The sequence below is a fragment of the Hemitrygon akajei genome, chromosome 6 (genome assembly GCF_048418815.1).
Source record: "Hemitrygon akajei chromosome 6, sHemAka1.3, whole genome shotgun sequence".
Lineage (NCBI taxonomy): Eukaryota > Metazoa > Chordata > Chondrichthyes > Myliobatiformes > Dasyatidae > Hemitrygon > Hemitrygon akajei.
In genome coordinates, this window is record NC_133129.1 from 145,254,900 (window position 1) to 145,399,078 (window position 144,179).

General features: G+C 40.5%; 2 protein-coding genes across 4 annotated transcripts in view; one reads left to right on the forward strand and one right to left on the reverse strand.

Moving 5' to 3' along the window:
- Positions 1-8,652: 8,652 nt before the first annotated feature.
- syt8 (synaptotagmin VIII) lies at positions 8,653-88,374 on the reverse strand. The gene is made up of 9 exons (XM_073049462.1): positions 88,197-88,374; positions 48,237-48,390; positions 39,365-39,528; positions 34,859-34,948; positions 32,888-33,055; positions 28,803-28,970; positions 22,894-23,011; positions 18,727-18,860; positions 8,653-11,724 (listed from the first exon to the last, which is right to left on the reverse strand). Exons 2-9 carry the CDS (start codon positions 48,352-48,354, stop codon positions 11,488-11,490), a joined length of 1,197 nt encoding a protein of 398 aa, XP_072905563.1. The 5' UTR covers positions 48,355-48,390; positions 88,197-88,374; the 3' UTR covers positions 8,653-11,487.
- Positions 88,375-101,451: 13,077 nt separating this feature from the next.
- LOC140729559 (cytosolic 5'-nucleotidase 1A) overlaps positions 101,452-144,179 on the forward strand; it is a 71,706-nt gene continuing 28,978 nt past the window's right edge. Inside the window, exons 1-4 of one of the 3 annotated variants that reach the window (XM_073049464.1) lie at positions 101,452-101,521; positions 116,380-116,443; positions 129,439-129,606; positions 139,499-139,628. In XM_073049464.1, coding sequence (XP_072905565.1) covers positions 116,399-116,443; positions 129,439-129,606; positions 139,499-139,628 — 343 coding nt within the window. In that variant the 5' untranslated portion in view covers positions 101,452-101,521; positions 116,380-116,398. The other 2 variants (XM_073049466.1, XM_073049465.1) reach the window with 2 other exon arrangements.

Genomic DNA, 144,179 nt, shown 5'->3' on the forward strand with positions numbered 1-144,179 from the left:
CAACAATTACCCTGTACAACCAATATTATGAAACCTATAACCCAGTGCTTAATAAGAAAATGAAGTGTCGTTCTTCATATTTATAGGTATGTATTTATAGAATACAGAAGAGTACAGCACAGGAACAGGCCCTTCATCCCACAAATGTCTGTGTGGAACAAAATGCCAAATTAAGCTTTAACTCTTCTGTCTGTGTACGATCCATACCCCCCAATTCCCTGCATACTCATGTGTCTATCCAACAGCCTCTTAAATGCCGCTATCGTGCCCGCTTCCACAACAACAGCTGGCAACCCATTCGGGCACTTTCACTCTGCATAAAACTATTTGCCCCTTACATCTTCTTTGAACTTTCGTCCTCTCACCATAAATGCATGTGCTCTAGTATCTGATATTGTCTGGACACGCCCCCCCCCCCCCCCCCCCCCGCCGCTGACTGTTCCTGTGGCACCTCCCACAGACCCCTGTAAAAAGGTGATTGGAGGCACTGCTACTTCCTCAGTCTCCAGGATGTTGTGTGGTGGTCGCTTGCTGCTTGTGCTTTCTTCCAGCCAATAAAAGCCTACCTTAACTCACGTCTCCGAGAGTTATTGATGGTGCATCAGATATTTCTAAACTATGAAAAAGATTCTGACTGTCTACCCTATCTATGCCTCTTAAAATTTTATAAACTACTATCAGGTCTCCCCTCAGCCTCCACTACTCGAATAGAGACTCTGTAATAGTACATGGCCTCTAATCCAGGTATCCTGGTAAACCTCTTCTGCACCCTTTCCAAAACCTCCATTCAGTTATAGATTGAGCAGAAATGAATGTGATGCTCCTAGATATGGCTGAACCAGCATTTTATAAAGCTGCAACATAACTTCTTCACTCATGATGTACTCAATAGCTCAACTAATGGAGGCAAGAGATTGAGAACAGAAATGGGATGGCGTATTCAAGCATCAGGTGATAGATATGTTGAAGTCTATTTTATAGAGACTGAATGCTAACTCTCTGATACTTCCGATTCAGGGCTCCATTCCACTTAATCTCTTACTCCAACATTCCCACCAAGCAGTAAGATACTATAGTTACCTATTTCTACCTACTTCTGGTGAGTAATTTATATTATTCTGTCAGTTGGCTCATCTCTGCTGCATTTCTCCAAATAATACAATACTCTACACACTGTTCCTTCTAACGTGGCTATCCATTTCCTCAGTCAAGGTTCTCCCTTTACCCTAGTTGACAGGAACCCTTACTGGTTCGACTTTAATGTAATTCTGCCCTCTTGTATTGCCTCTATCACAAAAGCAGAGTAGGGCATTTCCTGACTTTATCTTCCACCCTGCATAACCTACATTTAACAAGGTATCCTCTACAAATTTGTGATGCCATTGTCCATCTTGTCCATCTTGTGATGCCCCTCCATGTCCACTTCATCCCCTAAACTTCTGCTCACATCCATTATTTTTCCTTCCAGAAGCAGGATAAACTTCTATTTGTGCTCTCGTTCTGTACATGCCTTCTGTCTTCACATTCAGTAAATCAATGAGTTTTGATACATCCAGCATGATGGCACCACCAGACCCCCCTCCCTGCCCTACAATTACAGCATTCCAACATTCCAAAGGCACCTGTTCCTCTGTTGATAAGCAATAGAAGCAGGAATAGTTCATTTAACTCTCATCTCAGGTCTAACATTCAGTAAGATCATGATTTGATATTTACCTTAATAACAGTTTCCTGTATTTGCTCCTGTTTACCTTAAGATCCAAAAATCCATTGATTTCTGCCATGAAAATACATTCAATCTCTTTCATCAAGGCACACCTCTTTACACATTGTATCTTCCCATGCAAATGAGAAGAATTACAGTTTCTCTCTTCATTGTTCACCAAGTGTCCTATATACTACTACCAAGAGAAGCAAAGTCTTTCTTGTATTTCCTTCAGTTTAGTATGAATATTTATAATCTGGTCCTGTTTGTACTGTGGGTACCAAGAACAGATGAGGTAATTTCTTTAAGGAAAACCTGCATTCATTTTGCAAGGATGACCCCAAACGTCCAGTTGCTTCCCAGTGTAATTCTCCATTCCATTCCCATTCAGATTTCCCTGACTTCAAACTTCCAAATAGTTCAGGGAGTTTAAAATGGTGGAGATGGAGTTCAACCCAAAAAAGTGTGAAGTGGTTCATTTTGGTAGGTCAAATATGATGACAGAATATAGTATTAATGGTAAGACTCCTGGCAATGTGGAGGATCAGAGGGATCTTGGGGTCTGAGTCCATAGGACACTCAAAGCAGCTGTGCAAGTTGACTCTGTGGTTAAGAAGGCATATAGTGTATTGGCCTTCATCAATCATGGAATTGAATTTAGGAGCTGAGAGGTAATGTTGCAGCTATATCGAACCCTGGTCAGACCCCACTTGGAGTACTGTGCTCAGTTCTGGTCACCTCACTACAGGAAGGATGTGGAAACCATAGAAAGGGTGCAGAGAAGATTTACAAGGATGTTGCCTGGATTGGGGAGCATGCCTTATGAGAATAGGTTGCGTGAACTCGGCCTTTTCTCCTTGGAGCGAAGGAGGATGAGACGTGACCTGATAGAGGTGTACAAGATGATGAGAGGAATTGATCATGTGGATAGTCAGAGGCTTTTTCCCAGGGTTGAAATGGTTGCCACAAGAGGACACAGGTTTAAAGTGGGGAGTAGGTACAGAGGAGATGTCAGGGGTAAGTTTTTTAACTCAGAGAGAGGTGAGTGCATGGAATGGGCTGCTGGCAACGGTGGTGGAGGTAGATACGATACAGTCTTTTAAGAGGCTTTTAGATAGGTACATGGAGCTTAGAAAAATAGAGGGCTATGGGTAAGCCTAGTAATTTCTAAGGTAGGGACGTGTTTGACACAACTTTGTGGGCCAAAGGGCCTGTATTGTGCTGTAGGTTTTCTATGTTTCTATGTCTATGTTTCTATCAGCTCTTTATCTTCTGACCAAGTGCATTGCAGCCTTCCAACTCAACAAATTTCAACAATTTTTGGTAGCAATTTTATTTCAGCTTCCCACAGTCATAATACATACCTTCAGTGTTTTCAGATAGTAAATTGTTTTTCCTATTAATATTCCAAACATCAGATTTGTTTCTTACTTGTGCCCATATATGCTGTTTCATCTTCTTTAGACATGTAATCTCTCCAGTGTTCATGTAATCTCTCGTGTTCTCCCATCACCAATATTCTTTTCATTCTCTCCTCCTGTTCACCCCATCCCTGCATCTTTAAAAAAAAACTGAATAGATAACCTTTCTTTTGATGATTGATTCAACAGAGTTGAAATATTAACTCTGTTATTCTCTCCACAGACACTACCTCATATCCTCTGTATCGCCAGCATTTTCTGTTGTACTTCAGGCTTCCTGCATCTGCAGTATTTTGCTTTTGTACAATAGTCAAATGAAAACATTCAGTTTTGCAAGTGACATGTTTTAATTAGGATACAGTTTTTTTGAAATCATCATGATCTGGTTATTTGGTTCTCAAAATAATTGTAACAATTACACTTGCTGGTTTATCTTTTGTATTCTCCTCAAATTGAAATAAAAATCCTTTTCCGTGGTTCTTAGTCTCAGAAGTTTGTAAGACTCCTTGTTTCAAGTAGGATTATATTCACTAAGTTTGGCATCATGTAAGCAGTGCTCTTTAATCCACCTCAATACTGATGCTGGTATTTTCAGCCTTTCTGCTATCCTGCACTAAGGAGCCATTTTGCCTGATTTTCTAACTAATGAAGTATGCAGACTTACAGATTTCATTTAACAATACCATTTTACAGTGTTACAATAATGCTTTAGGAATTATACATTTTGCACATATAAAACATGTAAAACATGACAGAAAACACATTAATGATATTTAAAAGCTTCGTAATTTTTCTGATTCTGTGCATAAATATACAGTATATATTCACCCCTCTGATTATTATAATTCAGTTTCCAATTCAATCTCCATGCAGAAATTTATTGCAATTTTCACCTTATGGAGGCCCTGTGGTAACTTAATAATTGAAATATATTGTAAAAAAAAAACAGAACAAAGCTAGACAGAGACAATATTCCTCTCCTAGATGGCTAGAAAAATGCTTAGAGCATTGATCCTTAAAACCAGGCAAAACTTGGGGATATTAACTTGGAAAGGGTCCCTATTGAAAGTGCTAGAATTGAGATGGCTGTCACATAGGGATATATGTTCAATAATACAATTGGTCTTTTGGTTTTCTTGCCTTCTAATCTCTTTTTAATTCAATACTGTTGCAATATATTTGTATATGTTAATCTACAGAATAACTTCTCAATATACTCTTTTGTTTTACAAATACAAATTCTTGTTTGGAACAATTGCCATGTGAGAGGATTGGAACAGATCATAATTTCAGTGGAAGCATTCATCAGTAAATTGACCCACCACCTGCTGAGACAGCAGACGTCCTCAGTTAAGTTCCTTTAGTCAATTGCTCAACCAACCCAGGCATTAAAAGAGCACCGATCTAGGGAGATGAGGATTGGGTGGTTCTTGATTGCAAAATAACTCCAGATTAAAAATAAGAAACTGTTGGAATGATTTGTAGGGAGAGGGAAGTAACCCACTTATGACTAAATACTCAAGTGCTCAATTTAATATAAAAATAATTGATACCTTTCTGATTTGAAATGATATTTCCTTGAAAACATATTATTCTTTCCCCTGCAGTCTCCTAAAGGAAAGAAAGTGATTTTTAAATGGCTGGTCCAATCAGGGCACAACATACTGTGTATTGTGATAAATATTTGTTGTATGTTTTCAAATTCCAATATCCATATTTAAAAGTGGCTTCTTCCTTAACCACTCAGCCCTGCCATCTGCTCACTCTTATATGGCAGAAGCAGAAATGCTGGTGCTAACAAGGCAGCAAGTAATGCAAATTTCCAGCTCATCCAGTTTTAAGTGGCAGATTAAGGTAATAAAAAAATTGTTTTTCATCAGCTGAAAGTTAAATTAAATCTGTTTCTGGCGACTAACAATGGGTTGCTCATTTTCAAAAATAAATACTTTTCATCTTTTAGGATAGATGTACAAGAGTTATTAAAATAAGAAATTTGTTCATAGAAACTTACATTTAAATTAAGGCTCCATTGTCTTCACTACAGATTTTGCAGTAATGCTTCTTTAACATGGACGATGTGAACACATTTCACCAGGGATGCATTATTATAGCAATACAACGCACTTTCCCCTTAAGTGATAAATGTGTCTGCTTAATTAAAGTAACACACACAATGAGCATGCTAGCACCTGTATTTCAATTTGTAATTACAGCAATTTTGTTGGTTTGGGAGGAAAAGCATGCATGAAATAATGATTTTAAAGTATCGTTGCTACACAATTATCATCAGCATAAAACCTCACACTGAAAGCAATTTATAGACACCATCAGTTTGGAAATGTAAATTCAAAATATTCTTTAACACCATTAATTGCTATAGCAACATTGAGTTCTTCACTTATTAAATCTTGAGGAAATTAAATCATCTGCATGATAGCATAGCTGATGAATTTAAAGGATTTTGTTTGACAATAAAATATTCTTTACTGTTATGCTTTGTAACTTCAAAACATTAAACTAAGTCCAAAGAAGACACGGGAGTCTGAAATGTGAGTCTAACAACATGTTCACTTCAAGTGAGGTGCACACGTATAACATGGTGACGTGATGACATATGCAATTCATGTGTTTATACATGTAACCAGTAATGAATTATTGAAATGGACAAGAATGCTAATCAAACAATATATTTACCAGATTACTGAAATATTAAATACATAACCCTCCTCCATGCTTAGATATAAACTCCAGCTCAGTGGAGAATATATCTCCACTAAATATCAAGTAAACTATGTAATACAGCTACTATATACAGACATCCACAGCATAGTAAATTTTAAATTGTCCCATTCAGGCCTAAAGATGTAATCACAGTGGAGGTTTTCTTTTCCTTATGGGAAAAAGTCTTTCCTGACAAAGGGGATCACTCTGCTTGACAGGTGAGACTTTTGGCCATGAAAACAATCTCAGGTTCTGGGGCCTCCTCTGTGATGGTTGTAGGAGTTGACTCTGAGACTGCAAGAAGTAGTTCTAACAGTGGTAGCCATCTTTCCTCTTCTAGTTTATCCATCTTGATCGTGGGAAGGTGCATTTAGTCCACTGGAGTATTCTCTTTTTAATCCTTCTATTGCTCCCTTTATGATCTGATCCCTTCTTGGTTTCCTCATCCACAACGTCATCTGATGAATCCTCTGTTTTTGTATTTCCATTGACTCCTTTCTATTTAGCCATTCATTCATCAATCTGGTCTTAACTTTAATGCAGCAGAGTAGATTCTGTTTTTTTATACTCACAAAATGTTTGTAACTTTTTTTGAAGCTCCTTGAACTCTTTTCCAGCTTAAAACAAAGCCATATTTCACAAGTAACTGCCCGATTAATATATCAGATATGATGCCTACAGAAACTCTTGTAGTTGGACCACTGCTTTCATCACTTCCACACTTCCTCTGAGCAGCATGGTCACTCCTTAGGCCAATATGCTTTCCAACCAGAGATACAGAGTTCAGCATCAACTCCTGTTTGTCCTCTGTTGGGCAATGGTTTATGGTAGTGGTCACCAACCTTTTTAAGCCCAAGATCCACTACCTTGGCTTTAGTGAAAGGCAAGATCAACCCCAGGTCGATTAGTTAAACGCATGCGCATCGGGGCAGAAAAGACTGGAAGTAAAACCCCACAACCCGGAAGTAGAAATAATGTATAAACACCAGGGGTTTTTTTGCACCGCAGACCAGTTTAATATTGACAATATTCTTGCGCGCCGGCTGACAGTGGGGGGGGGGGGGGGGGGGGGCGGTCGTTAAACATGACCGGAATACAGCGATACTCGAAGCACGTTCCTTATGTCCAGTCTATTCCGCAACTTAGATTTCACGGCTCTCGGCAGTTAGCTTCTGTCCCGCTTGCTCACATTTTTTCCGCTCACAAAGTTCAACTGGTTTATCTTTAAGTGCAGAATGCTTGGACTCAAGTTACCGAAGCAGTTTTGAGGGCTTCATTGTCTCATTAGACAGCCTCTGGGCCCAAACTGCGGCCTCCCGCCTGCCCACCACCAGCCGCCTTGGCCAGGTGTGGCTGGTCGTGGGTGGGGTGAGAGGACAAGGTCAGGACCAGAGGTCCCCGTGCCGGGGCCGGGGCGGTTGCAGTCCGGAGAGAGTGAGCCACTGACCGAGTGAGGAGTGCGACAGGGCACGCGTCTGCCTCCCTTGTAGAATCTATCGGCCAACAAAAGTTTGTTTCAGTAGATCGCAGTGAGGTAGCTGCTCTGCTACTTATGAAACCCTGAGCCCGAATTAGGTCATCTGCGAATATTTTAGCACTGGGTTCCTTATGAACATTCAGTGTGCTAAACAGGTTCAGAGGCGGCACCCATCTGTCCGCGCTTCAGGCCGGTAGCAACGGTGCTTCCCGCTGGCCACGTGAGGCCAATCAATGATCCCTGGCGTGAGGGTATTATTGCGTTAGGCGACTGATGACCTTGCGTGGGTTCAAGTTCAACAGTGGGTGTCACAGGGAATGAGGAAAGGTGCAGCTGACTCATATCGTTTTCTCACGGCCCGGTGGTTGGGGACCACTGTGTTAGTGTGTCAACACGCACAAACAAGCTGGAGGAACTCAACAGATCGGACAGCATCTGCGGAAACGAGCAGACAACATTTTGGGCCGAAACTCTTCGTCTGACAATTTGTTTGGCCATGCTGGTTTCTGTTCAAAAGTTGCAATTTTGTTTACATTCACTTTCATTCCTGACTGCATGCAACTCAATTGAATCTTTTAGCTGTTCCTATTGATACAGCTGTTTTAACTGCTCTTTTAAATGTGAATTGTGCTTCAGTTAGGAGCTGTTATTGAATGCTTTCTTGTAAGTTTCTACAAACTAAATGATCTCTCAGTGCCTCATTAAGTCCATCATTGAATTGACAATGCTCACACAATGTCTTCAATTCAGCCACATATGTTGAAATTAACTCCCTTCCTTTTTGATTCCGCTTATGAAATCTAAAGCATTCTACAATCAACAATGGTTTCAGTTCTAAATGTTCCTGCATTACTTTAACAATACCATTGAAGTGCATTTCTGCTGACTTGGTTGGAGCAGTCAAATTCTGAAGCAAACTGTATGCCTTTAAACCCAATGCACTTATCAAAATTTATACTCATTTCTCATCAGTTATTACATTTGCTTCAAAATACTGTTCAATTTGCTCAGTATACATGAGCCAGTTATCTCTTGTGGAATCCCCAACATGCCAATCTTTCTGAGGTAGCCAACCATTCCTGCTCTTTTTTCCACCCAATACTTATTCTTAACAAACCAGTGAATTCATCCATTTTCTGACTTTTATTTAATACTTGATTGTGTCATCCCTTCTGAAGAACATGTGCTGCATTAGTTTTTTGCTCACCATTCCTTGCTGCATTTCAATAGCTCAGTAGGTGTCTTGGGTTCATTTAAAAATGCCACTGTTATATTTTGTATCTTCAAAACATTAAGTGAATTCAAAGGAAGACACGTGAGTCTGAAACTTGAGTCTAACTTTGTATTTACTTTAAGCGAGCTGCCTAGGTATCACGTGGTAGAGAGATGACATATGCAATTCACATACTTAAACATATAACCCGTAATGAATTATGGAAAAGAACAAGAATGCTTAATCAAACAATATATTTACAAGATTACGCAAATATCACTGAAATATTAAATACACAACAGTTAACATCAATGTTGAATTATAAGAATGACGTGCAATAGGAAGAATACACTAATCAAGTCCAATTCCAGATTCCATCATCAGCAATAGATATAGTCCCATTGGATTTCTCCTTCACCACCTGAGAATGCTGAAACAAGATCATGCTCAGGATTACCTAATTTAATACCGGTCAGAAAATGAATCCACAGACCTCTTGATGTATATATTTTTATTTGCTTTCTATTACTATTATCTTTGTTCACCATTTCCTTTAGAATATTTTCCTCTAGTCAAATAAATAAATCAAAATAAAACAATTGCTTTTCATTGACATCCTGCATCACGTACAATAGAGATATGAAATATTCTCATTGAAGTTGTGCATCCAAACAAGGTTTCATCTTCCTTTTACGTTATGTAGTCAAAAATGGAGTTTTTTTCTGCAGTAATCTCCTTTCAATATAAAATTTACAGATTGAGTACCTTTCTGATGATTCCAACATTATCATTTACCATGTTACAATATGATTTTTTTTTGGATAGTTAGTTTGAGTAAACATAGCAGACGTCAAAGGATACAACTTTTGTGTTTAACATGTTTACATTTTGATGGGCAAGTTTTGGCTCAGCCACTTAGTATGAAGTAATCAAGGGTTTGAATCAGGTAATAGTCCTAGTTGTGACCAATATTAAAAAAAGCTGAGGTGTTGTTTGCAACACTGTGTCAAGACTGGACTTAAAAATGCTGTGCAATGTAGAAGGAAAGTTAATCGGGGTAAAAAACAATATTATTAATCTCGAGTTTGGATTAAGTCCAAATCTTCAGACGAGGAAGATCTAGAGAGTGGTTTATATACCACTGAGGAAAACATTGCCCATCATAGCATTGATAAACTAAGAAAAGATGAGGAAGTTTTCATCAAGGAGTGTAGGAGCTGAAGAAAATTTTGTCTATCAGATGAGGTATTTAAATTTATTTTTATTTTGCATTGCAAGTAGATTAGGTTACTTTTAAATGTGATTCAATTATAATTACTACCGAGAAAGATGGGATTTTACAATATAATCATAATTTAAGTGACGATTGGACTTTTTAAAAAACATAATATTTTCCCGCTATATCCAAAAACAATGTACTTTGATGAATGCAGTCTTTATTCTGTTTACCCTTGAAGTCATTGTGGTTATGGCTGGAAAATAGTTTGCCAGTTTGCCTGGCCTATTAGGAGGCGGAAATTTCTGGTTGAGATAAAGGCAAGAAAATCCTGAACAGAAATAGATCAGGACCAGAGTGATTTCCAAAGCTCATTAACTAATACCATTTCCTGCTCCCATTCACATACTATCGGCAGTGAAAGCAATTAAAACTTTAATAACAAACTTGCACCACAGCAAGAAATATTTAAACGCTATCCAACATAATAAATCTAAAAGGATGTCTTCACAGGTAATATCTGGAGAGGTAAATGAATATTATTCATATGGGATGAAAATGGATCAGACTTAGTCTCATTCTCCTGAAGTTCTCTGGAAGTGATCCTGAATTTACTTTAGGATCCTGTTCTGCTTCCCTCCAGCAATGACCTCCACACACTTTTTAGGATGAGAAGCAAGATACCTAATTTGTAAGGGTGTTTCCATGACAACAGTTTGTCATATGTAGCATGACCATTTCATCCGGCAGGCCCAGAAACTACAATTAGGCTTTGGAATATCACAAATATTTACTTCAATAATCTAATCCTGTGGTTCTAATCACCACAGACTCTGAATCCAGTCTAGCATCAATCACACCCATTTTTAAAATTCTAAATATCCAAAAATTTGTAAAAGGTACTCTCCTTCATGAGATTTGCTGGTCTCCCCACAGATTTATGACTGTCTGAACTTAAGGACTTTATCTGCTAGTTAGATAATATTTTGAAAGTTGCAGAAAGCTTTCTATATCTTATTTATGTGGCTATTCAATAGATTTGGTCTGAGCTACCAACTCCCAGGAAATATTCATGCTAGAAGCTCTTCAAAACTAGGTATGATTCTATTAATAACATTGATCTTTCAAATTTAGTCCAGGACCATTGAATGATAAGCAAAAGTAGATTCTGGCCAATTCTTCCTCACAATTGCAGCCAAGAGCAAAATCCACCATCTCACCACAAACCAAGGGCTAGATTCATTTCTCTAAATTTATTGATCTTCTGTTAGTTGCAAAGAAATCACTTCAGTTATTAACATATCTACAATTACAATAATAAAGCTCCATTAACATAGTAATGCAGTTCAGGAGGTTAGAATAATCACCCTTGAATTATGGTATTGCTGCAACCTATTCAGAATGAATCGTTATGTTTCATTTATTCTTATTGTGATATAATTTTCCAGAAGAGTGGAAATCACAAAATGCCAGTGTTGCTAATCTGTCCTGTGCTCCTTTCTGTACCAGGCTTAGCTTTACAATTACACAAAACTAGCCATTCTTTAATAAATATATTCTATTTTGTATATTTATTTTGCTTGAAAAACAAAATATTAAAAAAAAAACTCCTCCAGTTTGGTTCAACTTCTAGAATACAGAAGTTTGTAACAGAGTGTTACAGATTATGGACAAATAGTTCTATCTGAAGCAGATAATACTTCGGTGTACTTCTTTATGAACTGTACTTTGGCTTCAATTGCTTTTGCCTTTTTGACGAGGATTACTTTTAAGCGCTTTGAGTTCTTTATCTACTTGCTCTTTGGATTGGAGAGTGTGCCATTGTGCAATTGGTCGTCTGGGATTGGCCAGCATGTCGGACCAGTGGCGTAACTTATTTCCAGTGGCATCACAGCCAAGAAAGAGTCTTCCAATGGCATCGTTCTTTGACATCTTATCATAATCCCACACAGAGATCACCAGCTGCACTTTCTGTGTTACAAAAGAGGAGAAAAATTGAAAGGTAATATGAACATAACATATAGGAGCAGGATTAGGCCATTCAGCCCATTAAGTCTGCTCTGACATTCAATCATAGCTTTGTTTTTAATTCCATTCTCCTGTTTTAGAACCATAGAACCATAGAGCATTACAGCACAGAAACAGGCCTTTTGGCCCTTCTTGGCTGTGCCGAACCATTTTTCTGCCTAGTCCCACTGACCTGCACCTGGGCCACAAGTTTTTCTTAAATGTCAAAAGTGAGCCCGCATTCACCACTTCATCTGGCAGCTGATTCCACACACCCACCACTCTCTGCGTGAAGAAGCCCCCCCCAATGTTCCCTTTAAACTTTCCCCCTTCACCCTTAACCCATAACCTCTTTTTTTTCCCTCCCCTGGCCTCAGTGGAAAAAGCCTGCTTGCTATCCCAACATACCCAACATAATTTAATACACCTCTATCAAATCACCACTCATTCTCCTATGCTCCAGGGAATAAAGTCCTATCCTATTCAACCTTTCTCTGTAACTCAGTTTCTCAAGTCCCGCAATATCCTTGTAAACCTTCTCTGCACTCTTTCAACCTTATTAATATCCTTCCTGTAATTAGGTGACCAAAACTGCACACAATACTCCAAATTCGGTCTCATCAATGTCTTATACAACCTCACCATTACATTCCAATTCTTATACTCAATACTTTGATTTATAAAGGCCAATGTACCAAAAGCTTTCTTTACAACCCTATCTACAAACCTGTGAAGCCACTTTTAGGGAATTATGTACCTGTACTCCCAGATCCCTCTGTTCTACTGCACTCCTCAGTGCCCTACCATTTACCTTGTATGTTCTATCTTGGTTTGACCTTCTGAAGTGCAATACCTCACACTTGTCCACATTAAACTCCATCTGCCATTTTTCAGCCCATTCCTCCTACTGGTCCAAATCCCTCTGGAAGCTTTGAAAACCTTCCTCACTGTCCACTACACCTCCAATCTTTGTATCATCAGCAAATTTGCTGATCCAATTTGCCACATTATCATCCAGATCTTTGATATAGATGACAAATGACAATGGACCCAGCACTGATCCCTGTGGCACACCACTAGTCACAGGCCTCCATTCAGAGAAGCAATCCTCCACTACCACTCTCTGGCTTCACCCACTGAGCCAATGTCTAATCCAATTTAATACCTCTCCATGTATACCTAGTAACTGAATCTTCCTAACTAACCTCCCATGTGGGACCTTGTCAAAGGCCTTACTGAAGTCCATGTATACAACATCCACTGCCTTCCCTTCATCCACTTTCCTGGTAAATTCCTCGAAAAACTCTAATAGATTGGTTAAACATGTCCTACCACGCACAAAGCCATGCTGACTTTTTCTAATAAGTCCCTGTCTATCCAAATACTTGTAGATCCTATCTCTTAGTATGCCTTCCAATAACTTACCTACTACCAATGTCAAACTTACCGGCCTATAATTTCCCGGCTTACTTTTTGAGCCTTTTTTAACCAACAGAACTACATGAGCTATCCTCCAATCCTCCAGCACCTGACCCGTGGATATCGCCATTTTAAATATTTCTGCCAGGGCCCCTGCAATTTCAACACTAGTCTCCTTCAAGGTCCAAGGGAATACCCTGTCAGGTCTTGGGGTTTATCTACTCTGACTTGCCTCAAGACAGCAAGCACCTCCTCCTCTTTAATCTGTATAAGTCCCATGACCTCCCTACTTGTTTGCCTTGTTTCCATAAACTCCATTCCAGTTTCCTTAGTAAATACAGATGCAAAAAACCCATTTAATATCTCTCCCATTTCTTTGGTTCCATACATAGCCGACCACTCTGATCATCAAGAGGACCAATTTTATCCCTTACTATCCTTTTGCTCTTAACATACCTGTAGAAGCTCTTAGGATTATTCTTCACCCTGACTGCCAAAGTGACCTCATGTCTTCTTTTAGCGCTCCTGATTTCTTTCGTAAGTATTTTCTTACTCTTTTTATACTCCTCAAGCGTCTTATTTCCTCCCTGTTGCCTATACATCTCTCTTCTTCTTTATCAGAGTTTTCTCCCTATAACATGCCTTTTCTACCTTCTCATATATTTTGAATCCCATATCTTGACAAATATATATTATACCGGAGACCTGTAAAGAACTCCTATCAGGGCATTTTCATCTTTGTAGTTCGAGAACCCAACCTACATCTTGTGATCCTTCATCAGTCCTTGTTATCCATTTAATTTCACTTTTTCCCAACAGGGCTGTCCCTTCTGATAGAGGCACTTAGAATTCTATTTTATATCCATTTCGTTATATTCATTTATTGATTTCAAGTAATGCAAAAGCATTTCAGATACAGCAAAGTATACAATTTCAAAACAAATCCTGGCTTCACTGATGAGACAGGATAATGCTCAGCTCATTGTTTGGACCATGATTGCTACAAATAAAACCTCCTCATTTCCCTTATTCCATCCATTAATTCCATATTCCATTAATATATTTATTCTCTGAATGAAATCGTCAGCACAATAAAAATCTTGAATGTATAAATAACCCTTTTAATATTGTAAAACATCCAAAGACGTTTTACTAGAAAGCTTACAAATAACATTTAACACCAAATCATACATTATAAACATATTATCAATAAAAAGCAGGAGCAAATGGGGTAAATTTTAAATGAGATAGCGAGTAGAGAAGCCAAGGAAAGTAATTTGAGACAAACCCTTGACAATTTAGCAGCAAGTTAAATACTTAAATTGATGTTTTACAAGAGGCTAGAGTTGAGGAGTTGTTCAGATACTATGGAAGGCTTTAGAATGAGGAATTATAGACTTTGGAAATGAGAGAGGACATGGAAAAATTTGCAAACTAGGACAAGGCTATTAAAATTGACATTGTTCAACCAGGAGATAACATAGGACTGATGAAATGGCTGAACAAGAGTGGTGTAAACTCTGCGTGATTTGAGGTAATGTAAGCCCAAGAAAACTGGAAGCTTGGAGAAAGGTGTGCTGGAAAATTCAAATCTGATCGTACCAAAGTCATGGAGGGTTTCAGCAGCAAAGCTAAGGACAGAGGAGCAATCAGATATGTAATTGAAAATAGATGTAAATCTGATTCATTTATGAGATTGGATCATCTTATAGGGCAAATGCATCACAAGTAGAATCTAGTTACCCAACCCGGGCCACAAATATATTAAGTTCAAGTCATGCATATCCTCATATTTGTGTTGGATTAATAAGTTGGTTTGGGTTATTCTATATATTTATTATCTCATTTCTGGTGGGATGTGTTGGATAGTGTTTGCAGGACTTCCCACAAGTACATAGAGTTCATGAAGTGTTTTCTATTTTATTTTATTTAGAGAAACAGCACAATAACAGGTCCTTCCAGCCCAACAAGCTCATGCTGCCCAACTACACTCATTCATATGACCAAATAACTTGCAAAATAGATGGATACTGTATTGATCACAACAGAAATTAGTGTCACAGTAGCATTACAAGTGCACAGATATACAAAAGAAAAATAGAAAATAAGTAAGCTAGAATAAAAAATGAGTTACCTCATACAGTGTTCCCCGGCTATAGGTTGACTCATTATAGAGCCTAATGGCCAAGGGTGAAAATGACCTCACTCAGCTCTCTTTGGAGAAGCACATTTGTCATAGTCTATTACTATAACTGCACCTCCATTCAGTCAAGGTGGCATGCAGAGGGTGAGAAACATTGCCCAGAATTGCCAGGATATTCCGTAGGGTCCTTTGCTCTACCACAGCATCTAGTGTGTCCAGTTTGACTCCTATAACAGAGCCAGCCTTTGTAATAAGTTTATTGAGCCCTGCTGGCATCACCCATATTGATGCCATTGCCCCAGCACACCACTACATAGAAGATTGTACTGGCAAGAACAGACTTGTAGAACAGAAGAGGCCTGGATACTCCAAAGGACCTCAGTCTCCACAGGAAGTAGAGGCAACTCTGTTCCTTCTTGTACACAATCTCTATGTTGGTTCTCCACTCAAGTCTGTCATCCAGGTGCACTGCCAGGTCCTCACCAAATCCATATCATCACAATAGTAACAGGGAGCAGTGCAGGCTTAGTCTTCCTAAAGTCCATCACCATCTCATTTGTCTTACTGATGTTGAGCTGCAGATGGTTTAGCTGGCAACGTTTGACAAAGTCCTCCACTAGGGCCCTGGTGGGAGAGGTCACGGAGGACGGGCAGATGGAAATACATTGACTATTTGCATCAAATCCTGGTATGGACACACCAATACTTTAGAATGGAAAAGCCTACAAAAAGTAGTGGTACAGTCCAGTCCATCATTGGTAAATGCCTCCCCACCACTGAGCACACTGGTACTGAGTGTTGTTGCAGGAAAGCAGCATCCATCATCCAGGACACCCACCACCCAGGCCATGCTCTCTTCACACTGCTGCCATCAGCAATGAGGTACAAGAGCCTCAGGACCCACACCACCAGGTTCAGGAGTAGTTATCACCCCCAACCATCAAGCTCTTGAATCAGAGGGGGTAGCTTCACTCGCCTCTTCACTGGATGGTTCCCATAACCTATGGATTCATTTTCAAGGTTTCTTCATCTTATATTCTCATTATTTATTGCTTATCTATTAGTAGTATTATTATTTCATTGATTCTATTGTGTTTTTGTCTTTACTTTGAATGCCTGCAAGAAAATGAATTTCAGTGTTGTATATGGTGCTGGCTAGTGGCGTAGTGGCATCAGCACCGGACTTCAGAGCAAAGGCTTCCCAGTTCAAATCTAGCTGGTTTCCTTGCTCGCTTTCCATTCGTGCTGGGTTGAGCGTCGATCTAGCAACTCGCCCTCGTAAAAACAAGAAAGCCTGCTAAAAAAAAATCGCCATGACGACGGCATCCCGATGACCCCACTCGGAGTTAAGGACTTTCTTCTTCTTCTTCTTCTTCATATGGTGAGATACAAATACTTTGATAATAAATTTACTTTGAACTTTGAGTCCAGAAAGGAGATTGAGGGCCAACTGGCATGATGCTATGGCAAAAACCTTTCCCTCAATATCAGGAAAACAAAAGAGCTGATCATTGACTTCAAGAAGAGAGGTAATGTACATGCTTTTGCTTGCATCAACAGTGCTGAGTTCAAGAATGTTGAGAGCTTCTAGTTTCTAGAAGTAAACATCATCACCAGCCTATCTTGGCCCAACCATCTAGATGCCATGGTTGGTGCTCTGTTGCCATTATTTCCTTAGGTGGGTAAAGAAATCTGGTATCTCCCTTGATCCTCAACAACTTATAGATGCACCATAGAAAGCACCATATCTGAATGTCTCATGGCTTGGAATGGCAACTGCTCTGCCCAAGATCACAAGTAACATCAAAGGTCTGTGCACATCACAGAAATCATCACTTCTTTATAGATTTTGTCTTCATTTCTCACTGCTTTGGTAAAGCAGCCAACATAACTAAAGATCTGACCCAGCCCACAATCTCTGTTACATATGGGGGAGAAGATACAAAAGCCTGAAAGTGCATAGCACCAGGCTGACATTCAACATCCACCCATTTGTTGTAGTTACATTTACCTATTTGTTATTCAATAGTCCCCTAGAACAATAAGATGGGCTCTTGAACTCACAATCTACCTCATTATGGCCTTGCATGTGACAATAATAAATCAATTTACCATTTTCTTTGTGGAATCTGACATTGTGCTTTAGAAGATAACGGGCAGAAGGTAGTTGAGAAATAGGAGGATATCAAGCAGAGATCCTTTGGGGTCACCTTCAGAACGTTACCTGAAGGGGAATCTTAACATATTGCTAATGATCCTCTAATGAGTGACTGAAATTATACAATGTAGTCTCTTGTAATTTCTATTCATGTTCATTGTTCCTCTTCACACCTTGTGGCACAGTGGGCAGCATTTTTTGCTGTTTCCTTAGTATTTTGTCTGTTTTTACAAGGCCAAGTTGCTAGCTCGACGCTCAATGCAGCAAGGATGGAAAGCATGCAAAGAGCATGCAAACACAGGACCATTCACCTTGAAATCCAGTGCTGGTGCCACTACACCACGGGCATCATTATTCAAAGTCATTTTGTATTGCAATTTATTAGCAATCAAGTAAAGACTTTAATGGGAAGCAGTCTATTCTGAATACTAACACAGCCACAGGGATGCAATGTTACAGTATGTCTAACTCAGCAGTACTTAATTTCCATTCCTAAATTAGAAGTACAAAATTATTCTGAGCACAATTTCATAAGTGCCACTGCCTTGCTGCTGCCATAGGATATTACTGAAATGATAGCCCTTTGTTAGTCCAAAGACAGGTGTGTGGCCAGGTCTTCCAGCTGAGATCACACATGTTCTAAATTGGTGTCTGAACATGAATGGTTTCCAGTCAGATTTTCTGGGAAGTAATTGTAGCAGAAATCTTCATAGCCCTGGAGTGCTGAGGCCCACAGTGTGATGAGCACAGACTAGGGACTTGGAAGGATAGTCATTCAGATCTTCAAGCAAGATCTTCAAGAGATTTAACACTTCAGGTTTGTTCTCCAAGAGTGTAATGCAGCCTGGTAAATATCACTTATAATTTAAGTATTGCTATGAACCTATTGTGCTTTCAAGATTAGTATAAATAGAGCTAGCAGCTTATCCCAGAGGGCTGCAATATACAAGGCCAAATTTGCACAGCCTGTGAAGGAAGTAGATGAAGGTTACATTGTTTACAACAAGAGGGCAAAAAAAAAAGATCAGTGTACTACTTGGTTGACATCCCCCAGTTAGCTAAACACTGATATGGCGGTCAGGAAGCAATCGATTCCTCCACTTCCTCCTCATGTCTGCTTGAGTCAGAATATCAATTTGGTAATAAGCTGCTTTATTATTGGATGAGGGAGTTTCACGGTCGACAGCACAATTCTAATCCAGCACACCATGATTTTTCCTTAAACTTTTTCACAATTACCACTCACCTGTATTTCTTCTAAAGTTATATCGAATGTAAAAGACTCATTGAAATATGGATTTAAGGTTTTCTTTTTAACTGACGTCTTCCTCTTCTTTATTTTTTTATTATTGAGTATCAAACGAATCTTCACATATGGATCTATAAGAAATACAAATTATGCTTTTAGTTATTGACAAAAACAAAACCCATCAGTCCCTTTGGGTTTGTACTCTATTTTTACTTTGCAACAGTATATGGTGTTATGTACTCTTAGGGTTCATATTTTCTGTGGACAATCACTTTAAATGTCGGGAGAATGAGACTGGCTTTTGGACACTGTTTGAGCTGTTACAAAGAGAGAGAAGAGGCGTCCAGCGCAATGAGAGACAAAGAGACAGAAAATGCTCAGAAGATTAATGTTACGATTTCTCGGCAGTTTGTTCACATTTCCACAAGGACACTTGCCTGCTTGTAAAGCTCTTGCAGAGAGAGGAGGGCAGAGCAGTTTGATGGACAGCTGGTGTTCAGCATGCTGAAATAAATACCAGGTCAGCTGCTGGACCCAGACACACACGGTTTTGGAGAGCTTGTTGTGCCCACAGGAAGGTGGGTTTGTGGAAGATCGATTTGGGGAAATCGATCAGTGGCTCTCACAGTGCAGAAAAGCTGTGACCGGTGGGGAGTTATTTGTGCATCCAACCCTGGCCTGGGTTGATAATTCCACCATGGAAGAACGGTCGCCTTTGTTTTGTGGTCACATTCGGTGACTTTAAAGGAAGAGAAGAGGGGAGAGGAATGTTTGAAATAGAAGAAACCTAGTGACAAGAGGTCACTCTTTGGACTCTCTCCTCTGTAACCCGTAAGGGTGAGTTTGAGTTCCATTTGAATATGAAGGTGTGACTGTCACATAGTTAATCCACAGGAGTGGGTTCTCTGGTGAGGGGAAGTCTTTGTGATTACCACTTGTGTGTTACCCTTGTTTGGGTGTGGTAGTTCACTGAAGAAAGGCACCCCCGTGGCAAATCACTGTAGGAGTTATTTCGTATGTCGTGGAACTGGATAAGTGGCTATCACAGTTGTGTGTTTGAGGTAACGTTGTGTGGAAACTACCTGTGTGTGATAATCCTGGCCTGGGTTGGTAGTTTTACCATTTGAAGATGGTACCTCAGTGATAAGCTACTGTTGGTGATAATCCATACGTGGATTCTGTTTGAGTATCCTGTGGCCACCTCTTTGGGATGACCCGTAGCTGAATTCGGGTGTGGTACCACTTGTGTTGAAAGGATATTCGTTGAAGATCACTGTTGGTGATATTCATGTGTGGAGTGGAACAAGTTCAGAAGATAAAACCTACTGTTATTGTTATTTTGGAATATCGACATAATTGCCTTCTCACAACATACACCTTTGGATTACAAATCTATCTCTCTCTCTCCAACTCTACTAGACTCAATACCATGAACAGAACTTAACTTTACTCACCATCATAAGACTGGATTCATTTACCCTAGACTTGAAGAAGCTTGGTTTTCCTATTTCTACATTTATGTACAGCTATATCATTGCTAACCTGTTTGATATATTTGCATTTATAGTACTGTATTGCTTAGTTTACTAATAAACACTATTAGTTTATAGCAACACCAGACTCCAGTCTGTTCTCCATTTCTGCTGGTTCTTTAACCTGTTTATGGGGTACGTGACAATGGTAAATATTTGTTTCAAACTATACAGAAATTACTTAATAAAATAACCACAATCTTCCATATAGTTGATGCTTCCTCAGACAGCGGAATGTTAATGGATGTTTTATACTCAGACTTAGAACAAGGCATCTGCTAGAAGTAATATGAAATTAACCTGGTTCCATTTTTCAATTGATTGAGGTAACTTCAATTTTGAACAATTACCTAATGCCTAAAGAAGTTGCCATCCACCCTCATAAGTGGAACAGAGAAGAAGGTTGCAACAGGATCTAGATCAACTGGGAAAGTTTGCAAAGCAATGGCTGATGAAATTTAACTCAGGCAATTTTAAAATGAAGCATTTTGGGAAGTTAAACCAGAACAGGGCATACCCAGTGAAGTTAGACCCTGGGAAGTATGGCAAAACAGAGAAAGCTAGGGGTGCAGATCCATATTTCCATGAAAGTGGGGAGACCATTTGACAGATGGTGAAGAAGGATTCAAGGCATGCTTGCCTTCAACAATCAGACACAGTTCAAAAGTTGGGACATCATGTTACAGCTGTACAAGGCAAGACCAATGGTGAAATAAGGAAATAGAGGAAGGGGAAAGGGGTGCATTGGTGAGACTGTACTTGGAATACTGTGTGCATTTCCAATTGCAAAAGGATGGGAAGGATGTAATTATGTCAGAGAGGGTGCAGAAAGATTCAGAAGGATGTTGCTGGGACTGGAGAGCTTGAGTTATAAGGAGGGACGGAGCAGGTCAGGACGGTTTCCCGTGGAGTGAAGGAAGTCGACGGATGACCTTAAGCATGTGAAGTATATATGAAGTGAATATCCACAGTCTTTTTGCCAGGATAAGCAAGTCTGAAACTAGACAACGCAAGTTTAAGATGAGAAGAGAATGTTTTAAAGGGGATCTGAGGGGTGACTTTTTCCACACAGAGGGTCATGGGTATATGGAATGAACCGCCGGAGGAAGTGATAGAGATATGTACTATCACAATGTTTAAAATATATTAAGAATAGTATCATAGATAGAAAATGTTTAGAAGGATATGATCTAAATATTGACAAATTGGACCAGCTTTGATAGACACCTTGTTCGGCTTATCTCCATGCTGTATGACTCTAAGGTTTTATAACTAAGTGAGGTAAATCTCTGAAATTCTCAAAGTTGTAGGGAGTTGTAAAATCATAGAGTCTTTTTAAAAAGGAAGTAGATAAATATTTCTTTAAAAAAAAGGGAAATGACAGCCTTGGGTAACTGGCACAGAATGAGAGATGAAATCAAGAACAGATCACACATGATCATGTTGAGTGGCTCATTCTAGTTCCTATTTTCTGTGCTCATAGGTGAGAAATGTTGGCAATTATTTCAAATGATTGGCAGGTTCAGCATGATATATATCACCCCAGACATTCTCTCTTCTCCTCACTCCCATTGGGCAGAAGATACAAAAGCCTGAAAGCACATACCAATAAGCTTGAGGGCAGATTTGATCTTGCTGTTATAAGACTACTGAGTGGTCCCCAGTATAATGAGATGGACTCTTGACCTCACAGTCTACATTATTATGGCCTTACAACTTATTGTTTGCCTACAATGCAAATTTCTTTTTTAACTGTAACATGCTTTTTGGCATTCCGTTATTGTCTCCCTTGTACTCCATCAATTCACTGGTGTGATGAAATGAACTTTCTGGATGGCATGCAAAGCAAACATTTTTTCACTGTACCCCAGTACATGATTTAGTTTTACATTTGATAGCACATAGATGATGTGAAATTTGTTTTGTATATTTCTATATATTACCAAAATTTCTGTAAATTACATAGTGACAATAGTAAACCAATTTACCAATCTATATTTATGTAGCTGGCAGAAGACAGAGCATGTTGTACAGATTTGAGATTTCTGTAAATATATTTTAGAGAGAATAGCAGATAACTAGGAATTGGTTGCAAAAAAAAGGATCAGAAATTTAATCTCCTTCAGCCTTCTCCCCTCCATTTTTTAATCTTCTAGCCCTCTTCTTTTTCATTCTCTGTATTTTCTTCCACCTTTCCTCTTTTTCTATTTCCTTATCTCACTCTCTCTTTTTCTCACCTAGCACACATCACACTTCTTCTCTAACTTCCTATATTTTATCTCTTTTATCTACTTCTTTGTTCTTCTTCCCATTTCGCCCTCATTTCTCCTCCTCTGTTCCCATTTACTTCTTATCATCATTGGTTCCAATGGGCCAGTTGTCAACAGGTTGCCAGTTCATTATCATCCATTTTGCAATCTCGTTCAACGTTTTCACAAGCACGGAAAATAGTCAGAGAATGGACTTGGTGAATCATCATTTTAATTTTAAATACTTTTACTTGGGAAGCTGTACTTATCTCCAAAGCAGTTTCTTAAAAAATCATGCAAAAAATGGATAACATACACTTTGGCAGATTGTTCCCATCTTTGGAGTAAATTTCAGTTGAACGTTTCTGTTTCAAAATTCTTACCGGATAAACCATCTTTATCCATTATCTGCAGGTTCTTGGCTTCTAAAATGACAACAGTCAGCTTGTTTGAAGCAGGAACATAACGGAGGGATATGCAGATATCACCATGTTCCACATCCTAATAAAGAAACCAAGCAAGATATCATCATCATCATCATGTGCCATGTCATATGACAAAGTGATCATAGTCTGACTATGATTGTTCTGGGCTTTTTTTTTTATAACACAAGTGGTTTGCCATAGCCTTCTTCTGGTCATTGTCTTTATAAGGCAGGTGATCACAGCGATTATCAATACTCTTCAGTGGTTGCCTGTTTGGTGTTACACATTTTATAGTGTGAATTTTTGCAAGGTTTGGGCTGTGTAACTCCTTGTTAAAAATGACATTATCTTTTGCATTCAAAAGAAAATAACTCCAAATCTGTGAAGAGTTTCAAACTGTAATATGAATCTGTCACTCCTCTTTGACTGAATGCAGACTGTATCTGCTGCAGTACTTATCTGCATCTGTTATTAATACTGATTGTCATCATTCTACATTTATCTGCCTTTATTCCCACATTAGTTTTGGTTTGAAGTCTGTAGCACCAAGCTGCAGACATTAATCCTCAGTAGTGTACATGGCAAGGTATTGAAAACTTATGCCAAGCAATTGGATTGAGTCTTGAAGGACATCTGCAGGTTGAAGTTCTCACCTGCTTCAAAAGAGCATGCTCCTTGTTGACAATAAACACAGGCACAGCTCAAAGATGCATATCTTTGAAATGCATATTTCAAAAGAAAATAACTCCAAATCTGTGAAAAGTTTCAAACTGTAATATGAATCTGTCACTCCTCTTTGACTGAATGCAGACTGTATCTGCTGCAGTACTTATCTGCATCTGTTATTAATACTGAGTGTTATTAATCTGTTATTAATACAACAATCACTGGTCTATTATATCTACACTCGTGACCATGGCAAAGCCATTTATAAATTTGCAGATGACACCACTGTCAATAAAAGCTCAGTTGGCAACAAGGAGGAGTACAGGAGTGAGGAACGTCAGCTGGTTGAAAGGTGTCACAGCACCAACCTCGCACACAACAGTAGCAGATCACGGAACTGACTGTAGACTTCAGGAAGGGGAAGTCAAGAGAACACATTAGACCTCATTGAGGTGGAAAGTGTGAGCAGCATTAAGTTCCTGGGTGTCAAGATCTCTGAAGAGACCCAAAACATTGATGAAATCATGAAAAATGCAAGCCAACACTCTACTTCATTAGGAGTTTGAGAAGATTTTGTACGTCACAAATATACTTGCAAATTTCTATAGATATTCTGGTGGAGAGCCATCTGACTAGTTGCATCACAGTGTAGGATCACAAGAAGTTGCAGGAAGCTGTAGACTTAGCCAGATGCACCTTGGGCACAGCTTACCAACCATCCCGAGGTGGTGCCTCAAGAAATTTGCATCCAATGTTAAGGACACTCACCATCATGGCTCAGAAGAGAAGGGGAGAGAAGAGAATTGCAGTAATGATAGGGGATTCCATAGTTAGAGGAGCAGGCATGAGATTTGGTGGATGTGATAAATACACTCGGTTGGTATGTTGCTTCCCAGAGGCCAGGGTCAGTGATGCCTCAGATCTTGTCCACTGCTTTCTAAAGGGGGAAGGTGAGCAGCTAGAAGTGTTGGTACATATTGGGACCAATGACATAGGTAGAAAAAGCAAAGAGGTTCTGAAGAGAGTATTTATGGAGCTAGATAGAAAGCTGAAAAGTAGCACCTCAGGGTAACCATCTCTGGATTGCTTCCTGTACCACATGCCAGTAAGGGTTAGAATTGGATGACTTTGGAGATGAATGCGTGGCTGAGAAACTGGTACAGGAGAAAGGGTTTCAAATTTCTGGTTCACTGGGATCTCTTCAGGGGAAGTTATGACCTATACAAAAAGGAGAGGAGGAACCAATATCCTTGTGGAGAAGTTTGCTAGAGCTGTTGGGGAGAGTTTAAACTAATTTGGCAGGGGGTTGGGAAGAGGAGTGATAGGGCTGAGGATAGAGCTGTTGGTTTACAAGCAGAGGCAGTGTGTAGTGAAACTGACAGGAAGGACAGCCCAGAAGAATGGGCAAAATTGCAGTCAGTGGGATGAGTTGCAGTGTAAAAGGGGGACAAGATCAAAAAGGGTAATGGATATAGGAATGAAGGCATTATATTTGAATGCACACAGTTTACAGAATAAAGTAGATGATCTTGTAGTGCACTGAGAGAATGGCAGATATAATGTTGTTGGCATCACTGAGTTGTAGCTAAAAGAAGCTTAACATCCAAGTAAGCACGTCATATTGAAAGGACAGGCAGGTAGGTAGAGGACGTGGCATGGCTCTGTTGGTAAAATTTAAATCAAATCCTTCGAAAGAAGTGACATAGGATCAGAAGATGTAGAAACATTGTGGGTAGAGCTATGAAACCGCAAGGGTAAAAAGACAATGATAGGAGTTATATACAGGCCTTTGAAATGTAGCCAGGATATGGGCTGCAATTTGCAATGGGACATAGAAAAGACATGCCAAAAGGGCAATGTTATAATAGTCATGGGGGATTTCAATATGTAGGTACGTTGGGGAAAGCAGATTGGCGCTGGATTCCAAAAGAAAGAGCAGCTTGTTGTTGAACCCTGTAGGGGATCAGCTATTCTGGATTGGGTGTTGTGTAATGAATTGGATTTGATTCGTGAGCTTAAGGTAAAGGAACCCTTAGGAGCAGGTGACAATAATATGTTAGAATTCACCTGCAATTTGAGAGGGAGAAGCTAAAGTCAGATGTATTAGTATTACAGTGGAGTAAAGGGAATTGCAGAGGCATGAAAGAGGAGCTGGCCAGTTGATTGGCAAGGGACACCAGCAGGGACGATGGCAGAGCAGCAGAGGCTGGAATTTCCTGAAGCAATTTGGAAGGCAAAGGATAGAGGGAGAGGTCAACCAGTCAAATGCAGGCAGACGGCACTGAGCACCTGCTTGCCTTCTGCTCTCATCCTCATTGAGTTCAATCTGGCTCGATGCTTTTATTGAGAACTGGAGCTGATCATGGGTTCGCGCTCTACCATTAGGCTGCAAACTCAATTTTCAACCCTGTCAACTACACCAAATTCCCTCAGAGACAGCAAAAGTGCCAGATCGCTGAGTTGGCCCAAAAGCACATCATCAAAATGTAAATTGCAGGCTCCAATTTCACACAGGTTGGTAGTAGAAGTATATTTAAAAAAAGGGGAAGGAGTTGTTTCATGAACTGTTCTGCAGGATATTGCCATTAGTCGCGTTTGTCACTGGCACCGTCTTAGATCATAGTGCTCATGAATTCTGAATAGTCTATAACACTAACTCATTATTCCTTTTACTTTGTACAATTTATCTTGTAATTTAAGTAATTTTATGTCTTTAAATTATGCTGTTGCCACAAAACAAATTTCATATCATATAAGACGGTGATAATAAAACTGATTCTGACTCTGAGCTTCTTGCTATGGCCATACAATGCACAACAGTCCATTTGACTAAAAAAATGTTCTTGCTTATAACAAAAGAGCAACACAATTGCAGCATTCCCTGATCACTCAAAACTTCTGAGGCATGCAATAGAGATTGCTCTTCATACCAAAAAATGCCACCTCTTCTTTCTCCTTCTAACACACTGGTTGTTTCTCTTTTCGAAAGAAGTACTGGACTGTAAGTTATTTGTGTCTGCTTGACACAACAGAGGGGGAGCATAAATTTTCTTCTTTCACTATTCATTTGATTTTCTCTACATGCTACCTTTCTACTTTAACAAAGCCTTCTTCAGAACTACAGCTGTGCTCCAACTAACTGTCCAAGTAGAAACCTGCCATGTCCGATATTCCATTGTCTATTTAGTCAAGGAGCAACCACAGGCAACGCCATTCCAATTCTCCACCTATTTACTAATGTACAGTAACACATTGGCATACACTTTCCAGTGGTGATCACTAGAAAATGGTGAGCAGTGATTGCTATTTCCCCACACTTGAGAGGCTTAAAGCCCATCTTGATCAACTTTGAAATTAGTGCTATTAATTCATAATATTGCATGATTTGGATATCACAAATATCCAAAGGAGATTGCCAGGGAAGCATTAGGAGTATAGTAAACTGAAAACAAAGAGACAGAGAATGAGAGTTAAGGAAAATTGCAGATTTTCTCGTGTTTGCATTAAGCAAAATTGTTCAGATTGTGCCCAGGCAGGGAAGCCCTCCTTTCAGCTTTCCAGCTTTGCTGATGACACAGCAGACACCCCACTCACTACCTTTGCATAGAGACTTCTGATACAACTAAAGGTATCTGCACAAAGAAAATCGATACAAATTCATAAACAAATACTATCATTATGCACAGTAGAATTATCATACAAATTTACATAAAGTAAGAATTTTGAAGCTAGCTTTCACAATGAGGAAGGGGTGATTTAGACTACTCCTTAAAAAATTTCAATATTTGTCTCTAAGTATCACCTCATATATATTTTCAAAAAAGAAAAGCATCTTGATTCCCCTCCCGCCCTTGAAAATATAAATCAAGCTTTCAAGTGGTTGGTCTCCATTAAGTGACTAATTTTCAGACTGAAGTTTGGTGGGCTGTCGGCAGTGAGGAATGCGAAGCTGTAGAATTCCCTAACTGCGGAAAGCAGTGGAAATGATTTAGTAAGTACATTCAAGAAGAAGTTGGATATTGTTCTTAGTGCTAGAGGGATCAAAAGATTTAGAGAGAAAGCCGGAAGAGGGTACTAAATTTGAATGATCAACCAGAATCATATTGAATGGTGAAACAGACTCAAAGCGTTGAATAGCCGACTTCTATTTTCTACATTTCTATATTTCCATATCTATTTCTAGCATATAATTTCTCCCAAATTGTACTTGTCAGTTACATGGTCAAATCTTCCTTTTCACAAAGAATTGAAATATAAGGTGTATGTAACATACTGATTTTAACATACTCTCTACACACATTCAAAATACTGTCTAATTGAATACGATCCAAATCAAATAAAGAATAAAGTGTTATACATTTGACTAGAAATTGGATCTCACTACATTGATATTTTGCACACATTCTTTATGCATATCCTTTAAAGTGTTTGTGCTTCTTTTAAGTGGAAGTCCTGTTCAACAGGATAGTAGGCCAGGGATTTCCAACCACAGTTCAAACCAAAATGTAATAATATGCTTTTTTGACTGAACCTGTCACAAGATTTTGGAAGCTATCACCTGTGTTTTCAGCTGTGAGTAAAACAGGGAACAACCCATGAATACAGGTGACATGCAAACATAACATTGTAGTTTTGATGTATTTATTTGCATGGTTGAGTTAAGAATGCACCTTAAATTAAAATATAATTACTAAGACTTGTTGCAATAAATCTCATAATTCTCACAATGATGCATACAAAGAAATTGCAATCTCTATGGGACAATTCTTCTCGCAGCCACTCACAGAATGGGAGAATCAGAATCAGAATCAGGTTTACTATCACCGGCACATGACGTGAAATTTGTGAACTTAGCAGCAGCAGAGGAGTAATGGTGACAATTGTTTGGGTGCAGTATGAGGAAGAGATGTAGCAGTGCATCCGGAATATAATCACATCCACTCTCTTTGTTGTAAAGGGAGACATTAAACCAAATAAGTTTTAGTTATAAAGCAACTAGTATGAGCCATGACCCCAATGGACAATGTAGCTTGTTGCCATCTTGACAATCTTTGAGAATGGCAATTGCTGCATGTTCCATTGTGTTTTTATTGGGGTGGGAAAATTAACTCACTTTCTGTTTTATTTTAGTTTTCCCGTATTCATCATTTAAATTCATGATTTAAACACATTTTCCTAGGTCTTTAATGATAAAGCCTTACCTCTTCCTTCGGAGCTTTGGCTAGGTCAAGCCATTCTTCCACTGCATGGTTCAGGTTAATCTGGGCAAGTGCAATTCTCACTTCACCGATTATGTCATGTTTGGAGAATCTATTGAAGTCATATACTTGCATCACAACAGATGTTTTCTCAACATCACTTTGACTGAGCTGCAGTAAGGGAAAACACAAGTGAGTGAGAAAAACACTAAGTGCAAGTAAAGCGGAGCAGCCAACTGAGATTTTCAATATGAAGACACAAGCAAGAGTGAAGACGCTGGAAATCTGGAGAAACACAAAAACTACTGTAAGAATGCAAAGAAAACTTGTTTTGGGAGGAGAGGTGGGGGAAGGAGATGAGGGAGAGGAGGGCAGGTAGGAGAGGGAGGAGAGGAGAGGGGGAGGAGGGAGAGGGGAGGAGGGAGAGGGGAGGAGGGAGAGGGGGAGGAGGCAGGGGGCAAAGAGGGCAGCAGAGGGGGAGAGGGGTGCAGAGTGGGAGGGAGGAGTGGGGGAGTGAGGGATGAGAGGGGGTGAGAGGGGAGACAGGGAAGATGGGGAGAAGGGGGATGGGGAGGAGAGGGGGCATGGGGAGGGGGGAGAGGAGTGAGTGGGGTAAGCGGGGTTTGATGGGGGAGGGGGGAGGTGTGAAGAGAAAGTTCGTTCGGTAGTATTAATCATTTCCAGTAAAATGTTATTAATATTCTAACAAGAGAAGGATACTTTGAATGCTATTAAAAATTGCAGTATCATCTGGACTACCTGGAAAAATGGGCTAAAAATGGCAGGTGTGTGTGGAATAAACCTTCAGCAGAAGAGGTGGATGCAAGCTTAATGGGTCCAGAGTTAGTTTTATGTTCCCTGTGGGAGATGTGGGAATCTCTGCATGAAGTGCACCAATTTGTAGCTCCTTAGAGATCGTGTTAAGGAACATCATTGCAGCTTGATGCCTTGCAAGGGCTCGTCCTCTTGAAGGAAGTTCTGACATCAGCATCTGAGACAGATCACAGGATCACCGGATGCTGAAGATATGTGCAGATGTATCATTATTCTCCCTTTGAAGTTTTGCATAAAGGGTGTTTTGCAGCTGGATAACTTTTGGCTAATATGGGAAAATGAGGAGGTGATAGACTGGAGCTATAAAGAGGTAGTCACCACTAAGTTGTAGGAGGCAGGTACTTGGGTGACTGTCAGGAGAGGGAAAGAGAATATTAGCCAGTGCAGAGAACTCCTGTGGCTGTTCCCCTCAAGAGTAAGTATACCATTTTGATACTGTTGAGTGAGGGATGCACCAACAGAAACCACAGTGACTTTATCTCTGGCTCAGAAGAAAAGGGGAAAGAAGAGGACTGAAATAGTGATAGGGATTCCATAATTAGAGGAGCAGACAGCAGATGATGTGGACACACCCGGATAGTATGTTATCTCAGATCAGGTCTACAGCATTCTAAAGGGGAAGAGTGAACAGCTGGACGTGGTGGTACATATTAGAACCAACGATATAGGTAGGAAAAGGGAGGAGGTCCTGAAGAGAAAACAGAGGGAGATAGGTAGAAGGCCGAAAAGCTGGACCTCCAGGGTTGTAATCTCTAGACTACTGCCTGTGCCACACGCCAGTGAGGGAAAGAATAGGAGGATTTGGCAGATAAATGCATGGCTAAAGAATTGGGTCAGGGGCTGGGTTTCAGATTTCTAGATCATTGGGATCTTTTCTGGGTAAGGTATGAACTGTACAGAAAGCACAGGTTACACCTTAACCTGAAGGGGATCAATATCCTTGAGGGCAGGTTTGCTAGAGCTGTTGAGGAGGGTTTAAACTAATTTGGCAGGGGGATTGAAACCAGAGTGATAGAGCTGAGGATGGAGCAATTGGTACACAACTGGGTGCAGAGCGTAGTGTGACTGTGAGGAAGAACAGGTATATGATAGGGCAAAATTGCAGTCAGTGAAATGAGTTAAAGTTTAACAGGGGGCCAAAATTGAAAGGGGTCATGGATGCAGTACTGAAGGTGTTATATTTGAATGCACACAGTATACAGTATAATGTAGATGATCTTGTGGTGAGTTAGAGAATGGCAGGTATGATGTAGTGGGCATTGCTGAGTCAGGGCAGAAAAAAGATTACAGTAGGGAGCTTAACAGCAAAGGATACACATTATATCAAAAGGATTGGTAGATAAGCAGAGGGTTTGGGGCGGTTCTGTTGTTAAAACATGAAATCAAATCCTTAGGGAGAGGTGACATTGGATCGGAAGATGTAGAAACCTTGTGGTTAGAGTTAAGAAATTGCAAGGGTAAAAATATGTTGATGGAAGTTATATACATGCCTCTGAAGAGTGGCCAGGGTGTGGGCTACATATTACATTGGGAGGTAGAAAAGGCATGTAAAAAGGACAATATTGAGATAGTCATGGAGAATTCAATATGCAGATAGACTGGAAATCTTAGGTTGGTGCCGGATCCCTATGAATTGCAAAAAACTTGGCTTGCAGATACAACAGGTTATTAAGAAGGAAAACAAAATGTTGGCCTTCATTGCTAGAGAGATTGAATTCAAGAGCAGGGAGATCATGCTGCAACTACAGTATACAGGGTACTGGTGAGGCCTGACCTGGAGGACTGTGTGCAGTTCTGGTCTCCATACTTGAGGAAGGTTATATTGGCTTTGGAGGCAGTGCAGAGGAGGTTCACCAAGTTGATTCCAGGGATGAAGGGGTTAACCTATGAGGCGAGATTAAGTCGCTTGGGACTATACTCTCTGGAGTTCAGAAGAATGAGAGGGGATCTTATAGAAACAGACAAAATTTTGAAAGGGATAGATATTATAGAAGTAGGAAAGTTGTTTCCATTGGTAGGTGAGACTAGAACTGGGGACATTGCCTCAAAATCAAGGGGAGAAGACGTAGGACAGAGATGAGGAGCAGCTGTTTTTCCCAGAGAGTGGTGAATCTGTGGAATTTCTGCCCAGGGAAGCAGTTGAGGCTTCTTCACTAAATATATTTAAGAAACAGTTAGATAGATTTTTACATAGTAGGGGAATTAAGGGTTATGGAGAAAAGGCAGGTAGATGGAGCTGAGTTTGGGGACAGATCATCCATGATCTTATTGAATGGTGAGGCAGGCTCGATGGGCCAGATGGCCTACTCCTGCTCCTGTTTCTTATGTTCTTATTAAAGGGAATTTGTAGAATGCCTCCAAGCTAGCTTTTTAGAACAGCTTGTGATTAAGCTCACTAGGAGAACAGCAATTCTAGATTTGGTGTAATGGAATGACCCAGATTCAATTAGGGAACTTAAGGTAAAGGAACTCTTAGGAGACAGTGATCATAATATGATAGAGTTCACCCTGAAGTTTGAGAAGGAGAAGCTAAAATTGGATACATTAATTATAGTGGAGTAAAGGATATTACAAAGCCATGAGAGAGGAGCTGGCTAAAGTTGATTGTGGGGGCATTAGTAGTGATATTTCTAGATTCTGGAATGGTTTTGGAGGACTAGAGAATTGCAAATGTTACTCCATTCTTTAAGAAGGAGGCAGAAGAAAGGAAATTGTAGGCCAGTTAACCTGACTTCCGAAAGATGTTGGAGTCTATTTTAAGGAGAGGTTTCAGGGTACTTGGAGGCACATGACAAAATAGGCCAAAGTCAGCATGGTTTCCTTAATGGGGAATCTTGCCTGATAAATCTGCTGGAATTCTTCGAGGAAATAACAAGCAGGACAGAGAAATGAGAGTCAGTGGATGTTGTTTATTTTGGATTTTCAGAAGGCCTTTGACAAGGTGCCACACATGAGGCAGCTCAACAAGATAAGAGTCCATGGTATTACAGGAAAGATACTAGCATGGAGAGATTGGCTGACTGGTAGGAGGCAAAGAGTTGGAAAAACTCTGATTGGATAACTTCTTTTACAGAATGACTTTTGACAATCTTGATCAGCTTTGCAAAACATTCTTCAATTTAAACAGCTGGACCACATTCCCAAGAGTAGACATTTGTGAATCAACACCAGTTATTGACCTTTGATTTTTGTTCAATTGTTCGAGTCCAGGGTGGAGATTTACTAATAGCATTCAAAATTAATGTAACACGTACCTTGAATGAAAATTGTTCTTTAAAGACAGGATCTAGTGTTTTTCTATAGACCTTAGTTTCATATTTTGGATTCTTTTTTGGGTGAAGGTACACAGTGACATAAGGATCAGACGTTCCTCCAAAATCCATAGCCTTTAATTCTGTTGCCTGTAGAACTCCAACATTGAGCTGCAAGAAATATAGGCATAGCAGACGTAACTTAGTAAGATCCTGGTTTAAAAATGTTCAACTTGATACCATAGCTGAGATTTTGCAAGTAATCATGATCAGTAATTTTTTTGACACCAAAAGTCTTGAGAGTAATTCTGGAACCACACACACACACACACACACACACACACACACACACACACACACACACACACACACACACACACACACACACACACACACACACACACACACACACACACACACACACACACACACACACACACTTGTTGTCAGTGATTCATGGCTCCTTCAAACATTTGACTATTGTGCAGTCTTCTTCAGCACAATCTCCAGAAATCAGTGGCTTAAATGGTTCAGGAATTTATAAGTTATTAGTACACACAGAATGCTGGAGGAACTCTGCAGGTCAGGCAGCATCTATGGAAAGGAAAACAGAGTCGGCATTTCAGGCCAAGACCTTTCATCAAGGTCCTTATAAATTATTCTGTAAATAAATGATCTATAAATGATTACTGCATTAAGACACCCTGAAAAACTGGGTTTTGTGCACGAGTTGCACAAAGGGAATTTTTATCATCAAACCAAAATTACAGCATAGTAAAGTCTCCAAGCATAGATAAATATTTCAAATATATATTTTAGAATATTTGTCATATATTATAAAACACCTTCCTTATTCTTATATGTATGGATGCTTTATTTCATTGTCTGCAAAATGTTTACTATTTAACCACAAATTGCGCTTTTTGTTGTCTGTGAAAGTTCTTCAATGTCAATTGGTGATTCTGCTAGATTGTTAGTACAATTACAACTGCTAGACCTCAGGATTTCCTTTGCCTGACAGCAAATAACATCAATAAATCCATCTCACAGTGGTCAATTCATCTTTAAAGACTGCTTTCTTCAGGATAAGGGAAAGAATGTCACTTCACTGACAAATAAAAAATGGAAGTCATTTTTGTAATATTCCACAGCTAATTGTGTGCATATAAGAGAACTGATGTAAATTTACTCAGATCACCCCATCCCTGCTGATAAATGTAGAAGGGGAAAGCAGTAGAGTCTCCCTCTTTGAATTCAAACTTTGGCAGCCAAAAGATGGGAGCAGACCCAATATCATGGGTTGTATTTCAACCTAACATATGGCCCAATATCTCCTCCATTAACCGTGAGGTACTCAATGTTAAATTTACTGGGATTAAAATACTGTCTAATAAACTCTTCTTAGGCTTCCAGCCAGGTACAGGCATCGATTTTAACCAATATTTTAATGACAAACTCGGCCATCTTCATCAGGGATGATGCCTAGGCATGACTAGTCCGGTGGTATATATACCTCTGTCGTCCGTCCCTCCTGATCTTCCAGTTCTAATTTACAATGACACCTTCATCTTTGTTATATTCATTTTTTTCTCTCTATTTCTATTTGAAATATTGTACTTTGGTTCTAGAGACCCCGAAGTTCCTTCCCCTATTAACCAAAGAGGTCACTGTATGTGTAAAGCCCAATAGGTAAGTAATTGTGGAAATCATCACCTGCCAAGTATTACCTTGTATCTTCCACTTACCTAAATTAAGTATATCCAAGCAACACACACAAAATGCTGGTGGAATGCAGTAGGCCAGGCAGCATCTATAGGGAGAAACTTTGTCGACGTTTTGGGCTGAGACCCTTCGTCAGGACTTAAGTATATCCAAGTAGTGACTATCTGAGTTGTGACAAACAGGATACCTAACTGAATACATTCCAAATGATGTGTTGCTAGTTCACTGTTGCTACTGCAATTTTATACTTACGTTTTCATTCTTGGCATCATAATCCAAGGAATATTGCAATTTTCCATAGTTCTCATAGTTCCCTTCCAAATCATCCATGCCTGGCTGCACCTTTACAACATGATAGAAAACTAACCATCATTAAAGGTTTAACTCTCTCTAACTTAACTAAAAGTAGACATGTAAATTGATTAGGTATCAAAATGGAAAGATGGACAGAAACCACTGTAGAAAATTTTGTGCAGAATTAGTAAATTTAGTGTGATTTGAATGTAATATCAGTGAGTGATATGGATAACAAATATTACTGTAATGCAGAAAGCAGCAAATTATTTTCTGTTGAGCAAACATAATGCATTACAGTAAACTTGTGTTCCTGCGATTTTTGTGTTGCACTTTGGTACTGAAGCCTTCAAAAAACATAAGTGCTCTCTCAGACGTTACTCAGTAATGAACATGGTTCACAAAAATCCACTAGTGTCACAATATTCATATAAATACATTACAGTTTTTGAATACAAATATTTCACGATGCACTGCTACCAATGTACTTTTGCGTAAATTGTACTTAACAATTTCATATTAAGTACACTAACCGATGAATGAAGAGCATAAAAGGGAGCCACAGTAGTGTAGTGGTTAGTGTGAAGCTATTACAGCTCGGGGTGTTGGGGTTCGGAGTTCCTGTGGAATGCCTGTGTTTTCTCTCGGTCCTCAGGTTTCCTCCCATAGTACAAAGATGTACCAGGTAGGTTAATTGGTCATTTAAATTGTCCCGTGATTAGGTTAGGGTTAACTTGGGGTTGTCATAGGTTGCTGGGTGGTGCGGCTCAAAGAGCTGGGAGGGCCCATTCTGAGCTGTATCTCTAAATAAATAAAATTGACATACATATTTTGCCAGAATGGAAAGTGTGAATAATAAAATCTGTTCCTGTAACAGTCTGTAATCTTCCCATAATTTACCCATAAATTTAAACTATGTTGTCTGTATTTAAACTTGCACCAAGTACTGTTAACTTATCATTCCTGTACTTGTGAATCTACCTTGGTTTCCAATTCTATAACATCTCAAGCATTAAATTCTGCATCCTGCTTTTTACGAAAGTCATTCCTTGCTGTCAGCCAGTGAAGTTTACTGTCATATGCGCAAGCACATGTACGCACAGGTGTGATGAAAAACTTGCTTGCAGTATCATCACAGGCACATTAAGATTAGCTTTATTTGTTACCTGTATATTGAAACATCAGAACATACAATGAAATGTGGTCACTCGTAGCGAACATAGTTGGATGTTATGCTGGGCAAGTGTCACCATGCTTCTGGCACCAACATACAGTAGCTTGCCTACGATTTACCAATCCTAATGTGGGCGAAAACCAGAGCAGAGCACGCAGAGGAAAAGTACACAGTCACGGGAAAATGTACAGATTCCTGCCGACAGCAATAGGAAATGAACCCAGGGCGCTGGCCACCGTGTCACCCATAGAGCATCATTTACATGGTGAAATATAAATTATATACAATTTTTACAAGAGAACACAACAGAACAAAAAAGAACAGTCCATTTAGTGCTAAGTGGTCAAAGTGTTGCTAAACTGTCGTCATGATTATAGTTTTGCTCATTGGTTCAAGAACTGACTGGTTGAAATGAAGTAGCTGTTCTCGAACCTGGTGGTGTGGTATCAGGCTTCTGTGCCTCCTGCAGCAACAAGTTGCATTGGATTCAATGGTGTGGGTCTTTGCACGTTGCCTTCTTAAGGCAGCGCCTCCTGTAGATGTGACCAATAGTAGGAAGGGAAGTGCCCGTGATGCGTTGTACCAAGTCCACTACTCTCTGCAGCTTCTTTTATTCCTGTTCATTCAAATTGCCATACCAGACCATGATACCACAGTGCGTCAGGATACTTTCAACAGCACATCTGTATGGGTTTGTTAGAGTGTTTGCTGTCAAGCCAAACCTCTTTAACTTCCTAAGAAAGTAAAGAGGGGGCACACTTTCCTTATGACTGCATCTATGTGCTGGACCAAACACAAGTCATCCAGTAGTATGTTTGCACCCATAAGTTTTGAGCTGCTGACTTTCTCCATCTCCAGTGCCCCAGTGTAAACTGTTGCATATTTTTCCTCCTTCTCCTTCCTGAAGTCAACAATCAGTTCCTTAGTTTTGCTGACACTGAATGAGAAGTTTTTGCAGGACCACTCAACCAAGTGACCTATCTCACTCAGGTAAGCTGATTCATCATCATTAGAGATGCGCCCAGCAACTGCAGTATCAACAGCAAATTTGAAAATGGCTTTGGAGCTTTAGTCCTGTGTATATAGTGAGTAGAGTAGGGAACTAAGCCTTAAGATGCATCTGTGTTGATGATCAGCAGCAGGAGATGTTTTAGTAGTCCTCACAGACTGAGGTCTGCTAATGAGAAAGTTAAGTATTTAGTTGTATTAAAGGTACAGAGGCCCATGTCTTGAAGTTTGGTGATGAGCTTGGATGGGATGAGGTTGGTGAATGGCAAACTTATGCAGTTCCAGGTCATTTCTGAGGCATGGGTTGATTCATGCCATAACCAACTTCTTGAAGCACTTCATTATGGTTGATGTAAGTGCCTCTGTATGGTAGTCAATGAGGCAGGTCATGACACTTTTCTGAGGCACTGGTACAACTGCTGCCTTCTTGAAGCTGGTGGGAACCTCAGACCATGGAATTAAAAGGTTGAATATGTCCATAAATACTTCAGCCAGTTGGTTCACACAGATCTTTAGGCATGCCATCTGGACCGGAAGACATTCATGGATTCAGCCTCTTGCAGGATGTCTGGACAACAGCACCAGAGAATGAAATTACAGGGTCATCCAGAGATATGGTGGCTTGTATGGGTGTCATCATAGTTCTCCCCATTAAGGGTGCACAAAAGGCATTGAGCTCATCCATGAGTGATGGGTCATTGCCACTTACAGTATGCACTTAGCACTCTGCAGTTCAATAAAGTTCTCAACCTTACAAGATATTAGCAGTCTTGCAACATTGGCTTCACGTTTGATCTGAATTTTAATTGTTCCACTATTGCTGGCATTATGCTTATAACAACTGAAGCTTTGAGACTTTCTCTCAGAGTTGCTCCACCCCTCTATTGCTTTCAACTCCTTTAAGATGCTTCTTAAAATTCAGTTCTTTAACCAAGCTTCTGGACAATTTTGAAAAGAAAAATGAACGCATTTATTAGGATCCAGACATTGCTGACAGGCCAAGAAACGGCGGTCTTGAACTGAATGGCTCACTAATCGGTCTTGAATTCAATTGCTTGCTAGGGCAATTCAGAAAGCATGTAGAAGTCAACCACATTGATTGTTCTAGAGCCACATGCAGGCCAGATGAATCACAATGGCAGATTTCCTCTTCTTACAGATATGTGAACCAGGTGATTTTTATCATTGTCATTTACTTTATTCCTGAAGAGAAATAGCTGATGACTTGGCTTTAATTTCCAAAGCCATCATTCTGGATTGAACTCAGTTTTCTGAATTGCTTGTTGTGCTTCTGGCTTACAAATTCAGCAATTCTATGTCTGTGTAACTTCCCAAATTTTGCTTTCCAACAAAGTTTTAGGCAGCATTTCAAGAAAAGTTACTATGTTACAAGTCACTATCTACATGCAAGTTTTATTGTGGTGATTGATTTTGTTTTGAACTTTTCAGCTTGCATGATTCAGAATTAAAAGCTGAATAACTATTCCTCTAAATTTGCCTATTGGAACAAAAGAAAGCATCTGGCCTGATTGGATGCATAAACTAGAATTGTGGGAAGAGGAAACAGGAAGAAACAGGGTGAGCTCTAATTGCAATGAGTCAGTTTTATAAATCATTGTAGTGAGTACACAAAATGATGCCTTCATTCTCTCTGCCGAGCTCTTGAGCAACCTCTGTGTTAATTAATCATATGATGGAATTCAGGAGACTGAAATCACATTTAGCTAACTTGTTACTATGATTCATACTATTCAAACTATTTCAAACTTCTTCAATTTCTCTCCTAAAGCACGAATGTGCATGTAACAATGATTATGAGAATATTAGCCCTCCTCTATGATGTGGATCACGTGCTTCTCCTTCTTACCATTGTCCATGTTTTCTAGACATCAACCCTTCCAAAATTCTCTTGCCCTGGTCTTATTTTGCAACATGTATGATTCATCCATCACTTCTATTCTCATTGACCCTAAATGCTTCTAATTTAAAATTCTTCCTTGTTGTGCTTAATTTGTTCAAGACCATTCCCCTCCATACTGGTTGTTTATACCCCAGTTCAGTGCTATGACATCTCAAGACAATGCTTATGTTAAGTCAAAGCTTTAGTATTATGACTTTGCAGACTTGTCATGCAGACAAAATGACAAAATATTTTTTGTGGTACTTAAGAATCACTCAATGTTTGTGTCAGGAAAATGTCCTTCTAAAAGATGCTGCAATAGAATCATTCTGCAAAGAGTACAATTCCAGAAATGCAATGAACATTGTTATGAAACACCCACCAGATTTGTTGTGACAGAGCCATTCATACTTTGCAAGTTAAGTTGATCCTTCTTTTTCTTTTTCTTCTTCTTTTTGCAGCAGCATTTCACACAGATACAGATGACACAGATGAGGATAACAAGACCCACACCTACACAGATGGCAATCAAGGCCCATTTTGGTACTGAATAACAAACAAGAGAAGAGAATGATGAATGAATTGGGAATTGAAAATTAAAGCAAGTAACAAACAGCATGAATATCAGTTTGAAGGAGGACCATAGAGACCCTAACTTTAATCAAGTCACATCTTTAAGATCTGACTTCCAAATCCAATTTCAGTACTGGTTAAAAGCCACACTTGATTCCACTATAATCCCAGGCCTGGTCCCCAAAATCTGTCCTGGTTTTGACTTTATCATGATTCTAATTGTCAATGTATTCTTCCTCTTCAGAACAGCTACAAATCTCAGTCATAGGGCTTTATCATTAACAGTTACTTTATTTTAACTTATTCAGTTTTCAGGATGCATTAATCACTGGCAATGTCAGCACTTGCCCATCTCTATATCCTTTGACGAGGTGGCAGTGAGCCACCTTCTTGAACATCCTTAAAATAGGAAAAGCTGGTCGCTTACCATAAAAATTGAGACTAATGAGAATTATACAAATTTGCTTCTTGTTTAGACCATAGACACTTCTGTTTAGTGTGGTGGACATTTATAGTTCATTCTGTAAATATCAGAGATATTTAAAACATGATAAAAAAAACCCTTCAGAATTAATAAAGCTTGTGGGGGTGGGAGGGAGTGACCCTCGTTACTAGACTGCTGGAGGTCCTGCCATCATTCAGAAGTCCAAGAGGCTAGATCAGTTCTTCATACCTGGATCAACAGGATTCAGGTGTGGGAATAGAGCAAATGACAATAACAAGTAACAAGATCAAGCACTATAAGTTTGCTGGGTTTAGCAAGCAATATTTTCATGTCACTTATGTTGTTAAAGGATTCAACATCACTCTGATCCACTTCAACAACTGGTCTCAATCCTTCTCTAACAATGAGTACTCTATCTGCATTTGTTCCAAATTAGCTTTGCAATGACCAAAAGCAGAAAGCCACCTGTTCCCCATGTCATTTTACCATTCAAAAATTATTTGGGTAATTATCTAGCTTTCTATATACATGTATGTGTGTTATTTCCATATATAGTTGCTTATTATTGAAGACTCATACACACCTGGTAGCTCCAGCAAAACTATAGCTGGAATTGGAATTTACAGGTTAAAGGGATTCAACATTCTAAATAGAATAAGTAGCAGCACTTTTGTCAGTTTATAAGAACAGAAAATGCTGGAAACGCTCAGCAGGTCAAAATACCATTCACAGAGAAAGTAGCAGAATTAATATTTCAGGGCAAAGACCTTTCATCCAAGGTAGGTATTTGGACTTCTACACTGTACAAAAAAATTATCAGCTTGGCATATTACACAGTTCAGGATTCAACATCAAATTCGATAACTTCAGTAATCATTTCTCCAGTTTTGTACTTCACTTTTCTAACATCTATTTTCTTTCCTCTGTCCGCTTCTGACATCTCACATTTCATTCATCTGCTTCTATTTATATCCTCCAGCGAACCTTTGCTAGCCCCTTCAGATAGCTTTACTACCACTTATCTCATTTTCTCCCCCAACCTCCCTAGTATCATTTACCGTACCTTCTCCTTCATTCATTCTGCCCCTTGTTCTTCATCTGGAAACTAAGATTGAGGCATTAACTTTGAAACAGGGCTTGGGTTTTTCTACATATTTTTGCTCAGGATGCAGTTCTATCACTTCAAGGCAGAATAGACATTCATTTACTTGTATATACCAGAGTTATTTTCCCAAGCTGAATGAAAATAATTTGCCAGAAATAAAAGGAGCAAAAGGCCTTCCTTGGTCTTTTTTAGTTATTTTCTCAAAATTCAGAATCAGTTTATTATCGATCATTAATCATCAGAATTATATTAAGTTTAAAGTTTTTCTCAATTTATATTCATTCAACAAAACTAGATGAATGGACCTCAATATATTACTGACAGCTATAATGATCAGGGCTCAATCCTGACTTCCAGTGTGGTCTGTTTGGAGCTTGCACATTGTCCCTTTGACCATAAGGGCTTCCACTGTATGCTTTAGTTTTCTGCTACATTGTAAAGATGTGCAGGTTGCTAGATTCACTGGCCACTGCAAATTACCCCTAATGTGTAAGTGAGTAGAAAATCTGAGAAGGGAATGTGGGGAGAATAACATGGAATTAATATAGAATTTTTAAAAGGCTTGCTCTATGGCAGTTTATCACCCTTATGAACTGCCAACACCCTGTGTAATCCTGAAATGGGCTCAAAAGACAAATTTAAAAAGCAAGTCCTTTATTTTCTATGCTCTTACTCTCTCATTTTCACCTTCATTTACTCCAATATTCCATATTTAACATTGTTATCCTCACGTTTTTATCCTTTAAATTCTAAACCCTCCCTATCACCGAATCTGACTGTTACCCACACAACTACATAACCCAACTTCATGCTCAGGTACTTCCTTTTCAGCTCACAAATTAAAATAATCAGTTACTAAATCTCTTTAGAAATCCCTCCCTAAGCCCCCTCTCTTCTCCCCTCTTCTAATGTAAAGTGACCTTAAATATTAATGCTCTGACAAGGACCTTGAATAACTAGGTCCAAACATCTGTGTTTTTTTCCTTATGCCTGAATTAATTCTCAGTGGTATTTTTTTTCTATTTAAATCCCTATGTTAAACACTAGTGTGTTGAATGTGATATTGAGAACCTAGAGCCCGTGTATCAGATGCCCATGTGTAAGCTGCAGAAAGAGGGTTCTTCCCCAGAAACTGCCCACCCACCTATCCCATCAAATACCTCCTGCCCTATTTGTGGAATAGTCTGTAGATCTCACATCAGCCTCATTAATCAACTCTGAATCCATCAAACCTCAGTGGAAGTAAGTCAACCTCAATCCTGAGGGGAGGACGAAGAAGAGAAATTGTGGTGTGCACCCTACAACTGTCCAGCACTACACCTGATGGTCATGAGTAAAATTCTAGATTTTTAGGTTATTTAGATAATTTTACTGAAGGCTATTCAAAATCTATTTCAAATCATTTGTACCCATCATGGAAAAACTGGGTTAATATCCACAAGAGCAGACTGAAATAACAACACATGGCAAAAATGAGTATCAGAAATATATACTATGAAATAAATAGGCAAAGAGACACAGAAGCTATTTTTAAATGAGTAAAGGAGAAGCAATATTTCATTTTCTCTTTTAGGTGTTTGATAATTATGTTTTGTAAGAAAAATATTGAACTTTTAGCACTTAATTTTAACATTTGTTCTGATAATAAAATGCACAGTTTAGGACAGAATTCTGACTTTAAATGTGTGATTGCAAATTTATGAATACACTTTGTTGAAGTCATCTTTTATTCCTATTGATAATATTGGTGGCTCTGACGGTGATCATCTGATAACAAATGTTTTATGGTGCTGTTCATCAAAATCTTTCCCAGAGAGGTAACTTCCAGGAAAGGTCTTGAAGGATAAGAGGGTGAAAGGAGACGAGAACTAGTATGGTTTAGGAAGGGATTTCATTCCAAAGAAATTTCATTTTCTGAGACTGGGTTTCATTCAAAGAAAAGAAGGGACATACAAAAGACTGGAATTAAATGAAACCCAATGTGCTTGGATTTCCACTTTTTCAGTGGAGAACTAGCCTCTGTGGTGCATAGGATTAAAATTACCATTCATTTGTGATGGAATTCCAGACCTGTAAATTAGGACAATGTTTCATTTTAAAATATTTATTTAGGAATATTTTAATTGTTTAAAAGTTTTGCTTTTAATATTATAATTACTTAACAGGAATTTTACAGTCTCTGACTATCAGTAGTGGCAGGCCCTCAGAGGTACATTGGCTGAGGCCCAATCATCACAGAGATGCTGCTATGTATTGCTACTCATTCCCTGAGGTAGTCAACAAGCTTGTTCAGTCCTCCACATTTGGCCCAGTAAAGTCAGAAAAGTTGAGCACATTGGTGAGTTTGTCAGTGCTGAGTCCAAGTAGCTGGCCAAACCCATTTCAGCCTGACAGTGGTAAAATTTTCGCTGCAGTAACAACAAGCTGTATCAACATACAACCTGCACTCAGACCAAACCTTAAGCCTACAGGGCATTTCACTTGTCAAAGCACCACAGAATGGGTCATGCTAGAGGTAGAGTCATTCTACAAATTCAAACATGCTATAAATGCCACCAGGTTTCAGGTGTAGGAACCCCACTGTCCACTTAATAGTCTGATGACTTTAGACAGTTCACAGCTGTCCAAACAATCTGTCACCTTTTAAAAATGTCCTGACAATCGGAGACATTCAAAAACAGTTCACCTAAAATATTAAAAATATTTTTAAAATGTGAAAAAGATAAAAGCACATTTTATTGCAGGCAGTTACTTAAAATATACAGTTCAATATAAGAAAAAGTCAACACAATACCTTGGTGATATTTCATGCGTTATGTAAATGAATAGGTTGTTCTGTTCGTGTACCACTCAAAGCTTGCATAAAATTAAAGGACACAATTCAAAATGCACCTAGGTCCTCAATTCAGAATGTTATGTAGCTGTCACTGGACTATTGGATAGAATGATAATGAATAAATGCTATGAGAAATTTCATTCAATTAATTTAGATAAAAATGAAGCAGTTAAGTCCAGTTACAGTTGAGAGGTCAGATGCACCGGCATATCTCTGACTTTCGTGCAGATGCAAACATTAATGATATATTGAACAGCAGACAATGGATCGTTGCAGTTTCCAACAGTACAGTATTCACAATTAAGCACAATCCAGTCCAATGAGATTTAAAACAGGTGCACCTGTTGATTCCCTTAGTATAGCACCAATTAGTAATTAACAACAAACTGACATATAATGGTTCTCCACCTTAATTGGTTTAACAAGCAATATTCAAGAACTCCAAAGACTTTGTTAATCACTGTGAGAAGAGTCAAGATATTGCTGATTATTTTGTCCAAATTGAATTAATTGCCCACAAGAGCCCAAGTGAACAAATTATGGATTTATTTTCAAAAGCATTTCCCTTTGAAATTTGTTTAATGTTGCTTATCAGACAGAATCATTCCAGAATACACTAACTAGGCACATTTGTTCCTGACTAAAACAATTCTTTTTGACTCTTTGCTGTAATCAATGCTTTGCACTGTAATTTCCTGGTCTGTGACAGCCTCATGCTGTAGTAATTAATAACTAAAGTTATTAAGTATTATTAAGTTATTTAGTAATAAATAACTTTATTTATGTAAAATTCTTGAGGGAGAGACTGTTGTTTAAAACCTAGATCAATATTGCTGACCAGTACCACAAAGAACAAAGATAAAATACAATGGAACAGTTTTGTAACAAGGCCTTTCTCCAATTTCTGAGCTGGTGTTAGGATGCATTCTGAATACATTAACTGATAGCATACAAACCCAAGAAAAGAGCATTTCACAAACTAGAAAAAATCTGCAGATGCTGGAAATCTGAGCCACACACACAAAATGCTGGAGGAACTCAGCAGGCCAGGTAGCATCTATGAAAAAGAGAATAGTCGATGTTTCGGGCTGAAACCCTTTGGCAGGACTTCAAACAGTCATCCTTAAAATGAATTTGAAAACTTCATAAAATATTTAGAGAAGGAACCTAGATTAAAAGGGAACAATGGCTAAAAAATCATCAGTCTTATTTGTCACACCAACAATAACACAATGGCACTTTGCTTCTTCGACCCAAGCCAAATTTATGAGGAATAAGCATTTTGATGAATAATACAATGTTTGACACAACGGGGACACCACAAGCAGCAGGATAAATGTTGCCCCAGACTCGTGTTTTGGTGCTGAACAAATACATCAGGCTGTCTTCAAGTTATGTAAGGGTTCCTTTCCTGGAAATTGTCATAAACTGATGTTTTCTTAATCAAACATCTCTATTTTCTATAGCTACCCTTATCACATGGCTCTGCTTATACTATCTATCATACTTCCATTTCATGAAACATCTTGAAGTGTTCACCCTAAAACTACTTATCATTAAACTAAAAGAACATATAGTATATCTAATTTTATCATTAATATTTTATTATTATTATTATTATTATTATTATACTACATTGAATTTTTTAATAATTTATGGGATTATTCATGAGTCCAATGTCTGTGAGGTCTGAGAGTCTAAGCCAGGAAGTGTCTTGACCTGGGGTTGGAGGACCGTCTGTGAGTGAGTTGGAGGGAGAGTGGAAGGCTGGTAAAGAGGTTTGTTTTGCTATTGTTGTTTTGCTTTGTTATGTTGTTGTTGTTGTTGTTGTTGATTGTGTTGTTCTACTGACATGCTAAGTTGGTGCTGGAATGTGTGTTGACACTTGTGGACTGAGCCAAGTTGTGTTGGATCCTTAGATTGTATTGGTTAATGCCAATGACGCCTTTCAATGTACATTGCAATGTATATATGATAAATACGTCGAAATTTGATTTCTGTAAGTTAAGTCTTCTGAAACAGGAGGGCCACTGTATATTGTTCTGCAATACTAGATCTTTTACTTTGTTGTAGCTATAGATATCATTTGGAAGAATAAAAGTAGGATAGCAGGATTCCATTGAAAGACACTATGCAGATAATCCTGCTCCTTTCAGTCATATCAACTCTGGAAATGGTAACAAGTGCAATGTGTCTACCTCTTTTACAGTAGATACATTAAAAATAGCAAATGAGATGATGGTACATGAAATTTATCATCCTCATCTGTCTCACATAGTTTTATTGTGCCTAAATGGAAGGGAATTGAAATTTGGTAGAGCAACAATTTGGTTTTAGTGAAGAAAAAGGATTAAGACACTTATTGTGGAGTTTTGCATTCGTAAGTGATGTACATAAAGTTGAAGTCACAAATCATTTGTTAAAATAATGAAAGGGATAGAGAGATTCAAAAACAAAGGAGAGACATCCAAAGGAAGGTTTAAGTTTAACGATCTTTCATCATTGTCCCAAAGAAAGAACACCAAATCTGAATCATTAACTCAATTTCTCTCTCCACAGATTTTCCTTCTACCTACTGAATTTCCAACACATACTTTTATTTCAGATTTCCAGCTTCTGCAGCATATTACTTGTGCATAGAACATCAATATCTGATGGAAAGGAAGCCTGAGGAATTTAACTATAATATCTGTAATTTCTTCACATTTTCTCAGTGTAATATTAACTCAAAATATTTGGTGTAATTCATTTCCATGCCATCTGCTGTAGCATTTGCCAAGAACCAAAATTATTTGGACAGCTTGATTAAATGAATAATGCCTGCAAAACAAACACATTGCAAAGATCCTATGTCAATAGTTCTAGTAAAGAAGGAAGTAAGCTCGCTTTGAGGATATTTGTTACCTGATCTGCATTGAGGTGAACCTGCGCTATTAGTTAGATTGCCAATTTTAGACTCATGCTATTTGTTACTTACTTCATTGTAGATTTTTTACAAAATATTTTTTACTTTAGCAACACACATGAACTGCTGGTCAGGCAGCATCCATATAAATAAACAAACAGTTGACATGTCCAGCCAATACCCTTCTTCAAAATTTTATCTTTTACTTTTCTCCATCACTTTTGCTTTTTAATACAATGGAAAATGATTGTAAACTGAATCAGAGGCCAAATAGGCAAGGAAAGAGCAATCCATACAGGAGAAAAGAAGATTCATCGGAGGAAGCTAGTTTTTGCTGAAAGTTACTGCTGACTCCACCCACCCTAGCAGTCACCTATCCACCAAATTGCCATCAGGGAGATGCTATGAGTTCATCACCACCAGGATGACACGTAGTCTCTGATGCCTCTTTCCTGTAGCTATCCAGCTTTTCAGCAAAACTCACTCTGGTGTAATACTTGAACTGTCACTGTACAACATCCATTAAATGGTCTCCCTCTCTTTGGTCTGTTGATAATTCTGTTCATATGATCACACTTATTTAAGTTTGATTATTTTCATTTGTGCATGTGACCATTCCGCTAATTGTTGATTGCTTATGGCTGTTTGACCTATTGTCTTGTAAATTGTTGATTGCTATTGTAGAAACATAGAAACATAGAAAATAGGTGTAGGAGTAGGCCATTCGGCCCTTCGAGCCTGCACCACCATTCAGTATGATCATGGCTGATCATCCAACTCAGAACCCTGTACCTGCTTTCTCTCCATACCCCCTGATCCCTTTAGCCACAAGGGCCATATCTAACTTCCTCTTAAATATAGCCAATGAACCGGCCTCAACTGTTTCCTGTGGCAGAGAATTCCACAGATTCACCACTCTCTGTGTGAAGAAGTTTTTTTCTCATCTCGGTCCTAAAAGGCTTCCCCTTTATCCTTAAACTGTGACCCCTCGTTCTGGACTTCCCCAACATCGGAAACAATCTTCCTGCATCTACCCTGTCCAATCCCTTTATAATTTTATACGTTTCAATAAGATCCCCCCTCAATCTTCTGTTATGTGTTGTCTGTTATGGTATAGTCCTGTGTTCAGTGCTGATCAATTCTGATGTTTCACATACTGACAATAAAGTGATCCTGATTCCGACTTCAGCACTTTATTACTCATTGCCCTTCACTTATCTGACTAGATGAGAACAACTGTATTGCGTTACCACGTTACACAGCAATCACGTTCCTACATTCAAAAAATAATAATAAAATACTTTCACTGGTCCACTTATTTCTGATTCTGTCTACAATCTTCATTGTTTTGCTCTCTGTAAGTCTGTTTGTTTAAAATATACATACTTACATGGAATTTTATTAATTAAATTGTTAATTAAGTCCCCACTTCCAGTTGTGGCTATTTGGGTAGTATTGATTGGAGTAACATCTTGTTTTACAGTTGTGGTTTTAGTTATTGTACTCATTTTCTCCTGTTTTTGGATAAAGTCTGAAGCCAAGACCTATAAGGAAGAAAAAAAAAACTGTTCAGTATTTGTAAATAAACCAAAATAAATCATGATCTTTTAACAAACCAGGTTTGGAGGAGTCATTCTATTTGTTATTCCTCAGATCACACAAGAAAAAAGGGATACTGCGGTACAACAATTAGAGAAATCCAATTTGTTACATCTTCCAGGCAAGCCAAGGACATTATTTCAAATTATGAGGCTCTTGACTCCTGCTGTTGCTGTAAAGGCAGCTGATTTAATCAAGGCCCTCCCTATCTCCAGTGTCTAATGTTTAAATGGCTATTCTTCAGTTTGATTTATGTAGAGATTATTAAAATGCATTGCATCAGAAAACATGATGATCTTTGGTTTGTCCTGAAGCTGTGGCCAACACAGGTCTCTCAATCAATCCCACTAATGGAGAGTCTTCCTGTTCACTGTGGACACAGGGTGACTGCTGTACATAGTTGAAATGAGGCATGCCAGAGTCATTCATAGTGAAAAGTTGCTAATGTAAGGCATATATAAATGCAAATATTATTAAGCAATGAACTACAACAATTCCTGACAAGTTATGTCAGGTTGCCTTTGCCCGTGAGATTGTAATTGCAGCATTTATATGATCAAATTTTGAATATTTTAAGCCTCTTTTTCTCTCCTATGTAAGTGGACAAATCACGCTTATACCAAAAACACACAAAATGCTGGAGGAACTGAGCAGGCTGGGGAGCATCTATGAAAAACAGTCAAAATACAGGCGCAGACCATTCATCAGGGTTTATATTTCATAAGTCATGCTGATACTTAGCCAACAATTCCATCATGCACTGCTGGCTAGCAGCCATTTGCTTTCCAGCACCTTTTGCAATGTATGTCCAGACAAAGAAGCCCAAATTGAGGTGGAGGTCAGATGTAGTGGCATCTGACCTCTTGCTCTGCTGATGGGTTCATCAGTAATATACCAACATGTCTTAAAACAGAGAAGATACTCCTCCACTCCATGCCACAGGGTTCCTTGACAGCAGAGGAATTTAGGAACGTTGTTTTTCTTGAGAACTGTTTTTTTAAATTGACTGAGTTGACTTCTCTTTTGAATAGGGTTACAAACGGTGTCAAGGGCTATTTAAGTCTTTTACATTTATTGCTGTCAGGGGTTTCCACTAGCAGGAGGGTTGTGAGATTTGAGTTCACTTTAATAAGCAAAACTGTTTCTTCCTTGTTCATAACTGCATAATAAACATCTTTCTTGAGCATACTGATTTGTTCAGAACTACATTATTATAGACCAGTGTTTCACAACAAAGTTCTTTATCGATTTTATTTTAATAATTTAAATGATTTACCAGATTAATAGGGCATTTTGCTTTAATTTATATCCTTTTTTAAAATATTCTTTAATTATTTGAATCTACTTGAACATTTTAAAACGTCTCTATCAGAGATATTCAAAAACAATTCAAAAGCCTTTGATAGTGATCTTAAAAGATTAGATGTTACATGTACATTGAAACATATAGTGAAATGCATTGTTCACATCAAATCACATTAGCGAGGATGTTGGGCAGTCTAAAAGTATTGCCACGCTTCCAGAGCCAACGTCGCAGGCTCACAGCTCACTAACCATAATTGTACATCCTTGAAATGGAATGCGAGGGAGGGGAGAGGAAACTCACGCGGCCACAGGGAGAATGTACAAAATCCTTACATGCAACAGTGAGAATTTAATACTAATTGATGGTCTTTGACACTGTAATACACTAACCATTATTTCACTGTGCCACCGTGCATTCGCATGTCATCACAAACCTTGGCAAACGGCTATAGATGTGTGGTGGAAAATGTGCTGACTGGCTGCTTTATGTCCTGGTATGGGAACACCAATGCCTTCGAGTGGGAAATCCTACAGCAGATAATGGATTCAGCCCAGTACATCACAGGTAAAACCCTCACAACCATTGAGCACAGCTACATGAAATGTTGCCATTGAAAAGCAGCATCCATTATCAAATGTCCTTACCACCCAGGCCATGCTCTCTTCTCACTGCTGCCATCAGGAAAAGGGTACAAATGCCTCAGGACTTGGATCACCAGTTCAATAACTGTTCCTACCTCTCAACCATCAGGCTCTTGAACAAAAGGGGTAACTACACTCATTTAAGGACTCTTTTATCTTGTTATTTCATGCTCATTATTTATTGCTATTTATATCTGTGTTTGCACAGTTTGTTCCTGTTTACAGTTACATTTCTGTAGATTTGCTAAGTATGCCTGCAGAAAAAGAATCTCAGGGTTGTATGAGGTGACATGTATATATTCTGATAATAAATTTTACTTTGTACTTTGTACTATTTACATTTCATGTGCAGAGGATTGACTCAGATAGTTTTCCTTACCCAGAACTGGTTCAGTGAGTTTGGACAATGGGTCAGAACCAGAATGATGAATGACCTGTCCATATCTATCTAGCTTGCTAATTGATTGAAACCAGGATAACGCACATCTTTCACATACAGGAACTTAATTTCCATCACTGAAATACCACAGCAGGCATATTATCATTTCAGCATTCCAGGAGGGGCATTCCCTCTGCAACTTTGCTTCACTCTCCACCAACATCCACTGCTCTCCTCAAAGAATCTTCCTATATGACTATGGGAGACAAAATACATGCACTTTCCATCCATTATTAGGGACACAAACATACTCTGCAGTTGAAGCTGCAATAAATTTGCAATATAGTCTACTGCACGTGGTGCCATGCACTGTTTAGTTTACAAAGGTAAATATGTTGCCTGTTGTTTTAATTCTTCAACTACTCCCACTCTTATCCCTGTCTTTGACCACTTACGTTCTTCCAAAGGAGAATAATATGTGCTCTAAAACATTTCATTTTCTGCGCATTCCTCAGAGCTCTACATTAAATGAAGCAATCTGTGATAACCAGACTTTCCGGTTTGTCTCAGAACTGGCTAGTTCAGTGTAAAAGAAGGAAATGCTAGTAGTGCTGGGAAGGTTTCATGGTGTCAATTGGGAAAAGGTGAATTTAATGTTTTGGGGTCAAAACCATTTCATGATAGGTGATCATTAGCTCTAATGTTGAGGCTGTTTCTCTTTCTGGGATGTACCTGGCCTGCTGAGCAATTCGAGCATTTTTCTTGGCTTTGTCTCAGATTTTCAACTTCAGTATTTCTTTTACTTTTCAGTCCTTAACTAGTTCTGATGTAACTCATGTTTCCTCTTTTCAGATGCTGTCTGACGTTCTGGGCTTTCTGGGTATTTTCTTTTATTTCAGATTTTGAGGAAATGTGTTTTGTTTCTCAGTTTCCTTTTCTCCTTCTACATCCTCCAGAGTACCCGGCATTAACAATCTTTCCTCATCTACTTTCAATCAACACTTCTGTAAAACCTATTTTCATTCAGTTTACCACATATCACAGACATTCCTTTGTTCTTCCCACAACTCTCATTTCTTTGCAACTGTGTTCTAAAAGATTGTAGTTCTCACAAGGGTACACCAGCTTAAAATACTAAATCTTGTTTGCTTTCCAGATTCACTATCTGACCTGCTGAATATTTTCAGCATTTTTAATTCATTTTGTGTCTGTGTTCTTCTGGTCTTTGATAATGTAATATTTAATTATTAAATAAACTCCTTTCTTCACTTTTTTAGTGGAAATATTGACCTAGAACTAACAAATAGTCATTGATATCTGTTATTGCTTGGTATAATTGTGCAGGCTGCAAAGAGAATAGTGTAATATAAGATATCATAAATAGAAAATATCACAAATATTTGTGATATCTAATTTACTCGTTAAGTGAGTAAATTTATCCCTCTAAATCCCTTGAAAATGAGAGCTAAAAATGAGTGGTCATTGTCGGATTAGATTGTAATTATTTTCTTCCAAAGTTCAAAGAGCAGTTATTATCAAAGTATGTATACTGTATACAACCTTAAGATTCATCTCCTTACGGGTGTTACACAGCAAAGACACCCGATCGAACTCATTTAAAAAAGAAGATTGTTAAGCACCCAGCGTGCAGAAAAAAACAAATTGTTCAAACAATAAAAGTAAGCAAATAACATTCAGAACTGAAGTTCATAAAAGTGAGTCCATCACCACGAAGCCAGTCACCACTGCAGCGGATCCAGGAGTCTGTTAGCTGCAGGCCACAGCCTTGGTTCAACGCAGAGATGAGTAAACCTCACGGAGCAGCGAGCTGAACACCGGCCCATTTCTTGTCTCTGGCCCCAACACCCCAGTCTTTTCAATCCAGTCTAGAGCTCAAGTTGTCCAAGTTCCAGGTCATTCATCGCCTTCGGACCTGAGCCCATGCCCCACTGCCTCGATTCAGCCCATAGACACCAAACTGCAACCATCCTGCATCTTCAGGACTTCAGTTCACACCACTTAAATTTTATACCTGCTTGTATTTTGTATAATTACTAAAAACATACGGTTGTTCAGTGTGTCTCCTTGTGGTCACTGTTCTTTGTATCTTCCTGGAAGTTTCTTATTTAACTGGGGGCTATCTGAGTTGTTAACTTGTATCTACAAACTTGACTGGAATATCTCTTATGTATGGTAGAAGAAGAGCTGAGCACATTGCCCCACCATCTTTTCTTTTTCAGTTTTTTCCTGTTCTTTGTTTTTAGTTACAAGATTTTTACTACTCCATATTTCCAATTCCTTTGTTCTCTTAGCACTTAATAAAACGATCATGATGCAATGAGTTTTATGTCTCTTTCTTGACTTCTGAAAGAACTTGCATTAAAAAGATCAGACCAACAGCAGGTAAAGCTCTGCTATAATGCCAGATATATTTGATTCATCATCATTGAGGGTCATATGAAGTCAATTCTGCTCTTAGTTTTACCAAGTTGTTGGCAGTTTCTTGTATTTCCCCTCAATCATGACTGTGTGTTGCACCGAAGTAATTCCAGGATAGTAAAAGTGTAAGACTAAAATAGATAGGGGAGAATTAGGCCATTTGTCCCATTGACTCTGCTCCTTCATTCAATCATGCTGACTTATTTTACCTCTCAGCCCTGTTCTCCTGCCTTCTCCCCATAATTATTGCTTGCTTAGTTGGCATCCATCTCTCTCAAAGGACAATGGGTGATGATCATCATCTTCATGAGTCTGGGTGGAAAGTATGGAGATCCTGAGATGCCCAGTAATCAAGATCTCCCTCTTGGCCGGACTAGTCTAGTCCAAAGGAAGGCTTATGAAGGAATACATTTGGCATCTGCCTGGCTGCAGGAGCTGACAGAAGGATGTTCAATGATGTACATGAACATGATGTTCAATGATGTCCAGCCACCTTAGGGGCTCCTCTCTGGATTTGCTGTCTGGATTTACTCCCATAGCCTTTGTCTCACACGAGGCTGCCCACAAGGCAGTAGGGCTATTCACCCATAGCTGGGGGTCTGGTTCACAAGCACCAGGGCGTGTCCACACACCGGTATGCCTCCATGCTACATGTGCAGGGGCCAGTCTTCCTCCCGTCCTCTGCAGTTAAGGCAGAGTCCAAAAGAAATTCAGTTTCCCTGTGTCCCCAGCGAGGAGGCACTACATGATGCTTGCTGTTGGAGAGGCAATGTACCGGCAGGGAGATGTTTACACGTTCAGCTCTCATTTTTGCAAGATTGCTAGCCAGTGGTGGAAGCAGAAAGTGAGAGCAACAAGCACTACTCACTATACTACTACACTAGATGCATCACAACAACCATTTGACAACCCTTGCTAATTAAGTACTTATCAACCTCCGCTTTAAATACACCCAATGACGTGGCCACCACAGTTGTCTGTAGCAATGACTTTCACAGATTCACCACCTTCTGACTGAATAAATTCCTTCTCGTCTCTGTTCTAAAGGGATATCTTTCAATTCTGAAGCTGTGGCCTCTGGTCCTGGACTCTCCCTCTATTGAAACATCCTCCTGTCCGCTCTGTTTAGGCTTCATTCTCCTTCAAATCAAAGGTATGAAGTAACACCCCTGAACAAAAAGATTATCAGGGAGAGAAAAAAAAAACAAATTTTCAGGTCAATGATCTTTCATCAGAACTGGAAAAGCTTGTTTTACGTTGAATAGAAGGGGAAGATTGGAGTGAAAAAAGGGATTGTCTATAATAGGGTGGAGACTAAGAGAATCCTAGGTGACATAGTTCTTGATGTTGTCTTAGAGAGGTGACATATGCTTATTAATCACAATTGATTTGCATGGAAAAGTATAAATAGAGGGAGGTGACATAGAGCAGTGGATCAATGCTGGCACACAGCAACTGCTGAACAAAAGCAAATTAGGTAATATCTGTGAGATAGAAATCTTGAGATAATATCACATCTAGATAACAATAAATCAGAACCAGCCAGAAATCCCTCAGCATTTTCGATCACTCCTATGACCACCTGAGAGGGAAATCATAACTATGACTTAAAAACCTCATGCAGAAGAAATGGTTTGCATTACTGCACTCTCTCCTCATTGTGCAAGTGTCTACCTAGATATGGACTCATCTGCACAGAGTGGGCCTTGAACCCACAAATTTCTCCCTCACTGGTGAGGGAAATTCCAATGAGACTAGATTTATGAATTAAGGGGTGCATGAAGGAGGATGGGTAGATAAAGCTAAGATTGAATGAAAGTCTTGGTTCACTAATGTAATTCTCGAGTTCCTGATTTAATTATTAATGAATTAGAGAAACTGTCCGGCTCACAGACATAGCAATTAGCTTCTCAAGAGCTCTAGACAATAACCACAGAGCATTCAAAGTACAACTAGAATATGATGCAAATCACTCTCAAAACAATTGTTGCTCATGACAACTGTTGCCATGACAGTAAGAGCTGGGTTACATATACGCAAGATTTTAGAATTCCTGGGTTTTCATGATATGTCAGCTTTGATTGCTATTAATTCCTAAAGTAATTTGTTGCTAACGGTGAAGAACTGCCTGGGACTTTTAACTATTTTACCAGTTATAGAGCAAATATTTGCCTTTTTTCATGGAGGATACAAAGCAGGAGTAAACTTCACTTGATATCACTATATTGGTACTAACACTCTCCCTACAATTTATTGAGAGATCTGTGCTCTTTCAACCTCAGTCCCTTGATCATTCCCCAAAACTAAATTTCTATATAATAGCAGTAATCCCTTGAACTGCAATTCCTTTTTAATTATGGTACATCAGCCTGCTTTTGTAACCAAACTTCTGTTTATCTTCAATAATATGTGGGGTGTGGTATCAAAATACTGCTGTTGCTTTCATTCTAAAATAACTGGGATAGGTGGAGCTATGACTGTTTATACAACCATTTCTCAACTTCTGAATATCCACCCACTTTGTGCACACCTGATGAAATGTGATTTAAAAAAATTATTTCCAGAACAGTCAAATACTGAAACACTGCTGAACAACATTGGAAGAAAAAAAAAGGTATAAAAATAGATTGAAACCGGGATATTGACAAAACATGAGATAATTCAAAAACCGGCTTCAAGATTCCATGGGAAAGGGTTTAAATAACCACACAGAGAATGGTTGTGGTGTTACATTGACATGGAATTACATGGATGCAACCAGTACATTGCAACTCCACCCAATGGTTACCATGGTTTCATTGAGAGGCAGAATACTTTGCCTCTTGCATTTCACAAGGTCTTTAAATATTTTTTTGACAGGTTTTCCAATTTTTTGTACAGTATGCTATGTTTCCTAATTTCTTTCCAAGTCTATGAGTCATTCCTGAGTTTCTCCCTGCTGTTGGCTCAGTTTGTTGATAAATTGCAAAATTTTTACAAGGGATTAAATGAGCATTTGGAGTACTGTAAGTTTTAAGTCAGAGTCAATTCAAATCAAATCAGAAACCTAGCTCACCCAAATCTAAATGATAAGTTTAGAATTAAGTTGTAAACTTAATTCTTCACAGGAACTTGACTGATCAAATTAATATAACATCTACACCAGGCATGCCCTCTTCATGTTACTATAATCAGAGAGGAGTTGCAGAAACCTGAAGACACACACTTAAACATTTTAAGAATTTTTTTTCCGCTCTGCCATCAGTTTTTTGAACAGTACATGAACCTATGAACACTACCTCAGTATGTCTTTTGTACTATTTATTTTATAGTAATATTGTGCTGTTTTCCTGCTGCAAAATAATGTAACTACAGCTGTGAAGATCACTGCTGCACCTGATAACCCTGTGTTCTCCGTCTCAGAGACCGATGTTAGGCTGTCTTTAAAGAGGGTGAACCCTCGCAAGGCAGAAGATCCCGATGGAGTACCTGGTAAGGTTCTGAAAACCTGTGCCAACCAACTGGTGGAAGTTTTCAAGGATATTTTCAACCTCTCACTGCTATGGGTGAAAGTTCCCACTTGCTTCAAACTGGCAACGATTATACCAGTGCCTAAGAAGAATAATGTGAGCTGCCTTAATGACTATCGCCTGGTAGCACTCACACCTACAGTGATAAAATGCTTTGAGAGGTTGGTCATGACTAGACTGAACTCCTGCCTCAGCAAGAACCTGGACCCACTGCAATTTGCCTAACACAATAGGTCAATGGCAGATGCAATCTCAACAACTTTTCACATGGCCTTAGACCACCCCGACAACACAAGCATCTATGTCAAGGTGCTGTTCATTGACTATAGCTCAGCATTTAATACCATCATTCCCACAATCCTGATTGAGAACTTGCAGAGCCTGGGCCTCTGTACCTCCCTCTGCAATTGGATCCACGACTTCCCAACCAGAAGACCACAATCTGTGCAAATTGGTGACAATATCTCCTCGCTGACGATCAACACTGGTGCACCTCAGGGGTGTGTACTTAGCCCAATGCTCTACTCTCTCTATACCCATGACTGTGTGGTTAGGTATGGCTCAAATATCATCTATAAATATGCTGATGATACAACCATTGTTGGTAGAATTTCAGGTGATGATGAGAGGGCGTACAGGAGTGAGATATGCCAACTAGTGGAGTGGTGTCACAGCAACAACCAGGCACTCAACGTCAATAAGACGAAAGAGCTGATTGTGGACTTCAGGAAGGGTAAGATGAAGAAACACACACCAATCCTCATAGAGGGATCAGAAGTGGAGAGAGTGAGCAGTTTCAAGTTTCTGGGTGTCAAGATCTCTGAGGATATAATCTGGTCCCAATATATCCATGCAGTTATAAAGAAGGCAAGACAGTGACTGTACTTCATTAGGAGTTTGAAGAGATTTGGTATGTCAACAAATATACTCAAAAACTTCTATAGATGTACCATGGAGAGCATTCTGACAGGCTGCATCATTGTTTGGTATGGGGAAAGGTGCTACTGCACAGGACTGAAAGAAGCTGCAGGGGATTGTAAATTTCGTTGGCTCCATCTTGGGTATCAGCCTACAAAGTACTCAGGACATTTTCAGGGAGAGGTGTCTCAGAAAGGCAGCGTCCATTATTAAGGACCTCTAGCACCCAGGGCATGCCCTTTTCTCACTGCTACCATCAGGTAGGAGGTACAGAAGCCTGAAGGCACACACTCAGCAATTCAGGATCAGCTTCTTCACCTCTGCCATCCAATTCCTAGATGGACATTGAACCCATGAACACTACCTCACTTTTTAATATATATTTTTTCTGTTTTTTTCATGATTTTTAATCTGTTCAATTTACATATACTGTAATATATTTATTATTATTTTTACTTCTTCCATATTATGTATTGCATTGAACTGCTGCTGCTAAGTTAACAAATTTCATGACACATGCTGGTGATAATAAACTTGATTCAGATTCTGACATATATGTGGTAGAATATATGATTCTGATCCTGGTTCAGAACTACAACTACAACTCAAGCTTGTGATGGTGAGGCAAAATAAGGACATAACAAAATTTTGTAAATCCTCAAAATCTTAAAACAAAAAACCAGGTCAGATCCAAGTGCAATATGTCAATCCTGTGGCCGCTATGAATAATATCGAGAGCTAGCTCCATTATTTAAATAAATAGCTTGTTTTTCTTTGCTTTCAGTCCAAAATATCATGACATAATCTATGTTAATACCCACATCAGGTCATTCTCTTGATGTTGTTTCAACAAAATTAGTACATAGTTCTGCCTCCTCCTAGAAAGAATTTGCTAACACTAATGCTATCTCAAAGACAGTGCAACTATTAATTTTGACGTAAATCATAAGTCCAAATCTTTTCAATTTTTTTTACAATTAACACTACACTTTAGTGTTAAAGCATTTTTGATTTGACTGTAGCATCACTACAGATAGGAAATAAAAATCAGGGTCGTGATAAGATCGTTCGGAGCTTATTCCTCATACTTTTAGTCTCTTGTCTTGGCATGCCATCACATAATGAAATTTCATAATGAACACTTGAAATTGTTGACCAGGTTGTTTGGCAGGTGGTCATGAAGCAAACAGCACAGTGAGTTGATAACCAGGAAATGCTCCAGGCTGGTGGGCAAATAAGCCAGTGGGATAGGTAGAAAGGCATCACCAGAACACTGATGGGTCAAACATCCTGGGAAGTTCTCATGATGTGAGCTGATAACCAAGAAGACCGTTGCTATGATGGGATGCATCTGGTTGCATTTATGTGAAAGAAGCGGAGATACCGAGAAGTACCTAGGAGAAACCAATGTGTCAGTGAGTTGAGAATTCTGATGGAATGCTCGGCAAGTAGGATTGGCTGAGCTGCCTGCTTGAAACGTTTTAGGTGAGCAAGTACTTGTCAAATGAGAATTTTTCATCAGTTGTTTCAACAAATCCTCTAGTCATCCATTAAAATGGGTTTCCATCCTATTTTTGATCCTCATCTTGATAATCATGATGTTGTGTTTCATAAAGCAGAAGCATAGCTTATAGACTTTTAGCTGACTGCCCTATCAAAAATTGTTGCTGACAATGCAGATTAGAATTTACCAATTGTGATACAATAGAATGCAGATGTTAAAATCAGGAGTACCACACGAAGTGTTGGGGGAACTCAGCGGGTCAGGCAGACGGGTGGGCTACTGACATTTCATGTTATGTTGGAATTTACTATTGATAGCTTCACCACATTTATTCTGTTTTGATGAGACATAGAACTGTGTTAGAACTCTTGCAGTTATCACATGTTTAAAAATTGCCAGAGTCAATGTCTTTTATTAACTATGGTTTATAGAACTAATGACAGTCTTGTTTGGTGGTAACGATAAAGATGAGGGTGGGGTGAGAGGGGTTAGTATCGAGTTGGGGAGTTGGCAGTGGCAGCAGCTGGGATTGCCGAAAACTTTGCCAGTTGGATCGTGACTACAATCCAAATGTTAGGAAGAAGGTCTTGGAATACATTCTAATGTAAGGTCCAATTATAGCTACTCCTTATAGAAAGTTGCATGTATATATAAGACCATAAGACCATAAGACATAGCAGCAGAATTAGGCCATCTGGCCCATCGGGTCTGCTCCGCCATTCAATCATGGCTGATCCTTTTTTTTCTCTTCCTCAACCAAGCAGTTTAATGATATATCAGGGGAATGCATTCAACTAGCAATGCAGAAAATAGGGGGAGTAGGGTAAAAGGACTTGCACCCTAAGAGACAACATCCGAGGTTTTAAAGTCACCAGCATAAAAAAGAGGCTGAGGTGAGATTATCCCTGTGGATTTGTAACCAACAGTACAGATTGGATAATATCTGTAACATGAATACAATCTGCACTATTGGTAACAAGTCCTAAAAATATTACAGTTAAAATACAGTATAAATAATCATAGCAACACCTTCTCAGTTGATCCTGTTGATTTATGATGAATTTTGCTTTATTTATGGAAAGTATAAATAAACTTTATTCAGCCCTGAGGTGACTCTAGAGGTTCACAGCTTATTCTAATGATAGGGTGCTTTTGTTGTCTCTGGACCTGCCCATCCCAGTTTTCTCCTGACCAGTTTCTAACTTTATACTTGATATATGTTAGTAACTTTATCCAAAATGCTGCTAGCCATTGTCCGGTTTACTCCTTATTCAAAAATATGCATTGATCTACATTAGCTCCAAGTTCAGCAATGCATTAGTTTTTATATCCCTCTATGATCTTACCTCTCCATATCTCAGGAACAATTTGCCCTTTTTGTTACAGTTCTCCATTTCTTGCATATTCCTATGTAATTGTAGTGCCACTGGCAGTGGTATTTTCAGTTTTCCTGGCCCTCAGTACTGGAGCTCACTCTCTAAACTTTAGTGAATCGATCGTCCTCCCTTCTCCTTTAGAAGGCTTGTAAAGCTTATTATTTTAACCAATCCTTTCGTCATCTGTTCCATTGTCTTCTTAATTTGGATGATTACATTTTCTTTTGCTAAATCTTCTGTGTTGAAGATAATTAAAAGATTCAACTGATATTAATTGGATGATCAAGAGAACAGTGTTTGAGGAACTGAGAGTCATTGAAGTGTGTAGGTTATAAAGAGAAGGCCTATCTGAACTTCAGACACAGCAATCAAATCTAAAGTAGGTCATTACAAACAGGGAAGGTGGATGAGTAGTACCTGGAGTAAAGAAGAGGCAGAGCGGAGTAATAATGGTGCTAAACAGCGACCGCTTTGCTTGCGTCTTCAGAAATAGCTCTATTTCCATCTTTAATATCTTTATTTTTCCCTTTCAGGGTTCTTTTGAAGACCCTGACCTGGAGTTACACGCTGACTTTGGTTCTTTGCAGGAATGGGACCCGCTCTTGGGGTTTCACAACCGACTGTTGTTCGGCACACCAAGGGCTCGGCCTAAGAGTCTGGCTCAGATCTTGAAGCCTAAGATCGCGGGGCTCTGGAGATGGGCGGATCGAGGGTTGGTGTCACGGCAGGAGACCTGTGTGTCATCGGTGGTGTCGGGATATCTGCGGCTATGTGCCTGGAGACCTGAGATCTTTGAGATCTTCAGGCACAGAGCTCAAAAAAAGTGAAGTAGCAGACTTTTAACATCGTAAACCAGCGCGTTGTTTGTAACATCTCCCGCTTGCCTGGAAAACAGAGCCACCTCCTTCTCTATTATTAGGGAGAGAGAGAGAGAGCCTGTGATATGTTATTTACCAGGTGAAATGCAAAGTCTTTGGGGTGACTGCAAGTCTGTGTCTTTGCTATTGCTTTGCTCATGCTTGAGTGCTCAGTGGTGGGTGCTGATGCTTTTTTTTGCTGGTGGGTGGAGGGGGGATTGTTGCTTGCTGCCACTAACACGCTGGAGGGAGGGGAGCTGGGCGGGGGGACTTTGGGGTTCTAACATTTAACCGTCGTTCACTTTTTGGGGCACTCCTCTGTTTTCATGGATGGTTGCAAAGAAAAAGCATTTCAGAATGTATATTGCATACATTTCTATGACATTAAATCGGACCTTTGAACCTTTGGTACAGGATAGGACAAGAGTTATTGAACTTTGAATGAGCTTAAGTTTACAGAGGTTGAAGATTAGAAGAGAAGGTATATGAACTGTAAACATGTGACAAAATGGCAGATAAAAGTTTCAACTGCCGATAACTGAGGCATTAAAAGAAATGTGGATGTTTTGTCAAAGGGAATATATCATCCGTGTGACAGAGGTTTGGTATTGAAAGCCCATTTCTGGGTTAAACAGAACTGTAAAGCTGTGAATCTGAGATAATGGAAGTAACATAGAAAATATTTCACAGAAAAAGATGATATCATGATATCATTTGTGGCTTTTATTAAAGCTCCTCTAGGGATGGAAACAACTGGAGATGTTTAAGTATAGAATTATATGCAGGATAAGATGAGCCCAAACTTCAGAACAATTATATTATCAAGGAAGGAGAAGTTGAAAATCTATTAGAGCTTACAAAGACATAGGAATCAGGATTAGGTATTTTGAAGAGAAAGGCTATGAAAGGGATGGGAAACAATTCTGTAGAGACAAGACTTTTTACAAAATCAGATAGCATTGGGTCAAGAAAGCAAATTCGCCTAGCAATAATGTAGTCAGTCTGTGATCATGAATTCAAAGGATAGCCTTAAAAACAAGATTATTTATTATTATTGGAAAAATGTTGAACATCTTTCTGAGGCAAGGTATTGCAGTGGCTGCTTAGATCTACACATGCTGGATTTGACTTACACAGTTGCTTTATTAATCAAAAAGAGCAAACAAAAACCTCAAGATAATTACATGCTCTTGAGTTCACTCCCTGAGAACAGTGTTAGAACCAGATTCCATCGTAACTTTTAAAACGAACTGGATAAAAATTTAAAGGGAAAAATAAAGTGAACAGCATTTTGTGAAAGAGCACATTTGTAGAACTGGTTGGTCTGGACTGAGGTGAAGGGATCACAGCCAATCCTCATCCCTCCACCCAAAATTCACATATAATTTTCCAGATGGTTCACTGGTTCAAAAGAGAAGATCCTCAATACCTATCTATCGTCTTATCTCAATAATCCTGAACATGATGTTAACTCTGCTTCCATCACAGGATTTCTTATCTATGTACATATCAAGGATTATGCAGAACCCTTCCGGTTATTGTAGGTGATTTCTTCAACTATCTCAGCCATTCACCATCGAAGCAGACCTTGAATAACTTTCATTAAGGGAACTGCTTCCTGGTGTCTACAAAGCCATAACTTGGTTAGAAATAAACACTATTCCCAATGCTCCACACCATTACTGATGCAAAAAGATATTTTGCAGTTTTTGTTGTCCTTCCCAAAATATATCACACTATTCATATTTCCATACACATCAATTCATACTTGACAGGGTGTTACTTCTGAATGGCTTTTGCAATTTCTAGGTGTCTCCCTCTGGATTCTTTTAAAGTGACTCATTCCACCAGCCTAAAATCTACAGCAGGGTGTGTTAGATGATACACTCAAGGCACAATACAGTATTATTTAACTAAATTCAGATATTCCATGATTTAATTATTCAACTGCTTTAGGAGCTGCTTAGCTGTCTGCAATTCCAGAGTCCTGAGTGTTTCATATATTTTATGAACAAAGCAATGAGGTAACAGTATAAGTGATAAATATATAATGTGCCTTTTTGTAAATCCAGATGAATCAGAGATCTTGCAGGAATGACGCTGTTTTGAAATGTTGTCCTGGGATAGCAGGAAATTGAACTTCATTGAAAACAATACACACAAAATGTCAATTCAATGAGTGAAATTGACTGATTTCACTGAAGTGCCTAGCAGGCTCTCTTTTGAAAGGTAGTGAATACATACATGAAGTCCCATGCAAGACTATGATATAATAAATACAATAATAAATATTTTAATTTTCACATTCCCTCTTAGAAACAGTAATACAAACTGCCACATCCATGTGAACTAATCACTTAAATTTCATTGTAAATGGATTCTAGTTGGAAACTTACTGCTTCCCATCACAAGGTTCAAGTGTCTGAGCCATCCATGTATATGTTGCCCAAAACTTGGGGAAGTGGCTAACATGCAGTGATATGCATGGTCCTTGCACAAAATTCACTTGCACATTCTTAATCCACAGATGAACTCAACATGATGTTCACTAACAATAGACCTTTGTTACAAACCGACTACAGACAAAAGCCTTTTATGGAAAAAAGAAAATGAATTGCGTACTGTCTATCCTGTATCACCTTCTTTCATTTTCACCTCTGTTGCCACAAAACATCTGAACCTTGATCCCATCCAGTCAAACCATCCCCCAACTCTATAGTCTTGACATTCAATTCTTCATTCCCAACTTCTGTCCAAACCCCTCCCCCACAAGCACTTCTTCCAAACATAATCGTCCCCAGCTCCCACAACAGCAACTCATCTGTTCTTCTCTGCTCATTCTAACAAATCTTTGGCCTTTGACAAGTTGCCATGCATGAGTAGTTTAAAGTGAAATGCTCAAGGTATATGTGGGATACAATGGCTGAGGGAGTGTGGAATGGTGTTTTGTCACAGAGGATTTGTTCTGTGTGCCAACAAAAGGAGCACCTAGCAAGGAACTGCTGGACTAGGCATAGAATGGGAAAGAGCTATGGCCTATTGGTCCATAGTTAGAGGCAGTGTCCTAAAAAAGGAGGGTGTTATGAACTGTAACATTTTAGAAACAAATCAGCAGCAAGAGATTTCACACTGAGTCCGGTTTTAATATTAAAACCACTTCTTTATTAGTATCTACTTATAATGTAGTAACAACCAAGATAAACAAAAGTTAACAGTGTTACGTGTATATACGTGTGTAAATATAACTCCCAACTATCGAGCTTAGGAATAGTTATTAAAGTCTTAAAATGGCAAATTAGTACGATTCAGTAATCCACAGAATAAATGATGATCAGAGAGAGATTTTTGTAATTCAGAGTGGAATGTAGAGAGAGGGCGATTCACGTCGAATTCCACAGGTTCCATGCTGGTAAAACGAGATAACAATCATCGAAGATCTTGTGCGCTGAGTCATTCCAAATCCACATACAAATTATCACCAAAAGCGACCTGTCACAGGAGTATTGTCTTCAAGTAGTTACCACACAACATACCCAGGCAAAGGTTACACAAGTGGTCCCACAGGATATCCCAATATCCACTCCTATGGATTATACGAAGTGACAGTCACTTATCAACTATGGACTGCATGCCGATGATCAACCCACCCTTGTGGGCATAGGAGAGTTCCAAGCTACAGCTGCGACAAGCTGAAGCTACTGGCTTCCCCAGTCTTTCTCTCTCTCTCTCTCTCATTCATAAAAACAGGCAGAACACACAGCAATGCTCTGTCTGTCTAATCTGACTGCTGACCTCCATGGAGCTGGAGAAGAGACCATCCAGTCAGACAAACAGCTGGTGGCAGCCTCCACTGCCAGAACAGCGATGTACACAAGAGGTGTTTTAGGGGGCCAGCAGTGCACTGTGTTAGTGGACACAATGTTGTTAGCATCAATAACCAATCTACTCGTACCCATGACTCAAGAGGCGATTTACATCACTGATGCCAGAAGTGAAACTATGAGGGCAGAGAGAGGTGAGCCACAGGTTCTCGAGATTGATGAAATGCAGCTTCCTGTAGATTGTTGAGTGTGCCCAAGCAATATGGGTACTGACTGGGGATAAGCACTTGGTGTAAGGTCACTCCTATCATAGACTCAAGAAAGGGAGAAATAACCAGGAAAGCACAGGGACGGAAAATATGTGTGATCCCTAGAGCAGAGAACGAGGCTCACCGAGGTAAAACAGCCCCGAGAAGGGGTAGAAGATGGGACAATGATCGCGAATCATGTCAGGAGGTCCTAAGGGTCGAGACCAAAAACAGTGAAGGGCTGTTAGAATTACTACAGCTGCCTGCAGAGGTAGCAGCAATTTAAAGTTCCAAGTAGGTTTATTAGCCAAGTACATATATGCCAACATATACAACCCTGAGATTCATTTTCTTGCAGGCATCCTCAATAAATCCATAATAAAATCAATGAAAGACTGCATCAACTTCGGCAATCAACCAGTGTGCAAAAGACAACAGACCGTGCAAATACAAATGGGAAATAAATAAATCAATAATTGTAGCGAGCTGCACATGTAATCCTTCACCAGTCTCTCAAGGATTGCATCTGCAGCTTGCTACCACCCAAACTGGACCCCCTATAATTTGCCTACCAACACAACCGATCGACAGACGACGCAATAGCCACTGCTCTACATACCATCCTTACACATCTGGAGATCAAGGATGCTTGTGTGAGAATGCTGTTCTTGGACTACAGTTCAGCATTCAACACTGCAGTTCCATCCAGGCTTGACAAGAAGCTCAGAGACCTCAGCCTTGACCCTGCCTTGTGCAGCTGGATCGTGAACTTCCTGCCTTATTGCCAGCAGGTGGTAAGAGTGGGCTCCCTCACCTTCACCCCTCTGACTCTCGATATATGAGCCCCACAGGGCTTTGTACTAAGTCCCTTCCTTTACTCGCTGTATACGCATGATTGTGTCACCACCCACAGCTCAAATCTGCTAATTAAATTTGCCAGTGACACTACATTGATTGGCCTTATCTCAAACAATAATGAGGTGGCCTACAGGAAAGAAGTCATCTCTCTGACATAGTGGTGTCAAGGAAACAACCTGTCCCTCAATGTCACAAAAACAAAGGAGCTGGCTGTAGATTACAGGAGGAATGGAGACAGGCTAACTCCTATTGACATCAATGGATCTGGGGTTGAGAGGGTGAACAGCTTTAAGTTCCTCTGCATCTACATCACCGAGGACCTCACATGGTCTGTACACACCAGCTGTGTGGTGAGAAAGGCACAACAGCGCCTCTTTCACCTCAGATGGTTGAGGAAGTTTGGAATGGGCCCCCATATCCTAAGAACTTTCTACAGGGGCACAGATGAGAACATCCTGACTGGCTGCATCACTGCCTGGTATGGGAAATGTACTTGCCTTAATCGCAGGCTTCTTCAGAGAGTGGTGCGGACAGCCCAGTTCATCAGTAGTTGTGAACTTCCCATGATTCAGGACATTTATAAAGACAGGTGTGTAAAAAGGGCCTGTAGGATCATTGGAACCCTGAGTCACCTCAACCACTATCTTTTCCAGCTGCTACCATCCAGGAAACTGTACCGCAGCATAAAAGCCAGGACCAACAGGCTCTGGGACAGCTTCTTCCACCAGTCCATCAGACTGATTAACTCACGCTGATTTGCGTGTATTCTATGTTCTATTTTTATAAATTATTATAAATTGCTATGAGTGCACATTGCACATTTAGACAGAGACATAAAGATTTTTACTCCTCATGTATATGAAGGATATAAGAAATGAAGTCAATTCAATTCAAAATAATAAATAAATATCAAGAACATGAGATGAAGAGTCCTTGAAGGTGAGTCCACAGGTTGTGGGAACATTTCAATGATGGAGCGGGTGAAGTTTATTCCCTCCAGTTCTTGAGTCTGATGGTTGAGGGTTAATAACTGTTCCTGAACCTTGATAAATTTTAAAATTTGTCAGAATTTTAAATGACATGCAAATCTTCACAGACTCCTAAGGAAGCAGAGGCACTGCTGTGTTTTCTTCATAATTACACATACATGCTGGGCTCAGGACAGGTCCTCTGAAATAATACTCCAAGGAATTGACCACATCTGATCCTCTGATAAGGACTCATGGATCTCTGCTTTTCTTCTCCTGAAGTTAATAATCAGCCCCTTGGTCTTGCTGACATTGAGAAAGAGGTTGTTGTTATGGCCCCACTCAGCCAGATTTTCAATCTCTCTCCTACATGCAGACTCATCAAAACCTATGATTCAGGCTCCAACAGTGTTGTTGTTAGCAAACTTGAAGATGGCATTCGAGCTGTGCTTAGCCACTCAGTCACAAGGGAAGCAGGGGACTAAGCACACAGCCTTGTGGTGCAGCTGTGCTGATGGGAATCATAGAGGAGACGTTGTTGCCAATCCAAATCGACTGAGGTCTGCAAGTAAGGAAATCGAGGATCCAATTCCACAAGGAGGAATTGAGGCCAAGGTCTTGAGCTTATTGATTAGTTTTGAGGGGATGATGGTATTGAGTTCTGAGCTGTAGTCAATAGAGATCAACCTCAGTTAAATCAAGAGACATAGATGACAACAGGGCTTTGCGGTTCAGATGTTCCAGGGTTGAGTGAAGAGCCAATGAGATGGCATTGGCTGTGGACCTGTTGCTCTGGTTGGCAAATTGGAGCAGATCCAAGTCATCTCTTAGGCAGGAGTTGATACGTTTCATCACCAACCTCTCAAAACACTCATTGCTATGGATCTAAGTCCGACTGGATGACAGTCATTGAGGGAGGTTACCACTGAGGCACTGATATAATTGAAGCCTGCTTGAAGCAGGTGGATACCTCAGACTGCTGCAGCAATAGGTTAAAGATCTCAGTGGATACTTCAGCCAGTTGATCAGCACAGGTTTTTAGTAATTGGCCAGGTACCAACTGGGCTGGATTCACCCTCCTGAAGGCTGTTCATATGTTGGCCACAGAGACTGAGATGACAAGATCATCTGGGGCTGTGGGAGTTTGTGATGGTTCCTCCGTGTTTTGATGCTCAAAACAAGCTAAGAACGGATTGAGCTCATCTGGAAGCAAAACCTTGTTGTCAACTATGTTGCTTGATTTAATTTCATAACAGATGATAGTATTCAAGCCCTGCCGCAGCTGTCGAGCATCCTTTGTTGATTCAAATTAAATAAATCAAGTAACTAAAGTAAAGATGTACTGTACCAGTAAAGGGAGAGTAAGGAGCAGGCAGGAAATGAGAGTGCTCAGGGCAAAGAGAGCAACAAAAGAAATGAGATGACAGAAATTGAAAGTGTACAGAAAAAAACTACTAGAGCTAATTTAGTAAGATCATATGGAGATGTGATGTAACCAGGAAAACACATTGAGGGATCGAGCATAACAATAGCAACTTATTACTAATCAGAGAGAGCCAGAGGGAAAGAATATAGAACTCCCACAGCCAGGTGACCAAGTCATGGTGAGGGAGCTGCCTGAAAAGACAGGTTTCATTCCCAAGTGGACAGAACCACAGGGAGTGCTCTGGACAAATGACACTTGTGTTTATATACAGAGCCAGCGAGGCAGCTAGAGGAAACACTGGACTCAGGTTAAACTGTGCAACTCACCTTCATGTTGCCCTCACAGACAGAGGAAGGAATCAAGTCTACACAGTAGCAATATCATTACAGAGAATCTGTGTGATGAACACCAGCCAGCTGCATCACAACTGACCACACCTGATGGAAGTAGACCCACAGGTGAAAGAGAATGGAAATACAAATGCAGAAGGCAGAGAGAGAGAGAGAGTCAGCAAACTATGAATAAAGTTTAAAGTATGAAAGTATAATGAAAACAAAGCCTTGTAATAAAGGCTGTTTCTTGGAAGTAGATGATTAGTTGCATGGATCAGAATAGAAAGATATTGGGGAAAATAAATGGGAAGGGATCTGAGCTAAGGCAGAAACGTCAAGTTCCATAACTTTACAAAAAGACCACTCGACAACTTGATGGCCAACAGAGTATCTTTATCGGGGACGGCAAATGATATTTACAATACAGAGGCTTCCAGGTACCTCGTGCGGCCTGGGTGGAGAAACTATATACAATGCATACTGGGAGTAAAACGAGCGGAAGTAAAGACCCCGCCATCCCGCCTCTTGCTACCAACAGCTTCCCGAATAGTATTAACTTACTTTTAATAATACTCACATTACAACACTTCTCCCCCTTTAAAATCCAACATTCCCCAAATACAGAAGGACTGGGAAATAAAAACAGTGGTATCATTAGCAAAAGGTTATTTTTAACAACATTATTTTTGGTGCCTGCCTCTCTGTCATCAAAAGGTTTTAAAATATTTGTATTAGCTTCTCTCAAAGATGTTTGGACATTTAGAGGTGCTTATCAATTACAATGTGCTTACACTAAGTAACTCAAAGGAATCATTTGTCACCCAATGTACTGGTGTAAACAATGTCATTGTAACTGCTGAAATTGTATCAAATCACCTGCTGTTGCCTTTGATCTTAAGGGTATAAAATGTGATATACCTTTATACAGTGATGCCTGCTTGTTGTGATGAATAAAGACTTCTGTATCACCAGCTTCAGTGACTTTGTTCAGTTACAATATGTGATAAATTAATCTAAATCGGTTTCATCTTCCACACTACTTGAGGGAGATAAGGCCCAATGAAAAATTCCCTACCCAGGACTTCAGTCTTGGTCTTGTCACAAAGTTATTTTTTCAGAACACCCAGAGCAAAGATGAAGTCCATCTTGGGCACATTAGTCTTTCAGTGCTGCTGGGGCTGTGATTATTACTTTAGTGGAGTGGAGTTTCTGTTTCAATGATACCTTCAGTCTCCTGGCTCAGTTTACTTAGACTGGGATTATTAAAGCTGCAAAATGGACATTTGTGGCTCAGTATTGGAAGCAAATTGGCAGGACATGAAATAGGTGCCTCATGTCTCTTTCTATAGGTGCATCTTAGGATTCTTTCTGCAGTACAATAACTTTTTCCATGATGGGTCTGGGAGGTGGGAGTAAAACAAGCAGGAAGAAACTTACATGCGGCCATGTCCCCATGCTTCAGGGGACCTCACTCCCCAGAATCTTATCCAACCAGTTACGGTGTGAGATGGGAAAAAGTTACAACAACAATGAGGAAAGAGATGTGGAGTTCAATGGTGGGCAATTTATGCGAATGACATATCTGAAACTTCCCTTTGAACTCCACCAGTTACCCATGGAAGAAAATCTAATCAAATAACTTTGGTAGGCACAATGAGTGATTAGTAAAAGCTACGAATATGCCAACACAGTAGGGAGGTACCAGCGGACTGAATAGTTGGGGCTTACTTAACTTCAGAGAAAAAATTGATTTCAAGAAACACAGAAGATGCATTATCACATGAGATTCTGTAGATGCTGGAAATCCAGAATAACACACACAAAACACTGAAAGAACTCAGCAGGCCAGGCAGCATATATGGAGAGGAATAAACAGTGGACGTTTTAGGCTGAGACCTTTCATCAACTCTGGAAAGTTAAGGGGAAGAAACCAGATTCAGATGGTGGGAGGAGGTTAAGGAGTAAAAGATAGCAGATGATGTGAAACCGGGTGAGGAGAAGGTGGTTTGTTGGGGGAGGGGGGATGAAGTGAGAAGCTGGGAGGTAATAGTTAAAAGAGGTAATGGCTGAAGAGGGAGGAATTGTATGAAAGGAGAGCAGATCACGGGAGAAAGGGATGGAAAAGGGGAAGATGAGAAAAAGAGAAGAGATAAAAGGGAATCCAGAATGTGGAATGCAAAAAATTCCCAGACGCTAGGGAAATCGATGTTTATGCCAATAGGCTGGAGCTATCCATATGGAATATGAGGTTTTGCTCCTCTAACCTGAGTGACCTCATTGTGGCAGTAGAGGAGGCCATGGACTGACATGTTGGAATGGACATGGGAAGTAGAGTAAAAATGGGTAGCCACCTTGAAGACCTATCTTTTGCAGAGGTTGGAGTAAAAGCGCTTGATGATGCAGGCCCCAATCTACATTGTGTCTCACAATATAAAGGAGGCCATATTGGAAGCACTAGATAGTGTAGATGACTTTGACAGACTCACAGGTGAAGTGCTGTCTCACCTGGGAGACCCATTTGGGGTCCTGAATAGAGGTGGGGGAGGAGGTATAGGGGCAGGTATGGTAATTGTCTTGCTTCAGGGTTAAGTATCAGGAGGAAGATTAGTGGAAAGGGATGCATGGACATGGGAGCTAGGTAGAGAGTGAACCTTGTGGAAAGTGGAGAGAGAGAATTTTTTTGGGGTAGGATCCCATTGAAGATGGTGGAAGTTATGGAGATTGATGTGCTGGATGTGGAAACTTGAGGAGCGGTGGATAAAGACAAAGGAAACTCTATCCCTATCATGGCATCAGGAAGATGGAGTGAGAACAGAAGTCTGGGAAATGGAGGAAATGCAGGTGACAACAGCTTCAATGGTAGATGAAGGGAGCATGATTCTGCAAAAGAGGAGGACATCGTAGATGTTCTGGAATGGAAGCCTCAGCCTGAGAACAGATGCAGGAGAGACAGAGGAACTGAAAAAAGGAATAGCATTTTTACAAGTGACAGGGTGGGAAAATGTATCGTCAAGATAGGTGTGAGAGTCAGTAAGTTTATAAAAAAATATCAGGAGGCAGTCTCTCCCCACAGATGGAGATAAAGAGATGGAGAAAGGGGAGAGATGTGTCCATGATGGATCAAGTAAATATGAGGGCAGGGTGGAAGTTGGAGGCAAAGTTGATGAAATCGATGAGCTCAGCATGGATGCAGGAAGAAGCACCAATGTAGTCGTTGATATTGTGCAGAAAGAGTTTGGGAACAGTCCAAAGAGTTGGAAATGTAACCAAAGATACATCAAATTATGTTGCAGTCATCTAAGAGTTAGCAAGTAGCTATTTATTCTTCCCCAAGATTATGAATGACTGGATCCTTCACTCTTTACTTCCCTCTATAAGCCATAAACTTTTAAACCCTGAGAACCATTAAGTTAACCTTCACTTCTACTCTTTCTTACATTATGGACTTTGTGCTTCTCCTTGTTTTCTCAAAAGGAACACACCTCTGCCTTTTCTAAACAGGAATTATTGAACTGCAGTATAATTCATTACAAAAACAAACACAAGTTTGTGCCAAACAGCTGTGAATGATGGAAAGCTATTAAGCACAATTCTCTCAGCCAATAATTTAAATTGTCCAATTGACCCTATCTTTTTTCCTTCTATGTTTGCCAAGGTAATTTAATTTCTGCAACTCACTCCATTAAATAATACAAGTATGAAATACAAAAATAATTTGGAAATATTTTTAAAAACTGATTGAAGCATTTCATAATGTATTCAGAATTGGTCCTAATATAATTTTCTTCCCACGAAGTTCTTCTTACATTTCATTAAAGGAAATTTAAATGGTTCTTTTAGGGTACTGACTTACATTTCTAATTAAGTTTGTGCTAAGATGAGCTCTTAGCAGGTTTTGTTTATGGCATTATGATACAGCGCTGCAGACTGAAAAAGTTACAGAACAATTAGCATTCAGTTTGACCCAACATCATGCGCCTGTTCCTATGCTGTATTCTATGTTCAAAGTATTCCTCTGAGATGACAGGAAGACGCTCCTTTTGAGTGAAGTTGACCTAAACTAAACAAAGTTGGGCTATTATATTACAACAGATATAATCCATAATGTCAATAACTCCACTCCTCTATCCAAATATTTAAGGACAACAAAAAGGATTCGGTAAAGGTCAAGTTACATCATATGAAAGTGTTGAATAAATAGTCTCCAAATTTCTTCGAATTTAACCAAGGGGTCAAAAATGACACTTCTGATTTTTTCTAAATGTAAACAAAATATAGTTTGGGAAAACCATTGGAATGTAGTAGGAGGATTAATCTCTTTCCAATTCAATAAAATGGATCTTCTGGCCATTAATGTAACAAATGTAATCATCCAACGAGCTGAAGAGGATAAAAAACTATTTTCCACAACTGGTAAGCCAAAAATTGTGGTAATAGGATGAGGATGTAAATCAATATTCAAAACAGTTGAAATAATGTCAAAAATATCTTTCCAATATTTCTCCAAAGAAGGACAATACCAAAACACAAAAGTCAAAGAGGCAACTTCCGAATGACATCTATCACAGATAGGATTTATGTGGGATTAAAAACAAGCAAGCTTATCTTTGGACATGTGGGCCCTATGCACCACCTTAAATTGTATCAGCGCATGTTTAGCTCATATAGAGGAGGAGTTAACTAATTGAAAAATTTTCTCCCATTTCTATGTAGGTAAGGAAAGTTGAAGTTCTTTTTCCCATTCATTCTTAATTTTATCTGATATACCTAGCTGTATTTTCATAACCCTATCATAAATAGTTGCTATTAAACCCTTCCGATAAGGGTTTGAACCTAATTTTTTTTCAGTGATATCATTTGGATATGAATTTGGAAAAGTCTGTAAAATATTATTCAGAAAATTTCTAATTTGTAAGTATCTAACAGTTATCCAAGAATAAGTCCCAAAAACATATTATACCCTTCATTTTTCGTATCAAAAAGGCTTAATCCATAACAGAGGGTTGGAAAAAGAAATTAGATATAATAGGGCTTGAAAGAATAAACTTATTCGAGCCAAAACATTTACTAAATTGAAACCATATTCATAATGTATATTCAATTATTGGATTAACCATTTGTTTACTCAATTTAGAAACCAATGAGAAAAAAATTAACCTTAAATAAATCCTTATGCTTCTTAGTAATTTTAACAACCAAATAAGTAAAATTGTCCGTGACCAATTTAAATGGTAAATGTTTATAAATTGGAATTTGCATGTTTAATGGCAATAGTTCACTCTTATCAAGATTCAGTTTGTAGCCGGAAAAGCTACTAAACTGAGCAAGCAGAGATGAAACTGCAGGAATGGAATGGATTTATCAGGATTAGAAATATATAGAAACAAATCATCTGCATATAGTGATAGCGTGTATGTCCCATTCCCATGGGTAATGCCAAAAATGTTGGGGAAATCACAAATTGCAATAGCTAAAGGTTGCAAAGCAATATCAAATAATAATGGGCTAAGAGGACAGCCTTGCCTAGTACCACAAAACAACTGAAAAAAAGGAGATCTTTGATTATTGGTAAATACTGAAGCCAAAGGGGTGTAGTATATCAATTTAATCCAAGTTATAAATTTCAGACTAAAATTAAAATTCTCAAGCATACTAATTAAATATGGCCATTCAACTCTATCAAATGCTTTCTCAGCTTCCAGTGAGATGACACACTCTGGAGTTCTAGGTGAAGGAGTATAAACTATATTAATTAATTTCCTAATATTAAAAGATGAATAACGATTTTTAATAAATCCAGTCTGGTCAACAGAGATTATTTGAAGTAATATGTTCTCCAATCTAGTTGCCAAAATTTTAGAAAAAATCTTAGAGTTAATATTCAGCAAGGATATGGGCCTATATGATGCACATTCAATAGGATCTTTATCTTTTTTTAAGAATTAGGGAAATAGAGGCTTTGTAAAAAGATTGTGGTAGCTTACCTCTGGTTAATGTCTCCTTAAAAATTTTACATAACCAAGGAGAGAGTATAGTAGAAAAGGATTTTAAAAATTCTACTGTGTAACCATTCGGACCAGGTGCTTTACCTGAATTCATCGAAAAAATAGCCTCTTTTATTTCTTCTTCTGTAACAGATACATCTAATATTAAACATTCATTGGATGATAATTTCAGAATATTCAGTTTCCTTAAAAATTCATGCACTATAGTAGGGTCATCAGGGGATTCTGATTGATATAGAGAATTGTAAAATTCTGAAAAGATTTGTTTATCTCATCATGATCAACTGTCAGTGTACCATCCCATTTATGAATCTTGATAATCTGGCGTTTGGCCGAAGCAATTTTCAATTGATTAGCCATAATTTACCGGATTTATCACCATGAATATAAAACTGGGTCCTGGTTTTACTTAATTGATTTTCAATCGAAGAGGTTAATAATAGACTATGCTCCAGTTGAAGTTCAACTCTCTTTTTATAAAGCTCCTTACTAGAAGCCATAGAATATTTCTCATCAATTTCTTTAATCTTGTCAACCAGCATAAGTATTTCACAATTGATTCGTTTTTTCACACCAGCAGAATATGAAATAATTTGTCCACGAATATATGCTTTAAAAGTGTCCCATAATATCCCTTTGGAAATTTCTTCTGTAACGCTTGTTGAAAAGAAAAAATCAATCTGTTGTCTAATAAGATTGACAAAGTTTGAGTCCTGAAGTAGAGTAGAATTGAACCACCATTGTCTAGCACTAGAAAATGTATCCGTTATCTTCATAGATAGTTTCAAAGGCGCATGGTCGGAGATGGCAATGGAATCATAGTTACAGTCAATAATGGATGGAATTAAATGATAATCAATGAAGAAATAGTCAATTCTAGACTAATTATGATATACATGAGGAAAGTATGAAAATCCCTTATCCTTATAAAATAGAAATCTTCAAATTTCAGAAACTCTGGAATCAACCATAAAGGAATTGATAAAAGAAGCCAATTTGTTTGGAAGTGCCTGGTTAGACATAGATCTATCAATTGAAGGATTTAAACAACAGATAAAATCCCCACCCATTATCGACATATAGTAATTTAAATTAGGAAGGGATGTAAATAAGCACTTAAAAATTCAGGATAATCAACATTTGGAGCATAAACATTAACCGTAACAACTTTTTTGTTAAAAAGTAAGCCAATAATTATCAAAAATCTACCATTCAGATCTGAAATTGTTTCATAATGAACAAATGAGGTTGAAGAATCTATAAAAATAGAAACTCCTTTTACTTTAGCTTGAGAATTCGAATGGAACTATTGGTCCTTCCAAAACCTAAAGAAATGCTGATTATCCTCTTTCCTCACATGAGTTTATTGGGCAAAGTAGTTCCATTAATTTCCCCCTGTGGTATTTTTTTTTTTGCATGCAGGGAGTAGTTTTAATCTGCCTGAGGAGAATTGATATTGACCATCATGGAACAGGATTTTTATCTCTGGTCACTTGCACTGAGTACGCATTTTAGCAGCATCTGCCCAATAGATTCTGCTTTAGGAATTGAATTAATTTGAATGAGCCATGACTTATTACTTTGCCATCTCTATAAGTAAAGTGCTTAAGTTGCACAGCCCGGAAATTGTGTGAAATTAGCCTACATCCATTACCTGATCTGCACGGAGCATATCAGCTTTATACTGTCACTTATTTATTTGATTCATGAGTGGAGTCAGCATGAACAACACCGTGTATTGGCTTTTTATACCAGTAGAGAGCTCAATTTCAGTATCACTTAAAGCCAGTTTTCACTCCCAAAACCCAGTCTGCACTTAATATCGGAGAAGTGCAAGGAAAGTTTGGTGTGGAAGGTGCTATGAAACTCATTGAAACAGGTCAAGGTTAAAGAATGGAACAATTCACAGAGGAGTGGCTCCATGATGTTTTGTATTGCACCTGTGAAAGAATACACTATGATTGTCATGGACTTTATTAAAACAGCTATAGACAACTGTAGCCCACTAAAACCATTCAGTCTTCCCCAGCCAGGAACCCTGGAGGAAGCATGAGATCCACAATCTGTTGCATCCGGCCCAGATGGGGAAGCTGGCCAAGTACTAAAGATATGTGCTGATCAACTGGCTGGAGTGTTCACTGAGATCCTTAACTTCTCACTTTTGCAGTCTGAGGTAGCCACTTGCTTCAGGAAAAATTCACTTATACTGCTGCCTAAGAATGAGGTAACCTGCCTTATTGATTATAGTCTAGTAGCATTTACATCCACGGTGATGAAGTGTTTTGAGAGGCTCGTGATGAAACATATCATGTCCTGCCTGAGAAGTGACTTGGATGCACTCCAATTAGCCTACCAGCGCAAAAGGTTCACAGTAGGGGCTATCTTATTGGCTCTTCACTCAACCCTGTAACATCTAGATAGCAAAGATGCATACATCAGAGCACTTTATTGACTACAGCTTGGAATTCATTACCATTATCTCCTCAAAACTAATAATGCGGCTTCAAGATCTTGGCCTCAGTATTTCCTTGTGCAATTGGATCCTCAATTTCCTCACTTGCAGACTCCAGTTTGGATTGGCAACATTTCCATAAGCAGAATTACCCCATTTGGGTGAATGTGTCTATTCCACCATTCAGTCATGGCTGATCAATTTTTTTCCTCCTCAACCCTTTTCCCCGGCCTTCTCCCGGTAACCTTTGGTGCTGTGTCCAATCAAGAACCTATCAATCTCTACATTAAATGCACTCAATGATCTGGCCTCTATAGCTGCCTATGGTAACAAATTCTACAAATTCACCATCCCCTAGCTGAAGAAATTTTTCTGCTTCTCTCTTTTAAATGGAAGCCCCTCTCTCCTGAAGATGTGCCCTCTTCTCCTAGACTCCCCCACCATGGGAAACATCCTTTCCACATCTACTCTGTCTATGCCTTTCAACATTCAAAAGGTTTCAATGAGATCACCCCTCATCCTTCTAATTCCAGCAAGTACAGATCTACAGCTATCAAATGTTCCTTGTATAACCCTTTCATTCCTGAAATCATTCTTGTAAACCACCTCTGGGCCCTCTCCAATTCCAGCACATCTTTTCTTAGATGAAGAGCCCAAAACCATACACAATACACAAGGTGAGGCCTCATCAGTGCCTTTTAAAGTGTCAGTATTACATCCCTGCTCTTATATTCCAGACCTCTTGTAATGAATGCTAACATTGCATTTGCCTTCCTCACCATCTCTTCAAGTTAACTTTTAGGGTGTTCTGCACAAGGACTCTCAAATCCCTTTGCATCCCAGATTTTTGGATTTTCTCCCCGTTTAGAAAATAGTCTGGACATTTATTTTTACTAACAAAATGCATGACCATACATTTTCCAACATTATATTTCATTTGCCACTTTCTTGCCCATTCTCCCTATCTGTCTCAGTCCTTCTGTAGCCTACCTGTTTCCTCAATACTACCTGTCCCTCCACCAATCTTTATATCATCTGTAAATTTGGCATCAAAGCTCTCTACTTCATCATCTAAATCATTGATATACAGCATAACAAGATGTGGTCCTCACACTGACCCCCGCGGAACACTACTACTGGAAGCCAACCACATTAGTATCCTTTTATTCCCTCTCACTGTCTCCTATCAATCAGCCAATGCTCTAACCATACCAGTAACTTCCCTGGAATACCATGGATTCTTAACTTGGTAAGCAGCCTCATGTGTGGCACCTTATCATAGGCCTTCTGAAAGTCCAAATATACAACATCCACTGTGGCCCCTTTACCTATCCTATTTGCAATCTCCTCAAAGAATTTGAACAGGTTCGTCAGGCAAGATTTTCCCTTAAGGAGACCATGCTGATCATTTCCTCCACAATCTCCATCAGCATCAGTGCACCACAAAGCTGTGTACATAGCTCTCTCAATTAATAGGCTCTTGAACCAAATGGGATAACTTCATTCATCTTCACTTGCCCAATCATCGAAAAGTTTCCATAACCCATGGATTCACTTTCAATTACTCTTCATCTCATATTCTCAATATTTATTGCTTATTTAATTATTACTATTATTTATTCTTTTGTATTTGCAGTTTGCTGTCTTTTGCACACTGGTTGAACACCCAAATTGGTGTGGTCTTTCATTGATTCTATTATGGATTTATTGCATATGCCTGCAAGAAAATGAATCTCAGGGTTGTTTATGGTAACATAAGAGTACTTGGTTAATAAATTTACTTGGAACTTTGTGATGCAAAGTAGAAGAGATGTCCTGTCTCCACGACAGGCTAGGAAGCTTACATCTGCAAGTGGAGTCAGAGAAAACTATTGTGACCATTAGAGTCAAGTGTCAAACCCCTAGGACATGGATGAAATATCATAAGACTTTCTGTGGCCTCATACCCATGTTCCACTGAATTCACTAGTAGTGTCCGACACTTCTGAATACACAGCATAGTTCTCTGCACCAATTTTGTTAATCAAAACCTACACCTAATATTGTTAAGCATCAGCACACCCTTCTGGCATTTTTGCCGCCCACATTAAATTAGTGGCAGAAATTTCCAGTTTCAACCGTTCCAGCAGAAACCACTCAACATCTATAGGTTAGATTTTGCATGCAGGCTACGCCTTCTGCAGCTATTCCCCTCTTGCACCTACTGCAGAAAAATGCTATTTCCTTTTCTCAGTTCCTTTGTCTCCACTGCATCGGTTCCCAGGATGAAGCTTTCCATCAAAGGTGTCCTTTTCTTCAAAGAATGGGGCTTTCTTCCTCCACGATTAATGCTACCATCACCCAGATCTCCTCTATGTCCCGGATATCCATACTCACCCCATCTTCCCGTCTCCTTAACAGGGACAGAGTTCCTCTTGCCCTCACCTACCACCCCATGAGCCTCCAAATCCAACACATCATTCTCTGCAACCTCTGCCATCTTCACTGGGATTCTACAACCAAACACATCTTTACCTCCTCCCCACTCTCTGCTTTCCACATGGTTCACATCGTCCACGATTCCCTTGACTATTCGTCCCTCACCACTAATCTCCCTCCTGGAACATATCCCTGCTGTACTTGCCCATTTACCACCTCCCTTAGCTCCATTCAGGGCCCCAAGCAGGTCCTTCAGATGAGGCAACAGTTCAACTGCTAATCCATTGGGGTTATCTATTGTACCTGGTGCTCCCAATGCAACCTCCTCTACATTGCTGAGATCAAAATTAAATTGAGACTTCGCTTTGTCAAGCACCTCCTCTCCATCACCAAAAGTGGAATTTCCCCCAATTACAACCATTTAATTCATATCCCCATTCTATTATGGTGATCCATGGCATCCTGTGTTACCGCAATGAGGACACTCTCAGGGTGGAGTAGCAACACTTCATATTACAGACAGGTAGCCTCCAACCTGATGGCCATTTTTTCCCTCCAACTTCCCTCTTCTCCTATTCCCACACAGGCATCTCATCTCTTCTACTCATACCTCCCACTTCCCTTTCTCCCATGGTTCACTCTCCTCTTCTATTAGATGCCACCTTCTCCTATCTTTCCCACCCATCCATCTCCTAGCAAGCACCTCCTAGCTAATCCTTCTTACCCTCTCCCCATCTTTTTATTCTGGCTTCTTCCCCCTTCCTTTTCAGTCCTGAAGAAGGTTCACAGCTCGTAATGTCAACTGTTTATTTATTTCCAGCAATTTGTGTGTGTTGTACTGGATTTCCAGTATCAGCAAAATCTCGTGTTTATAAGGTGCACCTACTTTCCTGTTGCAAACACAAGGACTACTGCCATCTGGCCTGTAACTATTGGTATGCAAAGGAGCTTGCAAATTCATCAAGGAGTTCACCAAAACACAACTATGTTTCCTAAGACATTGCCATGGAGTAAATGGCTGTGCAATCCATGTGCATTAACCTGTTGTCGTCTCTGTACATGTGCTGTTACCTGTGACCTATTTAACCTAGAATTTTGACACTCGTGGTAATAGATATATTCTAGGACTACAAATAGCCTATCATCCTCTTAAGGCCATCCAGAATCTCCTCCTCTGAAAGACAGAAAACTTACAGCCACATGGGAAGATTTGTTTTAAAGACACTGCAACAGGAAAAAAAAGCATAGGGAAGAGTGGAATGAGGAAATGTATAAACTGATTAATTTGTTTTTCTTATTCAGTTTAATCTTCATTTGCTTAGAAGCTGCTTGGGCTAGCTATTTTACCCTGGCTATTTTTTTTTTGCATGGAAAAATAATTATAATCATGGGATGGTTAATTGTGGTGAAAGGGTAATTGGGACTATGTTTATTGACATTGTGGTTGAATGGGTTGACCGAAGATGGAGCAGTTGAAAAGTAACTGATTCAGTTGCCTCATAAACATGAGAAAGTCTGCAGATGCTGGACATCCAAAGCAACACACACAGAATGCTAGAGGAACTCAGCAAATCAGGCAGCATCTGTGCAAATGAATAACATGTAACGTTTTGTGCCAAGACCCTTCTTCAGGAGTGGAAAGGAAGGGGGGAGACAACAGAATAAAAAATGTGGGGGAAGAGGAAAGATTGGCTAAATATTTTAATTCTGATTCCCATTCTGTTTTTACATGTCAGTCCATGGCCTCCTCTTGTCCCAAGAAGAGGCCACCCTCAGGGTGGAGGAGCAATACTTTATATTCTGTTTGGGTAGCCTCCAACCTGATGGCATGAATATCAATTTCTCCTTCCAGTAAAAAAAATCCTTTCCCTTCATCTCTTCTTCTATTCCCAATCTGGCCTCTTACCTCTTCTCAGCTGCCTATCACCTCTTCCTGGATCCCCTCCTCCTTCCATCTCTCCTATGGTCCAATCTCTTCTCCTATCAGAATCCTTCCTCACCAGTTCTTTCCTACCCACCAGGGTTCACCTATCAGCTTCCAGCTATCCTCCCTCCCCCCAACCTTTTTATTCTGGTGTATTCCCCCTTCTTTTCCAGTGTTTTATCCATGGAATGACAAACTGGATTGTGTGCAAGTGTGCGAATGTTCGCCTGCAGACTGCTGAGAATTGCTTGTTCTTGCTGATGACATCCAAACATCATCAATTTACAGAACATGTCGCTCAGGGACTTGGGCGATATATATATTTTTTGTATGATCGTATGTTTACTTGCAATCTTACATGCGCTATATGTAACTCGATACTGACTATTGATACTGGGTTTTACATCTTGGCCCTGGAGGAACACTGTTTCTTTTTGATGTATTCATGTATGGTTGACTGACAATTAAACATAAACTTGAACTTGCATGCTTGAGAGTTAAATCCACCAAGTCCTTCAGAAGATCAGGAAATTGCAAGTTCATTAAGATAGTTCAAAAGTATGTTGCTTAAAGGGAAATCACAGGCTACAGATTTCAGTGAGAGTAATTCAGAAGGAGCATAGTTAGAAGTTTTTTTTAAGCAGCCCACAACATGTCGTCGTGGTTCACCAGTGCCATTTTGGCCAATACCCACGTGACTCATTTTCCAAAGCATATCTGTAGCTCTTTCTTGTTTGTATCAGTGATTTTCCCTTTCTCTTTGCCTGTCTCTGCCTGCCTTCTCAGAATCACTTTATTACCGGTTTATGAAACATACCAGAAATGATTATAGTTCAGTGCCAAGCATAAAACACAGGACAATATCATAGCAGACAGCACAACAGCAACCAACAATTTACAAGACAATAGTGCAAACAGCCATGAGCAATCAACAATTAGTAGAAAGGTCACGTGCAAACGTCAATAATCAAATTCAAATAACAGACACAATCATTCAATTTAAACAGAACAAGAAGGGCAGGAAAGACCATTTAACAAATATTCTGCAGAGACAGTTAGGGCATTGCACCTGAGTGAGTACTGTTGAGAAGCTGGATTGCTATAGCATAGAAGCTTTGGAGATGTCATGTAGTCCTGCTGGTGACAAACTTGTAGCATCTCCCTGATGCAGTTTTTTAAATGGGTGACATCTCTCTCTCTCTCTCTCTCTCTCTCTCTCTCTCTCTCTCTCTCTCTCTCTCTCTCTCTCCATGTCTGTCTCTATCTTTCTCTATCCTGCATATTCGAACTGTCCTACTCTCTCCATACAGTACATCAGTGTGCTTTCTCTGTTTTGTACATTAGTGATTCTCTGTCTGTATCCATGGTTCTGTCATTCTCTGTCCAAATATAATAAAACCAAAGGTAGAATATAGAGATAGACTCCTTCCCATGCAGCTGATGCTAAGCATCAAGCACACACTTTTATGCAATTTCTACCCTAATCCATTTTCTGCTCCATATCCCATCAATTCTATCTTCATTCATTGCAGGAGTCTCAGAAGCAGTGACTTGCAGCAATCAACTAGTTTTTAGGAAACTGAAACAAGCAGCATAAATCCATGGAGACAAGTGGAGAACATCCACACTTGCAATAGACAGCTTCAGAGGCCAGGACTGAATGTAGTTGCTGGAGCTGTGAATCAGCAGCTCTACCAGGTGCACTGTGCCACTATGCAACCCTGAAATTGTCTTAAGTTACAAAATTCCATTTTGTAATTAAAGCATATGATGGATAAACCAGACTGGCCAAAATTTATATGCTGAAACTTAATGCAAAACAGAGTCTATAAATAAAAATGCTTTGATTCGTAAAACAGGACTAGAAACACCTGATGAAGGGTCTCGGCCCGAAACATCAACAGTGCTTCTCCTCATAGATGCTGCCTGGCCTGCTGTGTTCCACCAGCATTTTGTGTGTGTTGCTAGAAACACCATTGATGTTTTGTTGAAACATCAAGATCATGTTCTCATGCTAACATTTGCTTAGTTATTTATTGTTCAGTCATTTTACAAAAGAAAGTCTGGACCTTTCAACTTCCACAGGATGGAAGAATACTTCAGGACAAAGAATTTGAAGTAAATCAGGCAAGTTTAATGTATTAGCAAAATGATTTGAACAGATAATCTGTACACAGAAAGGTTAGGTTCAGCGTGTTGTAGGAACTATGGACACTCATTGGAGCTTCCTCTTCTAATACTTGTTGAAAGAATTCTCAATGCGGCCTGAGGAATGTGGAATTTCAGAATATTGTTGTAGTTTCTACTACAAAATACGATGAAGAATCTTACATATCAAATTACTGCACTTCCTCTAACAGCTTTGAAAGTGGAAGTAACTGCAAATGCAATATATCAGAAATAAAAATGGAATAAAAATGCTGGATGCGTTTATTGTACATGTGCATTTCCAGTGGAGGGCATCACTTAAAGCCAACCTATACTGCCACAATCCAGTCTGCACCTCTTAATGAGGTGCAGCATGTAAAAATGGATCAGAAACTCATTCTAACAGATAAAGATTGATGAATGGAACAACCCGCAAAAGATTTAACAGCATGTTGACTGCTTGTGCAGTTAGGATAGGAGTGATTCCCTGTATTCACAGCTCGCCAAGAGAAAATGGATGTATGTCCTTTTTATCTTCTGAAGTTAAGTATTTTAAAACCTTATATTGCAGTACCAAGTGTCTCAATTAAGTATTTTTGTCTAAGGGTCGGTATATATTTGTCACAGCACTGATTAAAAAAGATTTAAAAACTAGCATAATTAAAAACTCAGATTTACCTGTATGGCCCACCATAAATCAATCCACTCCAAGCAAAGGATTAGAACATTTAACAGTGCACTATAGGAATAGGCTTGGTTACTACATTGCTGTGCCAAACTAATTATACTAGTAATTAAACAACTAACTAATGCATTCTACCATAACCCTCCATTCTCTGCATGTTCATTTGTGTATTTAAAAGCCTCTTAAATGGCTCTTATTTGCCTCCACCACCACCCCTGGCAATTCAATCCAGCACAAGATTGTGCAGCCAAATATATCGACCCCTTCATGTAAAATCAAAATCAAAGGCTGATCTTTGAAATATGCAAAATCAGATCTCAGAGATCACAATAACAAAAAAATAGAAGGCTCTTAGAATTCAGAGGGCCAAGCAGCATCTGTGGTGACAAATGTTGTACACTCATATCTGTTGGCTCCCAGTCCTGATGCAGGGTCTTGTCCTGAAACATCAATAAACACATTTTGTTTTCCCAGACACTGCTTGACCCTCTGACTTCTTCCATCATTCTGATTTTTGTTCCACATTCCATCATCTGTCCCCATAGTCACTATTCCCAGTTTCTGCAACAACTTTCCCTCTGCAACTGTGCTACAAGCTAACAAGTATATAAATTGAACAAAAGGTTAGATGCGACCAAAGAAATGACATAGCAGGGAAAGCTTTAGATTTCTCAATAACTGGGACTGCGTCTGAGGAAGGTGGAATCTGTGCAAGGTGCATCTAAACCAGAATGAGTATAATATCATTTTAGGGAAGCTTGCTATAACTTTTGGAGAAGATTTAAACTATGTTCTCCTGATCCTAAGACCCCATTGAACATTGGCAATATGGAATACTGCAAGTTCAGTTCACTGGTTCATTGGCAAGATTCATAGCGTTGTGAAGCTGCGTTGTCGTGACTATGGAAGGACTAGGCTCTTGGGCTGCAGGGTCGCCTGTTGCAGCAACCTGGCAGAGGAGATGCCAAGCCAGTGCGGGAGAAAGCAGAGGCCTCTGTGGGTGTGCTGAAGTCTGTGGTGGGTTGGGGGATGGACCCTCCATTTGGTGCTATTCAGGGAGTTATGCTACACCTCTTGTGAATGTTTTCTGTTATCACAACCGCATTTGCTATGTGCTCTGTGTTGCTGGTAGTATGTTTTGCACCTTGGTGCCGGAGGAATGCTGTTTGGCTTAGCTATATTTATGAATGGTTGAATGATAATTCAATCTGAACTTGAAGTTGGCAAAGTAATGTGGCAAAAGGGTGATGTACACTAAAGTGGTGAAATATACAAGGAAAAACAGAGTCAATCCACCAGACAGAGCTGCATAAGGCCAGCGGGAGGAATGCAAAAATAAACTGAATTTATTTGCATGTAAGGAGAATGTCTAGTAAATGAACCAAGAACGTTAAATATTATGGTATTAAAATATTATTACTATCACAGAAACATTGTGAAAGGAGGGAGGACCTGATAACTCAAAATTCCAAGGTATACATTTCACAGGCATAACTAGGAGGTGGTATAAAAGAGGAGGTGGCATTGCAACATCAATTAATGAATTAATTAATTACTGTAGTAATAAGTGAAGATCTTCAAAATTTTTCAAACAAGGTCAGATGTATGGAGCTTAAAAACAGATGTATGGGAAATCTATTGATAGTGGTATTTTTTAGGCCTGTTAATAGTTAGGGGAAGCTGGATGAACTGATATATAGGGAAATCACAAAAAAAGTGTAAAATAATAGGGTGTAGTAGGGCATTTAAACTTTTCCACTAATGATTGAAGGTGTCCGTACTGTGACAGTCTTAGGTGGGGTGAAATTATTGAAGAGCCTCTGGTTTTGAGACAGAATGATTAAGGGGATTAGAGAAGGGCATTCCTGGACTGAAGTTTAGGGAATATAGTTAGACAAGTGGCTGGAGAGTCAGTGAATAGTATTTTGGAGATATAGTGACTACAACACTATGTTTCAAGGCAGTTGTGAAAAAGATAAGGATGGATTGCTTATTCAAGTCTTGAACTGATTGAATAGGTCAATTCTCAAGCATGTTCTACTGCTGAACAAGATGGTGGCTAATCCGAATGCAATCTTAACTCCACATTCCATTCTACCCTCAGTAACCTTTTAGTCCCTTGTCTCTCAAAAATCTAACTACTTTTGCCTTAAGATTATTTAAGGACTCTGCTTCCTCTGCCTTTAAAAGTTTCGAAGATTTATGACATTCAGAGAGAAAACAAAATCACCTCGGCTCGGTCTTAAATGGGCAATCACTGGCTTTAAGGAGGTATCACTGTTTAAAAATAGAAGTAAATGTATTATCAAAGTACATACATGTCACCATATAAAACCCTGAGATACATTTTCTTGCAGACATACACAATAACCATAATAGAATCAATGAAAGACCACACCAACTTGGATGTTCAACTAGTGTGCTAAGGACATAAATAATAATCATAAATAAATAAGCAATAAGTAGCGAGAACATGAGATGAAGAGTCCTTGAAAGTGAGTCTGTAGGTTGTAGGAACATATCATTGGGGCAAGTGAAGTTAATCCACTTTGGTTGAGGGGTGATAATTCTTCCTGAACATGGTGGAGTGAGTCCTGAGGCTCTCGTACCTGCTTACTGATGGCTGCAATAAGAAGAGAGCATGTCCTGGGTGGTGGAAGTCCCTAATGATGGATGCTGCTTTCCTGCAACAATGCTTCATGTCGAGGTGCTCAAGGGTGCGGAGGGCTTTACCTGTGATAGACTGGACTATATTCACTACTTTTTGTAGTATTTTCCGTTCAAGGGTGTTGGTAATTTCCATGCCAGACTGTGATGCGGCCAGTCAACATTCTCTCCAAGATCCTCTACAAGATGAAATGTCCTCTCCGCATCGATTCTGTCAAAATCCTTCAAGATCTTACAAATATTAGATCTAGGTATACATTAAAAAAAACAAAGCTTTGCTTGTATTAGAGGTGTCTGTGTTTCTGTTCTCACTCTCCTTGCTGAACGTGTATGTAGATATGTTGGCACTGGAAAAGTTCAAACATAGCTTCAATGGCACACAGCCTAGGCTCACATGAATGTCTCCTAAACAGCACCAGCTTTACAGTTCTACGTGGAGCAACAAAAAGAGACGGTATAAAGTTATGAAGAGCAGCCTTGCACTACAAATTGATTCAGTACTGCTGTACTAGGGAGGAGGAATATGAGCAGGATTTCTTTTCCCAAGCTATCAACAACTTTGCTACAAAGTGCACTATGACGGTGCTGCAGTGTCGTGATCCCCATGATCAAAAAGCATACCAATATTCTTAAACTCTTTAAATCAGGAATGTGCTAGTCAATGTGATCTTGAAGCACAGTCTTTGACTATTGAAAACAGTGAAAGACAAAAGCATCAAATCAAAATTAAAAGCAAGGAAATACCATACCTAACAACGTTAACTACAAGGTTACTGCGAGACATTTCTCTTAACTACCACCGAAAGCAATTCGGCTGCTTTGTTGCTTAGAGCCTAAATGAAGTAATAAACAAAGTTTGAAGCAACTCACTTATTAACTTCAGGAACAATAACAGGAACTCAGTTGTAAAATCCAGATACGATCCTTGGCCTTCTACCTTGCTGCTTTGTGTTCCTTCATTGTTTCTGGTGTTTTAGATCACCTGCCCTTCTATGAAAATCACAGGCTGTTAAAGACACCAGACTAGCTTTTCTTCCTGTGATATGGAGAAAACTAAATCTCAAAACTGGCCACACCTGCATGACAAAAAATGCACCTGCAGCAAAGAGGAACGCCCTTTGGAATTCCTATCCCTGCCCCCACACAGCTAGACACACAAAACATTCATCTGGCTTTTGTACTTGGAAGAGGAACTTCTACAATTTGAACAGATACAAATAAACTTAAAATAAATTTAGACCACACATCCTCTGGTGGTTTACCTGCAAAGTCTGTGTAATAATATTAATTGACCATTTGGTGCCTCACAATGTGGAGTTTCTCACTTGACAATCTGTTCCATCAAAATGTGATAAACTATTTGAAAGAAATGAGCTCTGTTTTTAGTTTAAAATGACTTAATCTGTTTCCAATAATTCAAGGAGTTGATGTATTTTGCAGTGTGGATCATATTCCTGAAAACTAGGAAAGCCTTCATATTCAATCTCTCCTCCACAATAAACATAAGGAGATCAGCGAGGTGGAGTCTGACGCAATCACAAAGTGTACATAAACTTTGCCATTTTCACTCAGTAGGTCATGTATAGGGCCATTTTGTTACTTCAAAATCAACTTTATACATAAATAAATATATATACATATACCTAAAGAATAAACACTGCAAATCCTTTACATTTGTGTACCTTTGTGAACAATGCATTCAATAGTGTTAACTTATTTTTTTAAACTATTACACTACTGTCATTCATATGTCCCCCCCCCCCCCCACCACAGCCACCACCAAATACCTGGGTGATACACTAATACAATATTTAAAGGACTTACTAACCCAACCTTTCCCTGCCTGTCTGTGTCCAGTAGTTAAAGAACACGAGACTGTGGACTTTCCCACAGAGCCTTTGTGTTGGCTGCACCATGCTTCAGGGCATCCCTCAGCATATACTCCTGAAGCATTCCTCTACGGGCGTCTTGCTGTACTGGGAGCCCAACAAGTTTCAGGCAGACCAAGGAGTATCTTTCACTGAGTTGATGATCTTCCAGCAGCACTTGATATCTGAGTCTGTGCATGCCCCAGGGAAGATCCCATAGATCAGAGAGTCCTCTGTTAGGCATCTGCTTGGGATGAACTTTGACGAGGGTCCTTGTGACTGTCTCTATGTGCTCTTCACAATCTCACAGCCTGTAAAAAGGTGGGCAACTTTTTCATACTCAATGTAGTCGTCCTGGGGACAGCTATACCGCTATATTTTCCAACTATACAGGAAGGAACTGACAGGAAGAGCTCTTCTAACCACCAGCCAAGTAAGGTAATGGTGCTTGCAGGGGAGTTCTGGCAATGAGGCATTCTGCAAGATGATTTGGATTGTCTACTAAGGGAAACACTCCACAGTGTCCATTGAGTTTTCATCCGGTAGTATCTGCAGGCTATTCTATACTGACCACTACCTGGTGGATTTGTGGTCAAAGGTGTTGAAACGGAAGAACTTTTCCATGAAGGATGGGTAATACAGCAACATCCAGTTGATTGGAACATTGCATGGCAACGGGGCCTGATCCATCCTTTCCAACACTGACAGATAGAACCTATTGGAGTTGGCACAGTAGCATGGCGGTTAGCAAAACACTATTACAGCAGCAACAACCTGGGTTCAATTCCATCACTGTCTGTAAGGAGTTGGTATGTCTTCCCCATGACTACACGAGTTTCCTCTGGGTGCCCTGGTTTCCTCCCACATTCCAATGATGTTTGGGTTATTAAGTTAATTGGTCTCATGGGTGTAATTGGGAGGTGCAGGCTCATTGGGCTAGGGACTGTTACCATGCTGTATTTCTAAAAAGAAATGGTTAGCATGTAATGACATTGGAGGCCCACATATTTTGGTCCCATTCTCAGCTGATACACACACAAAGGTGGTCATCAGGATGAGGGTGACATTCGGTACACCTTTACCTCCATTGTCCAGGGACTCATGCATTGCAGCCTTACAGATTTGTTCCATCTTGAATCCCCAGATGAAACAAAAGGCAGCCTGGGTGATTTTCAAGTCAGAGGAGTATGGAAGGGCCACAACTGCGCCAAATACAGCAGCAGGCCCAAGAGTACGTCATACCTGATGACCAAGTTCTTCAGAGTTATTGAGGTGGAGTGCCATTCTCACAGTCCAAGTTCCTTTTTAACATTCCCAATCTGCTATAGACAATTCCTGTTACACACCTCTGCCCTCCCCTCCCCCGAAACAGATCTCCAGGACCTTCAGGTAGTCAGACCTAATGGTGAAGGGGACCTTGGATTGATTGGGCCAGTTGATAAAGAGCATGGCCTCACACTTCCTGCAGTTAACTCTGGCCACTGATGCCAACTCAAAATGATCATATCTGCGATCTGTACAGGGAAGTTATCACCTGGATACCTCCACAGTCTGGCAATGTCACCCCTTTTATGATTCCGCTTTCCTGATGGATTTGGCAAGGGGCTCTATAGAGCACATGAACAAGACTGGGGGGTCTGGACAACCTTGCCTGATTCCAGACTTGATGGCAAAGCTGTCTGTCTTTCACCCATTGAATTGGACCGCTCTGAGGGTATCGGTGTAGAGCAGTCAGATCCAATTCAGATTCAAAGGTTCAATTTAATGTCAGAGAAATATATACAATATACATTATTAAATGCTTTTTCTTTGCAAAACATCCACGAAAACAGAAGTGCCCCAAAGAATGAACGACAGTTAAACATGAGAACCCTAAAGTCCCCCCCACAAGCTCCTCATTCCACGCGTAAGTAGTGGCGGGCAACAATCCCAACTCCCCCCACTGGCAAAACAAAAAGCACACCCGCTACCAAGCACAAGTATGAACTAAGCGATAGCGAAGACACAGACCTTGCAGTTACCCCAAAGACTATTGCAATTCATCCGGCATTTGGCAACCCACAGGTTCTCTCTCTCCCTAATAAGGGAGGGGGAGGTGTCCCCCATTTTCACAGCGAGTGGAAGACATAACAACAACCCGCTGGTTTATGATGTTAAAAAGTCATCCTGTCACTTTTTACAAGCTCTGTGCCCGAATATCACAAAGATCTCGGGTCTTTGGGCCCACAGCGACAGTTTTTTTGGCTTGCCCAACAACTCACGAGTCTCCTGCCGTGACACCGATCCTCGATCCACCCGTCTCCAGAACCCCATCATCTTAGGCTTCCAAATACTAGGCCGCCTCTCAGGCCAACCCCTTGGCGTGCCGAACAATGGCCAATCCTGAAACCCCGAGAGTGGGTCCCATTCCCACAAAGAACCGAAGTCAGCGTGTAACTCCAGGTCAGGGTCTTCAAAGGGAAAAATAAAGATACTAAAGATGGAAATAGAGCTGTTTCCGAAGATGCAAGCAAAGGAGTTGCCGTTTAGCACCATCTTAACTCCATCTTTGTCTCGCAAAAACACATTTCGGAGAACATGTCTATCATGTACCTGTGTGATATCCTGTCGTAGGCCTTCCCTAGGTCCAAGCTGACCAGGCAGCTGTCCAACCCTTATCTTGCACATGGATAACGTTGTCCTGAGCTTCCAGAGATCTTCCTGTGTGGTACACGACAGATCTGGTCTAGGTGGTTTATCTGATTCAGAGCAGACTTAGTCTGTTGGTGATGGCCTTGGACAGGATTTTATAATCTATATTCAACAACGAGAAGGGTCTCCAATTCCTGACATTATCCCTCTCTCTCTCTCTCTTCTGCTTGTAATGACGCCCTTCTCCATCCATTGTAATTTGCTGCCAGCCAGAAGCATGGTGTTATACACTTCCAATAGGTCCAGGCCCATCCGGTCCCACAGAGGTGAGCACAACTCAGTCGGAAAGACTTCGCTTCAAAGAGTTCTATTCAAATCAATGGAATTGATGGATCCTGTCAACTCCTCCAAAGTTGGTCTTGGTCCAGACTCACCTGTTTGCTGTCACTAAAGACCTCTGTGATGGAGGGATAAGATGTTTTGGAGGCTGTGCTACCTGTGGCCTTTTTATTGTACTGACCAGCACTGAAAGACTTCCAGATCCTTGATATGCCAGGCTGTTGCTAAGCCGTCCTTTCTTTACACTGTGGATGACAAAATCCCTCCTGTGAACCTTTTGGAAGAAGAAATGGAAGCATGTTTCTTCCTGTTCCACTGAGTGGACTCTGGAATAGACGATGATCTTGGAGGATTCTAGGGCAAAGAGCTGGCTTGCTCTTCCCTCACATCCATCTTCTAGAACTTCAGGTGAAGTTGCTGCAAGTATGTCTGGAGTTGGAGCAATTCCTTCTGACTTTGTATTCAATTCTGAATACTTTTGAGGATGAAGAGCCTCTTGATGTTCACATTGTCACTTCCCGCCAGTGCACAGGGGAATCAGGAATTCTCCAATGTGTGTAATCCCTCTTTAGTTCCTCACGTTATCTGGGGTCAGCAGCTTAACACTCAACTTCCATGCCTCCCAGACTGCCTTCTGATGACAGGAGGCATGAAGGAGGCAGTGCTCAGAGAACAACACTGGTATATCATCAATGGGTCTGACCATGATGAAGAGGTATCATACTCTGATACGAAGAGTAAGTCTATCCAGGACCGGCTGAGCCATCTGATCTTGACTGGGTGGATTGCGGCTGTGCTCCATCTGCACGGGTACTGAAGGTGTCATCTGTCCAGTCGATTGTTGGCACTCACAAATAACTTAATTCAGCAGATCACACACAATCTATGGGGAGGGGAAAAAACAGATGTTTCAGACCAAGACCTTTCATAATACTTATTCCCAGTATCTGCAGAACCTCCTGTACCTCAGCTGCTAGCTTTGTTTGAATTGTCCACCCTATTCAGAATTTGAACTTTGAACAATTGCTTTAACACTTCATTTCAACAAATTTTGACATATTCACATTTGCATACCAAATAAGAGAATAGGTAGCAAAACCACAGTTGCTATTCTCTGACAGCCAATTTCCATATTTTCTTGTCTGAAACAATCACTGTTAATCAAACGCTTTGTCCTGATTTTACTGATAAATGGTCCATCACTTCTAAGAAGGACTGAAGAAAATTATAGCTTCAATATGCCTACATCTGAGGCCAGTTATGTTATCAATTATTATGTTTATTTCAGCATGTGGTGAGTTAACACACACTTCAAATTTCTCCATTAAAAACTCTTCTTGCCAGTCTTGTTATTCTTCTCACTTCTCATGTAGTTCCAATGAATTACCACTTGATGGCAATCAAACTACAGCCAGAATATTTATCAAACCATACTACATTTAAATCTGGAATAGTGCACACTGCATTATAGTTTACAATGATTTGAAATCACCAGAATATGACAAATATCACTGGGATGCCTTATTATTCGAGATCAGTATGGTGACAGGAAATGTCATTCTGTTGTCTATCCCACACACTGTGGGTTGTCCCAATTTCTATTCTGCTCTTGGATGCCCCAAGTAATCAAGAACCTGTCAACCTCCGATTGAAATATACTCAATAACTTGGCCTCCACAGCTGTCCACAGCAATGAATTCTACAGATTCACCACCCTCTGGCTAAATAAATTCCTCAACTCTGTTCAAAATGGGCATCCTTCTTCTCTGAGCTATGGCCTCTGGTCCTAGACTTACCCACTATCAGAAACAACCTCTCCACAATCCACTCTATCTAGGCTTTTCAATATTCAATAGGTTTCAATGGGATCTCGCCTCATTCTTTTAAACTCCAGCAGTGTGGTGAACTAGATATACCTGTCTGACTGCTCCTGTGGCTCCTCCCACAGACCCCTGTATAAAGGCGACTGTGGGCTGCTGCTCTCCCTCATTTTCCCCAGGATGTAGTGCTGTTTATTCTTCCAGTCAATAAAAGCCGATAACTCGCTTCCTAAGTCTCAGCGTGAGTTATTGATGGTGCATCAAGCAGTACATGCCCAGAGCCATCAAATGCTCCTCAATGTATGTGACATTGCATTGACGCAGTTTACGTATTTTCTGTTTATTAGCAGGATTAGAATTCAAGGCTTTACCACATTCAAGCTCATAGAGATCGCACTGTAGGTATTTATCTATCATTAACTGGGCTAAATTAAAATAAAAATCTAACACAAACTGGGACAAATCTGGCAGAGGTTAGAATCCTTCTTGGTCTTCAAAGACAGATGTATGCAGAGGAAGTGCATCACAAAGCAGGAAACTCTTCCAATCCAAAGTTATCTTAGTGAAGTCTGTCCCTTTCTTGACTCTGAAGGGTACAGCGAGTTGGAGGATATATTAACAGGGCACAACTCACTTTAGAGGTACCTTGCCCAATCGTCATTCTGGGTGTGCACTGTGTCCCCAGTCTGGTCATCAGACATTACCATGAGCAAGTATGACATTTTCGTAGCGGGAATAGTTGAAGACTGGTCAATAAGATTGTTTTCAAGACCAGTCTCTGAGACCGTCCTTTTTTTCCTTTCTTTGCCAAAGACTTAATGAAACAATCATTTCACTTTTAGTTTCCGTAGTTAAATTTGACATCTTGGATGTCAGGCAGGAAGTGTTCTGTTTCTAGAGGCACTGTTCATTTTGTACGTAGATCATTTTGTACAAACATCACTTCCTGTTTGTTGGAGTTAATTTGGATTTCAACTTGGAGCAAACATGGCAGAAAGACATCCATCTCTCGCCACTCTTTATTTGCCCTTGAAACAGCAATATCTGTGAGTCTTAAGCCTTCTTAACATTGGTAAACATTTGGCAGATGAACTTTGAAGGAAGTATTGTGCTTATCGTTCATTGCTATCAAGCTATTGTAGTGACACAAGTTGACACCAGTCCACGACATAGCTACAGAATGTTGCACATGTGCATTACCTTGTTTAACGCTGATGGAGAGAATAACTAATATTATTATATTCAGGCGTGTGATGATACTGTTTTCAAGCTAATATGCGTTTTGCTTAACTTTCTGCAGTTTCACAAAGTTATTTCATTAAAAGCCCTGAAGAAAGCTTCCAGATTATTTTTAAGACAGTTAACTCCCTGTCTAGCTGTATATGCAACACACTGCGAGGAAAGTAGATATGGCTGGATCAATGCCTTTAAAAGCCTCAGCATTACACCCTTGACCCTATATTCCAGTCCTCTCAAAATAATGATAACATTACATTTGCCACCTCACCACCTAAAGGTTAACCAGCAAGTTAACCCTTAAGGAATCCAGCACAAGGACTCCCAAGTCCCTTTGCACCTCTGATTTTTGAACCTTCAGACCATTTAAAAAACAGTTTCTGCCTTTATTCCTCCTATAAAAGTGCATGACGGTACACTTCCCGGCACGATATTCCATTTGCCACTTCCTTACCCATTGTCCCAATCGGTCTAAATCCTTCTACAGACTCTCTGTTTCCTCAACACTACCTGCCCCTTCACCTAACTTCATATCATCTGCAAAGCTGGCCACAAAGCCGTTAATTCCATTATCCAAATCACCGACACATAATGTGAAAAGAAGCAGTTCCAATACCAGCCCCTGCAGAACACCACTAGTCACTGGTAGCCAACCAGAATTGGCCCACTTTGTCCCTACTCTTTGCCTCTTGCCCATTAGCCAATCTTCCATCCATGCTAGTATCTTTCCTGTAATACCATAGGCTCTTATCTTAAGTAGCCTCATGTGCAGCACCTTGTCAAAAGCCTTCTGAAAGTCCAAGTAAACAACAGCCACAGACTCCTTTGTCTCTTCTGCCTGCTATTTTCTCAAAAAAAATTCAACAGGTTTGTCAGGCCAGATTTCCCCTGAAGAAAATTTTGACCTACTTTGTTAGTGCTTCCAAGTACCTGAAACCTCATCCTTAATAATGGACCAACATCTTCCCAACTATTGAGGTCAGGCTAACTGGCCTATAAGTTCCTTTCTTCTGCCTCCCTACCTTCTGAAAGAGTGAAGTAACTTTGCAGTCCTCTGGAAGCCTTCCAGAATCCTATGATTCTTGAAAGATCATTACTAATACAATTGATAAGTTTGTGGCCTAAGGTAGAAGGAGTCAATTTCAGAAAACCAAGCATTTATTTTTCAACATCGTCCCCTCCTAAGTTTACACACTTAGACCAGTGGTTGTGGAGCATACGGATCTTGGACCTGCAGAAAGTGTCCACAGGTGGGTGATTGATAAGTTTGTGGCCCAAGGTAGACGGAGTTCAGTTATACTGCTCTTGTTGCATGCAACTGCAGGTCAATTCTTTGAGTGATTATGCAGAAAGTTTGAAGTTAATAACTCATCTCTTTCTACCTTAGGCCACGAACTTATCAATCACCTCTCATATATGAAAGATGTAAGTAACAAAATCGATTCAATTCAATATTCTATCATATTATGATCACTGCCTCGTCAGGATTCCTGTACCTTAAGTTTCCTAATCTAATCTGGTTCATTACACAACACCCAATCCCGCTTTGCCTTTCGCCTAGTGGGCTCAACCACAAGCTACTCTAAAAAGCCAACTTGTAGGCATTCTACAAGTTTCCTCTCTTAGGACTCAGCACTAACTTGATATTCCCAACCTAACTGAATATTGAAATCCATATAACTACTGTAACATTGCCATTATTACCTGCCTTTCCTACCTCCCATTGTAATTTATATCCCACATCCTGGCTACTGTTTGGAGGACTGTATATAACTCCCATCAGGGTTTTTCTACTCTTGCAGTCTCTTAACTCTGCCCAGAAGGATTCTACATCTTCTGATCCTATGTCACTTCTTCCTAAGGATTTGACTTCATATATTACCAGCAGTACAACCCCATCCCCTCTGCCTACCTGCCTGTCCTTTCGATACGATTTGTATTCTTAGATGTTTTGCTCCCAGCTACAATTTTCTTTCAGCCATGACCCAGTGATGGCCACAATGTCATACTTGCCAATCTCTAACTGCACTTCAAGATCACCTATCTTATTTCTTATACTGTGTGCTTCCAAATATAACACTGTCAGTCTTGTAATCATCACCCTATTCGATTTTACCTTCATGTTACACTTTAGCTCATTCCACTGACTGCAATTATCTCCTGTCATCTGCTTGTCCTTCCTCACAGCTCACTTGTAGAATGCCTACAAGATGGCTTTTTAGAGCAGCTTGTGGTTGAGCCCACTGCATCTGGATGTATACCAACTACCCCATTCTCAGTCCTATCACTTGTTACCCATCTCTCAGTCAAATTAGTTTAAACCCTCCTCAACATCTTTAACAAACCTGCCCACAGAGGTGTAGGTCCCCCTCAGGTTCGGGTGTAAACTGTCCTTTTTGTATAGGTCATACTTTCCCCGGAAGAGATCTGAATGATCAAAAAATCTGAAACACTGACCTTGACCTTGTTAGTCAGGAGCTGCAGTTGGGGGCACTTCCTGCAGATGTAGGCATCTTCTTGGTATTTCCTCGGTACAGTACAAAGCTAAGCAAATATACAGAAGGAGGGCAGCCATCTGAAATAGAGATGGTTTAAGGGTTTAATGCTAAGTGTTCTTATGGATCTTTTGTAACTTGACTTATTATGCTTCAATTTTGTCCTGAATATTAAGCTGCTGTAAATACGAAGAAGATTCCTGGATCTGGATGATCTTGCAAACCATTTTGGCCCAGTGTAATAAAAACTAGGGCCACCAATCCTCAGAGTTTCCAGGACTCTTCTTGAACCAATAGTTAATCACTCATACACCATCACCAGCAACCAAAGAAGTTCATAATGAGACAACGTTTCTTGAACCTTTCTGTTTATTACTTATAGAAGTATTGACAAACTTGTCCATGATCTTTGCTCCTTTCTTCTGCTGAGAGATCACCTTACAACATCTTGACACAACAAAATACAGTACAGAGACTGTGTCAGCACAGTCAGCTGTACTCACAGAAAGGCTTTGACATTTAGTGAAGTCTGTTTCCTAGTGTTACGTATTCAGGCAACAATAAATATATATGAGTTAGGCAAGGGTTTTTATAACAAATAACACGTTTATTAAACACTGAAAACAAACCCCCCCAAAAGTAAACAAACACTAATGTAACCGGAAAACAGCTGCTGTGCAGCAACTTCACAGTTCTTAAATCGATGCAGCTCAAACAGTTCTTAAAGTGATATGCCCAAAAGTTCAAAATACTCAGTCCATTTAAAAGGAGAGACTTTTTAAGGCGATTTAAATTCTCTTCCACGCCGTTGTCCTTCGATCCCCGGCGTCGAACTCTTCCCACATCGAATTTTATAAAACGTAACGGTTTAAAGGCACTGACCTCTTCTTCCACACTCTGTCCTCAATCTCCTGCTATCCCAGCAGAGATTAACATGAGAACAGTCAACGAAATCCTTCTGAATGAGGATCACACAAGGTCGAACTTTCCACCGTCGAAAATCGATTCTCCTCGATCTTTAACTTCCTAAACTTTTATCTTCACTCTCCACTAACAGTATTGTAAAGAAACTGCTGGCAATGACCTTTTAAACTTTAGGCAATAGCTAAAACTTCATTTTCCAACTAAACTGCGTCATCACATTAAATCACGCAGTGGCATGAAGTCAACATGGCAAATCCAGCCACGAACTGCCCCTCCCCACAGGGTGGGGTATTCCTCTTATACCCTGTAAAAAAAACCTGTCACATGACCTCTACTGGCGGGAAAATGACGTCACTCCACCATCACAAGACCATTACCTCAAGTCCAGTATAACTTCAACCCCAGTCACGTGACAAGGGTACGTAACACTAGCTCATTGCCTACCTAAGCTGTTATTGCTAACAGTGTTACTAAACACTTGAGAAATTCTTTGAGATTTACAAGCATTCAATTACACTTGTGATTTGTAAAGAAATATTGTTAAAAATAAGATTTTTTACACGATACAAAAACTCACTTCAAAACAATGAAATCTAGTTTAATAAAAATGACAGTGTCTTTGTAATTGACTCTTAGTATCAAAAGTTAATTGCTATTCCTCATATCACGTGATTTATTTCATCTAAAGATCTACTGTCTCAGTTTTCAATACACTTAATAACTGTGCATCCACCTCTCACTGCTGTGGAGAAGTGCACAGGTTTACATCCCTAAGAGAGAAAATATTCTTCTCAAGCAAACAAGAGGAAATCTGCAGATGCTGGAAATTCAAGAAACACACACAAAATGCTAGTGGAATGCTTGAAGGCTATTTCACCAAATTGTCAATGGCTACAAGCAAGCAAAATACATCAAAATCATATTCTTTTTAGTTAATGAATCCTCACTGCACTCCCTCCATAAGAGTATATTCTTTTTTATTTAAGACCAAAGCTGTATGCAATGCTCCAGTTATGGCCACACCAGGTCCCTTATGATTGCAAGAAGACTCTTTACTTTTCTAATTATTCCTCAATATAAAGGCTAACATTTTATTTGCCTCCCCATTTCACATGCTGGCCTTCAGTGACAGAGCAAAGTCTGGCCCCCAAGGCAGATGGCCATTTACACCTAACTTTACCACACAGTCCCTCAGGGTCAAGGATGAATGACTTCCAGGGCAGTTTTGTGGAATCTGAAACGACTGATGAAATCATTGTGGAAACTTCAGAAAAGAGGAAATATGAACAACACACTCAAAATGCTCGAGGAACTCAGCATGCCAGATAGCATCTATGGAAAAAGTACAGTCGATGTTTCAGGCTGAACTCCTTCGGCAGGCCTGACTTTTCCACCTTTGTGGGAGGTGGTAATTGAGAGGAGGCTTGGGGGGTCTCTTTTGTGGTAGCCTGTTCTTTCTGCTACTTACTCAAGGCTGTAAGCTCTTGATTTATGGCCTTGATGTTCTCAATATCGCCCTGAATGTTCCTTCTCCACTTAAAGAGATTATAGGCCAGAGATTCCCAGGATACAGTGGGGATATTGCATTCTCTCCAAGAGCTTTTGAGCACATTTTTGAATCTCTTTCAATGACAGAGGCCAGGATAGTGTCTGTTGTAGGAGACTAGTAGTGCTGGGCATGCAAAAATTTGACTTACCCAATGGATCTAACTGGGTTTAATTTCCAAACTCATCCTTAAACGTCTGTATTTTCTTTGCATGATTGAGCATTGAACAGTTTTTGATTTGGGAGTCTGGTGTCCTAAAAAAGTTGGAGATAATGAGGAAGGTTGTCAAAGGATTAAACAGGACCAGTTAGAAATGTGAGCGCCATGGAAGTATAGCACTTAGCGTAACACTATTACAGCTCGGGGCATTCCGGAGTTCTGAGTTCAATTCCAATATCATTCTGTCTGGAGACTCTGTATGTCCTCTTTGTGGAATGCATGAGTTTTCCCCAGATCCTCTGGTTTCCTCCAAAGATATACTGGATAGGTCATTGTAAACTATCCTGTGATTAGGTTAGGGTTCATTAGATTTGTGGAGGGTTGCTGCGGCAACGAGGCTTGAAAGGCCAGAGGGCTTACTTCGTGCTGTATCGCTAAATAAATACATAAGCAGTAAGGATAATTTTTGTTTCTTTCATAGAGTGTGGTATACACCCAGGGGGAGTAGTTGGTTAAGAGATACTTTGACATGGATATGATCAGACAAGACAATGGAGCAATATAGTCCATGTGCAGGTAGATGGGATTAACTTAATTTGGCACACAAATCTTGGGCCAGAGAGCCTTATTCTTGCACATGTTCTATGTCGGGCATGTGATCTGTTAGACATATTAAAGACAGAGAAGTTGTTAACACCTACTGGCAGAAATCCTCAAAGACCACCTGAGGTGTGCCTCTAAACTTCACAATGATCTATATCCTATTGTCCAGTCCTATGAACCATTAACCCTATAATGTCCTGTCTAGGCTATTATGTTCCATTAAACCTTACAGTGGCTTATCGCATACCGATATGTTCATTTTTAACTGCACAATAACCATTGGGGACTCCAGCTCGCCCTCTGATTTTGCTCGGCACTGCGTCGGACCGTGCGTGTGGCGTTCTGGGAGGTGTAGTTCTCAACCAATCCGCACAATGATTGGGGCAGATTGCAGGGATTCCTCGCGTCCCCGGTTGCGCCTGCGCTGGGCTGTGCGCGTGGCGTTCTGGGAGGTGTAGTTCTAATTTCATCTGCGCAATGATTGGGGAAGATTGCAGGGATTCCTTGCGTCCCCGGTTGCGCCTGCGCATTGATGGGGAGCGTTGCTGCCAGGCAGTAGGATCGGGAGTGATCGTGAGTGTGTTCTCTGGGTGGGGTTGTCTGGTGTTGTGTTCTGTATCGCTGGAGCTTCTCAGGGTCACGAGCTGCAATCTCTAAGTTCCCTTGTTTTAAAAAATGCTTTTGGAAGATTTTCTTTGATTTTAAAACTTTCCCCACTAAATATAAATGATTGAACTTCTGTAAGACTGGATTTAATTAGTCATGTACGTTCTCACCTGGTGAGACCAATGTGAAGAATTGAAACCAAATTTACGTACAGTTCCTCATATCGTTGGGCAAGTTCACTGGTAAAACGCAAACGCGGGACCAGAAACAGGAAGGTTTGTTTCCCTTGTATGGGTTTATCGAGACATTGGGGAAATTTGCAATTTGTATGGAGTAAAAATTGATTATGGGTTATTTGAATAAGATGTTTCCTCAATTATTATTGTACCGTGGGCTTAAAAGGACATTTTGGTCATGGAAACTACATTTGAAAATAATCTTAATTGAAATAATTTTTTGAATGTAGGCCTAGTAAATAAGACTTCTGTGTATTACCCCACCTGATGTTCTTAAAAAATCCCACCAAATTCTGAAGGAACTCTGCAAGTCAGATAGCTTGTATAGGAGGGAATAAGCAGTCTACTTATTAGGTGGAGACCCCTCATCAGGATTGGAGAGGAAGGGTACATAAGCCAGAATAAAAGGATGGGAGGTGGAGGAGAGGAGTACAAGTTGTTCTTACAGTCACTGAACTAATTTGCAAAAGATATTCCTGTAAGGTTAGACATTTGAGGAGTTTCATCCAATAATGATGAAAGAAATGAAGACCTCTTCCTTGGTGACAATCAACACAGGCAAACTTCAAGGAAGCATGTTTATCCCACTGCTCTACTTTTTTTTACACTGGCTATATGGTGAGGTACAGCTCAAGCACCATCTGTAAATTTGCTGATGACACCATTGTTATCACCAGAATTTAAGATGGCATGAGAAAGATAGATGTATAGGAGTGAGATACACAATATCAGCAAGACCGAGGAATTGATGGGGATTTTGTGAGCGGGAGTTTGGGAGAAGACATACCTGTCCTCATTGAAAAGGGTGAGCAGTGGCAAGATTTGGGGTGTTAACATCTGAGAGGCCTGGGTCCATTCATAAAGAAGGCACTTCATTTGGAGTTTGAGGAATGCCAACAAAGGCATGGCTAGCAAGTTTCTACATATGTACAGTGGAGAGCATTCTAACTGGTTGCATCACTGCCTGGCTTGGAGGCTCCATGTACAGAATCAAAAGAGATTGCATAGGGTTTTAGACTTAATTAGCTCTAGCATCAGCACAACTGTTCCCAACATTAAGGACATTTTCAAAAGGCTCAAGAAGGCAGCATCCATCATTCAGGACCCTTACCATCTAGGACACGTCCTTTTCTCATTACTAGCATCAGGGAGAAGGTACAGGAGCTTGAAGGCCCACACAATATTTTTCGAACAATTTCTTCCCCCCTAGCATCAGATTTCTGAACAGTCCATGAATTCACGGCTACTACCTTGCTATTTCTCTTTTGATCTACTGTATCTATTTTTGTAACTTGTATTTTTTATGCCTTGCATTGTACTGCTGCTGTTATTATGTCAGTAATAATAAACCTCATTCTGATATCTGGCCTACTCTACTCCTACTTCTTGTGTTTTGTGTTTTCTGTCTGTATCCATGATTTCTGGGATTGTGGGTTGGTATCAGTAGGACTGTGTGACTATAACTAACCCTTCTGCTTGCATTAATGTGCACCATATTAAATTCAGTTACTATCTCATGCTGATTTATCAATGTTGGATCTAGGGTAAGCAATACATCTTTTCCAAAATTCCCAGTTTTATTTTCAAAGTTCTCCATACCTTCGTTTCACACCAGCCTTTAAACCTATTTGGTATCTCTGACTTCATCTCCATAATGCTGACTGCTGGTGAAAATGGAGAATGACATTGCGGATACAATAGGGTCTTTTAAGAGACTCCTGGATATGTGCGTGGAGCTTAGAAAAATATAGGGCTATGGGTAACCCTAGGTAATTTCTAAAGTAAGTACATGTTCGGCACAGCATTGTGGGCTGAAGGGCCTGTATTGTGCTGTAGGTTTTCTATGTTTCTATTGGTACTTTCAGAACAGTCATCTCGTGGCCCAGTTAGAAACCCTGACTGAATGCAGAAGTGCACTCCCTACTAAAAGCCCAGAGTGCTGCCTTCAAGTCTGGAGGCAGAACAGCTTGCTGTCGAAGCAGCCAGGAAAAACCTCATCTTGGGCATCAGGAGGACGCAGACTGCTTATGCACAAAAAGTTCAGGAACACTTGTCTGATATTGAGCCCCAGCATGTGTGCCGGGGCATCGAGTCCATTACTGACTATGTAAGGGAACACTGCGTCAGCTGTACTAGTGATGCCTCCCTCCCCGACATGAAACAACTTTTATGCACGCTGTGAGACATGCAACACAATGCCGGCCAACCCCCTCCAAGGTGAGCAGGCGCTATCCGTAAAAGCAGCAAGCATGAGAAGGTCTCTACAGAGAGTCTGCCCCCTCCGTAAAGCAGCTGGGTCAGGCAACATCTCAGGCCAAGTACCCGGAGTATGTACACCAGCTCACTGACTTCTTCACGGACATGTTCAATACTTCACCCATCCAGGCTGCTGTCTCAACATGCTTCAAATTTGCCTCCATCATACCTGTACTAACGAACTTTACACCTTTATTACTAAGCGACTACCACCTGGTGGCACTGTTGCCAATTTTTATGAAGTGCTTTGAATGGCTGGTAATGGCATATATCAAAATCACCATTCCTGCTACACTGGACACTCGCTGCTATGCTTACTGACAGAACCACTCTACGACAGATGCTAAAGCATCTGTCATGCACCCGACAGTGACTTACCTAGAAAACAAGGACACGTGTCAGAGTGCTATTACTGTATTTCAGTTTGGTATTTAACACTATTGTCCACAAACCTTGGTGAGCAAGCTGACTCCTCAGTCTAAATACATCACTGCTAAAATTGGGTGTTGGGCTTCCTAACGAACAGACCTCATATAGGATTCACAACAACTCCTCCCTCCCCATCATCCTTAACACAGGTGTCCCTCGAGCACCGTGTGCTGAGCCCATTGCTGTACAGTGGGCTTGCACCTGACTGCTCAACCAAACACCCGAGTAATCCCATTATTAACTTTGTCAATGACACGACAGTGGTGGGGCTTGTCGCCAACAGCAGTGAGACAGCCTACAGAGAGGAGGTAGAAGAGCTCTTGGCCTGGTGCCAAGCAAATAACCTTTTCCTCAATGCCAACAACACAAAGGAAATGGTTATTGACTTCGGCAGAATTCACACCACTTGTGGTGAACTACATATACCTGTCTGGACACGCCCCCTGATGACTGCTCCTGTGGCTCCTCCCACAGACCCCTGTATAGAGGTGATGGAGGTCTGAGCCCGGCCTCTCAGTCTCCAGGATGTAGTATGGTGGTCACTCACTGCTCGTTCCTTCTTCCAGTCAATAAAAGCCGATACCTCGCTTTTACGTCTCAGAGTGAGTTATTGATGGTGCATCACCACTCACACCCATCTTTACATCAGAGGCACAACAGTGCAAACTGCCAGCAGTTTTAAACTCCTGGGAGTGCATGTCTTGCACAACCCCTCGCGATCCCAGAACTTTTGTAGCATAAAGTTCTTTAATTTAAAAAAACAGCTTTAATTTCTTTATAGAACTAGTTTGGAAAAGTGTTATTGCCTGAGAAACTGCATAACCAAAAGGGTTCTCCACTCAGGGTATAGCATGCTTATATGGTCAGCATCCAGAAATAACTTCTGGTGATGGTGTTTACCTGCTGTTTCTGAACTTCCCTTCATGGAATCAGATGAATGAATTGGTTGCAAAGGCACTTGAAAGTTAGTCAGGCTAACAAAGGACAAAAACAACCTGAAGGCTGGATGCAGATTTCATTACCTAAAACTCTTTAAGTCCATGGTAAATTTCATTGTTACCAGCTCTGAAATTGAATTCTTAAACTGGCATACAAGGTTTGAACTGCTATCTGGCACTTGAATGGTTATCTGGCATTTTAGTCTAAGCAGTGTTTGGATCTGACTGTTTCATTATTTTCCTTGTAGCTTCACAATTAATTGTATGCTTCCTAGTGGTCACAGTTATTAGCAGCTATTAAATATACAGCTATCAAATGTTTCCCCTAGCGGTTACATTTGTGTGATTTTTGAATTCTCCAGTGCTGTGTTGTTTGAATACGGGTTTTCTGATTAGCTGACTCTTATCTGCGAATTTGAATGGAATTTTTTCTTGTCTATGTAATGTAAAAGAGCTGATGTGCAGTGGTATCACCTTTTTGCTTCCATCTCCCTTCACGTAGTAGACCTCTACTACTCTCTGCTTTCAACTGTCTTTGTTCTACTAACGCTTACAAAGTCGACCATGAAGCAAGTTTTGTGCCTCTTTCCTGACTTCCAAAGGAATCCTGGATTAAAAACATCAGAATCCAACAGCATCTGATTAACTTGTCTGGCAACATAACCACAATGTGACCAGTCTCATTGGCATTGATTTCAAGTGCTGAACTCAGTTTTAATCAGCTTTGCTGATGAAGGCATTTTCTACATTACTAAATCTATATTAGGGATATCACTGTAGATAGTTTTGCAAGTGTAACGGCCCTGTTTCTACCTCCATGCTGTAGAAATTTCATTTTCACCGTGGGTCCTGCTGGTAGAATGTTTTTGTTTTGGCTAGAGATAAGATGCTCTGCTGCTCAACTTGGGAATATTGTGTCAGCCACTCATGATGGCGGAATCTGGAGAAATTCCAGCGAATGGGGTGGAGAGAGATTTGGGATGGACAGCAGTCTTTTTGGCGGAAGTTGAGGAGAGGACAGGAGGGAAGTTGACTCAGAATGCAGTGGGAAGGAGCGTCCCTGTTTCACAAAGTGCTTTGAACAGATAGTGACTGACTCCAAGGAGGAAGGGCCAGTGCTCTTGATAGGGATCCCGTTTGTTCAAGATTGATTTCAAATGGTTCAGAATGCAGTGTGTGCTTTCACGCAGACTGTTGGTCCAGTGCATCAGTAAAAAGACAACTTCAACATGAGCTCCAGGAGCACTTTGGATTTATTTAACTAAAATGGGCCACTTTATTTTTTTTCTGTTTTGTCTTTCTCACTAACTTCGATAAAGCTGAAATTTGTAAATATACTTCCTTATAATTTTATACGGTGTATGGTCTGTTATTTCTTGCCGATTGACAATTTTTTATGGGCAATATTTACACAGTACTTGCTCAAAACGAGGTTTCTTTAATTGAAGCATCATGACATTCCTGTTTGGTTAAACCCCAAATCATACTGACCCTAGACATATATTGTTTATGAAAGGTGGCGCTGAGTTCTGTGGCTGTTAGCAGAGCGTGTTAATGAGCCAAGGTTGCATACGAGTCTGGTGAGGGGGCTACATAGGCAAAGGAGGAAAAATAATTGTCAGAAACTTTGCCAATAGGATTTGAGCAAATAAAGCCAGATTGATCGAGGTAGGCTTTGGAGGAGAGGTGCTGGAAAAGGAAGATGTGGAGATGTTTAAGACAAAAAGGAAATCTTAGAGCAGGTGTTATAACCTTGATGAGAATTCTGAGGTCGATATGGAAGACAAATCAAAGGAACCTTAAAAAAAGAGATGGATCTTAAGTTTGTGACTGCAAGTTGTGGGTTAGCTCAATTATTTGGCTTCTAAATTCAGTATGAGATCAATTTCAGTGGAAACATGGTTGTCTTGTACTCTGTGCAGTATTATTCTACGTGGCATCTTACAACAGTGCTAAGCCACCTAAAATGTTATACATTTTGATTTATGACTAAAAAATGCAGAATATTAACATTTGAATGGAATGGAGTATTGAGGAAAAAAGAAACTGTTGTAGAAGTCCATATATTTTTGAAGGTGGATCCTCGGGTAGACAATGCAGGTTAGGATGGAATATCAAATATTGGCCTTTATTGGTCTGGACAATAAATGCTGGCATAGGGTGATTATGTTCTAACTTCATAAAATCTTGTTCAGACCTCATCTGGGATATGTGCCATTCTCATCATCAAAGTGTAAAAAGGAGATGATAGTACTGGGAATGGATACAGAGTAGCTTCACCTGGACCCTTTGTGCCATGGACCACTACCATTAAGCAAGGGATCCCTGGACACCAGGTTGGGAACCCCTGACCTGGATGAAGTCTGCATAGGTACAATTCAGTTATGCGAAACAACTAGACTGTTCTCCCAGGAGTAGAAGAGGTGAAGAGGGGACATAATTGAGGGACATGAAACCAGGAAGTTTTAGAGAATGTCGACTGCAGTAAGCCTTTCCCACTTCAGAGTCGATAAACCTAGTTTAGAGTAAGGGGAAAGAGATCTAGAGGTGGTGTGAGGGGTCCCATGCCAGAGAATCGAAGTATCAGGAATTCACTGCCTGAGAGAGTGGTTGAAGTTAGGTTGCTGACGGCATTTAAGCAGTATGTAGGTGAGCACTTGAATTAATCAGATGTAGAGAGTTATAGACTGGGAGCTGGTGATGGGGTGAAAATGAAGGGATGTTCCCTGGTCAGAATGAACGAGTTGAGCTGAATGTTTCTGGGATTTGGGTGCTGGGTTTATTAAATTCTGAAATAGAGTTTCTGACCCCTTCAGATTCTCATCTGCTTTGCTGTAATTTGCATTACATGTGCTATAACTCCTGACATATCCACAGTATAACAATAGCATTATTGCACAAGAATACTTGTGTTGATCATGTCAGTAGGTTCAACCTAGGCAACACATTGCTGATGTACAATCACCTTGGGAAGTATCTATCATAAAATCTACAAAATCTTTCTCACTTCAGCTTAAAAAGCATCACCAGTCAGCCAGCTGCAGGACGAGATGTTTCGATTATAGTTTGCAATAAACAGTCATTTCTGTGGTTTCATGTTTATCCTGCCCCCACACCCCAACCATTTCTGACATACACTTGGCCACTTTATTAGATACACCTGACCTGTACACCTCATTAATGTGAATAAGTATTCAGCCAATCATGTAGCAGCGAGTCAGTGTATAAAAGCATGCAGGCGTGGCCAAGGGATTCAGTTATTGTTCAGATGAAACATCAGATGGGGAAGAAATATGATCTAAGTGACTTTGACCATGGAATGATTGTTGATGCCAGGCAAGGTGGTTTGAGTATCTCAGAATCTCCTTGGATTTTCATGTGCAACAGTCTCTGGAATTTACAGAGGATGGTGTGTGAAAAAAGTCCAGTGAGTGGCAGTTGTGAGGGTAAAAATGCCTTGTTAATGAGAGAGATCATTGGAGGATGGACAGGAAGGTGTCAGTAATTCAAATAACCACGCATTACAACTGTGCTGGGCAGAGGAGCATCTCTGAATGCACGTGAACCTTGAAGTATCTGATGACCACAGCAAAAATGCACTCAGTTCCCACTTTATTAGGTAGCTTCCTTAACTAGTAAAGTTGACACTGAGTATATATTTTAAATAGTGGAAAAAGTCTTGCAGATTAAAGAAAAATAACTTCGTCTCAGGGTCCAGATAGCAAACAGCTTGTGGTTTATCATTTCTTTATTCTCCTGCTGCCAGCCTTGCAGAACTCTATATTTATAGAAATTTAGCTGTAAATTCAGTCTGAAGGGATGATTGAAACCTTTTTCTTAGCTAGTGGAGGTATTCATAAATTGTATATTTTTATCACAATTCTACAGACCACTTCCTGACCTAAGTTTATAATTATTAGGAATTAGAATGTAGCAAAAATAAACCAAACTTAGATTCAACTGAGTCAGAGATTTTTCTTGCAGCAGACGCAAGGTTACTGCAGAACACTGAATTTAATTTACTCTTCATTACTGATCCCCCTTTAAGCAGAGTGTTTCAAAGCAATTGTTTTCAGCAAAAAAATCCCAATATGAATTGCTTGATAGTTTTATTTTTTCCTAATGCTGTTTCAAAGAGTCTTTGTTTTTGATATGTCCAGTACTTCCCCTAGCTAGTCATCCTTTTGTATCTGTTGATGGTTAGTAATTCACCCAACCTCAATCAGCTGCCATCGCACACAACCCACATGCTCTTTTAACTGTTCAGAGTAAGGCTATGTCCACACTAGACTGGATAATTTTGAAAACGCCGGTTTCGCGTAAAAATGATAGACGTCCACACTATGCGTTTAAAAAATATCTCTGTCCACATTGAAATGGAGATTTCGGCGAACCTTCTCCTCCTGGGCATGCACAGGACACATCTACCGAAAATAAGCGACAGGTTTGGTGTCGAATCTCGCGGTAAAAGTGCGCATTTGTGTAGTTGCAGACTAGAAAAACTTAAAACAATGGACAGCTGTTGGTTTTTGCACAGGAGAACTTAAAAGTAAAAAAAACCAAATACTGGAGCGTACGGAGGCAACCGACGGAGTTCACGGACAGATTGACCCGGCTGACGACGAACATTGAAAAACTGACTAACTCTGTTGCATTAATAAAGCACCTTGTTAAATGTATAAAACATGTCTGCATCAGTGTTATCTTGTATTTCCATACAATGTTACATTAGGCTGTTACACATCTATTGTCAGAGAAGTACTTGCATAAATAGGTAAACCAGCTTCATACGAGCAAGGACAGAAACCAGGGCAAAGTGAGTATACTTACTTATTCAGTAAGTTATGGGTCAAAGTATTTGGTGAGTACATTTCTAACTCTTCTGGCGTCGGTTTCGTTGCCATCTGTTCTGAAATTGTTAGGTTGCGTTCGAGAAAACAATGAAATGGCACGCTGCCATCTGACAGCGTTTTCAGAAGTCTCCGGTTACCCCGTCCACACTGATCCAGCCAATCCGGCGTTTTCAAAAATATACACCTTGGAAAGCATTCCTAAAAAGCTCTGGTTTCAGGGGACGAAAACGCCGTTTTAGTGTGGACGGAGGGTAAAAACGAAGAGAGAAAGCTTCGGTTACAGATTTATCCGGTGTAGTGTGGACGTAGCCTAAGTAGTGACCAAAAGCAGTGATCTTACCTGCTTTCTTTTAACTTTCCAACCCATAGGCAGTTAAATCAATAATAGTATCCCAAAGAGGTTGTTTGACTCAACATAGATTGAAGATTGGATCTTACTGGTCTGTAGGCATCTACTTGTACACGAAATTATTGTCGACCACATGAGGAAAGGGAGTATAAGAAGAAGGAGAGAATTTTTGCATGAGCTTATGATCTGTGGTTAGGAAAACTTTGTGTAATCTATTTTAAAAAGACTAAGAAGCAGACATTATAACAGTTTGATCTCTACTAATTTAAAATATATTTTTTAAGGTTCCAATTAGGCATTTACTTTAAGTGCATGAGATTGGTAGAAGTCATGAATTTTGGTTTGAATTCAAGTGCTTCTATTTAAAGCAATGCAAGCAGTGAACTCCTGTTTATGTGGTTTCAGCCTTGTAATTCAGTATAGTGGAGCGCCTTGTTCTTGATGTAGATCATTCCACTTCCTTGAGACCAAGTAGTGTATATAAATCTTGTAGTTTGGTTATCCTGCTCTTCTGTACCTGCGATTGATTTCATATTAGATTGAAGAACTCCAGTGCTGCACATTGGAATCATTTCTTAGTGCTCCATTTTAAATTCCGTAAGTATCTGAGAATTTAACTTATTATTAGCTTCAGCATCTTTGAAAAATACACACAAACAAATCAACAGCTAGCGCCTTTTCTATCTAGCAAATTGTTCACCTTCTGCAGGATTCAAGCAACTCTTGAATTTTTTTCCCTTTGTAAGACGTCAGCATTGTATTTTTCTGGATTTTGAACCTGCATAGATATTTTACTGGTGTCTGAAACCTATTAGGAATTGAACTGAGAATTTTTTTTCTAGAACTTATCTGAGCAAATACATTGATAGTATTTCTGTGTGTCTGACATTTTAATTACTGATTGGGTAATTGGGTGGCTCAGCATCCACTTGGATTTTAGCTAGAGAGTATATTAAAAGATTTTGTCTTGAACAGATTCTGAATTGGTGAGTAAATTGTTGACTCCTGAACCTGATGAAGTTTAGACCAATGTGAGTATTCATGAGCTTGAATCAAATAAATGTATTTTGAGGAGTGTCATACCTGTAAGATTTGTATTAATGAGTACTACTGAGTTCTGGTCACCAAGAACGTTAAACCATTAAGTCCAGTATTAGTTCTAGAACTGAAGGTTCTGTTTCAGGACTTGTATTGTTTGGTCAGGGTATTTTTGAATCTTGAAATATTGTGTGAATTTGGGAACAGGCATAATTTTGGATCTGATCTAATTTATGTATTACTGAAATCCAGGAATGTTTCAACTGTGGAAGATATTGTTAGACATAGAATTTGAACTGGCAAGTAAATAAACAGTTTTTAGCTTCCTTGAAGTATTGAACACATTGTAGGAATGTAGCGCCATTTGGATCATTATCTGCTGAGAAAATTATTGCTTCATCCAAAGCTCTCATCGCCTTCAACCGTTACTCTACATACCACTCACACTTAAGACCAAGTCTCCCTCCCTTCCTTTCATTACAAAATCTTCATGCACTTTGAATTGACCTCGAGTGGGAATTGATTTATACCTAACCTCATGCTGTGGAGTGGATTGGACATTGACATTGGACTTCACAAACAACCATCAGGATTGTGTAGTGGACGAAACAGAAGAGGTAGTTACCAGGGTCTTACCTGTTTTTTGCTTACAGGCAGCTGTGCTAGATTTCTCAGAGAAACACTATGTATACATATAATCTCTCAGTAAGATGGTCTCATTAGGCTCTGACACTATATGTATTCTCATTTATGTGCCTGGATCTCTTTGCTTCTAGAAGTCATCATTATGGTCACTCATATCTCTCAGCTGCTGATATTGATCTTTGTTTCAACTCTCAGGATAAAGGAATAGGTATTGAGATTTACTTGTATTGCAGATTTCCCAAATCTCAGGCATTCATCAACATCTATAGCATTAGTCCTTCAATCTCTCTGACAATCTATCTGGAGTGCTTGGAAGGATTTCTCATTCCCTGCCCCAATATTGTACCGTCAATTCAAGGAGCAGCATCACTGTCCAGGCACTGGAAGTGTGTCAAATGTAATGTGTTGTTTTCCCTTGAAGCTGGTTGCTAAATCCTGTTACTCACTGATGCATTTACGTATGTTAAAACTTTGATGCAGCATGGCATTGCACATTAAAGACTAATAATCAGTGCTGCTCTTCCTGCTGAGTTCCTCTGGCAGCTTATTTGTTGCTCCAGATACCAGCATCTACAGTCTTATATTACCCAAGCCAAGCAATCCATTCTGGAAACCCTACGGTTGGAGATGGCTTTCTTTATGGGACTTTTGAAAACATTGTTTGAAACAAAGCACTTTGTAGGTTTAAGAAGTATTAAGTTGTATATAAATACATTAATTCATGCTTTCAAGTTTCCATGCCTAACTTTCATTCAAATGTACTTTTCTCTAGTTATCAACAGAGACCCTGTGTGTAAAATAAATTCCACTCAAGACAATGAGCTTTTATTTAAGGTTTGGAGAAGGGAGCAACAGCAATTGATTTGGATAATGACAAATGCAGTGCAAGAAAATGTTATTTTAGAATATGAAATCATTGCAGAAAGACTATTGATGAAAGATTGAAGGGGCTGAGATAAATCCAGAAGCACTGAAAATATTACACTGCAATTGAGCTTTAAGAGCCTGATGAATGGTGAAGAAATACTAAAGGGGAAGAGAGTGTGCTACTGTTCAGGATTCTTGGACAAAAGAAATAGAATATGTAGATACTGAAAGCTGGTTGTTGGTGGTTTGCTTGAATGATCCGTTTCTATGTTGTATCTCTTCATGATCTTAGGAGCTTGATTTCTGCATATTGAAGCACTATTGTGCTTCAAAATAAGAGGGAGATATTTCAAACTAGCCACCCATTCTTCATGGCTGCAGAGAGGAATCAATTTACATCTGGCTGCATTCTTCAGCATCATCACTTTATTGCAAAGAACTTAAGAGCTAACTTTAGTACATCATCCAGGGGAAAATAACTATGGGAATGCAAATATCCAAAAGTTGGCAAATGAGTTGCGTTAATCCTCCATCAGCTTTAGCCGGGCGGTGTCCCATAATATGCATTAAGATTTCATAAAATAATTGGAAATAAATATTTTTTTAATTGAATACAGCTTTGAAGTGATTGTGGGGCAATTCATTAGACCCTTTTAAATCCTTATTAAGTGCGTCCATTTAAAATTGTGGGTCAGCTAATCACACATAGAGCTATCAATGAATTAGTTCAACTGACTCTTGGTTCTAGAAGCTGTCCCAAATAAATGTATAAATATGCTACAAATAAACAACCTGAGATGAAAAGGTTTTTTTTTCATAAAATGCATTTCACATTTCTTTCTGAGTGTTTCAAAACAATGTTCCCTCTAATTTGTAATTACCAGTGTGCGCAAATATCTTGTGCTGTGCAATTTTTTGCGTACTGAATTTTATATATTGAAGTGTTTTTGTTAACGGCTGGAAAAGCACTGTCAATAAGAACTTAAGAGCTTTTGCAAACTGACCATTTGTGACTTGTTTGCTAAAGAATGCTTTAAAAAGTCAAGTTTCCAAATATCACCCCACTTCTTCCCGCTTGCAAATTCTCCAGCAACTTTTGCATCATGGCAATACACACAGGTAACACGAGTTTCTGTATTGTGCGTAAATATTTCACATAGCTGCACTTTCCTGACCTTTGATGTAGCAGTTTCTACTGTTTCATTAAATTATTCCGCTTTAAATTAACTAGCAGTTCTTTTGCGCTTCACGCCCTTTGTTCTGTGGAATTCAACATAGTGAATTGATAATTTCTTCAATTTAAAAGAAGTATGAATAAGCCAGTTCTAAAATATGCAGGCAAATCATCATTAACTCCACATTATCAACATTGTTCATGTCAGACACCAGAAAAGGAAATGTGTGTGGTGAACTACATATACCTGTCTGGTGAACTACATATACCTGTCTGGACTGCTTCTGTGGCTCCTCCCACAGACCCCTGCTGACTGCTCCTGTGGCTCCTCCCACAGACCCCTGTATAAAGGCGATTGAGACCTGAGCCCGGCCTCATTCTCCAGGATGTAGTGTTGTTCATTCTTCCAGTCAATAAAAGCCGATATCTCGCTTCTTATGTCTCAGAGTGAGTTATTGATGGTGCATCAATGTGATTGTGTATGATTGTGAAATATACTTAACACGCCAACGAGGTAGAGGGTGACAACCTTTTGTGCACAGTTTAACCTCCTTTGTGCACTAATATCAAAGGATGTGTGTGTGCACATGCACATACCTTAGAGGGAACATTTTTTCAAAGTACTTGTATCCAGTATTTGAAAAGTGGCTGCTGTTAAAATGAACATGCTAATTGCTTATAAAAACACAAAATGCTGGCAGAACTCAGCAGGCCAGACAGCATCTATGGGAGGAGGTAGTGACGATGTTTCGGGCCAAAACCCTTCATCAGGAGTGAAGTAACATGGGATGGTCGAGGGGGGATAAGAAGTGGGGTGAGGTATGGAGTAGAGAGCTGGGAAGTGATAGGCTGAAGGGAAATGGGCTAGGAGGAAAGGTGGAGGATTATGGGAAATAAAAGAGAAAGGTAGGGTTGGGGGGGAGATTATAGTGAGGGGGGAAACCCCTTATCTCCCACCTAGGTAGCCTCCTACCTGCCGGCATGAACATTCAACTCACAGACCTCCGTTGATACCACTGCCCCCCCCCCCTTACCCCATCCCTATCTATAATTTCAGTCTGGTTCTCTTGCTCTCTCTTTTCTCCCCTCACTATAATCTCCCCCCAGCCCTACCTTTCTTTCTCTTTTATTTCCCATAATTCTCTACCTTCCCCCAGCCCATTTCCCTTCAGCCTATCACTTCCCAACTCTCTACTTCATCCCTCCCCCCACTTCTTATCCCCCCCTCGACCATCCCATGTTACTTCACTCCTGATGAAGGGTTTCGGCCCGAAACGCCATCACTACCTCCTCCCATAGATGCTGTCTGACCTGCTGAGTTCTGCCAGCATGTTGTGTTTTTATTTATTTCCAGCATCTGCAGATTCACTCATGATGCTAATTGCTTATATCTGTTCTTAAATCTAATTTGTTCGGTCTGTAATGCCATCTTGAGAACAGTTATGAAATAAATAAACTCTCACCCTTTTGATGGATTTCCCGGATTCACTTTGATAGATTTCCAGTTTTCTATTGTGGGACAGCAACCAAAGAGCAGTGTATATAATGCAACGGTAGGCCAATAACCCCGCGAAGCATTGTCAGTCACGTAGTTGGATCAGGCCCGGTTTCTGACCTGGTTCCATTTGTTCAGTATTTTATCCATTTACTTCCTCTTTTTTTTGTTGCCATTTTTTTGTCTCCTCTTGATGCCATGCAAGAAGAGAGATCTACTGTTCTAATTCTACTTACAGGTTGTGATTCTTCAGGGAAGAGCTTTGACAGTGAGTGACAATCTATTTGGCTACAAACGGAAATCCCAGTTTGCTGGGACGCTAAGCTAACATTTCTTTAAAATCAGCATATTGATTCCAGTTAGAAAATGCCTACAACTACTGAACTGGATGAGCCTGTTGAACATGCTGAAAATCAAGTCCTGCGACATTCTGCATGACTCATCTACTTTTAAGAAACTTATTGAGCTTGATATTGCTTCTGCTTATGGAGTGTGCTGACAGAATCGGGCTTTCATTTCTAAAGTCTGGGGTATTCTTGTTCCAGGTTTGACTGCGTACTGAAGATGGATGACAAAATTGAGGTTATCCTCAACACTGAAGTAAAGCAGGTAAATATAGAAACACTGTACTCACATCACAACAGACAGGCCTATTCTTGTGTTCATGCTGATAGTTATAATTTTGGATATAGTATTTAATCATGATCCTCAGCATAAGAGATCATAATCTATTATTATCCTTGGTATAATAATAGAAGGGAGTACTGATTCCAACATAAATATGCCTAAATTGAATATTCCCACAAATGTCTACTCATTTTTTCTTTGTGTTCTACTACACTCTGAGCCTCCCTGTTCATTTGTTCCATGCATTCAGCACCAAACATATAAAGTATCTAATTTTAAACTATCTGTAAAGTATCTCCCTCCTAAGTGAAACCCTTATCCATATGTTTCTGCCAATGTTATGAGTTCAGTTTACCTTTATCCTTAACTTAGTTGTATCAGTTTACACTTAATGATTTTGAATACTTAAATGATATCTCTTTTCTGAGCCATCTCCAAAGTGCAAAAAGCCTTAGCTTCTTAAGTCATCCTTATTTTAGATGCTTTTAATCTTCTTGTTTAGTATTAGACCACTGCTGCCTCTCATATTTGGCAGCTTTGAAAGGTTATAATCTCTGTAATTTAAGTACTGTATTTAGAACCTGGTGTTTGCAAATTGTTGCAGGATGTATGTTGTGCTAAAATAAGGCTATATTTAACATGTTGGGAAACTGGGATGAGTATTGGTGGATGGAATTTAATTCCAGCAACTACTAGGTGATATATTATGGAAAGTCAGTTAAGGTCAGGACATATACAATGAATGGTGGGCCACAAAGAAATATTTCTAATTAGAAGGACCTTGTGGTTCAAATCCATAATTCTTTGAAAGTGCCAACGCAGGTAGATGGAGTAATGTAGAAGGCATATGGCATGCTTGCCTTCATTGGTCATGACACAGAATATACAAGTTGTGACATTGTTATTGCTTTATAAAACATGGTTAGATTACATCTAGAAAATTTTGTGCTGTACCAGTTGGAACAGCATAGAAAAAATATGGTTGCACTAGACAGATTGCAGAGGAGATTCACCTTCCGATTGTCTGAATTGGAGGGCTGCAATGTGAATGCAGTCACGGTTGGAGTGGACCAGGGTTCATAGAGTGGCACGCTATGGTTCAACAAGCTTCAACTGGAACAGGCAGTGGTTCTAAGTAAATGCCGTGGTATGTGCTAGCAATGACTGAACCCAAGTGCGGAGGACAGACAGACTACCATGGGGAGACTGCAACCAGGGTTTATTAATAAGTGGCAGCTGGAGTGAAGGAGATCAGGATAGGATGGATGGTAAAAAAGCAAAGGTAGTGTGTAGTAAGAATGCCAGGAAGGGGAGGCAGATGAAAGGACAAAATTTCAGTGGGTGTATTTAAGGCAGAACTAGATTATTCCCTGATTGGTCAGGGCATCAAAGGATATGGTGAGAAGGCAGGTGTATGGGGTTGAGTAGGATCTGGGATCAGCCATATGGAATGGTAGGGTGGACTTGATGGGCTAAATGGCCTAATTCTACTCCTATGTCTTATGGTTTCATGTTCTTAAGGTAAAAGAACACTTAGGAGGCAGTGATCACAATATGGTTGAGTTCAGCTCGACATTTGATAGGGAGAAAGTTGTGGTGAACTACATGTACCTGTCTGGACACGCCCCCCCCCCCACCCCTGCTGACTGCTCCTGTGGCTCCTCCCACAGACCCCGGTATAAAGGCGATTGAGGCCTGAGCCCAGCCCTCAGTCTCCCGGATGTAGCATGGTGGTCAATTGCTGCTTGTTCTTTCTTCCAGTCAATAAAAGCCGATATCTCGCCTCACGTCTCAGAGAGTTATTGATGGTGCATCAAAAGTAAAGTCTGATGTAGCAGTATTTCAGTGAAGAAAAGGAAATTACAGTGGTATGAGCGAGGAGTTGGCCAAAGTACATTAGAAGGAGATGCTGGCAGAGATGACAGCAGAGCAGCAATGATGAGAGTTTCTGGGGAGAATGAGGAAGTTGCAGGGTAGCTGTATTCCAAAAACAAATAAATACTCAAATGGCAAAATAGTACAACCGTGTCTGAAAAGTGAAGTCAAAGCTAATGTAAAAGCAAAAGGAAGGGCAAACAACAATGCAAAAATTATTGGTAAGTCAGAGGATTGGGAAGCTTTTAAAAACCTACAGGGACCAACTAAAAGATCTTTAGGAGGGAAAAGATGAAATATGAAAGCAAACGAACAAACAAAATCAAAGTGGATAGTAAAAGCTATTTCAAGAATGTAAAAATAAAGAAAGATGAGAGTGGATATAGGACCACTAGAAAATGAGGCCAAAGAAATAATAGTGGGGGTCAAGGAGATAGCAGCTGAAATAAATGAGTATTTTGCATTAGTCTTCACTGTGGAAGATGCTAGTAGTGTGCCAGATTTTGAAGGGTGTGAGGGAAGAGAACTGTGTGCAGTTACTAATACAGGAGAGAACGTGCACAAAAAACTAAAAGACTTAAGGGTACATAAGTCACCTGGACAGACGAACTGAACTGTAGTGTTCTGAAAGAGGTAGCAATAGAGACTGTGGAGGCAGTAGTAATAATCTTTCAAAAATCATCGGACTCTGGCATGGTGCCAGAGGACTGGAAAATTGCAAATGTCTCTCCACACGTTAAGAAAGGAGGAAGGCAGCAGATAGCAAATTATAGACCAGTTAGTCTGACCTCACTGGTTGGGAAGATGTTGGAGTAAATTGTTAAGAATGAGTTATCGAGTACTTTGTGACACAGGTAAAGATAGGACAAAGTCAGCAATATTTCCTTAAGGGAACATCTTGGCTGACGAACCTGTTGGAATTCTTTGAAGAGATTACAAGTAGGGTAGATAAAGGAGATGTAGTGGATGTTGCACATTTGGACCTTCAGAAGGCCTTTGACAAGGTGCCACACATGAGGCTGCTTACCAAATTAAGATCCCATGGTATTACAGGAAAGTTACTGGCATGGTTGTAGCATTGACTGCTAGAAGGCAGCGTGTGGGGGAAAGAAAAGGATCCTTTTCTGGTTGGCTGCCAGTGACCAGTGGTGTTCCACAGGGGTTGGTGTTGGGGCCACTTCTTTTTATGTTGTATATCAATCATTTAGATCATCAAGTAGATGGCTTTGTTGTCAAGTTTGCAGATGATATGATTGGTGAAGGGGCAGGTAGTGTTGAGGAAACAGGTAGGCTGCAGAAGGACTTGGACAGATTAGAAGAATAGGCAAGAACTTACAGTAATGCCTACCCCCCCTCACCATTTCCCATCCCCTTGTCCCTCTCTCACGTTATCTCCTTGCCCACCCATCGCCTCCCTCTGGTGCTCCTTCCCCACCCCCATTTTTCTTTCTTCCATGGCCTTCTGTCTCTTTCACCAATCAACTTCCTAGCTCTTTGCTTCATCCCTTCCCCTCCAAGTTTCACCTATCGCCTGACGTTTCTCCCCTCCCCCCACCTTTCAAATCTTCTCCTCAGCTTTTTTTTCTCCAGTCCTGCGAAAGGGTTTCGGCCTGAAACATGGACTGTACTTTTTTCCATAAATGCTGCCTGGCCTGCTGAGTTCCTCTCCTCCAGCATTTTGTGTGTGTTGCTCGATTTCCAGCATTTGCAGATTTTCTCTTGTTTGTAAAAGACAATAACACATTTGGCTGGCCCTGTAGAAGCTGCTGTGTCTGAGCACACTGCCATCTTACTGGAAGATACTAGCCTGGATAGAAGATTGGCCGACAGGCCGGACAGAGGCAAAGAGTGGGAATAAAGGGAGTCTATTCTGGTGGGCTGCCAGTGACTAGTTCTAGAGGGCCGTTTCTTTTCACGTACGTCAATGACGGAATTGATGGCTTTGTGACCAAATTTGTGGATTATCTGAGGAAAAGTGGAGCGGCAGAGAGTGTTGAGAAAGAAGGGAGTTTGCAGAAGGGCTAAGACAGATTCAGAGAAAGGATAAAGAAATGGCAGACAGAATGTAGTGTAGGGAAGTGCTGGAAAGTGTATGATCTTGCACTTTGGCAGAAGGAATGAAGGTGCAGATATTTTCTAAATGGAGAGAAAATTCAAAATTAGAGGTGCAAAGGGACTTGGGAGTTGTTGTGCAGGATTCACTGAAGGTTAACTTGTAGGTTGAGACAGTGATGAGGAAGACAAACACAATGTTAGCATCCATTTTGAGAAGACTAGAATATAAGAGCAAGCATACAATGCTAAGGCTTTATAAGGCACTGATCAGACTGCACTTGTAGTACTGTGAGCAGCTTTGGGCTTCTTATCTTAGAAATGGATGTGCTGACGTTGGAGAGGTTCCAGAGGAGTTTCATGAGAATGGTCCAGTCTTAACATATGAGGAGTGTTTGATTGCTTTGGGCCTGCATTTCAGAATCAGAATTAGAATCAGGCTTTTTATCACCAGCATGTTTTGTGAAACTTGTTAACTTAGCAGCAGCAGTTCAATGCAAAACATGATAATATAGAAAGAAAATAAATAAATCAATTACAGTAAATGTGTGTGTGTCTGTGTCTGTGTGTGTGTGTACATAAACGTGTGTGTATATATACTAATTTTACAACATTCTGTAGCTTTCGATCATGTTCAGTAGCTCTGTCCCCCCCGCCAAACAGTGATGCAGCCTGTCACAATGCTCTCCGCGGTATAAGTTTTCAAGTGATTTAGTTGACACACTAAATCTTTCAAACACCTAATGAAGTATAGCCACTGTCTTGCCTTCTTTATAGTTGTATTGATATGATTGATTCTAACAGACCAGCTTAGATCCTTGGAGATCCTGACACCCTGGAACTTGAAATTGATCACTCTGTCCACTTCGGTTCTCTCTAAGGATTAGCATGTGTTCCTTCGTCTTACTGTTCCTGAAGTCCACAATCAGCTCTTTCGTCTTACTGACATTGAATGCAAGGTTGTTGCTGCACACTCAACTAGCTGGTATATCTCACTCCTGTATGCCCTCTCATCCCCGTCTGAGGTTCTGCCAACAATGGTTGTGTCATCAGGAAATTTATAGATGGTGTTTGAGCTATGCCTAGCCCCACAGTCATAGGTATATAGAGAGTAGAGTAGTGGGCTAAGCACACACCTCAGAGGTGTGCCAGTGTTGATCGTCAGTGAGATATTATCACCAATCCACACAGGTCATGATTTTCCGGTTAGGAAGTCGAGGATCCAATTGCAGAGGGAGGTACAGTGACCCAGGTTCTGTAACTTATCAATCAGGATTGTGGGACTGATGGTGTTAAACACTAAGCTATGGTCAACGAACAGCATCCTGACTTAGGTGTTTAGAGTTCAGAAGAATTAGCGGGAATCTCATTGAAACCTATCGAATATTGTAAGGTCTAGATAGAGTGGATGTGGAGTAGATGTTCCCTACAGCAGAGGAATCTAGGGCCAGAGGGTACATCCTCAGAATGGAGAGGCATCCATTTTAAACAGATGAGGAGGAATTTCTTTAGCCGGAGGGTGGTGAATCTGTGAAATTCATTGCCACAGGTGACTGTGGAGGCCAAGTCATTGAATATATTTAAAGTGGCAGTTGATAATTTCTTGATTTATCAGGGTATCAAAAGTTATGTGAAGAAGAAGGCAGGAGAATGGGAATGAGAGGGATAATAAGTTAGTCAGGATGGAATAGTGGAGGAGACTTGATGGGTTTGTGTTTTATGGATTTAAGATATGGGGACAGTTTAGATAGACTGAGATTCTTTTCCCTGGAACAAGGAAACTGAGGGTTGACCTGATATAGGTACAAACAGGGTAAATAGAACTTTTTTTTCTCCATAGTAGGGATATCAAACACAAAAGACATAGGTTAGAGATGACAGGTAGGATTATAAACTAATCTCCCTCCTGGCACTTATCGTTGCAGGCAGCAGAAGTGCTACACCTGCTTAATCACCTTCCTCACCTCCATTCAGGGTCTCAGACAGTACCTGCAAATCTTTGGGGTCATCTACTGTATCTGGTACTCGTAGTACCACCTGACGTGGATTTGGGGACCGTTTTCTCAAGCACCACAGCTCCATTTGCAAAAACGGAATTTCCTGGTGGCCAACAATTTCCTATTCTCATTCTGACATTGGTTGATGGTTTCTTCTTCTGCCACAATGAGGTCACTCTCAGGGTGGAAGAGCAACACACGTCATATTCCACAAACACAAGGAAATCTGCAGATGCTGGAAATTCAAGCAACACACACAAAATGCTGGTAGAACGCAGCAGGCCAGGCAGCATCTATAGGAAGAAGTACAGTAGAAGCACAGTCCTGACGAAGGGTCTTGGCCCGAAACATTTTGTGTGTGTTACCTCATATTCCATCTAGGTACCCTCCAACCTGATGGCATGAACATTAATTTCTCCAACTTCCAGTAATTCTGTTTTCCCCCCACCCACTTCCCTCTCCTTTTATTCCCCAGTCTGGACTCTTGCCTCTTCTCCACACCTGCCTATCACTTCTCCCTGGTGCCCCTCTTCCTTCCCTTCCTCCCATGATCTACTCTCCACTCTTATCCAATTCCTTCTTCTCCAGCCCTTTGCCGTTTCTACTTATCACCTCCCTGCTTCCTATTTTGTCCTCCCTCCCCCACCCACCTGGCTTCACCTATCACCTTCTACTTTGTCCTCCTCTCCCCCCCCCCCCCTCCGCTACTTATTCCAACTTCTTCTCCTTTCCTTTCCAGTCCTGATGAAAGATCTCAGCCTGAAACATCAACTGACTATTCATTTCCATAGATGTTGCCTGCCCTGCTGAGTTCTGCCAGCATTTTGTTTGCATGTTGCTCAGGATTTCCAACATCTGCAGGGTCTCTTGCTGTTTAAAGTTCATCCAGATATTGCCTGGATTAGAGCACATTGCACAAGGTTGGATTGTTTACTCTGGTCATGAGTGTCAGAAACTGAAGGGAGACCTAATTAAGTTCATAAAAATAATGAGAATCATAGATGGGATAGATATTCATAGTCATTTACCCCAAGTTAGAAATGTCAAATACTAGAAGGTTTAGGTTTAAGGTGAGGCAGAAGAGTTTAAAGGAGATCTGCGAGGCATGTTTATTACAGTGGTAGCTGCGTAGGTGGCTGAGATAAGCACATATGATGGTGATATTTAAGAAGCATTTAGACAGTCGCAAGGACACCCAGGGATACTGTATGTCCAGACAGATGGGATTAGTTATTTTGTCTTCATGGTCAGTTACAGACATTGTGGGTTGAAGCGACTATCCAGTGCTGTATTGGTCTGTTCTCTCTCACAGCTAAACAATAATCCCACAAACCAGTCTTGTGAGTCTTCCCCATATTAAAGCCTCTGTATTTTCTTTCACGAGCTTCATTCTGCTCTTTTAGACATTCCACCAATGCTTGTTTATTTCTTTTATTTACTGTAGATTCCAGACTACAGAGCGCACCTGATTAAAAGCCGCTGGCTCTAATTTTAGAAATAAAATCAATTTTTTACTTGTAAAGGCCGCACCGGATTTTTGGCCGCAGGTGTCCCACGTTGTAATATGAGATATTTACACAGAAAGATGTTACACGTGAGGATTTTTTAACTTTTAATTAAATCCATATGGTAACAAAAACAAATACATATTGCAAATGCTTTTTTTCGAACCGTGCCCGTAACGCGGCTACTTTTAAATATATGTTGCGTATACTTCTTTACTGAACAACATTCCAATATCTCCTAACGACTGGTAAAAAATATATATACTGCAGCCTACCAGGAAAAGTTATTGATCGCCTTTAACTTAAAAGCAGCGTTTTCGCTCCGCCGCTCCACCGCTCCCCCCCGCCGTCCCGTTTATCGCAAACTGGTATCCCACAAGACGCGGCGAAACCGGGTGTGATGTCATAGCATCCCGCGATGTAGTACAGAAAACAAATATAGTTAAAACTCTTCTAACTTTAACTAGAAAATGAATTACTAAGCGAAAATATTATAAACTAAATAACTGCCATAAAGGCAGCACAATGCTTTTCTTCGAGTGTTTTCCATGTTGATGAGGGTGAGTACAAATGACTGATTTACAATAATTTAATTGTGAAAGTGCGCTTGATTTATCGTACAATTTCATTGGACCTCTGTGAACTACTCATCAATTTTATTGGTCTACTGTTACGAGGCAAAATGTTTTCGGCGGCATGAAAAAAAATCATGTATTAGCCGCACCGTATTAAAGGCCGCAGAGTTCAAAGCTGTTCAAAATGTGGGAAAAAAGTAGCGGCTTAAAATCCGGAATCTACGGTATTTGATTCCATTGGTTTCAATGTTTAAAGCTAAAGGCTAATATTACTATCATCCCCCAACAATGTCTGTCCTTCACATTGACCGGATATTAGCACCCTTTCCTTCAGTACAAAGCACAGTAGGAAACATTCCTCCTGGGCAGGTGGCACTAAATTACTGAGCTTTCTGGATGCAGCTGAAGCAAAACTAAGGTTCCATGTTTGAGACTGACGAGTATTGTTAGGTGATTTTAATCATGGTTATTATAGCTCTGCTTGATTCTGACTTTGACAATATCCTTTCCAGTCACCATTTACTGTATAAGAAACTGAGATTGCTTTGTTTTCCCATCAGTACTGTGATAAGCTGTGTATTAGGTACTCCTGCACTTAATAAAAGCTAACAATAACTCAGTACAGAGCAGCAATCCAACTGAAGCTCACTTCAAAGTTCAAGGTAAATTTATTATGGAAGTATATATATGTCACCATATTCTTCACTGAGATTCATTTGCATGCAAGTATTCACAGTAAATACAAAGAAATACAATAAAATCAATGAAAACCACACACAACAAAGACAGATGAGCAGCTAATGTACAAAAGACAACAAACTGCAAATACAAAAAATGATAATTAATAAATAAGCAAAAATACAAAGAACATCAGTTCTAGAGTCCTTGAAAGCGAGTCCATAGGTAATGGAATCAATTCAGTGTTGGGGTGAGTTTAGTGAAGTTCCAGTATCTCTGGTTCAAGAACCTGATGGTCAGTGAGTAATAACTGTTCCTGAATCTAGTGGTGTGCACCCTGAGGATGACCATGCTGCTTTCCTGCTGCAGCTCTCATCATAGCTGTGTTCAGTGTTGTGGAGGGCTTTACCCACGATGGACTGGTCTGAATCCACTTTTGTAGGCTTTTTCCATTCAAGAGCATTGGTGATTCCATACCAGACCCTGATGCAACCAGTCAGTGCAGTCAGCATACTCCACTATGTATCTATAGAAGTTTCTCAAAGTTTTATATGACATGCCAAATCTTCGCCAACTTCTAAGAAAGTAGAGGTGTGCTGTGCCTTCTTTGTAATGGCAGTAGCGTGCTGGACCCAGTAAGTGTGTATTTGGTATTTCAGTTGCAGAATGCAATCATGAAATGGATCACCAGGTGGAGCTCTCTGATAAGCACGCTGAATGCCATAGCACTGGTGTCGTCATACAGAAACACTGAACTTGCGTAGATCAACATGACGGAAAATTTGTATCATTGTAAAAATTCCATTATCCACATATGAGTCAAGTTTTTCTGTGCTTCTAAGATATATATAAAAAGACTCTAATGCTGTTTTCAATGAACTGCAATATCATTTTTGATAACCTTGGATAGTATTTTCAGTGGTCACTGTTTCATTGTTTATACTGTGAAGAAAACAAGTACAAAAAGTACAGTATTAAGTTTTTAAAGCTGGAATACAGAACTAATAAGCAATTTCAAGAATGAAGGTACATGCAGCAGAAGTTAAGAAAAGGATTGTCCTATTTAAACAAAATGCTTTGAGATAACTATTAAAATAACTTTTTAAAAGTTATATATTCTCTTTCACTTGAATATTTTGAGTGATATGGATTGAGCCTGGTTCCACATGTAACCAATCAGACTCTATCTCACCTCCCTGTCACCACCCTAACCACCACATCCCCATTCTGACAATCTTTCCCCTTCCCTCCCAACTTAAACTTTTTGCCTCCATTTATGCTATTTGACCCGCTGAATTCTTCCATAAAAGTACAGTTTATAAAGTAACACGCATGAAATGTTGGAAGAACTTAGCAAGTCAGTTAGCATTCATGGATAAGAATAAACAGTTAATGTTTCAGGCCAAGATCCTTCATCAGAACTCTTCTGCAGAATCTCTTATGAGTATAAAGTCAAATACGGTATATAATATCATTGAAAATCAAAAAAAACCTTACAATTACTAAACATAATTTTAATTTAGTGTTAGACCACAGCTGATAATATATGTCTGATGTTCATTGTATCATCCACTTAACTTGTATTAGGATTTTCTTTCTAATCATCTATCCTACTGCATCTACAACAAATGTAAAATTCTCCATATCTGGTCCATGCTGCTATGTTCTCCTGGATGGATAATAGTTGTTGTTCAAAGCATATTTAGTTCATTTTTAAAGTATAGAAGCACTAAACTGTTCAGTGCAAAGATTTTATTGGGAAAGAGAAGAGAATGAAGGCATGATTCCTCCACCCTGTCTTTTTCTGTATTCTGGCTAATGTGGTTAAAAAAAGTCTCTATTTTATTATTGTACATACTGGGCAAAATCAAAGCAGGATGTCTTGTTTAACTTGACTCTGTTAATAGCAGAATTCAGAATCATTGATAAAGTCCAGGTAACATTTGCCTAACTCCTCTTATTAGGTTTGGAAGCCTTTTTCAAGCAAAGATGAAAGAGAAATGATTGTGAGTGATAGGCCATAAAACACAGGAGCAGAATTAGGATATTTGGACCATCAACTATGCTTCACTATTCAATCATGGCTGATTTACTTCCCCAATCAATCACATTCTCCTGCCTTCCCCCTGTAACCTTTGATGCCCTTACTAATCAAGAACCTATCAAATTCCACTTTAAGTACTATCAGAGCATGGTGGTCTGCACATTGCACAATTTAGGATGACAACAGATGCACATTAACAATTACTTGTGCACTAGGCCTGGAGAGAACTGTTTTGTAATATAACATGTCAAATCATAGAAATGTAATTAATCATTTAGATGCACATCTGATTTGATCACAGGCCTCCACCAGAATTGAACCAATAAATTGGACACAGAATAAAATGCTGGTGGCTGTTTTGAGGTAGTGAAGTTTAAATATAAACATTTGTTTTGTAGGTTTGCTTCTGAGTTTGTAGTGTTTTAAAGTGAAAAAGCCCTTGAAATGAGATTTCTAATACAGCTAAATAGTTACTATTTTCAGTAAAATGCTGTCACTGAAGTGAAGTCAACATTGAATTCCATCTGCCATGAACTTTTATGGACATTCTGCATTTTTATATAGAGGGACGTGTAAAAACTAACAGAAATTCTGAGAGACGATGGGAAAAACTTCTCAATGACAGATTGGTCTAAAAACAGAACTTTGAATGAGGGTGGCTTGCACAGGAACTATATGAGGATTATTTTTTAGGTTGTGAGTGATAAGGATCTAGAATGTATTGAAGGAGAGGCAGCAGGTTAAAATTTTTCAACTTGATAATACTTTGAAAGAGAATGGGATTTTATCAATCTGCCATGCACACATTAAAAAAAATAGACGTCTTTCTGTAGTTAACAGTAAGCATCTTCAGAACACTTCCATTTAGATATTGGAATCTGAGTATGAATAGATAGCCCACATTCATTGCCCAGCCCTAACTGCCCATGAGGTAAGTGGTTTGCAAGACTTTTTTTAGAGAATAGACTATGATATCTGATGGTGTGCTTACTGATTTTCTACAACCTTAAAATTGCATTACTGTTACTTCAAGCTTAGATGGAATATTTTCAAAGCATTCAATGAATTCAATGAATAATCAATGAAATAGGACTAATTGGATAGCTCTTAAAGTGGTGGTGGTTATCGCTGTATATTTCCCTTAATCTAAAAACATACAAGCAGTGGTGCAATGGTAAATGTTGAATTATCTTATGGTAAACCCAATGTGAATTCAGAGATAAATTAGTTGCGTTATATTAATCAGATAGTTTATTGCAGCAGTAGTAAGCTAAGAGAATGTAAGACGTAAGTTAAGAGTTGTTCAGTTCTGTGATATTTTACTGGTCTGCATTTAGCTAATCATGTTGCAACCACTTTTGTGTGAGTCAGTTTAAATTGCAAAACCACATCCTAGTATTCGATGCAACACGAGATACAATTTTTCGCAAGAATAACGTCATTAAATCCAGTTTTTAACGTTGAAAATGCTGATGTTACAAATTCTCTCCAGGATCTTGAGGTTAATATGCATCAATATCATCATTTTTATGCAAGGCTTCAATGATAAGATCTTTCCTTGGAAAAGTAATGGAGAAGCTAATTCTTGCTCTTATCTCCATGTCTAATATATTCTGTCTACTTTTTTTCGGGCTGGTGTAAAAACTGCAGTTTCCTCTGACTTGTGACATATAACTGACTTCTTGTACAAGTTGGTTCTACAACTAAACCACTAAAATGAAGGTTGCAGATCTAGGCTAGAGAAAGGCTTCCTGTGTGAGAGAAGTTTCTGTGTAGATAAAGATTACTGGTCCACCATTAATGGAAATTCAGTGCCTGAATATCAACCAGATATTTTTAAAGATACTAAATTTAACTGATAAGCTGAGTTGCAGAGTGCAAGTCGCCATTGCCGTAGACCCTGCTGACTTTAGAAATGTGGTTCCTGAGTTGAGAAGTTTGCTAGCTCATAACAGTTTTTTTCTTGTTCATTGGTGACTGAACCTGCCATTAAATAAACTTGCATTCTGTTATTTGCATCCAAATATTGCAGGCTGAAGATCAAAATTATTGCTGAAACAAAACGAAAACAGATTATGTAAGGGTCCCAATTCCATTGTATCATTTATCCCAGTCTCAGTGCAGCATACTTTGGTTAGTAATTAAATTATAGTAGTCTGTGACCTGACTCCTTTCTAGTAATAATGTATAGAGTTTTCTTGAGATAAGATCCTGAGATTTTTAATAATATTAACGGTCCCTTTCTATGCAGAAAGACCCAATCAAAGCCGTAACAATTGCCATCTCAGCTCGAGCTCTTTTTGATATGGAAGAAGAGCATGAATTATTCTTCACAGAAGGCCAAGAAGAATACATTAATTACCAGATCAGTAATGAAGACATACCTCTAAAGGAAGGTATTGTTTTGCCATTCATCAGGGTAAGTTCTCACACACACTTTGATTTACCTGCCATGATCTCCTCCCTCTACCAACCTTCTAATCTTTGATTCAGATGCCATATTGGCAAGATTTTTTTAAAAACAGATTTACTTAATGTCCTTGCATGATTTCTTCCATTTCTAATTCAATTTAGTAAAGACTTCGACAGCTAGTATGAAATCGGGAGGTCTTGCTGATAGTGAAGAAGGTCATTATAAAATATAAGGGGACCTTGATGAGTTGGGGAAGTGGGCTGAGGAGTGGCAAATGGATTTCAGAATGGTAAGGGTAAGACGATGCATTTTAGAAGGTCAAGCCAGAGTTGGACTTGTACTACGAATGGTAAGACACTAGGGAATGTAATGGAACAGCGGGAGCTAGGAATACAAGCACATAGTTCATTGAAAGTGGTGTCACAAGTAAATGGATGGTAAAATGGTATTTTGCACGTCAGTCAGTCAGAGCATTTCACATAGAAATTGGAACCTTATGTTGAAGTTGCAGAAATTGTTGGTAAAGCAACACTTGGCGTACTGTATACAGCTTCTGTCACCCTGTCTAGGAAAGATGTGATTACACTTGAGAGACTTACAAAGCCCCTTGCCTGTTGACAGAGGGATTACTCTCCAAGTCTGAACAAATCTTATGCAGGGAAGTACCAGCCTTTAAAACACTGGGGTTACTGAGACTCAAGGTCTTTAAGGCCATTCCCATTCTATGGGTCAAGTTTAGCTGGAATGCTCTGCTCCTTCCCAGCTTCCCCCAAAACAGAATGACCCCCAAAACACAATGCTAAATCCAGAGTCTTGTTTCTCCTCAGGTCAGATTGTCATTTGGCTTACCACACTGTACCGGTGAGAGGTTAATTTTAGGGACTGTCTTGAGTGCAGTGGTCATTATCGGGCAGGGACATTATCTCTTCATGGAGATGGCTCACCCCATCAGGACTTCTCTCTGCCCTGCTTGCAATATACCATTTCCATTTAACAGTTGGGCATGGGCCTTCTTGTGAGTCGCATTATCAGACCTCAGCCACTGCATGATGGGGAGATGCTGTCACATCTGAGCACACAGTGACTGGTTCAGAGGCTGTCTGGTATTCAGTGGCTAGGAGGGCCCAATAGCAGGCCAACAGGTGTCCCTCAGGGATGGAGGGGGCGGGCGGAGTGGTATATCAGGTCGCTGCTTCAGGGAAAGTCTTTGTCAAAAACACCAAGAAGAAGCGACCTTTCCCCCCCCCCCCCCCACCTTAACACCTGCCACAGACTCCACTCAGCCACTCTAGGGGTAGCTGAAACCTGCAGCTCAAAGAGTATCCCACTCTGTCTAGGGATTAATGGGAGAGCCTGTTCCACTGCCTTCGAAGGCCTGGTCTAGGAGGCATTATATCATGGTCAAAAGAGGATGTGCTGCTGGCAAGACCCAAGTCAAGGAGCTCTACAAAGCTCTGCATTTCCTCCTTGGAGTTGAGGACTGCAGCATTCAAGATCCTGCAGCTTGCCTCATCAGGTATCTCTACTGCCCAGAATTCCACTGTATGCCCAGGAATAGAACAATCAGAATAGAGCCCTGCGACTTATCAGAGTTGATAGACCAACTCCACTCCCTCAGGGTTGGGGGATAACCACTTCATCCCATGCTTGCTTCGAGGGCCTCTGTAACAGCATGTCATCTACATAGTGGTATATCTCCTGTAAATCTTAGCCTACCATGCCATGGCACAACATGGGACTGTGTACATACCCCTGGAAGAGATGGCAAAAGGTGTACTGCTGACCCTCCCATGTGAAGGCGAACTGGTCCTATGCCTCTGGATTCAGGGGAATGGAATCAAAAGCATTGACCACGTCCACTACCACACACAAGTGCTCCCCCCCCCCCACCCCTATGTCCTCAGTGATGGTCAGCATGTCCGGGAAGGCTGTTGTGAGGGGCTTGTTCAACAGTCTAACGTCATGCACCATGTCCCAGTACTCCTCCGTACCAGCCAGAATGGACTGTTTTAAGGGAAGGTGGCAGGCCAAGTGACTGCCTCCTACAACAGAGAATCTGTAGTCTCCCCAATTTCTCTAGCCTCACTGGATCTGGTACTGTTTTGTATTGAGCACCATTGAGGAGAGTCGAATCACCAAAGTCTCCGACTTGGCCAATTCATCTGGTACCTGCGCCTGGGCCACGCCAAGTGTAAAATTATGTTTATTTGTTTGAAGGGATCTACCCCTCAGCACTTTCATACCCAGAATCCACTTGGGAGATGCTGCCAACAAGACAATCGTGGGTCCTGGCTGTACTGGTTCGATGGCCGCCTGCAGGGTAACCCTCCCGGGCAGGAAGAAGGGAGCCCTCTATTGTAGCTTGGGGACCATGATAATGGTCAGGGTTCTCTGCAATGGTGGTGTGCTCCGAACCGGTGTCCACCAGTACCATCATGGCTGCACATCCCCTTTCCCCCTATGCACCACAATGGGTACACGAGGCCTCAGTCCCCCAGCTGGGAAAGGGCCGCTGAGCATATCTGCTAGAAAGAAGCCCTGGCCCTATTCCTACGTTAGTGGGGTGGGAGGGTGCCACCCTCTGCTCGACCCCTGCTGCTGCTGGAGGTCTACCAGTGCCCTCGAGCAAGGGATGTAGGGAATCCTGATCTCGAGACGAGGATCCGGCGAGGGATCAAATGAACCCTTATCCGGGGAGGGCTTAGAAGATGAGCCCCCCCCCACCCTTAACAGTTCTCTCACCTGACTTTCCCTCACAGAGTTCCCTCCACATTGCAAAGAGGATGTGAGTGGGAACCCCTTCGACCTGCTCCTTGGGTAACTTTGCCCTAGTCAACACTAAAAGCATCTCCTTATGGGTAATGCGGGATACCCCACTCCCCATCTGCTTATCAAGCTTCTGCACCTGGTTACACGTACTTTCTGCCATTTACTCCAACCCCTCCAGTCATTGAATGGCTGTATTTATGGTATCCCAGCTGACCGGTCCCACTAAAGGCCTTTCAAAGGCCTCCCAAAGGCCTCACTTTCAAGTGGGGAGCTGCTGTTGTAACTGAATGCCCTACCACAGCAGAGGTTAGTTCAGAATCCTCTGGCAGTTTATCACTATTGCTATATAAGCTTGCAATTAGGACTCACTAGAGAAGGGCTCTTCCTCTATAATGCTCCATTCTGCCCAGGGCTTTAAATCCTATTCAAGGACTGAAGGGTACCTGATCTTGACTGACATTGCCACCCAATCCCATAAGGATTTATTACCTTCATGGGGAGCAAGCGTGTTAGGACAACAGTCCCCCCAGGGATCCCATTCCTATATTAGATAGGCTCACTCTGGTAACACCCTCATCTCATATCGTCGACAAGCACGTGGCCAGAGGCTCCTTTGCCTGTACTTATTCCCCAATCACGCTGGTTCCTTGGCAGGGAACTTCCTCATCTCTGTCATCTCGGAGGGCCCATTGTACTATTCCCTCCACGCTCCTTGTCCTCTTCCTGTCCTGTGAGGATCAGTGGGCCATGAGCTGAAGCTCCCAGTCATGGTGTGGGACCGTGTGGTCACCGGTCTGGCCTGTACTGTCTCTGGTACAAAGGGGGGAGGGCAATCATTTTCAGAAAGAATCATAAGACTCTCTTCTCCATCCAGTCAGAGATGCACATCCCTCATCCAGATGTTGGGTTCATCTCCCCTCTGTATTGAGGCTCAGACCTTAATGGGATCTGGTTGCCACTTAGCCCATTAGCTCTAATTGCTGCAGCTTTACTAGCCCTCAGGTTATCTTCATATCCCTGCCCTATAGATCTTTGACCTGAGTCTCTGCTGACCAGGCAGCTTCCCCGTGATGGTGCCTCCACCTTGTTCTTTACTCTCACTATCTCCTGCTCTCCCTGTACAATCGTCTCATGCTGGTGCTTTATAATGGCTGTCAGCAGCAACAAGCACTCAGAGTTCCCTGACAAGAAGGGAGCCAATCTCGTTTAACACGGACACAATCTTCTCCCCGTGGGAATCAAACTTGTCTGATCAACCCATCGGTGTACTGTGGCCTGCCAGTGGATTGGCAAGAATGCCAAACCCAGCACTGTTATTGGTCCACGCCAGGACCTGGTATTCCTCATGAGGGGTCCTCTCACTTGCTCTTACCCTGAACGTTTTAAACTCCTGTTACACTCACTGAATCCTGCCAACTGTGCCAAATGATTTGCAGAAGCAAATTCATAAGTTCGGTAAGTGGGGTGGAAAACACTGGTTGTGACTAAGCACATTAACTTTTTATTTACAGATAAACAGTGAATTGAATTGACTTTATTACTTACATCCTTCATATACATGAGGAGTAAAAATCTCTATGTTACATCTCCATCTAAATGTGCAATGTGGAATTTATAGTAATTTATAATAATTAGTATGTACAACAATATAACATAGAAACACAGTTGTGTCAGCATGAATTAATCATTCTGATGGCCTGGTGGAAGAAGCTGTCCCGGAGCCTGTTGGTCCTGGCTTTTAAGCTGCAGTACAGCTTCTCGGATGGTAGCAGCTGGACCAGTTTGTGGTTGGGGTGTCTTGGGTCCCCAGTGATCCTTCGGGCCTTTTTTACAAATGTGACTTTGTAAATGTCCTAAATTGTGGGAAGTTCACATCTACAGATGTGCTGGACTGTCTGCACCACTCTCTGCAGACTCCTGTGATTGAAGGAAGTACAGTTCCCATACCAGGCAGTGATGCAGCCAGTCAGGATGCTCTCAATTGTGCCCCTGTAGAAAATACTTGGGATTTGAGGACATACCAAACTTCTTCAATCGTGTGAGGTGAAAGAGGAGCTGTTGTGCCTTTTTCACCACACAGCCTGTATGTACAGAACACGTGAGATCCTGGGTGATGTTTATGCCAAGGAACTTAAAGCTGTTCACCCTCTCAACCCCAGATCCATTGATGTCAATAGGGGTTAGCCTATCTCCTTTTCCCCCTGTAGTCCACAACCAGCTCCTTTGTTTTTGCAACATTGAGGGAGAAGTTGTTTTCTTGACACCATTGTGTCAGGGTGATGTCTTCTCTGTGGGCTGCCTCATTATTATTTGAGAGTAGGCCAATCAGTGTAGTATTGTCAGCAAACACTCAACCAAGCATCTAAGTCAAACAAGTATTTACCTAAGCCCCCTAAGTTAGAAGTCTATGACACTAAACATTCACTAGCACTCCTAACTCAACAGGTGCTTATCTAAGTCCCAAGTTACACAAGTAAGCAGTTGATGATGTAGTGGCTTCAGCATCGGACTTCGAGGCGAGTTGTCCCAGATTTGAATCAGGCCGGCTTACAGCACGCTTTCCATCCATGCTGGGTTGAGCGTTGAGCTAGTAACTCAGCCTCGTTAAAAAGACAAAATGCTAAAGAAATGGTAAGGCTGCTGCCTGATATGCCACAGGCACAGAAAGGAACAACAACAAGTTATATAACTACAACATCAAACATTCAACAAACAGGAACCTATCTCAGTGTGCATGCAGACCCTCCTATCTGCAGCACACTTCTCCAATGATGCTTCAGCCCTGATTGAGACCCAATCCGAAGGGAGCCCCCAGAGAAAAGGAGACAGGAAGTCCCACATGCACTACTCTTATACGCCTGAGATGCCCAAAACCAGAAGCTGGTGCCGTGGCGCAAATGAGAGCCAACGGGTGAGAGGTGCCACATCCTTCAAATGGGCCAATCAGCCACTGGCACAGCAGAAGGGGCTTTTGACTAGCAAGCAAGTTAACCATTCAAGTTACAGGATCTGGAGATGAACTTCTTCCAAATAAAGGGTTGTGAGTAAATGGAGTGTGCTGCCAGAGGAAATGGTGAGGGAGGTGCAATAGCATCATTTAAGAAGCACTTGGATAGGTACATGGAGTGGATGGGCCTGGGCAGGGCACAGAAAGCTGGTTGTTGGACGACTGCTGTATTACTCAATGACTCTATAATCCAGCTAATATATCTCCTGCAATAGTTTCTTCTCCCCTGCCCATGCTGTTAACTGGAAAAGCCTGACATTAATGATTGACTACTTCATGTTTCTATGTGATATTTCACTCTTTTGCTTATGTTATTTGTAAACAGCTTCCACATTTAACAACTATGCTCTTTGCCCATCAGCCCAATTTCTTTCATTGCTGTACTCTACTCTTTCTCCTCCGTTTTAGTCTACTTGATTACTTTTTTTTTACCTTCAGAATTTTTGTTAAAATGCAATATTAAGTGTAAAGAGTCTGGATTTGCTGTAGCTGGAAGATATGGCCATTAATTTTGTTTATAGCTGTCACAGACTTTTGAATGGACTTCCGACTAGTTCCACTTACTAGAAGTCTTATTCAAAATAACATGCAGCAAATGAGGCGAAAGCAGAATTGAGAGTGTGGAGAATGGCTGAACCTTAATTAAAATGAACTTTAATTTTCTTTTTTTAAACACTGTCTCTGATAGTGATTAAAATTCAAAGGAACGTGATTGCAAAAATAAAAACAAATGATTGAAGCTATAGTTTACATAGTTAAGTCAGTACAGTATCAAAACCTAAATGGACAAGTCATGCACTTGTTTGTGCTGTCTGATGTCTGCTTAGTACATAGCTATTACAGTTTCACATCTCTTCTGTCTTTAAGTATTGATACCTTTGTATAGAAAAGCCTGTGAAGGAAAGAAGATATTTAAACCACAATCTTTTGATTTATCCACAGTACAAAAATATTAATATTGAGTGAAACAGCTTCAACAAAGTTGATACCACTTAATTCAGCTATTCTTAAAAGGGGAAAAGGTTTGCAAGTTTGTTGTATCCTTTCAAATGTTACTTATTTCCTGTCTGTTTTCTGCCTTGCCTCACCCTCCCTCTTCCCCCCACCCCCCAATCTAGCTTCACTGATGGTTATCAAACTTGTTTAATCATTGTCACACGGTTCCTCCGTTTTCAACCAACTTTGTGCACGTGTACTTTAGTGGTGTCATGTGCCAGTACTTGGGCTGTGCTTCACCCTACAACAACATGAAGGCATGGAATTCTTGTTGCCGAATTGAATGACTCTCAAAAGTCTTTTTCTGATGTCCAATATTTTACACAAATATTGTAATGGATAGTAAAGAAAACCTTTTTTTTAACATCTTGATGGTTTTATTTTCATTTGCTGCTCAAATCTGTGTCCCTAAGATGTTTTTTTAAGTATAAAATAATCCTAGCGGGTTGGAAGGCCAATTCCTTTGGTACATTGGACTCCAGCATCTCTTTGAGTGAGTGTCTGCAGATGATTTGATTTTAAGGTTCTTCCTTGCAATCCAGACACTGATTCTCTACCTTGAGCCTCAGTTTAGAAATCAGGAAGAGAGCTCCTTCGGCTGATTTAACATGTTTAAGTCAATTATATTGCCCAACTGTAAATCACGATCATCCTGCTCAGCACAAACAGGGAAGCAAATTAGCATTCTTTCTGTTCTCTATTCATTGGGAACTCCTCATTGAATAAGAGATTCTGTCGTCGCTGGCAATCCAGAGGAATACACGAAAAGCTGGAGGATCTCAGCGGTCAGGTAACATTTATGCGAGAGAGATGGAGAGGGTATGAACAGTCAACATTTCAGGCCGAGACCGTGCGTCAGGCCTGACCTGCTAAGATCCTCCAACATTTTGTGCATTACAATCCTGATGAAGGGTCTCGGCCCGAAATGTCATTTGAACTTTTGCACAATGGGACTTTTGGTTTTAATATTGGCAACATTTGACCCAATAGCTGCAAATAATCATATAACTGGATTGAACACATCAGTTGCAGGTAGACCCTTATGATCTCAGAAAAGGACTTATTTTTGCATACTTAACATGAACTAACATTATTTAAATACATTTCAGAAAGATAGTAAACAAGAGGGTTTTACATATGAAATGATGTTTCCAAACTTCAAAACTGCAGGATTTCTTTTGTACCTGTTTCATGCTGCCAGCAGTGGAAAGCTTGGAACAGATCATCTGTCCACGGGACACGGAAGTGAGGAAAAATATGAACTTTAAAACAAATCTCTTAAATTCAGTTCTGGAGAGAGCTGATATTAATGATATTTGTAAAGACCATAAGACCAAGGAGCAAAATTATGCCATTTGGTCCACTTCTATAAGGGCTGATTTATTATCCCTCTCAACTCCATTCTCTTGCTTTCTCCCTGTTTCCTTTGATACTCTGATTAATTAAAAACCTATCAACCACTGCCTTAAATATATCCAGTGACTTGGCCTGCACAACCATCTGTGGCAAGGAATTTCACAGATTTCACTAAAGAAATACTTTCTCATCTCTGTTCTAAATGAACATCCCTCAATTCTGAGGCTGTTCCCTCTGGTCCTAAGCTCCTCCGTGATATAAAACATCCTCTCCACATCCACACTATCTCAGCCTTTTAGTATATGATAGGCTTCAATGAAATTTCCCCTGCCCCTCCCATTCTTCAAAACCCCAGCAAGTACAGGACCAGAGCCAGCAAATTCGCCTTGTATGTTAACCCTTTTGTTCCTGGGATCATTCTTGTGAATGTCCTCTGGACTCTCTCTAATATCCTTTCTCAGACAAGGGGTCCAAAACTGCTCACTATTACCTCAGCATTACATCCTTGCCTTAGTATTCTAGTCCTCTCAAAATGAATGCTAACATTGCATTTGCCTTCCTCACCATTGACTCAACCTTTAGGGAATCCTGCCAGATGACTCCCAAGTCCCTCTGCACCTCTGATTTTTGAATTTTCTCCCATTTACAAAATAGTCCATGCTTTTATTCCTTCTGCCACAGTGTATGACTGTATGCTTCCCCTACATTATATTCCATCTGCTATGTCTTTGCCCATTCCCCAAATCTGGGGAATCAAGTCCTTCAGGAGTCATCCTACTTCCTCAACACTACCTGCCCTTCCTTTTTTCCAATATTTTTATTAGTTTCTACATAGAAGAATACAGAGTACAAGAAAGTGTATATAAAAAGGTCAATAATTTTTTTAAAAAAACTACCAATTACTTTATATCTGTTCATAATAACAATCTCTTTACCCCATATTCGTATAAGTTAAACAATAGTTATATTGAACTATACTAACTTACTACAAAATAACAAATCTAACCCCTACCAAGACCAAAGCTGTTCATTAAGGAGAAAAGAAGATGTATACCTTCTCATATAATAAAAATTAATAATAGCCAACATCTGAGTTTAAACAACAAATTGGTTTTAAAAATAATTCAGAAAAGGTCCCCACAATACTACCTGCCCTTCCACCTTTGTATTGTCTACAAACATTTCCACAAATCTATCAATTCCTTCATCGAAATTATTGACATACAAAGTGAAAAGAAGCAGTCCCAACACTGACCCCTGTGGCACACAACTAGTCACTGGCACCCAACCAGAAAGGTAGCTAATCCCAAACTGACTAGACTGCAATCAACTGCCTCTTTGGATTTTGAGTCTCATGCTCAGGATGTTTCTGCAGAGCACTGATTGTATTGTATCCTCTGGAGAACCTGCCATCACGAGCTGTTCAACTGGGAGCACTCCCTGTTTGTTCCAGTGCTTTGTCTTCAAAGTCCCTTGGTAATATTTAAAGAACATCAAGGAATTTTCTGAATCAGTACCACTTTAAAAAATAAATGACAATGCACCTTGTTGCTGATACAGAATATCTCCACAGTTTTCCACATAACAATAAGGATTACACTTTGAACTAATTAATTGAAGTAATTATAGATGATTTGCTACACTAAGCCATCTAAAGATATTTTTGACCTTAAGTAAATACCTAGTTAATTTTTGACAATAATACAAAATTATAAATGAATAGTCATATCTGCCTGACTGCGGCTTAATTCCCATCATTATCTCTTTCAGGCTGTTAACATGGTAAATAAAAGGTTGCTGGAGTTGAATCCTGAGGAAAAACAACTGTTTGAAATTCTCCTGCTGTCAACTCACAGTGCTGAAGGTGGGGTGCGGATCATTAACAGTGTAAACTATTACGGTGAGTTAGTACAACATAACTGGAGTGTTAATGATGGTTTATATAGCTGCTTATATATGACAGCTCAAATCCCATAGTCTTTATCCTACTCTGCAAATTTGCATGTTGCAATGTGCAGAATTAAACCTTTATGAGAAGTATTCATCCAGAGATTTTTCACTGTCATCACATTCAATTTTAAGTATGTAAAGTTACTAATTATTTAATTTTGAAAAAGTTACAGCAGTCAGCTTACCATGCAGTTGGTCATCACCCTTCCCTTTAGTGGTTCTATAGTTCGTAAGATCAAATAAAACTTCCATGTGTGCTTTGTCCCCCTTTCTCTTCAAAGATAAAGATCCTGCATGTGTGTACTCTGACACCATTCTTCAAGGATGGACTGCATGCATTAGCATGCAATTTCAATTCCAGGTATCATATCTGAGTTTTAACCTGTTCATGCACTTCATAGTTGCATGAAACTAGGCTGAAACTATTTCACTTTCTAGCTAAAACTGCTGTCTAGATGTTCAGCTATGACACTGAACAACTAAATTTTTATTAAGATCGTCATGCAAAATACCTCGCACTTCTTTGTATTCAGAACAATTTGTGCATTGAGAACCAACTTGGGAAAATAGATTCATCAAGAGAGGTTGACAATAATGTTGTAAAAAGGTTCCCTTGTGGCGACCCACTTCCCAGCGCACTTGAACCGGCTCACCAAGCGGCGCGCGCCGGCATTGAAGCCGGTCCCAAAAAGGGCGCCAAGCCTGCTTCACCAGCAAGGGGAAAAGCCCGCACGCAGGACGGGACTGTGAATACACGCCCTCTACAGCATTCCCGCCCGGGGAGGGCAGGATCAGGAAAGCTTTAAAGCGAGGCCGCCAAGTTTGAATAAACCTTTTTTTGCAACTGCAGCTCACCGACTCCATGTCGTTATTTCAGCGCTGCGTGTAGTACGCCGCTACAATTGGTGACCCCGACGGCCCAAACGATATTTGTGCCGAAGATGAACGATGCCGCATCTGTTCATGCAGTTTCGTTAAAACTGCCAAGCTTCTGGACGCTGCGACCTCACCTATGGTTCCAGCAGGCAGAAGCCTAATTCCACATCCGGCAGATAATCTCGGAGGACACACGTTACTACTACGTGGTGAGCTCCCTCGACAAGGAGACAGCCGCCCAGGTTGAGGAGTTCATACAGTCGCCCCCGGAGGACGGCAAATACACAGAATTCAAAGCCCTGCTCATAAGGACTTTCGGACTCTCACGGCGTGAGCGAGCTGCCCGCTTTACTGCACCTGGATGGTTTGGGGGACAGGCCACCGTTGGCTTTGATGAACGAGATGCTGTCCCTGGCCGGAGGTCACAAGCCCTGCCTCATGTTTGAGCAGGGATTCCTGGAGCAGCTGCCCGAGGACATACGCCCGCTGCTGTCTGACACGGATTTCAGCGACCCCCAGAAGGTGACGGCCTGGGCGGACGTGCTGTGGAAAGCCAAGAAGGAGAGTGGGGCATCCGTTGCACAGATCACCAGGCCACACTCCCAGCAGCAAACCCGACCAGGCCCAGCCGTAGAGCCCGCTAACCCCAGAGGCAGGGATGAGGAGGCCAACGAACAATGGTGCTTCTACCACCAGCGGTGGGGCGCAGAAGCCTGCCACTGTAGCCCGCCCTGCAAGTTCCGGGGAAACGCCAGGGCCAGCCGCCGCTGATGGCTATGGCGGCTGGCCATTGGGATAGCCTCCTGTATGTCTGGGACAAGTGGTCGGGACGCCGCTTTTTGGTCGACACCAGAGCCGAGATCAGCATCTTACCTCCGACGAGTTACGACACCCGCAACAGAAAACCGGATCCCACCCTGCGGGCCGTGAACGGCAGCACAGTACGGACCTACGGCACCCATACGATGCGGCTACAGTTCGGCTCCAGCCGGTTCACGTGGGACTTCACACTGGCCGCCGTAGCCCAACTGCTCCTGGAAGCGGATTTTTTGCGAGCTCACAGCCTACTGGTCGACCTGCCAAGGCAGAGACTGGTCCACGCCGAGACTTTTCAAACATTCTCCCTGGGTGCAGCCCAGTTGTCGGCCCCTCACCTCGACTTCATCACGCTGTCCGACAACGACTTCACCAGAGTCCTGGCGGATTTCCCATCGGTTCTGGTGCCACAGTTCACGGCAGCCATGCCCAGACACGGCGTACAGCACCACATCCCAACACGGACCACCCCTCCACGCCCGTGCTCGAAGGCTTCCCCCGGACAATCTCTGGCTGGCGAAGGAGGAGTTCAAGAGGATGGAGGAATTGGGGATCATACGGCGGTCCGACAGCCCGTGGGCCTCTCCCCTGCACATGGTGCCCAAAGCGACAGGGGGCTGGAGACCATGCGGCGACTACCGCAGGCTGAACGAGGCTACAACACCGGACCACTACCCTGTGCCGCACATTCAGGACTTTGCAGCAAACCTGCACGGCGCACGGATCTTCTCCAAGGTAGACCTCGTCCGGGGATACCATCAAATCCCGATGCATCCGGACGACGTCCCCAAAACGGCACTCATCACCCCTTTCGGCCTTTTTGAGTTCCTCCGCATGCCGTTCAGCCTAAAGAATGCCGCACAGACGTTTCAGCGGTTAATGGACGCGGTGGGACGCGACCTGGACTTCGCTTTAATCTATTTGGACGACATCCTCATAGCCAGCAGCAGTCGTCAGGAGCATCTGTCCCACCTCCGTCAACTCTATGCCCGACTGAGTGAATGCGGCCTGACAATCAACCTGGCCAAATGTTAGTTCGGGCTCGACACCATCAATTTCCTGGGCCACAGGATTACTAAAGACGGGGCAACCCCTCTGTCCGCCAAGGTAGACGCGGTCCGCCATTTCCCCCGACCCAACACAATCAAAGGCCTTCAGGAATTCGTGGGTATGGTGAATTTCTACCACTGCTTCCTCCCTTCAGCTGCCCTAATCATGCACCCTCTGTTCGCCCTTATGTCGGGTAAGGGCAAGGACATTACCTAGGACGAGGAGTCCGCAGCCACTTTCATTAAAACCAAAGAAGCCTTAGCAAACGCCGCGATGCTAGTGCACCCCAGAACGGACGTCCCTACTGCCCTCACAGTGGACACATCTAACACGGCAGTCGGTGGGGTGCTGGAGCAACTCATCGAGGGTCGCTGGCAACCCCTGGCATTTTTCAGCAAACACCTGCGACCGTCCGAGCTCAAATACAGTGCTTTCGACTGGGAACTGTTGGCGCTATACCTGGCAATCCGGCATTTCAGATACTTCTTAGAAGGTAGGCCCTTCACCGCGTTCACGGACCACAAACCGTTTACCTTTGCATTCACGAAAGCATCCGACCCCTGGTCGTCCTGCCAGCAGCGACATCTGTCCTACATTTCCGAATACACGACGGATGTCCGGCATGTCTCAGGAAAGGACAATGTCATGGCGGACGCCCTTTCCCGCCCTAACATCCAAGCCCTGTCCCAGGGGGTAGACTATGAAGTGCTGTCGGAGGCGCAGCAGGCAGATGAAGAGATCCCTAGGTACAGGACTGCAGTCTCTGGTTTGCAGCTCCAGGACCTCCCCATAGGCCCAGATGAGAGGACCCTACTCTGTGATGTCACCACCGGCCAACCCCGTCCCGTCGTCCCGGCAGCCTCCATTCACAACTTAGCGCACCCCTCCATCAGGACAACCATCCGGATGGTCTCCAACAGGTTTGTTTGGCACGGACTCTGCAAGCAGGTCAGTGAATGGGCCAAAACGTGCATGCAGTGCCAAACAGCCAAGGTGCAGTGGCACACCAAAGCTCTGCTGCAGAAGTTCCACCCCACCCGCCGGCGTTTCGACCACATTCATGTGGATATCGTGGGCCCCCTGCCAGTGTCGCGAGGAGCGCGGCACCTCCTGACTATCGTGGACCGGTTCACAAGATGGCCAGAGGCGGTCCCGCTCACCGACACCACCTCTGAATCTTGCGCCCGAGCAGTGATTGCCACCTGGGTATCTCACTTTGGTGTACCGGCCCACATTACCTCCGACAGAGGCGCCCAGTTCACCTCCAGCCTGTGGTCAGCTATGGCCAGCCTTTTGGGGACATGGCTGCACCACACAACTGCCTACCACCTACAGTCGAACGGACTGGTGGAGCATTTCCACTGTCACTTGAAGTTGGCTCTCATGGCCCGCCTCAAAGGGCCTAACTGGGTGGACGAGCTTCCCTGGGTCCTGCTCGGAATCCGCACGGCGCCCAAAGAAGATCTGCACACCTCGTCGGCCGAGTTGGTGTACGGCGCACCCCTGGCCATCCCGGGAGAGTTCATACCAGCCCCAAGGGGGCAAGAGGAAGAACCCACAGCAGTCCTGGGCAGACTATGCGAGAGGCTCGGCAACCTGGCCCCCATACCCACTTCGCAGCATGGGCAGAACCCGACCTGCGTACCCAAAGAGCTGCAAAACTGTAAGTTTGTTTTTGTACGATGGGGCAGACATCGGGCACCACTACAGTGGCCCTATGAGGGGCCATTTACGATGATCAGAAACAACGGGTCCACAT

Coding starts and splice junctions, on each gene's coding strand:
- syt8 (XM_073049462.1), bottom strand. CDS start 48,354: ATGAGTACAATAACTAAAACCACAACTGTAAAACAAGATGTTACTCCA. Junction 28,971..32,887: donor AAGAACAATTTTCATTCAAG/GTACGTGTTACA, acceptor CCCTTACTGCAG/CTCAGTCAAAGTGATGTTGA. Junction 11,725..18,726: donor TAACTTTAGAAGAAATACAG/GTGAGTGGTAAT, acceptor TTTGTAACACAG/AAAGTGCAGCTGGTGATCTC.